Here is a 142173-nt window from a genome sequence, read left to right as displayed (position 1 = left end):
TCCGAGTTCTTCAATCTCGCCACGATTTTCCAGCTGCGGGACATTTTGGATTCAACAAGACCTTGGAGCTTATTTCTCGAGATTTTTGGTGGCCCCAAATGTGGAAGGATGTGAAAGATTTTGTCCTCTCCTGCGACATCTGTTCAAGATCCAAGAATCCTCGGCATCGCCTTTATGGACTCCTACAGCCATTGCTGATTCCACGTCGACCATGGTGTTCAATTTCCATGGACTTCATCACGGACCTGCCATCATCGAACTCATTTGACAGCATCTTTGTCGTGGTAGATCGGCTTACAAAAATGCCACACTTTGTCTCTTGCAAGAAGACATCATCTAGTGAAGTTACAACAAGGTTCTTTCTCGATAATGTGTATCGATATCATGGACTACCAGATGATATCATATCAGATCGAGGAACCCAGTTCGTATCAAAGTTTTGGAGATCTCTCTTTGAGATACTGAAGGTGGATATCAAGCTTTCTTCGACTTTTCATCCTCAAACTGACGGTCAAACAGAACGAGTGAAGCAAGTCTTGGAACAATACTTACGATGCAGCATCAACTATCACCAAGACGATTGGACCACATATTTGTCGCTAGCCAAGTTTGCATATAACAACACCATCCATGCGTCGACTCAATACACACCATTCTTTTCCAACTATGGGTATCATCCAAAGCTTGATTTATTGAGTCCATCAACAAATAATAATCCAGCAGCTGAAGGATTTGCGAAACAACTATCAGAGCTTCAAAATACGTTGAAGCTTCAATTACAATCCGCTCAAGAATCCTATAAGGCGTCTGCAGATAGATTTCGGAATCAAGCACCTACTTTCAAAATTGGAGATAAAGCATGGCTTCTTCGACGAAATATCAAGACCAAGCGACCATGTGATAAGTTGGACTATCGAAGATTGGGACCATTTATCATCCAAAAGCAAATCAATCCAGTGGCGTACCGTCTAGAATTACCAGTTTCTTTGAAGGTACATCCAGTCTTTCATGTTTCTTTGTTGGAGCCTTATCGAGAGTCATCTTTTCCTGGAAGAGTGCAATGTCCGTCACCTAGTATTGAGATCGAGAACCACGAGGAATACGAGGTTGAAAAGGTGCTGAATTTTCGGCGAAGGTGGAGCAAGTTGGAGTATCTTGTTCATTGGTGCGGCTACGACATTAATGAGCGAACGTGGGAGCCAGTTGAAAATCTCACCAATGCGCCGCAAAAGGTACAGGAGTTTCATCAACAACATCCTCATAAACCTAAGCCGGTTCGACAATAGCTTCTTTCTGAAGCTTGCTCATCTGAGAATATAAGAAAGAGGGAGAGCACCACCAAAATTCGTAGTTGATGTAGTTATTTTCTCGAAGATAAAATAGAATTTTTTCAGTAGCCATAGTTTGGTCTTCCGATATGGATAGCCAAGAGATAAATACTATGCCAGTCAGATTATCTCAACCAACTAGTTCACGAAGGCGACCTCGAGATGAAGAACCACCTGCACCACGACGACGACGGAGGATACCAAGTAACCGATCACTGGTGATTGTATTTGAGTCCGAGCCTCCTTACGATGGTCAACCAGAAGGCATATTTGCAGGATAATTTCACAATGAAGACACGGAAGTTCATGCTTGGTCAGAAGTTGAAGGAGTGGGCCACTACCGTTGGCTTCAAGGGCCGATGAACCACTTACCTCGTGAACAACAGTTGGAGTTCATAGCAGACGTTATGCGACAAATCTTCATTTTCTTGCGTTGGTACTGATTGACAACAACATTGCTTCTTAGAGACCTCGAAGCTAAAGGAGGGGGTGATGTTAGGGACATAGTCCTTAGAACCTTCTAGAGACAAGTTTCTAAAACCTTCTATAGACAAGCTTCTAGAACCTTCTAGAAGCAAGTCTCTGGAACCTTCTAGAAGCTTCTTAGTTGGTAGAAGATGTTAGGGACATAGTCCTTAGAACCTTCTAGAGATAAGTTTTTAGAACCTTCTAGAAGCAAGTCTCTGGAACCTTCTAGAAGCTTCCTAGTTGGTGGAAGTTGCTTGAGAAGCTTCCTAAATAGGAGTATATATTGAAATCGAGGCTGAAGAGTTCTTCAGTCTCGACAACACATCTCTTGGAGCTCTAGCTCACCTCTCTGGTGTTGTTCTTGTATTCATCTGATTAATCTAGTTCTTGCCAATTCTTCTTGAACTTCTTGGTAGATATCAAGTCTGTATTCTGTGTCCGTGACAGTGACTTAATACTCTTGTCAAATCAAGTCTTGTAAGTTATTTTGAAAGAAAGAAAAAAAAAAAAAAAAAAAAAAAAAAAAAAAAACTTGTGTTTTAAGGGTTTGCTTGGCTATAGTAATTTAGCCATTTAATAAAGCTTTAGGATTTTTTCTATTCACACTTTCACTCTTAGATTCCTTCTTTGTGGTGTGAGAAGTGGCTTGACTTAGTGTTGTGTAGATTCATCATCTTTCTTTGTATTATAATTTTAGACCTTTTAAAATAAAATACAGACATTCTTTAAAAAAAAATGATAAGGTATTTTGATTAATTTGAATGAACTAGAAGTGTAGAAAAAATCATAAATACCATATAATATAATATAACATAATATCAATATTATATAATATAAAATTTTGTAAACTTCTACTCATCTTGTTAATCCTTGTTGAAGTGAGTTATCTATTTTAATACTTTAAATAGATAATCAAGGATCAACCTCCAAATTGAACATAAGAAAAAAGTTAAAATTAAAAATCTTTCTACTCAAATTAGTTGTTTAGACATGTCAAAAAATATTCACTATTTTTGCACAAGCTTGGAGCTCAAGGATAATAGGAGTAGACTGAAGCTAAGGAAAGATAGCCTATAGATGAGATTAGTCCAAGAGTTTTTTTTTTAATCTCAAATCAATATTAATGGATCTAATAAACTAATACATGATAAAATCTAAATCCATTGTCATTTCTAAGATTTCTTTTTTGGACCTTAATTATAATGAACTTCTTATATCATATTAATAAGCCTTAAGAACTTGTTCAATCTTTGAAATGAATATCTATTTATTTATAAGAAAGATTTTTTTAGCATTCATCTCTTCTATATAACAAACTACTAGTAAGTCTTTATTTGGAGGTTGATTTTAGATGTGGTTTTGTAAAACTCTTTTCAATGACTTTTTCTGCTTATTTTGCCAACTTATACCACAAAATCAAATAAATTAAACTAAACTATTTTATAAAATTATCTAACATACTTTTCACTAATTTCTCTATAATCTCCAATATATCTCAATATTATATAAGAGATGTATTGAACTATGATAAATTTATTATTTTAAAAATAATAAAATTTAAACAAAATAATTTGATATTGATATATATTTTTTAGACATTTATATATATGTATATATTCAAATAGATATGTTGTCAAATTTACATTATAACTTTTTACTAAATAATTATATTGAAGTCATTTTGTCTTATCATATTTTATAAACTCTAAAAATCCAATGTTTTTATCTAATATTAAAAACAAAAAGAAAGAAAACAAATCGGTGATTTTATCGTATATGTATGTATATACATATGTAAGATATTAAGCTTTAAGAGTCATTGTCAGACTCATGTGATCGAAATTTTCATCGGCAGTCTCCACCCAATCTACTTTTATTTTTTCTCTCCACCTACTTTATTTTGCAATTACTTCTCGTCCTCACAACTGTACCACCCATCCAATCTTTTGTTCTATTCAAATGTCATTGTAAAATCAAAGTTTAAAAAACTCTCACTCTCTTAATTGTTTCTTCAATGAATTTACAATTTTCTTTGTTTCTGAATATGTAACATTATTCTTGCGTCACGAAAACGGCTCTTGATACTTTAGGTTGTAAACTCTTAATACTCATCTCGACATTTGAACTCGATAACCTTGTGCAGACAATTCGTCATTGAAGCCTTAGATGAAGCTGTTAGGCTTCAAAAAGACAATTTCACAAGCAACAGAAAACGCGTATCCAGAGGATAGTTCAGATAGCTGCTTGTCACCTTTCTCTACTTCTCTTGTACTAATCAAAAACGACTCAAGTTTTAAATGGCTTACTTCATAATCGAACAATATAAATTGGAAGCTGGCCGTTAGAAAAGTAGAAAAATATTTGAGTCAAATTCAAGTAAAAAGCGTCGCATTAACGATAGTCGGCTTCATAAGGTGCTAAAATTTGGCCACCTTAGAGCTATTTTCCAGTGATCATTATCCAGGCAAAATAAGACAACCACATGGCACATCGACTTAAGGAATTTGATCACATAATATCAAGCAAAAGTTCAGTACTCCGCAACTATTTACCAAAATAAGTCCCACAATGCCCGTTGCAACTCAGCCAGCGTTGTTCAACCGACAGGACTGGAAGCTCACAATACAAAATAAACTGGAGAAAGTCGACTCGAAGTTGAAAGCTGCAAGGTCAACTACATTCATTAAAGAAAATGGAACAAGTATGAACATCTGAAAAACATTAAAAAAGCCCTGAAATCGGATACGCCGTTGCAGATCACCCAGCTAAGCATGTCTCGTCCGTTCACTGTTGAGCAGGCAGGTTTGGACATTTCTCCAACATTTCGTAGTGCAGTACAAAGTTTTCCTGATGACAAATCCCAAAATAATTATTAATTACACATCACCAGCCTGTCTACTGTGACTTTGATCCCTTACACATCCTCCCATTCAGCACCTATACCGTAAGTCGTCAGTGTCAACACAACATAATTTTTTATTGCCTTGCAACCGAACTAAGAAGTGGAGCTAATCAAATCGTTTAAAAACCAAGTGTTGAAAATTTTATTACATTTACAAGCTCTATGAGTCAGGGTCCAAAACTAACAATGCGACAAATTTCCGAGTTTAAAACTAATTCCATTTGATTCCTCATTATTGTGATTAAATTCTATATAATTCACAATTGTGCTTTCCACCTATCCCAAAAAAATATACAATACGTTGAGTTTTTAAAACCGATATGTAAATTTTACTTGCATATTAAGCCTAAGAAACTCTATTGATTATGTTTCATACGAAATAGATCCAAAGACTTTAGAGATGACGGAAGAACCTTAAACAAAGAGTGGGCATCGATAAAGAGTGATAACAGAACCATAATTCGTACCTTGCATCCCATCTCCAAAGTGGCGGGATCCAAAAAGTAAAACGTGCCACGCTCGTATGTCAGAGTTTTGACCATTGGCTCACTATTCGGAGCACGCTTCAACCATCTCTTGAGTTCCTTATGGAAGACCCACCCCCTATTTAACCTGGTATGAACACGGACACAATGAATAGTAAATCTCAAGCGAAACAGTTTTACCAAGACATCATAGAAGATTTGTTCAAATGATTCTTTAGAATTTCCTCTGATTTTAAAAATGATCAGTGCGACAATACTACGCGTATAAGGACCATTCTCACTTCTCGACTTTAAGACAATAACTAGGTTTTCAAGGTGCAGTAAGCGACTTACAACTCATTGGCCGCACACAATTGTGCCTCGTCTCTTGGCATGCTGCACATAGAAATTGAAGGCACCTGATGACTTAGAGCTCGATGGAACAAAGAGCAATAATATTCATGCAATAGGAATGATTTTGAAGCATCATGTGCAATCAAGAGTCTACAAGCGCTTACCTGTAAAAGATATAAAACAAAGTATTATCTTGGAACTTGGTAAAGTGATTCGGCTGCAAGATGAAAATAAACTAAGTTTAAGTGACGAGTAGTACAAAGTGCCACAAAAATTGCTACCAAATACTCGGTTACTTCCTTAGAAGCACTGTTAGAATCAATCGAACCCTTGAAGATCATCAGACTTTCATACGAAAAGCAGAAAATCGACACAGACCTAGACGTATTTAACTTTAAAACATGACTACTTTACTAGCGATAAAGAAGTATACCTGCAGTTGTGGAGCTTTCTGGTCATAGCATGGAGGAACCACAAAATCGGGTTCGCCTCTAATGGGTTCGTCAGCCCACGGAGAAGCAAATGTTTTGTACAAGTTCTCCCTCGAGTTAAGATTCAGTCCCAGGGTCGTAAGATCCGTACCCAAAGCTAACGCTGTCAAGTCTGGATCACTCATCCTTATTACACTCAATAAACCTAGTAAACCAAAACGGTCAGGCTGGTGAGCTGAGCCCCCTTGCTTCAAAGAGTCACGAAGTGTTCCCGTCATCCCTGCTTGATGCTGTTGTTGAGTAAACGTCCCTCCAGTTCTCGAAGGAGACTGGTGTTGATAGTTCAAGTTCTGATCATATTGACCTAATGCTCCACCAACCCCAGACCGATGCACTTGCGTTGCACTGGACCCTGGAGTACCTGTCTGCAAACCCCACGTGGAAAGTACAGTTTTAGGGACAGATAAATTCCAACAAAAATATCCCAGCTGCAGTTCAAATTTTCGATTCTACTCATAAATGGCCATCGAGTACGTGTTAAAATAGTTTAAAAACTAAGAGGCGATTCATCTTAGGTCACTGTGAAATAGAAACAACGCCAGTCATGGCAGTACGTCAATCAACGTTACCGAACAGAACTGAAGTTCACACATTGTCAGCACAGCAGCCTGACCATCCTAACGAAATGTCAAATAATCTCACCTGAGAGTGATAAGAAGCAGAGAGACCACGAGTTGAAGAGAATGAATCCGCAACACCAGCATGTAGATGTTGTAGATCAGAGACGTTTCCAGCTGGCTGCTGCTGCAACAAATGTCGGTTCGTTGCATAGATACCTCCCTGCGAAAATCCAGTAGACCTCCCCATCTGCACTGAAACCATGTGACTAACTAAACTTAACTAAACCAACTCAAAAGTGTCACTTTCACTTCCTGAGGGCACCACAATCCATTCACAAAAACAAACTGCTATCCGATCATGAAATGAAACGGGAAGTACATAACAAAGTACTAGGCAAATCCTCCATAACCAGCAACATCAATAAGTACACCTTTAGATTTTTCCGATCCAATCTTTATGTTTCCTAGAGTGAAAAATCGTCAAAAATATCATCTTCTTAATCACTTATTTACCAAGAAGTGTTGCGCTTGCATAGATAAATCGTGCTGCTGATCCTTTTGATGTTGATGCAGTTCAGATGATAGTTCATGGCTCCCACCTACATGTAGAAAATACCCTCGATAAGTTGAGAGCAGCATGATTCATATGCTAATCTCACAAACTTCAAGTTTTTGAACTCCTCAACAGATTATTCACCACCCTCAATTGAAGTTCTCTGAACAAATAGATACATGTACACTGTCTGCGGTATCGTTAAGACTACTCCACTGATGCTCAGACTACAGCGACACTCAACAAACCTTAGCAAATAGAACAAGTCATACGGACGACCACCTTTAAATCCAGGCAAGGCGGGAAAATCCTCATTCTGAATACTGAATTCCTGGTTTTGTTGAACTATGGCGTTGATTCCTTGCTTTCTCAAGCCACCTGCCAGGACAACACACAATGCTGAGTCAACCAAAAGTCAACCCAAACGCCACCAAAACCGCCGACAGCATTGAGAAGAATAGCAACATTGAAACAGGGAGAAAATCGTTGCATCTCATTCAGTGTTTACACGCAAAGACACGAAAAAAACAATTAGTTCAAGTCATACACCTCACACGATACCCTAAGGAACGTTCTAAAACCTCTGTAAATCTTTGTTCTACTAATTGATCGGCAAGAACCAGAAACAGATCAAATAAATATTCTGGCTCTATGTCTCGCTATCCCTCTCTCAGAAACAAACACACAAGACTAACCTACAGATCCCTGCATACTTCCAGATGGTGATTGCCGAGTTGTTAATTGAGGAAAGTCATTAATATCGAAAGCCACGCCATCATTCCCGTTCCCAACACTGCTAGGACTCATGCCTCCAATATGGCCATTTGCAGAGTGAAATTGCCCTTGCATGCCTGAGCTTGGAGACGTAGAAAAATTGTTCCCCAACATGGAGGAGACACCTTGAGGTGATGCTGCCAAAACAAAGAGGGGGAGGGTGGTTGAATTCCTCAGTTTATGCTAATGTTTATCAATCCACACTTACAACAAAATCCATGGACTACCCGCTGCTGAAGAGGCGCGGGGGCAAAAAGAAATAAAGAAAGAGAATGGGAGGGGAGGACCAAAAAACAAAGAAAACAAACATAGTAGGAAAAAAAAATCAAAGAAGAAATAAGAGAAACAAACAAACAGAAAATAACTAACAACCAAACAAGAAGCGAATCTCCAGAACAAACCGTACTTATGTTCGCGAAGAGTTAGATGGCGCATTAAGGAGCACATCAACAAATAGATCAAAACAATTGAGGAAACGAAGGATACGCTAAGTAATAAACAACAAGCACGGGTTGAAGAACAAGAAACCTTAATACCTCGACTAAGCATGGCCAGGAGATCCCCTGAAGGATTGTAAGAGGATGAAGACATGTTTACACCTTGTTGCAGTAGAGAATTGGCAGGCCGCCCTGGGCCTTGCACACCAATCCCACTGCTAGAGCTAAATTGTCCCATATTCACACGTGAATTATTCAAATTTTGCATATTCACACTACCCCCTGCATTCAACGCTCTTGTAAGTCCACCCCCTCCAGCGAGACTCGCTCCCCCGACAGAGCTTGTTAAACGGGGTCCAACACTTCCCATCAGCGACGGTGATCCTCCCATACCTGACAACGAGCCACGATTTGAAATGGAGCTAGACCCAGGAGACCCTACACCAGATCCCCCGACTCCGTTCACGTTGTTGCTGAAGGAATGATTTCCCACTACACTAGATCCTGTGCGATTCGTCATTGACGACTGTCCTTGAAGCCCTCCCTGCGACAACTGTTGGCAAGCCCAAAACGGAAGTAAAAGGTGTGATCAATTCACTCATTTCGTCACCGAAGGTCTCTATCAGATAGATGGGTGAACTGAACAAAAATCACTAGGGAGGCCAACTAGAATCATTTGTAAACCGAATATTTTCAAAACAGTACTGCGACAAATAAATATCCTAAAAAATGTTGCATGGAGATGAAGAAGTACACGAGATGGCTAATAATGATTTCGAGGATGATATATTAAAACCCATAGATGTTGATTTCAGACACCTCCCTGACCTTGACAGTCGATTCGAGGGGAAAAGGGCAACATGATAGCTGTGGCACTTGCAAATCGCTTTTAAAAAAAAGAAAAAATAATTTTTCACGCATGTTAATGTCAGAGTTAGACGCGGACACAACTCAGATCATCAGAAAACTATGAGAAAAAATTACCTGAGAGAGACCAACGCCAAGATTGTTGATTGAGAACCGACCAGAAGACACGCCACCACCAGATTGATGAGCGGCGCTAGAAGGCCCTCCATACCCTGCGTTTCTAGAGGACAATGTATTTGGCATAGTCTGCATATTGTAGTTGCCCTGATTATGCAATCCTTGAAGGTTACCTGCAAATAAATGATACCTGTGAGTAAGGCATCAACAGTTTTCAGGCTCACAAAATCGAGGAAATCCAAGGGATAACAGACTACCTGCGTGGTGAAAACCGGGTGTTGTCCCTGATTGTGGCGTGAAAGAATAAGATCCGAAGGGTCTAGCAGTGCTTGCGGAGCCATCAAGTAGTGATGTAGCCGAGCTGTTTAGCATAGACTGCAGACAGTAACAGCTCACAATTTTATTCTTAAATAAACAGATAAACAAAGAAATACAATCGTAATGAGCAGCTGCTTGAGAGAAATAAAATCGAGCAGAAATGACACAACAAACTGACGGGATGCTAAGCTCTGCATTTGAACAGTGACTCAGTATTGTACAGCAATCGCAAGAGATCAGTGATGCAAAATGTATACCTCTTTGTTGGCATTAGACTCATGGCGAAGAGGATAGTACATGATGGACGAGCCGTAATCAAGCATCTAGTTTGCATTTCGATAATGTAACGAATTCTCTCGGTACCATTGCTATCACTGGATCATATCTGTCTCCAGCATTACAATTTCAGTAGATGTTTAAATGTAAAGATCAATGTAAGAGGAGGCGAACAACTTCAATTATTTCAATCGAGGAAAACAATCGCTGACCACAGCATTACATGTTTTCTCTGTCATTTCATGAAAATTAAACACAAATAGAAAGTGGAAAAGGTAACTTACTACCCTAACCTAATAATGACCAACTCAAACTTAAACAATCACCTTAAGCAAGCGAAACTAATAGGATAAATAACCAAGGCGTCGAAATAAAAACATAAACTACACGAGGCTAGCACCATTAGCGGTGCTACTTCAGAAACACAATGTACAATCCAGAAACAAACAATTTGCTCATAAATCTTTCCAGCGAGATGTAATCAGCAGCCGTAGTAGGGTAGCAGTGAAACAAAACTATGCAAGACGGTGAGCCTAACAGCGCTGGCTAGAATAAAAAATAAAAAAAAAAATAAAAAAAAAAACGCAGTCGTCCAAAGCTCACAGGGAACAAACACCACAATAGAAACTCCACACACAATCCCTAGGTCTACAATTCAATATGAGCTAAAAACAAGGACATAAACCCTAGCATTAACACTCCCTCATAAAACCTCCTCTAACACCGACTCTCCTCCACAAAAAACAACTGCACTACCATTTCCAGACTCCCGCCAACTCCCCGGAACTACAAGAACAATCCATCCCTCTCCTTCCGCTTCCCTTCGCAACAGTCTCCCACAACACTTTCCACCCTACACAACCATCCCTTCCTCAACAAAAACCTCCACCAGACTCCCTTAGCCAAACACACCCTTGCCTCGCAACTTAAACGAGGCTAACCCTGCTTCCGCGACACACCGCAACAATCTTTACAAAACTACGCGACGCTCTCTGCTGCGCCGGCAAAGAATATTTAAACAGTGAGCGAGGGGAGGAGGGGGTGAGGCTAAAGTAATAAAAAAATACAAAAAAGTGCGAGGAAAAGGAAGAGCAGAGATTAGGGAAGAGGAGGGGGGAGCGCGAGAATCTTACGAAGGAGGAGGCGAGCAGGAGAAATAGCGCGGACACGGATGGAGTGGAGTGAGTGAGTGAGTGAGCTGCGTTGCGGACGCATCCGAGACAGAGGACTCCAAAGGGAAGCGGGGGGGGGGGGGAGAAACAGCATGAGCTAAGGGAAGGGAGGGAAAAGTCTTGCTGCTGCTGCTGCTGCGATGAGGATGCATACCCTTCTTCTTCGTCCCCTCGGCCGGGCAGCCAGCACTTTTGACTCTTTCCGTTGCGTGGGTGCCCACCTGCCCGTCTGAGCACCTGGCAGCGTAACCCTCTCTCTCGGTTCTCAAGATGTTCTCCACTGTATGGAACAGGTTCCCATCCTCCGTTCCCCTTGATCGTTCCCTCGTAATCGTGTCTCAGTGTGCCCGCAAACCTTGTTCTGGATCAAAGACTTTGGGAGGAAAACAGGGGAACTTTAGAGTGATGGTTGTTGAGACTTGTGTTTTCATTTATCGAAAACTTGCTGTTGTATTGCTTTGAATTGTAATTTTGTTCAGAAATTTGTTAAAGTGAGATCGTATTATATCAATTAGAAAAATAGGGAATTATTCTGTAAGGAACAATTAATGATAAAAAAATTTACAGAAATTTTTATTTTAAAAATTAAATAAAATAAGAAAATCGAAGTTTTTACATCCATATATTTCTTTCAATGAAGGAGGTTTTCAGGTTTTAAAAATTACATTGGATTTAATAAAATTAGTGTATAAGATAATAAAAGTGACAGACATTAAGAAATAAGAAAAAATGAATGATATTTGAATATTTCAACATTTAAAAATGCATTTAAGAAAATTTTAACATTGTAACATCATACTATCCTATTAAACTTTTAAAGAAATGTTTTTAGAATAATTTAGGATAAAATCAAGAACAGTTACTTAGATAAATTTTGTAAAGAATTCTCATATTATTTCATTTAAGTTTAAAACCTCTAAATATCAAGATAATAAATATAAAAATAAAGAATGAAACATGTTTTATTCATCAACCATGGATGTTGTTGACTTTTCATGTAAATATATATTTAGTGATGAACAAAAATCATTTAAAAGAAGGTTCGATTGATAAATATCTATTCATTTAATTATTTTTCATGTTTATATATATATATATATATATAATGTTTTATATACATATTATTTTAAAACCTTTGGATTGGACATCTTAATCATTTAATAATATTTAAGTACTTGTATCATTGTAACATAATGTTTCATAGAAATACACTAAATTTTTTAATGTATATTTAATAGAGATTTTATGTATTATAGTATAGCCCATATACAACAATGCAATTCTATATCTTTCAGTCATTTTAATAAAAATTCTAGAACACTTGGTATCAACGTCCCTTTGCTGTAGCAATGTTTATCCTCAATTACAATTTTTTTTCTTCTTCTTTTTTTTCTTTTTTTTACTTTCATATATGTATATATGTATTTACTAAACTTCACTCTCCACACAACCTACAAATTTATGTGCAAAAAAAACAAAAGGTACGTTTGAATGAATTGAAGACAAAACTGTTAATGGCCAATGGTACATGATAACATGATAGAATTCTTAAAGCTGTGCATACTCAACTGGCTTATGTTTCTAAACTGTTGTAAGAGTAAACAAGGATTGTTGGAAAACTTTGCAAATGATATTATATACACCACCTAGAACAGGTGAGAAAGAAGACTCATGGAATGTTCCAACACAACCGGAGTAAATCTGGAAGCAACCCAATGAGGGTTATGATTAACGATCATTAGGTTTATGCAAGTGTACTGCGAAATACTATTCTAACAACCTGATCTCTAAACTTAGGCTCTGCGTTAAAATTGCAGACTATCTGATGATACATCCCCACACCCTGTGACAATGTTAAATAGACTAATACAGGATTCCAGTTTTCAAATTGGAAGTGAACTCACTGGCCTTGGGTGCGTATCAAGGCTCGTTGATTGTCCCCAGGGCCTCAATCAACATATCACTGGTAAGACGAATTTGAAATTGGAACACACAAATCTCTTCAGCACTTGCAATCAATAATTAAGCCAATCTGTCCTAATCAAAATTTGAATATTGACTTGACTATAAATACCTGATCTATCAAGCTCAATTAAGCTTAATTTATAATGGAACGTTGTTTTGCAGTATAGCATTCTCCTTGTCGCTTATCAAAACAACCGACTATGGGCTGGCGAGAAATCTGAAGTAGTAATACGAGAATACTAGAAGGTTGCTGCGAGATGGGAACCACCTGTAGAATGATCCATTACTCGAATGAAACAACACAGTTATGGGCTCTCAATCTGCAAATCATGAAGCGGAATCTTCTTCTGGCGGGGACTTGCATTGCACACGTTCGTCCAGCCATGAGCTAATATCATTGAGGATAATTGCAACGTTTTCGTCAGGTTCTCCTTGAATGAGAGAATGCAGCATACCCTCGTAGATTCGTAACGTCTTATCCTCGGATTTTGCAGTCTCATACAAGAAAGTGCTCACGGCAGGCTCTGTTACAACATCTGCATTACCATGTAGAACAATAAAGGGAAGGCTGACGTCCTTGAGTTTCTCCTCTAAGCTCGCTGTAACTCTCAACAACTCAATCACTGTTCCAAGTCTTGGCTTTCCTGCATACCTGTAAACCGAGACCAAACGTCAACAAACAGAATTTCCCAGATGTATAACAGACAGATAACTAGGTTTGTACTAGTATTAAATGAGAAAATAAAACAGCTGCTATAACATGAAGAAACATCTTAAGACAGAAACATCCACACAAAAAAACGCACAACGTTTAATGCGAGAAAAGAAGGGCAAAATTTCCACTCGATACCATTCTGCTCGTCAGGTTTGACAAGCAACAACCTCCACCGGAACCCACGACTATGCTAAACTAAATCATCCCAACACCAGCAGATAGAACACGAGTGGAACAATTCTTTTCGGCACTGCCAAGGAAGAGAATCTACCTGTGAGGATTGTTCTTGGCGAGGATTCTCTTGGCTGGGTCTTTGACGGACTTATCCACAAGATCTGTAGTGGGCACAACGGGCAGCGTGGGAGCCCACCTTGCAATGAATCTCAACGCGTACTCGACAGGCCATGGCGGTACCATCTTTTCAGAAATTTTACACATAGGTGCCATGAGAATTGCGCCATCATATCCTGTCGGATTCTCAAAATGAAGCAGCAAACATAAGGCGCCCCCAAGAGATTCTCCATACAAAAAGCGAGGGAGATTCTGGTACGCAGCCCTGTTCTTCACGCTATTGAAGTAAAACGCACAGTCTTCGACCAAATTGTCCACGCCTGGGATGTATCCCAGAAGACCCTCGGAGCGCCCATGTCCATACAAGTCCAGCGCAAATGCAGCGTAACCCATTTCAGTGAACAAGATTGCAGTGTTTTGGAATACCCAGCTAGAGTCGTTGCCATAGCCATGCACCATGAGGATGAGTGCCTTCGGCGGCCGATTTGAAGGCACCCATGATTGAGTGAAGAGCGAAACTCCGCGAGGAAACTTGGTAAATTCAGATTGATGTGTGATATTTTTCGAGGCATAATACTCTTCCTCCGGAGTGTGGCCCCATGGAAACGGGGGCGTCTCCGTTGCACTCCCACTCAGCGTGCCCACAACCGAACTCATCACTGCAAGCTCCTGCTCATATCACAACCCGTCAAATTTATGTTCATTACATATCCCTCTCTGCGTTAAGCTACTCTGTTCCCTCCATCCTCCAAGATCACCAGACTAATTTGAAATAATCCAGAAAAAGCAGGATATCTTTAAAAAAAGGCAAGCAAGGTCGAAATTCACGAGCCGGTATGGATGGTTTGAACCACTCGATACTCTCCCAAGCGCGTATGGACCGAATCTTCGACGAAAATGCCCAAGTGTTACCTCAAATCAATTCTACTTCAACACCAACCCACGTCACCTCAAGAAGAAGGCCTCAAAGCAAAACCGCGACCAAGAAACGACCGACTGTGAAAATGGGTACTGGCGCAGCAAGACGCATGAATACACCCACCTCCAATACGAGGCACGATAGGAAAGAGGATGCCGCGACAAATGGAGGGCGATCCTGCGATCTCCAAGGCTCAAAGCAGGGCAGCTAATGACCACATCAAGCGTCTCGTAAACTAGTTCTGACTTGCTACGAACGTGAACATCCCATCACAAAGAGGCTGCAAACCGTACATGATCATCGGGTAGTGCGGAGTCTCTTTGGGATATTGTGGAGAGTAGAAACAAATTGTCAGTATGCGGAGTTTTATTTCTACTCTCCACTTCGCTACTCTAATCAAACACGACTCGACACAGTGAAAACAAACCTTAAAATAAAAATACAAACTGTAAACGAATATATAAAAACAGCTCCAATCACTCTAAGATGTGTTTCTCGATACAAAATGCTCCGAATATTACGATCACAGCAATTTCGGTTGAAGTTTTGTAAGTTAGGGTATGATAGGGCGCCGAACCATTGCTGAGGTCCAACTGATTTACACCAAGTATTCGACTACCCCATACGACGGAGTGGCTGTAGATTTCAGCAGTAGGGGGAATAGAAACAGGTGGTCTTTCCAAACCTATCTTCCGCTTTCTCAGGTTGAGCATTTACTTGGGTCCTTTTTTTCTATTCCGAATAAGCGAAGTCTGGAAGCAGATTCAGCGATGCAACCATAACCTTACGCAACACAAAATCATGGTGCGAGTTCCATGCCACGAGAGACAGACTTCACAACAATGGCTGAATTCTCATGCTTTGCTATGCTTTGCTTTGCTTGCTCATCACCGCAACATCCATGGCCCGTGGCACCCAATTAAAAAGAACTATTTTATTTTATTTTTTAAATGTGGTATTTTCTTCTCAGATCACGGATCCAGGGCTTGAATCCGCCTCCACACAATGCTTCAAAAACCAACAGTGCGCTCATATATATATATATATATATATAAATCGGATCAGTCTCGGTGTTCCTCATCGCGTCTACGGCATTGAGCTCCCTCGATCTAGTTTGGGCACCGATCTCCGCTTGTCGGTAATATCTCCGATGATGTGCTTCCTTTGAATACCACTTTGTCAACTCGTTTTGAATGTGTATTGGGATTGCGTTTCTTCATTGAATTTCAGTTTGGCTCAAGTGCCAATGTTTTCATTATTCATTTATGTGACCAAGCACTATTTAGAATCTATAATTTTACGTTTTTATTTTAAAAAACTAGTATATATATATATATATATATATATATATATTTTACTCATTGAATTTATGTTGAAGATATGTATAAACTAAGTAGGAAGTGCAATGTAAAGAGCTTTGGATGAAGGATTGGTTTTTACAAAATATATATGGATAAATTTCATGATGCTAAAATATTAATAGTATGATTTTTTATGAGGAATAATTTGGATATTCCAACTAAAAAATTAATTTCTGTATTTTTGTATTTTTTATTTCTTATTTTTTTTGTATATGAAATAAATAGATAGCAATGATTTATGTGTGTGTGTGTTAAAGGTTTGTATTAGTACAGTTATTTGTGACTAAGTTATAAATTCATCGCAATAACTACTAGATATAAAAGTAATTAGAAATCTGTTTATTAAAGATGTTTGTGATAAAGTTAAAGAATCAACAAAATGATAATTATGTGTTACAAGAAAATGGAGGGAGGAGAGGGGACAGAGCAAATAAGAAAATATATTTATAATAAAGCTATAAAAAATATTGAAATTAAAAATGTACATGATGCAGATATGCTTTTAAAAGACACAACTTGGAATATTTTGTATGCAAAGAAAAAAGGTGTTTAATATTTCTTATTGTACTTTAAAAACATTTAAGAGAATATTAGGTTATAATATAACATTAGAGAATATATGAAGTAGTCATAAGATTTTTTTATTTTTATATATACTATTTAGTCTAAATGAAAAATTTAACATTTTATATATATATGTGTGTGTATATATATAAAAAAATTATAATATTATTATATATATAATATGTATAATATCATTTATATAAATATTTATATTTTTATATTATAAATAATATATAATTATATAATTATATGTATTATAATATTATTTAATACCATGATTGATTAACTTTAAATATTTTATTTTTAATAAATTAAAGATAGAGAAGAAATATGAAATTTTTTAATTTAGAAAATATTAATATAAAAAATAATGCTTTGATGATTTAAATATTAATTAATATTAACTTTTATAGTGACAAACATATTATGCCTAAGTAAAAATAAAATAGATAAATTATAATTCAAAAGAATCTTTGTTTATTAATAAATTAATTCAATTTTAAACTAATTAAAGAAATAAAAGTGATTCCATGTGATTAATTTATACTAAATAATTTTATTACTGTAGATAAAAAAATATTTTAATAATAAATTTACTTCAATTTAAATTACTTGCAAATAGCTAATAAAATTAATCAATCATATATATATATATATATATATATATATATAAATACAGAGTCAATTTAAAAAAATAGAAATAAAGCAAAAGATATTAAACATAACTATATAGAAAGTAAAACTAAAGAAAATAAACTTTAAAAATAAAGAGTAAGATTTTAAAATAAAGGTATTCAGAAAAAAAAGTTAGAAAACTTCAAATGTCAACTTCAAATGGAAAAGTACAAGAATAAAACTTAAAAAATCTAAAATATAAATTTCTTACCAATTTTAGTTTAAAATTATAATTTTATTATTATTTTAATATCAAGTATTCATTAAGAAAATTAATTTAAACTTTGTATAAAATTGATTTCTAGATTTAAGTTCTAATTTAATGTATTTGTATATATATATATATATATATATATATGTAGAATAAGAATGATTTCATCCATAAAATTACATCTAAAATAAAAATTATTCCATAATAAAGTTATAGTTATAAAAATAATTGGTTGAATATTATAAAATTTTGGTATTTAAATTTTATTTGCCATACAAAAATTATTTAGTTATTAAGTTAGAAAAAATAATTTTTATTATATAAAATCTCAAATATTTTATTTAAAGTTAAATATAGAGATTTTATCAAAAAAAAAACTAGATTGTCTTTTTGTTCATAAATTTTAACTATGTCTTATTTTTAATAAATTATATATAAATCTTAGTAATCCTAAACTTAAATTTATAAATAATTATTTTTGAAATCTTATATTAAATTCCAATCTATTATCTCCTATTTGATATACATCTATTGTAAACAAACTTACGTCTATTATGATCATATCTCCATTTTTATAATTTCAATTGTATCCCATTGTTGCTATATAATTACTAAAACTGTGAAGAAAAAAACAAAGACACTTTTTATCTAATAAGTGGATTGTATATTGTTGTATTTTATTGATACATTGCCAAACATGAGAAATTACAAGCTTGTCCATTCTCAAGGATGCTATGGATTCACCACCAACAAAATAGAAAGGATCTTGTATAAGAAGTGTTGTTTTTGCAGTAAAATCTTTGAACATTTAGACTACCTATTCAAGTAGATTGTAAACTTCTATTGGCATTGAATCTTTTGCATAGAAATTATCATTGTCTTTTTAAATAATCTTTGCAAAATTTCGAGAAGAATAACTCTCATCCATATTGTTTGTAGATTTGTTGTTAATAATGGTGACTTTGCCATCTAGTGTTGTATTAGACATAGCTATTATAGAATAGTGGCTTGTAAGTTTGTTAGAGATAATTCACCTTTGGAGTTTCAAATTAATTTTTGCACCACACTTATTATAAGTCCTTTTGTAAATGCCTCTTATTTCAAGTAATTCAATACCTTTGGCAATATGATGCAATTTTGAATACTTCTTTACTTGTAATCTTAACAATATGTTTATGTAGAAATTTGTTACTAAGCAGTCAAAAATACACAAGCTCGGTAGTTAAAGTGGTTGTAAGTAGCCTTTGCAATGCATTTGGCAGTTTACAAATTCTTAACTATAGTTCAAAACTCATTATCTTTTCATTTTGAGAGTTATGTATTAAATGTGAAGCAGGTGTAATTTGAACAAATCAAAATCCTACTACCAATTTGTGAAATCTTAACTAAAAATGATCCATGATTTAATAAAATAATCATGGTCTTTAAGACCTCTAGATATATCTCAAAGTTTTTGGCAAAATCTTTGCTTTAACCAAGCATTGTGTAGGATTTTAACAATAAGATTTTAAAGCTTGTTTAATAAGCTTATGGAACCTAAATAATCTAAAATAATAAGTTTATATAAGATAAAAAAGATTTTCTATTCATTTGATAAGCTTGTTAAACTTGAACAATAAGATAGATTTAACTCTTTGAAAGAAAAAAGATTTATTATATTTATTTAGTAAGCTTGTCAAATCAATTGAACAACCTAATAAATTAAGATTTTGTAATAAAAAAAGATTTGCCAATTTATTTGATAAGCTTCTTAAGTTTGAAAAACTTAAGTAATTAAATACTTATAAAGAAGAAAGATTTGTTAGTTTATTTGGCAAACTTGTTAAGCTTGAGCATCTTGAAATAACAAGGACTTCTAAAGAAGAAAGAACTTCTATGTCATTTCGTAAACTTGTTAAGCTTATGTAACTTGAAATATCAAAGACTTTTAAAGAAGAAAGAACTACTAAGTTATTTGATAAGCTTATTGAGCTTGAAAAATAAGCCAAAATATTTTTTTTTAAAGAAGAAATGATTGCCAATTCATTTTTAAAACTTATTAAGTTTGAACAACCTAAGAGATTGAGTATCTACAAAGAAGAAGAAATGGACAATTCATTTGGCAAGCTTGTCAATTTTGAACAACTTAAAAGATCAAGTTTTTATAAAGATAATAGATTTGTCAATTTATTTGATAAATTTTTCAAACTTGAGTAATTTAAAAAAAGAAAAAATTGCTAATTCATTTGGTAAGTTTGTCAAGTTTGAACAACCTAAAAAATTAAGCATTTGCATAAAGAATAAATTGATAATTTACTAAGCAAGCTTTTTAAGCTTAAACAATTTAAATATTTAAATATCTATAAAAGAGAAAGATTTGAATAATCCTTTGGTAAGATTTTAATGCTTTAAAAATATAACAAATCAAGTTCTTTTGATAAAAAAGACATGTCAATTCATTTAGTAAGTTTTTCAAGCTTGAACAACTTGACAAATTAAATTTTTGAAAAGAAGAAAGATTTTCCAATTCAAGTGATAAGTTTTCCAAACTTAAATAATAATATGACAAATCAAGTTTTTTTAGAGAATAAAGATTTTCCAGTTTATTTGGTAATTTTTTCAATCTTGAGCAATTTTAAAAATTATATTTTTGAATAAAAAAAGATTTTTTACTTATTTTTATAGGTTTGTAAAGCTTAAATAACTTGATAAATTAAGTTTTATCAAAGAAGAAAAGATTGTTAAGTCATTTGGTAAATTTCTTAAGGTTGAATAATGTAAAAAATTAAAATATTTTATAAAATAAAGATTAGCTAATTTATTTTGTAAGCTTGTTAAACTTGAGAAATTTAAAAAATTAAGTTTCTTTAATAAATAATTTTTTTAAAATTTATTTGATAAGCTTTTTAAATTAAAACAACTTGATAAATTAAGATCTTTTAGAAAAGAAATAATTTCTAATTCATTAGGCAAGCTTTTTAAGCTTCAACAACCTGAAAAATTAAGTATTTTTAAAGAAGAAAGAGTTATTAATTTATTTGATAAGCTTAATAAGCTTGAAAAACTTGAAAAATTAAATTTATTTAAATAAAAAATATTTTAAAAATCATTTGGCAAATTTTTCAAGCTCGAATTATCTAAAAAATTAAATTTGTAAGAAAAAGATGGAATTGATAATTTTTTGAAAGAAGAAAGATTTTTTAATTCAATTGATGAGCTTATTAAACTTGAATAATATAAAAAATCTAATTCTTTTAAAACATTAAGAGTTTCTCATACATTTAATAAGCTTTGGAAACTTAATGTCATGGACATACATTGGAAGATTCTTCGAATATTCTCGAAAGATTCTCTAAAGATTCCTTTAGAAGGTTCTAGAAGATTCTTAGAATATTCTCTAAAGATTCTCTTAGAAGGTTCTAGAATATTCTGATAGATTCTAGGAAGTTGCTCGAGAAGTTTCCTAATTAGTAGAAGTTGTTGGAGAAGCGTCCTAGTTAGCGGAAGTAGCTCGAGAAGCTTCCTATTCAGTAGTATATATAGGAGTCGAGGCTGAAGGGTTCTTCAGTCTCGACAACACATCTCTTGGAGTTCTAGCTCACCTTTCTGGTGTTGTTCTTGTACTCATCTGTTTAATCTAGTTCTGCCACTTCTTCTTGAACTTCTTGTTAGATTTCAAGTCTGTATTTTGTGTCCGTGACAGTTTGTCGAGACTACATTTTCACTGGTATCAGAGCTAGTTCCTTCTTGTTAGAGAGTGGATTACCCCTCTTCTTGAAGGTGTGCTAGTGTTTTAGAGGTTGCGGATTACCCTCCTCTAAACTGATATCTCTTCTTTCTCAATATTGGAGCCTTATTCTTCTTGGAGAGAGTGGATTACCCCTCATCTTGGAGTCTTAAGGCGTTTTAGAGGTTGCGGAGTACTCTCCTCTGAACCAATATTGTCCTCTTGTCAAAACTCTTTTTTCTTCTTTCTGAAGGTTAGCCGAAGGTTAAGACGTTAAAATGGCTGAAAGTTTGGAATCCAAACTAGATGCCATCATAAATGCTCTTGCCTCGTTGTCACATAGGACAACAGAGATCGAAGGAGTCATGGTAGGACTCCATAACAATGGAGCATCTGGGATAGCGCCATCTAAAGCATATCAGCCTCAAACTTCTGCGCCAGAAGAAGCAGTTCTACCTCCATTTCAACAAGATTGAGTAGTCCTACAACGAAAGGAGCCTCGAGTTAGTCTTCCGGATAAGTTTGATGGAACTCGTTCCAAGTTTCGAGGTTTTGTCAACCAAATCAGGTTGATAACAATTTTACAGCCCGAACATTATCCGACGGAGGAAGCGCGTGTTGGGCTTGTTGGAACCTTGCTTACAGCACAAGCTCTGTCTTGGTTTACTCCTTTGTTCGAGAAGCGATCGCCAATCCTGAGCAACTTTGAAACGTTCTTGGAGGCGTTTGCAAAAGCATTTGGCGAGCATGATAAAGTTCGATGGGCTACAACAAAGATCCGATCGCTACGACAAGGAACACGCTCTGCATCAGTCTATGCCTCGGATTTCAGACAATTGGCAAGTGACATTAATTGGGGTGAAGAGGCGTTGGTGAGTCAGTTTTATTGGGGCTTGAAGAATGATGTGAAGGACTTGCTGTTATCTCTTCCTGATCCTCAAACACTCAACGAAGCTATTAGCCAAGCTGTAAAGTGTGACAACCGCCTATTCCAGCGTCGCCAAGACCAACGTCCAAGACACCAAATGACTCGTTACGACGTGACTATGTCTGCAAATAGCTTAAACTCACATTCGGAGGCAACAGACATGCAAATCGACACGGCGCGTGTCCGATCTCTTACTCCAACAGAGAAGAAACGGCGTATGGAGGAAGGGTTATGTTTGTACTGTGGAGAAGAAGGTCACAAGGTTGGAAATTGCCCCAAGAAGCAAAATTGGTACCCTGTCAAGACTAGAAGTGCGATGATTCCGGAAAACGACGACGCCCAGCCACAGTAGGAACCGTGCGGCTGGACAATCTAATATCACGACAACAATCAGGTTCCTCCTTCTCTGTCCAACCTGCCCGTTGTTTTACAATTCTTTTGTTTTTAGGCCCTCAAAAACAAAAAACTTTAGCTTTATTGGATTCGGGGGCATCTACTTGTTTTTTAGATGAAGAGTTTGCTAAACGCCACAAGATCCGTTTAGTACAGAAGTCCAAACCTGTTCACGTAGAGGTGATAGATGGACGACCCTTATTGTCAGGCAACGTTACCCACGAATCAGAACCTATAGAAGTGGTGTTTAAGGACCATAGTAGTCACGTTATTTTTAATATTATTAGAACTCCATCAAGCCCTGTTATCCTTGGTCTTTCTTGGTTAGAAGATCATAATCCGTCCATTGATTGGAGGCTACGAAGGATAACATTTCCTGAAAAAAATAATAATAAACCTGTTGGTAGAACCTACATGAAGAAATCCATGTTTATTGGAGCGAGAGCGTTCCTAAGATCGTCCAAGGAAGGCGCACCATTTGTCATTTATGCAGCTCTAACTAGCGGCGAGAATATCTCAACATCGAATATACCAGAGCAATATAGGGATTTTGAAGACGTGTTTCAGAAGAAGAACGCCGATATACTGCCGGAACATCGACCATATGATTGCGCCATAGACTTAGAGGAAGGAGCGCAACCACCTTTTGGTCCAATATACAACCTATCGCAGACGGAGTTGGCAGAATTGCGGAAGTACATCGATGAGAATCTAGCCAAGAATTTTATTCGACATTCAAAGTCGCCAGCTGGAGCACCAATCCTATTCGTGAAGAAAAAGGATGGCTCACTACGGATGTGCGTGGACTACCGAGGACTCAACAAGGTGACCAAGAAAAATCGCTATCCCTTACCTTTGATCTCCGGCCTCTTAGATCAACTTGGACGTGCAAGGATTTTTACAAAGATTGATTTAAGAGGAGCCTACAACCTTGTGCGAATCAAAGAAGGAGATGAATGGAAGACAGCCTTTCGTACAAGGTATGGCCATTTTGAGTACAATGTCATGCCTTTTGGTCTTACCAATGCTCCAGCGGTCTTTCAGCATATGATGAACGACATCTTTTGGGAGTACCTCGATGACTTTGTTGTCATCTATCTGGATGATATTTTGATATTTTCCAAGAATGAAGAAGAACATGAGAAGCACGTTTGTTTGGTTCTTGAAAAACTACGCGAACGAGGACTCTATGCCAAGTTGGAGAAGTGTCAATTTCACCAGAATGAGATGGAATTTTTGGGCTTCATTGCGACTACAGAGGGCTTGAAGATGGATCCAAAAAAGGTGGAAGCAATTATATCTTGGGAAGTTCCGAAGACGGTTAGAGATGTTCAGTGTTTTCTTGGATTTGCTAACTTCTATCGGATCTTCATCAAGAATTATTCTCAAGTTGCTGCACCACTCACGCGTCTAACAAGCAAAGACAAGCTCGAATGGGGATCACAAGCAGCAAAAACATTTCAAGATCTCAAGACGGCATTCACTACGGCTCCAATCTTGGTACACCGTGACTTTGCAAAGGCTTTCTATTTAGAGACCGATGCTTCAGATTTTGCTTTGGGAGCTGTGCTTTCACAGATGGCATAGACAAGAAGCTTCACCCAGTTGCGTTCTATTCACAGAAGTTCTCTGCTGCTGAGATCAACTACGAGATCCACGACAAAGAGCTGCTTGCTATAGTGGATGCCTTCCAAGAGTGGCGTCACTTCCTCGAAGGAGCTGCACATCCAGTGACTGTTTATACGGACCACAAGAATTTGGAGTACTTCATGACAGCTCGAATTTTGAATGGTCGTCAAGCTCGATGGAATATGTCTCTATCACGATTTGACTTTATTATCACCTACCGCCCTGGAAAACAGCAAGGATTATCTGACGCATTATCGAGGAGATCGTATCTTGTGCCAAAGGCTGGAGAAGCAGCGTTTGATCAACAATGTACAACATTATTGAAACCAGAAAAATTCAGGATTTTTGCTACTGTTGCAACTATCGATGACGGCTTCCTCAGCGAGGTACGTACTGCGACCATTGAGGATTCTATAGCTCTTGACATCAAACAACGTGTCGATAATGACAAGTTTAAGGTGGAGGGAGATCTTCTGTATTTTGAGGAGCGGTTGTATATCCCAAAAGGACCAACTCGACTCCGAGTACTTCAATCTCGCCACGACTTTCCAACTGCGGGACATTTTGGATTCAACAAGACTTTGGAGCTCATTTCACGAGATTTTTGGTGGCCCCAAATGTGGAAGGATGTGAAGGAATTTGTCCTTTCTTGTAATGTTTGTTCAAGATCCAAGATCCCTCGACATCGTCCGTATGGACTTCTCCAGCCATTGCTTATTCCGCACCGACCATGGTCTTCAGTTTCTATGGACTTCATTACGGACCTACCGCCATCGAATTCATTTGACAGCATCTTTGTTGTGGTGGATCGATTTACAAAGATGGCGCATTTCGTGCCTTGCAAGAAAACATCGTCAAGTGAAGACACCGCAAGACTCTTTCTTGATAACATATATCGTTATCATGGCCTACCAGATGATATCGTGTCGGATCGAGGTACTCAGTTTGTATCCAAGTTTTGGAGGTCCCTCTTTGAGATATTGAAGGTGTATATTAAGCTCTCTTCGGCTTTTCATCCTCAAACTGACGGTCAAACGGAGCGGGTGAATCAAGTTTTGGAGCAATATTTACGATGCAGCATCAACTATCAACAAGATGATTGGACTGCATATCTACCGCTTGCTGAGTTTGCATACAACAACACTCTTCATGCGTCAACTCAACAAACACCATTCTTCTCCAACTACGGATACCACCCCAAGCTCGATTTATTGAGTTCTTCAGCAAATAACAACCCAGCAGCTGAAGGATTTGTGAAGCAACTATCGGAGCTTCAAGCGACGTTGAAGCTTCAATTGCAATCTGCCCAAGAGAGTTACAAGGCATCTACAGATAAATATCGAAATGAGGCGCCTACTTTTAAAGTTGGAAGTAAAGTATGGCTTCTTCGACGAAATATCAAGACCAAGCGGCCATGTGACAAATTGGACTATCGAAGATTAGGGCCATTTGTTATCGAGAAGCAGATCAATCCGGTGGCATATCGTCTGGAGTTACCAGCTACTATGAAGGTACATCCAGTCTTTCACGTGTCTTTGTTGGAACCTTATCAAGAGTCAGCTTTTCTCCAAAGAGTACAAAGTCCGCCACCAAGTATCGAAATTGAAAACCATGAGGAATACGAGGTGGAAAAGGTACTAGATTCACGGCGTAATAGGAGAAAATTGGAGTATTTAGTGCATTGGAGTGGATACGACATCAATGAACGAACGTGGGAGCGTGCCGAAAATCTTGCCAATGCACCAAAAAAGGTACAAGAATTTCATCAACGATATCCTCATAAACCTAAGCCGATTCAACGATAGCTTCTTGCTGAAGCTTGCTCATCAAGTAGCATAAAAAGGGGGGAGGGCACCTCCAAAACCCATAGTTCGATAGTGTAGAACTTTATTAGCAACTATAGTTTGCTCTCATCATTTTAGCCTTTGGACATGGATAGTCAAGATACTACACTTGTTATGTCATCTCAAGCGACTAGCTCACGAAGACGACCGCGAGATGAAGAACCGCCTGCACCACGACGACGTCGGAGGATACCGAGCAACAGATCGCTAGTAATTGTATTTGAGGTCGAGCCTGCCTACGACGGTCAGCCAGAAGGTGTGTTTGGAGGACAGTTTCACAATGAAGACACAGAAATCCACGCTTGGTCAGAGGTTGAAGGTGTTGGTCACTACCGTTGGCTCCAAGGGTCGATGAATCATTTGCCTCGCGAACAATAATTGGAATTCATAGCGGATGTGATGCGACAGATTTTTATTTTCTTGCGTTGATATTGACTGATAACAACATTGCTTCTCGGAGACCTCGAAGTTAGAAGAGGAGGTGATGTCATGGACATACATTGGAAGATTCTTCGAATATTCTTCTAGAATATTCTCTAAAGATTCCTTTAGAAGGTTCTAGAAGATTCTTATAATATTCCCTAAAGATTCTCTTAGAAGGTTCTAGAATATTCTGATAGATTCTAGGAAGTTGCTCGAGAAGTTTCCTAATTAGTAGAAGTTGTTGGAGAAGCGTCCTAGTTAGCGGAAGTAGCTCGAGAAGCTTCCTATTCAGTAGTATATATAGGAGTCGAGGCTGAAGGGTTCTTCAGTCTCGACAACACATCTCTTGGAGTTCTAGCTCACCTTTCTGGTGTTGTTCTTGTACTCATCTGTTTAATCTAGTTCTGCCACTTCTTCTTGAACTTCTTGTTAGATTTCAAGTCTGTATTTTGTGTCCGTGACACTTAAACAATCAAATAAATTAAGTTTCTTTAAAGATGAAAGAATTCTCAATTCATTTGGAAAAATCTTCAAGGTTGAATAAGATGATAAACCAAGTTCTTTTAAAGAAGAAATATTTATTAATTTATTTGATAAGTTTTTAAAACTAAAAAAACTTGATAAATTATTTTTTAAAAAAAAAGAGAGATTTGCCAATCCTTATGCAAAACTTTTTAAGTTTTAGCAATGTAATAAATTAAGTTCTTATAAAAAACAAATATTTTTCAATTTATTTGATAAAATTAATAAACTTGAGCAATGCAACAAATTAAGTTCTTTTAAAGAAGAAAATGGTTGCTAATTTATTTTGTAAGCTTTTAAAACTTGAATTATATGATAAATTAAGTTTCTTCAAAGAAGAAAGATTTTCAAATTTATTTGGTAGACTTACTAATCTAGAATGATTTGATAAATTTAGTTCTTCTAATAAAGAGAAAATTTTCAATTTTTTTGGCAAGTTTGTTAGGCTTAAGCAATTTGATAAATTAAATTTTTTTAATAAAGAAATATATTTTAATTTATTTGGAAACCTTATCAAGATTCAGCAACTTGATAAGTTAAGTTCTTCCAAAGAAATAAGAATTACTAACTCATTTGGTAATTTTAGTAAATACGTATAACACTTTAGAATTAATTTTTTTTAAAGAAGTAAGATATTTTATTCTACTAGATGAAATTTCCAAATGCCAAAAAAATTTTAGTCTTAGTTCTAATAATTTAGTAATAATAAATATTTAAACTGACAATATTTTAGTAAGATTAATACCTATTAAGTTTAAAATTGTTAATTCTTCAAATATTATCCAAAAATTTCCATTAAAAATTAAAAGTGGTACTTTTTTAGCTAATAATATATAAAATATTTTATTAGATTTCTTATATAGAAATATTTTAACTTATTAGCATTTTTTAATAATAAAACACATATTTTTAATATTTTGCATATATCTTTACTTCAACTTTCATAAAAATCATATTCGAATATTCAAAGAAAAAAAATTTAAATATTTAGGATATATCTTATTGATTTTATTTTCTATTTGAGTATTATAAATAACTTCTTCAAATTATTCAATAGTACAATACATAAATGATTAGAGATTTAAATCAATAATATTCTTTGAAATCAAAATATAAAAAATCTTAAAATATTTTACATTAAAATATATATATATATATATATATATTTAATTATTAATTTTATATATGCTATTTTTATTAAAGTTAAAAATCTCATCTTTGATATAAATATATGGTATCAAATTCATATTCCAAATTCATGTGCCTTTATGTTCTCCTTCTTCTTTAATAATCCTTCGACCTATATCTTATAGTCGATCATGCACTTTTATAATTCCATTGTTGTCTATTTTTATCATTGATTGATATATTAACATAATTAAAATAATGCTTGTATCTTACTCAATAAAATTATTCTTAGTATGGATCTATATTTGTAATATTTTTTCTTTCATTATACTACCTTGATACTCATTATTGCAAAAAAAAAAAAAAAAAAAAAAAAAAAAATCCAAAATTTTTTTTTTTTCTATAGTTTTTAAAACATCAAAGTTTATCTTTAAAATACCCCAAAGTTTATAATCACTATCTTTTTTTTATTTCCATCTAAATCCCTTCTTCTTTTTAATCTTTGTAAAGCTTGTTCTTTACATCTCAATCTCTTTTGTCATCCTAAAGATGCATCTATAACATTCAAATTCAATGATAGTCTATTGTAAGATTGCATAATTTGTTTGCCAAACTCTACTAGTTCTTTAGGTAATTTATCACCAACTCTAGAAGAATGATTAATAAATAACCTTAAACTTGTATTTCCATTAAGTTCTTTAATATCTATTATATAAAATTTTATTGGACAATTTTTTACAATCTTTGAGTTTTGTGTTGTCACAATTACGATATTTTCTTTTCTAGAATTTATTATATTTATAGGCACAACATTATTAATTTCAATTTTATTCTTTGCATCATTCAATATCAATATATTTTTTTTGTTTATTAATAATATTTTTATCATCTCTTGTCTTTCTTCTAAAGTCTTTGATTTTGTTTGAATATTAAATTGTTTAAATATTTTTTAAATTATTGTATAGCTATTATCTTCATTTTAAATACTTTCAACAAAACATGATACATTATATGTATCATTTATGTTATCAAATATGGCCTTTACCAATGAAGTCTTTCTTATTCCACCTATACCAACAAAACATAATATCTTTATTTCTTTCTTGAATAGTTGTTTAATATCCAATAAACATTGTTTCATACCAAAAACTATTTCTTCATATTTAATTATCTGTGTAAAATATTCAAATTATAAAATTTAAAAATAATTTCTATATATTATATTTAAAAAATAATCAATAAATTAATATTTTTATATTTAAATATTTATATAAATAAATAAATAATACAATTTATAAAATACACATTATATGTCTTAAATTTTTTAAAAATTATTTGACTATATATTTATATTGTTACATAAAACCATTGTCAAAACATGCATAAATAAATAAAATTGTCACAAAATTATTTAAATTAATCTAATATATATGAAATAAATATTTTAATATTAAAAATATCAATAGAATGTTATTATGAATATTCTTTAGTTAATTCTTTTAACAAAATTGTTTCTTAGAAGCTCCAAAAGTAGGTATGTTGATTGCATCAATTTTCACTAAGTATTTTTTTTTCAATACTTTATGTCTTTCAAAAATATTTACAAAATTTTGTCATTGTCAAGGATCCAAATTCCAACATTCTTAAAACAACTTAGAAAGTTTGTCACAATTTGAAGATAACATTGGTCTTTTGCCTTTTTTAATTCTTTATATAATTTTTTTTATATCCCAAATATCATCAAATGGATCTTTTTTTGAAAGAATCTTAGAACATGTCATTACAAAAGAATATACATCTACTTCTAAAGCACATATCTTTATTGATTCTATTCTATTTTTTAATGTCTTTGAAGCTATGTATTATAAAGTTCCATTTATATTCTTATTAGTTTTAAAATTTGGATTTCTTCCTACATTGATTGTAGATGTTCATAAATCAATCAATTCAAAAAAAGCATATATGAAGTTATTGTTGAGTTTTTTATTATCTATAATAATAAGTAAGATATTTTCAAGCTTTAGATCTCAATGTATAATTTGTATGTCATACAAATAGCACATTCCTCTTGCAATTTAATACATAATATCAATAAGAAAGTAATATGGATTTGGTCTTTTTTGCTCTAATATTTTGTGCAAACTAATTTGCATCAATTCCATGACTAAATATACTTCTTTATTTGGATTTTTTATAATTAAGATAATATTATTTTAATTTGATTTTTTTTCTATATAATAATATTTGATATTTAAAAAGTATATTCATGCTAACATCCATTACTTTGATTGCACTTAGAAATCTCAATATTTGGATTCATAAACTTATCCATAAGCTCTTTCATTAATAGGTTTTATAATCTTTAAACTTTTGGTATTGCTTGATACTTCTAAAATATTAATTTTTCTACCTTCTATATATCACAAGTAGTTCAATCTTGCAAATAGATGATTTATTAAATCATAATCTTTAAATTATATATCTTTGCTTGCATAATACAATCTTTGGTGAAGTTGTTCATTATTACATTTAACTTCTTCATTGATTGTAAAATTAAAGCCTACAAATATAACATCTTCCAACACCTTTGAATATTCTTTTAAAAGTAAATCAAATAATGTATCATGACAAAACTTGAAATCTTCTAATAGCTCTTTAAATATTTTTTTAATTTTTAATTTAAAAAATATTTTCTTTACACCATTGTAATTATCTACAATCTTTTATTAATTTTTATATTTTATAACTTATATATTTATCAAGGACATGAATCTTAAAGAAAGAAAATCTTCAATATACTCATTTGTCATTGAAAAAAACTAAAAAGTTACTCAAAAGGTGATGTAATATTAAACTAGAATGGCTATTGTTTCAAGACTAGAAAGTCTTGAAACAAGACTAAGGACTAGAAAGGCATTGACAAGGGTGAAGAAGGCTTCGCTCGTGCCTCCATATATACTCTTAACTAGGAGCTATGTGGCGATTTCCGAAAGAACCTCCAAAACAAGTTAATTTATAAAACATGTATCTAAACTTGTAAGGCAAGTTATTTATATATTCGCCACATAATTAGCTTATTCTATAAGCTACTACATGGAGTATCTTATTCTACAGGCGATCAATACATGGTTAATTTATTGGCCAACTTTCTAATCTACAAACACACATAAAATCAAAACTGTGTCTATAAAGCTTCTAAGAAGCTTTTCTAGAAGACTTTATGAAATTAATCTATATTTACCTATTTCTACCTAATCATATAAATAAATTTTTGAATAATTGTATATATTTGTGATATTACCCCTCCTTTTTTTTAGGGACGAGTTCCACAAAGAGCGATCATCATCTTTTATAATTCTTCATCTTGATTTTGATGGATGTCATCGATAAAAGGCTTCAACTTTCTTTGTTGTATTTATAAAATTCTTTGATGGCTTCCATGTGTGTTCACTAATATCATATCCGTACCAATAAATAAGATATTCCAACCTATTTTGGCATCGCCTTCAGTCTAAGACTTCTTCCACATTAAACTCTTGATTATTATCTACTTCTATAGGAGGAGGTGGCATTTGTCTTCTTCTTAAGATATTCATTGTCTTATACGGCCCAAAAAGGGACATGTGGAATACAGGGTGGATCTTCATAAACTCCAATAGATGTAATCAATAAGCAACATGATTGAATTCTTCACAAATAAGAAAAGATTTCAGCCTATAATAGTTCAACTTATTACAAGGACAAGTAGTCTTGATATTGCAACAAAGTAACTATACCTTATCACTTATATTGAATTGTGATTATTCCTTGCAATAGGCATCTACATTGATCTTTTGTTATTCTTGAGCTTCCTTTAATTGTATCTTCATTGTTGTAAATAGCTCTAATAAATAATTTGCTAAATCTTTCACAGTAGGATTATAAACTTTTAAAAAGTCAAAAGTATCAAGTCATGGATGATAACTATAATTGGCAAAGAAAGGTATTTGTTGAGTAGAAGAATGTACTGAATTATTATACGTAAACTTTGCTAATGATAAAAGAATTGTCCAATCATATCAATGATAATTAATGGTACACCTCAAATACTGCTTTAGAACTTGATTCATCCATTTTGTTTGTCCACCAATTTGAAGATGAAAAGCCAAAGAAAGTTTTATATCCACCTTTAAAATCTTGAATAGGATTCTTTAGAATCTTGATACAAATTAAGTCCTCTTATCTAATATAATATTATTTGGCAATCCATGATAGCAATAAATATTATCAATGAAAAGCTTAACTGTTTCTTCACTTGAAATAGATTTTGTACATTATACAAAATGTGCCATTTTGATGAAGCGATCTACAATTATAAATATAGAGTCATATGAATTTCAGATTGGAAGATCTATGATAAAATCTATAGAAACAAAAGACCTTGGTTGTTTTAGGATTGATAAAATGATTGTTTTAGAATTGGTTTTTCAACCAAGTAACAATTGAAAAAGTCCATAAGATTGATGGCGAGGAGTTTTGAATCTTAAAGAAGTATCGCATGATTATACAAAGTCTTTGATTGCCTTTCACATTTGAAGCCATCAAAAATCTCTTGATATTAGCTCCAAACTCTTGTTGTATCTAAAATAAACTTGAACGACAGGTAATTGTGCCTCACCTTTTGGAACATATAGGCAATCTTTGAAATATAATAAGTTGTTTTTAAAATCAAACTTTGAAGTGACATAGGACTTAGAGGAAGTATTCTTAATATCATAAATAAGAGAATCATAAGACATACTTGATTGAATTTGCATAACAAAGATTGAATCAATAGTCAATGTTGATTTTATTGCTTAAAGATGAAAATGTTTGGGCTTCAAGAAAATCGTTCTTTGTTGATCAAAAGATGCATCTCTTTCTCTTGGTGCAAGATAAGAATATCTATAAAGGGCATCAAATAGATCTTTATCGGATTGATAAGTGATCTTGAAATTGAATCTAGATAAGACATGCTCCAATGGGCTTGATGATGATTCAAAATACATACTGACATGAAGTACTTGAGATTTTTATGATTTGTATATACGATGATTAGATTTGAGGTGCCTTCTGGATAATGATGCCATTCTTGAAATGAATCTACGATTGTAAGGAGTTCTTTGTCATGGATCTCATAATTAATCTTAGCTACTAAAAATTTCATAGAATAAAAAGCTATTGAATAGAATTTATCATCTGTTCCTATTTGTGACAATGCAACACCTATAGCAAAGTTTGACATATTTGGTTCCATAAAAATACCTTGAAAAAATCGACACAATACAAGTTTGGTGCAAAAGTAAACTCCTTCTTTAAAGCATCAAATGATACTTCTGCTTCTTTACTCTACTCGAGTTTGTCTTTACAAGTCAAATATATAAGTGGAGTTCCAACTTGAGAAAAATTCTTGATGAAGATTCGATAGTAATTAGCAAAGCTCAAAAAATATCGCATATTTAGTATTGTTCTTGGAATCTTCTAATCTATGATAGTTTGGACCTTTTTGGGATCCATCATAAGATCTTTGTTGAAAATGATGCATTCTAAAAAGTCAATTTGAGTAGTATGGAATATACACTTTTTTAACTTGACATATAATCCTATATGACTAAGTTTCTGTAACACGTGACAAACATGAAGTTTATGTTTTTCTGTGTTCTTAGAATAAATTAGAATATCATCTAAATAGCAAATGGCAAAATCATCTAAAAACTCAGAAAAAACATCATTCATAAGATGTTGATAAGCACTTGGTGCATTTGTGAGTCTAAAAAGCATGATATTATATTCAAAATGTATATACTTAGTTCAAAAGGTAGTCTTCTATTTGTCTCCTTCTTTGATATGAACTAAGTTGTATATTTTTTGTAGATCTATTTTGATATAGATCTTTGCTTGATTGAGTTGGTCAAGAAGTCCTGAATTCAAAAGCAAAGGATACATATTTTTGATGGTGATCTTATTGAGTCCTTCATAATCCACACATTCATAGAGATCCATCATTTTTCTAAACAAATAAGATAGGAGTTCCGTCCGGAGATTTAGAATGGCATATGAAGTTTTTTGCTAAGTTTGCATCAATGTACTCATTTAATGTAGCCAACTCATTTTGCGATAAGCTATAGATTGGTCCAAATAGTAATTGAGCTCCTTATAGATCAATTGAACAATCATAAGGTCAATGCTTTAGAAGAATATCTACATTTTTTAAAAAAAAAATATCTTGAAATTCTTGATATTGGCTAAGAATATTACTTGACATTTTTCTACCATTAGAAATGGATATAACATGCATGAAAGTTCTCACATCTACTAGTAAAGGTTTGGATGTACTAAACTTATATACTTCTACTTCACTAATCTCATCTTGGATTATACTATAAGAAAAGTTAAGTTTACAAGAAATCCAATCTATTTATAGATTATATTTTTTTAGCTATAATAATTCTAAAATAATTAGATTGAAGGGAGATCTTATTATATTAAATATTATTATGTTGTTATGATCTTTATTTTCTATATTTAAAGAAACAATCTCATGGATAACATTTTCAGAAGACAATAAACAACCATCTATGACTTATATATGTATGGATTTAGTTTTCTTGATTTTTGACAAAATCTTCATATATAAAATTAGCTAAGGCCCCGTAATCTAATAAGACAAAGACTTTGTAATTTTTTTGTCCTAAAGATACATCTACTGTAAAACAAGGTGAGGGATTTGAGGAGAGAATAGGACCTTTACTAGGTGTTACATATGATTTTAGCTGCACGATCTCTATTGTAGTTGAAGAAACTCATTTTTTGGTACATTATCTTTTTTGGTAATTATGCTCTTCATTTTGTAATTCCATTGCTTTTTTAGACAATATTCAGTAGTGTGCTCAGCTTCTATATAATATAAATATAAACTCTCTTAGCGACATGAAGTCTTTTCCTACTTCGTGAGAGATTTAAAATGTATCGTATCAATTTGCATTGGTTCCAGCCTTCATGAATACTTTTTAAAAAACTTGGAAGCTACTACCATTACTTGTCTTCTTCTTGTCCAGTCAAGTCTTTTTACTTGATGCCTTTTAAATAATTGATTGTTGCGTGCAATGGCTTGAGCAACAAATTATTTTAAAGAGTCTACTTATAGCATTGTTAATAACAAATCTTTGATGCTATCCTTCAATTCATATCAAAATTGATTGATAAGTGTTTTATCATTCTAGTCCATATGACAAGCGAGGTTTTAGAATTCAATAGCATATATGGTGGCTGATTGTGATTCTTGTCGTAAAAATAATAGTTTGGTCTCTGCTACTTATTTTTGATCGCTTATTCCAAATGCGGCCATAAATACTTCTAAGAATGAATTTAAATCATAAAAAAGTCGTGAATCATTTTCCATCAAAGATGTAAACCAAAAAAGAGCACTTTCAGATTGAAGTGCAGCTATGAAACAAACTTGAATAAATCCATTTGCATATTGGAAAGGGTGTAACCCTAAGTAGAGCTTAATTTGTTATAATAATCATTGAAATTTTGATCTTTTTCCATCAAACTTCTTGGGCATACTAATTCTTACCTCTCTTGAGCTTGTAGAAGGAAGACCCTTTGAATTTGGTTGTGAGGCTGATCAACTTATTTCCTTCAACTGCACAACTTCTTGACGTAGATTTTGGACTACTTCCATAGGTATAGAAGTATTGCTTCCATGGTTGATGTTGGTGATGCATGAAATTTCAGCCCTAAAAGTGTTGATAAGCTCATGAAGATCCCCAATAGTTGCAAATCTATTCTCACTATTGCTAGGAGTAGAAAACTCAAATAAATCCAAAAAATTAAATTAGAGGAGGGTAATCCACAACATCTAATAAAAATTTCTACAAAAAGGTGTAATCCACTCTTTTAAAAGAAAAGATCAATGTTAAAAAAAAGATTTTTTGTTTAAAGGTGGGTAGTCCATAACCTTTAAAATATAACAATAGAAGTGGAGTAATCCATTTACTTCTAAAACAAGACAAAAATAGTATATTAGTACTCTTGTCAAATTGTCAAGGACATGAATCTCGAAGAAAAAAAATCCTTAATATATTCTTGTATCATTGAAGAGAACTAGAAAGTCACTCAAAAGGTGATGTAATATTAAACTAGAATGGCTATTGCCAAAAACAAGAAGACTAAATAATCTTGAAACAAGACTAAAGACTAAAAATGCATTGACAAGAATGAAGAAGGCTTCATTCATGACTCTATATATACTCTTAACTAGGAGTCACGTGGCAATGTCCAAAAAGACTTCCAAAATATACTGACTTTACAAAACATGTATCTTAACTTGCAAGGCAAGTTATCCATGTATATGCCACATAGTTAGCTTGTTTTACAAGCTACTACATGGAGTTAACTTGTTGGCCAAGTTTCTAACCTATAAATACACCTAAAGTCAAAACCACATCTATAAAGCTTCTACGAAGCTTTTCTAGAAGACTTTATGAAATTAATCTATATTTACCTATTTCTTCCTAATCATATAAGTAACTATTGGGATAAATGTATATATCTATGACAATATCAAAATTCATTAATCAAAAGATTATTCTTAAATATTTTATTATTATAAATCTTTATGCTTTCAAGCACTTTTATTATATTATTAAATAATTTATAAAGATTTACACATTGATTTCTATTTATAAGGATTTTTATCTCCAATAATACCTCAATTTCTTTGTTATAAATTTGGCATTGAAAAAAAAAATTAATATCTTTTTTCCATTTTTTTGATACAAATTCAACACTTTGCATGAATTTAATAATAAATTTGATAATAGCTAGAAATCCCAAAATACAAAAGATCATAATAAATATCCAATTACTTAAAATATATTTTGTGAATAATTCTATAAGATTATCCATCATGAATAATTAGATGATATACATAATCAACCTTCATACACACAATTATACCCTCATTAGAATTTTATTTTTTTACATCCTATAAATTTTAGCTACTAAAAGCTTCTAAATATAATTAAAATATCATTGATATACTTAACTTGAATTAAAAAAAATCTATAATTATGATAGTTCTTTTTCCTGAAATTATTTGATATATGTAATTTACATTAATATGACCAAAACTTACAATTAAAATGTTATTAAATTTACATATCGAATGTCTACTTATTTGGCCCTATACATAAAAAACTAAAAAATATTTTTATAGAAAACTAAAAAAACTATCTAAAAAACCATTTTTAAATTATTTTGGAAATTAAAAATTTTCATTAAACTATGATTTCATAGTAATCAAATTATTAAGACTTTATATTACGATTATCGTATTATTTTATTTTAGTTTTTTTAAAATAAAAAAAATTAAAAATAAAGGCAAGCATCTAGATTGTGTGTGAACAGAGATAATGAATAGTAGCTGAAATATATCTGACATGCAAGTGTGAGCAGGCCCTTAATTAAACCAATTCCAAGAAAACCTATATTAGGAACAGAGCGGCAAAGGGTTTCATGCAACAAGGGAATGTAAGATGCTCGTGCCTAAAACCGCGCTTCGAGGACCACTCTTCATTCCCACAGCCGAACCATTTAGAAATTGGACACCACCTCAATTCTTCGCAACCCAAATAATCGGAAATTGAGAAGCTCTGAAATAGGGTGACAAAACTTGCTTCCCTTCCCCACAGCCTCGATAAATCTCGACAAACCTACTTCAGAGGAACGCTCTCCAAAACTCAAGTCTCGCCGCAAACCCTAGCGGACACAAGCACTGCAGCAGAGCTTCTCTTCATGCGCACCGTCCAGGTAGGGCCTTAACAGTAGAATCCCCCTCACACTAGTATTTACGCTGCAATCCGCTCAACCCACAACAGACTCAGCGCACTATCCCTCTGACCCGAGCTAGTGCATACCACAGGCTCTTGTGATAACCTGTACGCTGGGCGACAGGGCCCCTACCAAAGACTCGCTACGGCATCCCTAGCACAAATCTCAGACACATCCCAGCGCGAAAGCTTGCGTAGAAGCAAGAGAGAGAGCAAACATTCTGGTGGAGTCGCAATGAAAAATAAGCAGTGATGTTGAGCCTCACCAATAATGAATGCCTCGCAGGAATCCTAGGTCGTGGCGAGCCCCCCGTTACGAGATCTGTCGATTTGTACCGACTTTGCAATAATTTGAAGCAAAAAGAATTTAAATTTTATTAACAAAAATAGTATTGATTCTTGTAATAAACATAGGGGAATGTTAAATAGACCCGAGTTTTTTCCTATGTCAACGTATCCATCCAAATCATTGTGAAAATAATAAAAAAAAAATTGACATCTAGATTCATTTTCCCACTCTTGGATCTATAACTAATAAAACCCAACCACATTCATTATAATTACCATATTTTTCATCAAAAGTGGGTCTACTTAACATTCCCCTAAAACCAATCATTTGATAAAAAAAATTATTGACCAAACAAGATTAATATGTTAGTTATAAATATTTTCATGGAAGATTAATCAAGAAGTATAAATGTCCTAAAGAAATCTGACTTTCATGTTAAAAAAATTAAAATCATAGATAAACTTTTAATTTAAATTTAAATTTTTTTGTAATACATAAAAAAGAAGAAGTTATTGGTGTGTATTTTTCAATCCAATAGTAGCTTATTTGTGTTCAAAGAATCAAATTTTTAGATCTATTTAAAGTGAATATTGGACATAAAGAAACTTTATCTTAATAAATTAAGTATATTTCTTCTTTGACCAAATTTTGAACCTCAAACCAAATGAAAAGTTAGAATATATTTTAATCTACATCTGAATGTTGATTAATAAATTCAAAAAGTTAGTCAACATTTTTATTATTTGAATTTATTAATCAACATAAGATCAAGATACATAAAAATTCTAGATAAAATAAGGGGAATGCTAAATAGACCCAAGTTTTTACTAAATCGACTCACTCATCATAACCATCATGAAAAAAAATAATGACATCTAGATCCATTTCTACACTCTTGGATCTACAACCAATAAAAACCAACCACATTCATTATGATTATCATATTCTTCATTGAGGGTGAGTCTATTTATTAAAAGCATGGGTCTATTTACTATTCCCCTGAAAAAGAAAACAGACATAATACATACAAAAGTGAATCAACTGATCAGTGCCATTAGTATCCTAAGCAAATACTAAGAATATTATACACATTGGAGAATGGTTGCAGACAGTAGGTCAGTAGTGGCCTAGATTGGAATTTCTTCTGCGGTTAAGTCTAGCTCTACGAGAGATGTTGACTACAAATAGTAATTGATTTGCACTGGAATGCACAAAGGTAGTCTGGGCATTCTCATATTCCTGTACATTCAATTTTTGATGGACTGGGCTGCAGCAATGAAGCCCACATCAGTAGCACTGACCTCACGTTAACCCCAACTGTACAATACTCCACTTAAAGACAAGATCTGTGTGACATCCTTGGAGATTGGTGTCACTGCGGATGGCGAACACTAACAGAGCATTGCCAACTGGAGACTTTGAATTGGACTTGTGGGTGATAGAGAGTTGACGTTACAATAACACTGTGCTTAATTCTTGTTCTACAGACGATCTGCCAGTTCTGTTTTATTTTCACTCGCTTGGTTTATTATCATTATTGATCTGGTGTGTGCTCAGAGCATCCGTTTGATGCAATTATGGATCAAATAATGCTCAATGAGAGAGCAAGTCTTCTTCATGCTCTTCATGTTGCCGAGCTTTCCAGCGACAGGAGTGGAAGGGATGACCCTGATCTTGGCAACTGCGTGATCACTCCTGACCACAGCCTACATCATGGACTTACCCGAGGTCCAAGCACTTCTAAGGCGCAACTACACTAGCGCATTCACTGTCGTCGGGAAGATGTTCGCCACCCTGAACGTGTTCGTGGGGCTTGATGAGTTGAACAACATGCCATGTGAGTACAATTCGAGTTTTTTGTCTATGGACGGATACGAATACTAGAGACTCCTGCAATTCTAACGACTTTTTTTTGGCAACTGAGGCGACTGAATATCGCTCACGGAAGCCGTGCTGCAATAATCTTCAACTTCGATGTGAACATGAAATTCAAGGATATTTATGAAATCTCGTTCTTGGGGCTAGAGTGTATCTCAGTCAGTGAAGGTTTAGCCGCAGAATTTCTTTTCCTGCATGACTTCCCACGGCTATGGTTCGATGAATAGATAATTGTGCACATCAATTACAGTCATACTTGTTTTAAAAATCCCAGATATGTACACCAAGCTCCAACAGTAAAACAAACATTGAAGCGTTTTAATAAACACCAAGTAAACCGTCAAGAGGTAAAATGCGCTCAGTTGAACAGATCAATGATGGTCAACGTACAAGTTTATGGAACAAGCTAGGAGGCTGAGCGCCACAATCACTGTCCTGTATACCTACTGCCATATCCTAACTAGTTCTTCACACTACATGATATGCATCGTAATTAGCAGTTGTTAGAGGACAACAAGACTAATGCTGTTTGTGCTGTCATCCACAATCCACGAAATACATGTCGGGGCAATGAAGTCTCACTGGTTGCCTACCCATTTTCTGAAACACCAAGAGATCAAAAACTGAACGGGGCGTCAGATTTCATGACCAATACCAAACTCTATTGCAACTGATCTAACTCTTGCTGAGATTTCCAACAGGAAGGGTGAAGTAGGAGTTTTCGTTTGTCAACAGTCCAGCCAGGCCCATATACCACGCAATGAGGCTAGTAATAATGCCGAAGAAGCCACCAGCCTGGAACGGGCACTCATGGTACAGTAGCTGAGTCAGTGAAGGTATTGAAACACCAAGTGATTTGCAAAAAAAAAAAAAAAAAAAAAAAAAAATCTTCCTGAACCGCCACAAAATTTACATGAAGGGGAAGATTTACCCTTTTGAAGCCTTCATGAGAATGCTTGAAGTCGGAGATGGTGAGCAGCGCCAAGGTGAGTGTCAGAAAGGCGAACAAGGCGCTGAGAGCGATATTTGCCCTCAGTGTCCCCAGCCACATCATGAAAGTGTACATGGTCCACGCAAGGAGGTAAATTGCAACGGCAGGCAGAACATCCTCCTCGTAGCCTCCAAGGAAAGCTTCTTTGAATCCGAAGCCAGGGATGAGAATCGCGGCGTAAGAGAGCCAGAAAGCGCTGTAGGATGAAAATGCCGTCGCACCAAAAGTATTGCCGGTCCTGAACTCCCACATGCCTGCGAGAAGCAGCACCAGGCCACCGTAGAAGAAGGCGAGCCCTGTAGCGACGTTGGTGGGCGTTGACGCTGAAACACCGAAGATCGCCGCATGGTGGCATGACAGCACGAAGGTTGTTAGCGCAATTGCGAAAAGACCTAACGGTGCGGGATTGGCAATGAGGACCACATGCAAGGGCGGGGGGATGTGTCTGACATCTAGGTCATAGTGCCCGTTCTCCGCCATAGCTGCAATTCACACACACACACACGAATACCTTATTTACAGCGAAAATCTCTGAAACCAGTCCTGTAATCTTTCATCCTAAGCTCCATCTAGTTTTCGGAATGGAATGGTTTCAAATCCTGTATCATCTTTAAACTACCACAGTGATTGTGCCAGTGCTATCCAACATCTCAGTGTGTGTTTTACCCTTCGTTCACGTTACACTGCAACAAGCTGCGTTGATGAAACTCTAGCAGGTGTTGTCTCGAAGTGTTTACGAACGCGTAATTTTGACTTACTGACCTTGAAAGATTGGGTACTTGGCCTTGAAGTGCAAACTAATGATATTTGTGCAGAAACACACTATCGACAGTGGAAGCTATCAAGTGTCGTGTGTGTAATCCAAGCTCGTTTACATGCTGCAACGTCTTCTCAAAGAAGGTGCCACAGGGTTATTTGGCAACATTCACTAGTTTCGGCAACTCACTGTATGGCAGGATTGTTGCGAAGTCACAGCGGAGTTATAGTAGAATTAGATTCCTAAACCAACCATCTGCAATCTTTGTACATGAATCTCAGACGCATAACGAGAGGTTGTAACCATCGGTCTACCTTCAAATCCCTTAAAAATAGCCATACGCATGAGCATGCCGATACTGTGATGCCATGTAAGCATTGCAATTCTCACAACACAGTCCAGCTGTATCGGTGCAGGTTCTCTGTGAATTTCCCACAGTTAATAGGCAAGAAAAAAACTAGAGTTGTGTGAAGCATGCAAGCGATGAGGATGGTGACGGCACCGCAGCCATTTCATGAAAGGAATGACCCTGCAGATCTTCGCACACGATGGGCACGCGAGAGCATGATCGTGGTACTATTGCAACTAAATTCGAGGTCTAAATCTAAAAAATAATGATTCCAGGATACAATCCTAGTTCCTCTCGTAGAGGTTGAGTGTTTTTTTGGTACAAATCTGATATGTGTGGCGTTGCCGGGAAATTGGAAAGTAAACAAACTGAAGATCTGGATAGATTGCCGGTTATTCCTTGTTTCTCCGAACCGTGCCTCATGTGCGCACAAAGAGATCAGATATATAATGACAACGCTCGCACGAGCTGCGAATTTTTTAAATGCAATCTTACTCGCAGGTTTAGAAACCTGCCCCATGGTTGGAGTGAAAGCAACTTGGTCCAAAACTCCTAGTTTTCTGAGGAAGATTTAACGGAGTTTGTATCGAAAACTTGATCACATTTCTCGTGATTGAAGACTGATGTGGAGAAGCGTGTGATATCCCCAGGACCACACACGAGTCAGTCGAGGTTCAAGTCCATGGGAAGCCAAGAGGAAGTTGCTTGGGTTCCTGCAAACAGCCATCGACGGATGACGTAGGACACCAAACGTCCTGTGCCTCGGCGATTCTTCATCTTGTGACCAACCCAGAACATCTCTCTGTTGAAATCACCACATTCTGGGGAGAAATTTTCCACGACCCAGATCTAGATTGTACTGTTGAAGTTGAGGTGCGATTTTTTTTATGTTCTATTTAATTTTTGGAAGGGAGAGGGAAATTTTTCCTTTGAAGTCTCGTTGTAATGTTTCCGAAAAGAACTTGTTGACGTTTGCAGGAGATTCCTTGCCCAATGATTGAAGAGATTTTTGTGGCAAGAAACATTTATTTTTATTATTATTATTATTATTATTATTTTTGTAAGGACAACTACTCACTTGTAAGAATCATATTAGAATAGAATGTTGATATATATGTTTTGAATATGTCTTAAAAGTCCTAACATTGTTCTTAAATATTAATAAAATATTTAATTTAAAAAATAACAAATGTTGCATGAATGACAAAAAAAATTATATTAATCTATGGATATTTTTACTTAATAAAATAAATGCAGTTCTTGTCAATCTTGTTGCTAATTGGCATGTGTTGGACGTCCATATTCAAGTTCAGGATGCTATCAAAGGGCTAACAGAGGACCAGGAAGTTGATTGACCATTCAGGTAATTTTTTTGATTCCAAAATTTCTTATGCATTGATCACAGAATTGGAGAAGATTGATTGACATTGAGTATGTGTCTGCTACAAATGTGCTAAATTATGTTTTGAATGTTATGACTAGTTTTGATTGTTTTCAATTTAAGGAAAGCAACAAACATTATTTCTTTGCAGTTGATATGCAAATATTGCAATCCTGTCATATTCACCTATACATTATTCTTGATATAATTATGCCTGTAATCCTAGCAGATGGTTAGTTCATTTCAAAATACTTGTGTTATTGGTTTTGTGTACTTGTTTGTGAAGGTCTTTAGGAGACTGTTTGTTCTCTAAGGCTGGCATGTTGCCATGATTTTTGGCTTGAGGCACAGACTGATACAACAACAGCCATGGCCACTATAGAAGAACAGATGCGTAGACATTTCTGATTTAACAATATGCATAGTGAGAATGACAAAGGTGAAGTTGATGGGGTGGACAAAGTTGCTGATGGAAAGATTTTACAAAACTTAGCTCTACACCATCATAACTCCATGATCTATATTCAATTCCAATAAGAAATAGAGAAAGATACTATGTTACAATGCTAAACTTCATAAATTGATTATCCATGTGCATGTGCAGCAAATCAACACTGCACTCCCCAGAGTTGCTGCATTGAGAAGTGAAACACATTTGTCACCACAGACCCATCTCTGGAGGCTGGAGGAGTGGGGATTGAAACACTCCAGCAATGTGTACATTTAAAAACATTGCATAGTTTTAAAAGTTCGGTTTGTTTTGTTTTGTTTAGGTTTATATCAAAAGTTGCATTACCTAATATCTAAAACTGTTCATAAAATAAATAAATTACAAAAAAGGTAAAAATAATATATTATTTTTTTTGAAAACGGTAATTTTTTTAAATATTTAAGTTTTTAAAAAATATATCAGATTTTACTTTATATGAATTTTAATGATATATTGTTACCTATACTGACTAAAGTGAATATAAATTTTCTTCAATTAAAAATAATTATTTAGATTTAAGATTTACTTACTTTAGAATTTTTTGAGGATTTTATTTCATTTTTTATTTATGAAAAAAAATATAAAATTAAAATTGTATTGATATTTTTTCAGAAACTATGTAAATGCATGCATCAATTCAGAAGACCCATTAAATCTTTTACTTCTGGCTCCAAATGAAATTGCTAATCAGAATCTTTAAAATAAGTCTACTTTGCTTATTTACTGGAAATTTCTGTATTATAACTACTTGGTAAAATGATTTTTAATTGTATTAAAAATGACTTTAATTTGTATCAAAGATAAAACTTAATTTATTTGATATCATGTTGGTATATATATATATATATATATAAATGAACATCTACATCATGTATTTTATTAAAAATTAAAAGATAAAATTATAAGATTAAACCTTTGTCGAAATCATGAAGATATCTAAAGCATTTTCAATTGTGTATTTTGTAAAAGCATCATCAAGAAATTTAGAAGAGATTAAGACATTTGTATAACCAAATTCATTTGAAAATTATAACTCCGATTTAATTATTATTATGATTATAAAAATATTTATATGCATATATATATATATATATATATATTAAAAATTAAAACATGATAAAGAATCTAAAAAATAAAAAATAAGAATGTTACTTTTATCAATATATAATTTTTTAAGAAGAACGAATAAAATAAATTTATATTTCTACATAAAATACTTGTCCTTAGATATTTAAGAAGAAAAGGAAAGAAATAGATATTAAACCATGAATTTTAATATTACTAAATAATATTTAAAATAAATATATCTTAAATCAACTCACTTTCTATGACTTATTCAAAAAATAAATAAATTATATACATCTATAATATAATAGAATTTATATCTAAGGTGGCTGCAGTAATACATACTTACATCAAAAATATAAAACACATGCAGACATGGGTTATCTAGATATATGGACATATATATACACTTTGTAATGCAAATTTTTTGTGCTAGGAAATTTTCATGGAAATTTGAAAGGATTGTAAGAATACCTCAAATTGTATCCAAATCAAGTGTTTACTCTATTTGCAAACTGTAGATTGTGGTGTAAAAATATGGTTTTTATAATATCAACATGTTAAAGATGAATGGACATGTTGAAATTTTAACAAAATTCACTCAATTCTTTGATTTGATGGATCAATTTGCCATTGTATATATATTTTAAAGTAAAATTATGCAAATATCTGATTAAAAGTATTAAATATTTTTATAAAAATAAAAATAAACTCTCAAGAAACACTTAAAAATATTTTGCATTAAAACTTATAGAGGTACATTAGAAGCTTCATAAAAAAATAAGTTTTAATTCATAACACTATTTAAATTTAAAAATTATATAACTTCATATATCAAAATAATATGTATGTTTTTTTTAGTATTTATAAAAATTATCAAATTCAAAAACATAGACATTCTTGGATTTAAAAATCTAAGATTATATATAGTTTTAAATCTCTATAAAACAAAATTTAAACCATTAAATTGTAAGCTTGAAATATGATTCTATATAAGAATTTAAAATATTTTAATATTATATATAATACATTATATTATAATACTACAAAATTTTAAGAATTATAATTAAATCTAAAATACAAATAAATAGGTCAAGAAAAAAATAAATTTTAATGATGGTTTATTTTTATTATTTTATATAATAATAATTAAAAATTTTATATCTAATTAATAATTGGAATATAGTAGAGCCACCTTAAAATAAAGATTCTTGTAATCTATTGCAAAACTTTGAAAGTACAAGTATTTCAACTGAAGTTATTAACAATAAATAGGAATGTTGTTCAACTTTGGAAGGTCCTGCCAATTTCTACAATTGGAATCTATAAAAGAAATATCCTTGCTTTTAATCTCAAAATCGTCTTTATTTGTCACAAAAAAAGAAAAAAAAGAAAAACACAAACCAATATAACAAAGTCTTTCAATAGATCAATAATGCCAAAAACTAAAAGATAAAGCATTCTTTGGAAGTTGAAGAAAATATCAATATTAAAAAAAACATGTATATGTTTGTGGATTTAAAAATATTTAAAAATATTTGAAATAAGGTATCAATTAAATATCAATAATACTATATATTTTATGTTAAATTTTAAATAATATTCTATCATCCTAAAAAATAAAATATACATTAAAATCAAGCTCAAATTATGCAATTCAAACTAAAGTTGCACAACTTAAATTATGAAAAATCGATGGTAGAAATTGTCATAGACATACATATTTACCTAGATAAGAAGTGCTAGATAGAAGTTAAATGTAGTTAGATTTGATATTATCTTAAGGCGAGGCTTCTTAAAAGCTTCATACATGTATATTTGATTTTATGTATGTTTATAGTTGATTAATAGGTTAGAAACTTGGCCAACAAGTTAGCCATGTATTACATGTATGGATTGCTTATTTTACAAGCTAAAAATATAGTACACATATAAGAAACTTAACTTGCAAGTTAAGACATATGTCTTGTAAATTTGACACATATTGGAGGTCCTATAGGACATCGCCACATAGCTCCTAGTTCATAGTATATATCAAGGTAAGAGTGAAACCTTCTTTACTCTTGCCAAAACCTTTTTAATCTTTAGTCTTATTTCAAGGCTTTCTTGTTTTCTTGTCTTTTATAATAGCCATTCTAGTTTAATATTAAACCATCTTTGAATTATTTTCTAGTCTTTTTTAGTAAGACAAGAATATATATTAAATTTTTAGTTTTCTAAGATTTATGTCTTCAACAATTTGATAAGAGTCCTAAATTTTGGTCCTTATTTTGTTTTTAAAAGTGAGTAAATTACTCCACTTCTATTCTTGTATTTTGAAGGTTGTAGATTATCCACTTTTAAATTAATATTTATTTTTTTAACACTAATATTTTTTTAAAATAAAAGATTAATTATATTTTTAGAAATTTTTATTTAATATTAAAGGTTGAAGATTATCTTTTTTTAATTTGACTTTTAAATTTATTTGAGTTATCTATAAAAGAAAAAATTATGGATACTACCTTTAAAAAAAAAGAGAATAGATTTGTAACTATTACAAATCTTTATGTACTTATCAATACTTTAAAGATGGAAATTTCATATATCTCCAATCTCAACTATAGAGATAGTATTTTGTTACTTATGGAAGAAATCAACAATAAAATTCAAAGTCTATACTAAGAAGATGTGTAATTTAGAGAAGCAAATAAATCAAGTTCACAATCAAATCTAAGATGTCTTGTTATTTCAAGTATAAAAAAAACAAGGATAAGTATGCCCAAGAAGTTTGATGGAACAAGTTAAAAATTTTGAAGATTTCTACAATAAGTAATGATCTATTTAAAATTATCAATATTTTGATGGATTTATTCAAGTTGGATTCATAGGTTTATTTTTCTCTGGGAGTGCTCTCTCTTAATTTTTACCTTTGATGGAAAAAGCTTCATATCTTTTTTGTAATCAAAATTCATTTTTAAAAGGTTTTATGGTTACTTTTAGAGAAAGTGATCAAAAAAGGATATCATAGACCAAACTTATATTTTTTATGATAAAGATCATATTTAGCTATTATATATGTTATAAAATTCTAAAATATTATTTATGATATAGATTAAAATGAAAAAGTCCTTATCAATCAATTTTGATATGAATAAAAAGATAATATCAAAGATTTATTATTGATGATGCCAAGAACAAGCTTATTAGAAGAATTTATTGCTCAAGCCATTGTATATAATAATTAATTCTTTAAAAGATGCCAAGAACAAAGTTTTGATTGGAGAAGCACAAATCAAGCTATAGAAATAGCCTCTAAGTTTAATAAAGCTTATTCATTAAGACCAAAACCTATTTAAATTAATATGATATGTTTTTATTAAAGTAAGTAAGTAGAAGTAAAAATATTCTATTTTTATTTTCTATTTTTGTTAAAGTAAGTAAGTAGAAGTAAAAATAAGTTATCTTCTAAAAGAGATTATTTGGTAAGTTACTAATGGTCAAAGGATTGACTCTTTATATATAGAGAGGGTATCTTATAGATATAAGATGAAGTCAAGGGCAAAGAATCAAAGTCAAGAAGATAAAATATCAATTAGAGAACATTTGAAGACTATATAAAAATAATTAGTATTTGGTATAAGATACCTTTTTGATTAGTAAGATTCTAAAGGATTTGGACCATAGGGTATCTTATTGGTAAGTTAGATGCAAAAGGATCTTAGGACTATATATGTAAAAATCAAAGAATAGAAGTTAACTTTTAGGATAGCAAATACTACCTATAAATAATAAGTATTGGAAGTAAGAGACATCTTATTCTATATTCTCTTTATATGCAAACTTATTGATGCTATATGTTGTAACTTTAAAGTTTTTTTTTTTTTTTTTTTTTTTTTTTTTTTTTTTTTTTTCTTCAATAGATTATAAGTCTACTCATTTTTAATTATAAATTTTGAAATTCTTTGAAATTTTTTTATTGTGAAGAGTAGATCTTATGATTGGTACTAATGTTAGGATTTGGTATTATCTAACTTCACTTTTACATCTAGTTATTGATATATTTTTACTCTTATTTTTTGTTAAGTACATTCATGGTCTGAGAGATTGTTAAATACTTGAGAATGATATTTTAAAATACTAGTATTATATTTCTTTGCTGACTTACATCATTGGTGAATTAATATTATACTTTCATGTGTTTAAATTCTTAAAAGATCTTTTTATAATAATAAGAGGTATTTTATAAGATTATAAGTGTTATGTAAGATTAGAAATAATTAAAGAATAATAAAATTTATACAATAGATTTAAATAGAGTATAAGATTTGTAAAAAGTTTTATAAGTGAAGTTGAGAGTGATTAAAGAGTGAAATCAATAGTTTACTTGTAAAGAAGGTATTTTGAGTTTCTAAAGTAACAACATTTTCTTGTTGATTTTGAAAGCTTTATCTTTTTTTCTTCTTAATTTTCTTTAATACATCTCTTCTTTAGATATAGCTTCAAGTGAGGGTGAGGACTTGAAAGTGATTGAAAAATTTAGAGGTGACAACTTCTACTATTGAAAGAAAAAAATAGAACTTTTATTAGCTTCATTAGATCTATAGGACATTATTAATGAAAGTAAAGAGCTTCCAAGCAACAATATTGATGTCAAGGTGAAGAAGGAGTAAAAATAATGTGAAAGAAAGGCTTTTAAGTTGATTGCAATAAATCTTGATATTGCCAACTTTTCACATTTATTTACTTGTAATCAACCATTGAAAGCATGGAAGATTCTTTGCAATATGTATCAGAATAGAAATCTTATCAATATTCTATGGATAAAGAGAAATTTTTTAATTGAAAAGATGGAAGAAGGAAATGACCTCATGGTTCATATTAACAAGATAAAAGCACTTACAATCCAACTAATAGTTATTGTCATACTAGTTGATAATAGAGGAATTGTGTTGACATTGTTCATGAGCCTTTTAGAATTCTATAACTACTTCATTGTGGCATTGGAGTCCATCAATATGAAGGAATTTATTATGAATTATACCACGTTAAGATTTGCACATGAAGTGACTATGATAAAAAAAAACTTCAAAATAAATATTTGGTTTTATTTTCAAGACAAGACAAAAGTAATTATTTTTATTAACATAAAAATCTAAAATAAATATGAAAAATTACTATTTTTATAAAAAATATGTTATTTTATAAAAAATTACTACAAGACCAAGAAAAGATATAGTGAGAATGCAAACAATGCTCGTGATAGTTTTGGTGGAGATGATTATACTTTCATGGTAAGTGAAGGAGCCTCCATGGCTATCATGTCTAAGTGGATTATAGATTTGGATGCTACTAAGTATATGACACTATATAAGTATTCATTTGATATTTATAAAGTAATTCTAGCAATAAAAGTTTGGTTGGAAGACAATGGCATGGTATAAGCCATTGAAATTGGCTCTATTGTGATAAACATTGTTATAAAGGACCAAATCAAGATGATCAGATTGAGAGAAATCTTCTATATATTAAAAATGAAGAAAAACTTTTTTTTGATAAACAAACTTATGTCACATAGTTATAAGATTCAATTTGATATGAATAGATGTTTCATAAAGATATTGTGTAGGAAAGATATTGCCAAATGCTTTAGAGATGGAAACTTCTAATTCATCAATTATGAAAATGTGAATGGAATTGAAGTGATAGAATTTATTGAATTTCCATAAGATCAAAAAAAGTTTAAAATTTGGCATCAATAACTTAATCATTTATATGCCAAAAGTATGAGAGACCTCCAATCCATAGTAAGTGGTTTGAATCTTCGTAAATTTAGTAACAATACCATACCACTTGCTTGTAAAGATTGTATACATGGTAAATAATAAAAGACTTTATTTCCAAGTGGAGTTGCAATACGTGCTAGCAAATTTTTGGAGATTGTGTATTCTAATATTTATAGATCAATGAAGATGCTTTCAATTGGAGGAGCAAGATACTTTATCATATTTATTGATGATTTTTCAAGAAATATGAGGATTTACATATTTAAAATTAAGAGTGAGTATTTTTCAAAGTTTAAAGAATTTAAAGTACTTATGGAGAAGTAATGCAAGTGCAAGTTCAAATTATTGTGCACAAATAATGGAAGTGAATATATATTAAAGTATTTTGATGAGTTTTTGAAGATTTAAGATATTGCAAGATAAACTTCTAATCTTTATATTCTACAATAAAATAGAGTTGCTGAAAGAGTAAATTGCACTATCGCGGAGATGACAAGGAGTATGCTTCGTGCACAAAACTTTGGACATGAGTATTGGATAGAAGCCATTGTAAATTTGATGTATACAACAAATAGATGCTCTACAAATGCATTTATATCAATGACTCTACAATAAGCTTGAAATGGCATGAAATCTTGTGCTTTACACATGAAGAGTTTTAGATACATTGCTTATGCAAAGATATTCAATTATATAACATCCAAACTTCATGCAAAAGGTACTAAATGTGTGTTTTTTGGATATCATAAAGATACCAATGCATATAGACTAATGTATGTAGAAACCAAGAAAATCATCAAGAATTGTAATGTAGAATTTTTAGAACATAAGAATTCTTATGAATATTTAGAGATAAGTCCATGTAGAAGGAAATATATATTTTTGAACATATCTTCAATTTCAACAAAGAAAGAAAAAGAAGTTAATAACAATGAAGATAATAGAAATACAAATTAAGATGAAGAGGTAAAGAAGGTACATCAAAGTATATCTACAATTGATACAATCAACAATAAAGACAATCAAGATGTTGAAGATGATAATAATGATGAGGAGTACCAGCCTTTGAATGAAAAGAGACAAGTTTCAAGAGAAAAAAGCTTGCAAGAAATCTTCAAGTGCATAAAGGTAAATCATCATCAAGTAAAAGGAGATATATTATGAGAAATAGAAAAAAACTTGGTGAATGATAGAAAAACCACATCTTTTTTCACGTAAGTGAAGAACATGCCAATATTATATTCTTTGTTGATCCATTGAATTTGTATGATGCAATAAAGTCCACAGATGCTATAAAATAGGAAAATACTATGAAAAAAAATAAAAGTCACTTATCGACAATGTAATATGGAAATTATCTCAACTTCTATTAAATCAATCTTTAATTAGATATAAGTAGGCGTTTAAAACCAAAAGAGATGCAATGAGTAATGTTATGAGATACAAGGCTAAATTGATTGCCAATAACTACTCATAAATTACTGGTATTGAATTCAATGAGATATTTATTCTTGTGGCTAAATTCATTACTATTAGAACCATTGTGGTAGTCAAGGTACAATGGACTTGTTTCAATTTTGACTTAAACATGCATTAAATGAATGTAAAGACGGATTTTTTCAATAGAAATTTAAAAGAAAACATCTAAATGGATCAACTTCAAGGATTTGTTGAAGAAGACAAAGAATATTTTGTTTGTAAGTTGAAAAAATCCTTATATGGGCTCAAGCAATCACCAAGGGCATGGTACCAATGTATTGATATATTCTTTGTGAATGAAGGATTTGTAAAGAGTGAAGCTGATTATTCCATATATGTGATATAATTAAATAAATTTATATTAATTATCATCTTTTATGTTGATTATTTAATCATCTTAATTAATACCTTGAAGATAATGGATTGATTGAAGACAAAGTTTAAAAAAGAATATGAGATGAGTGATTTAGAAGAGCCTCACTATTATTTAAGAATGGAATTTTTCAAAGATTGTACTAAAAAGACTATTATAATAAGCCAAAGTAAGTACATTGAAGGTGCATTGAAATAATTTAGCATAGCAGAGTATAAGTCTATTGGAACATTTATAGAGGCTAATTTGAAGTTGAAGAAATTTACAAATAAAGAGTTTGTAGAAATTAAAGATAAAATACAAAGTGTTCTATATAAGACAACAATAGGCTTACTTATATATGTAATGGTTGATATAAAGATGGATCTTACATATGGGGTGAGTATTGTGAGTTAATACATGTCAAAGATTAGATCAATTCATTAGATAACTATAAAAAAGAATATGAGATACTTAAAAGATACTTAGATTTAAAATTATGCTTTAGAGATGATAAATTATTTTACATAGTTATTGTCATGCAAATTAATTTAGAGATACAAATGATAGAAGTTTAATAATAAAGTATGTATTTTTTTGTTGAAATGGGAGCTGTTTTATAGAATTGCAAGAAATAATCAATAATTATAAGATCAATAATATAGATGGAATACATGACAACAAGTCATAATACAATAGAGGCAATATAGCTAAGATAACTTATGGAGGATATTAGAGTAGTGCAAATGGAAGCAACTCTAATAGAGTGTGACAATCAAGGATGTCTTATATTTACAAAAAATTCAAAGGATCATTTATGGACCAAAATCATTGACATTCAACATCACTTTATAAGAAAAAAGATTGAAATAGGAGTGATTGATATGAAATATTATGCAACAAAAGGTATGCTTGTTGATTTATTAATAAAGCTATTAGTGAAGGATAGACATCACATGTTAATAAAGACATTAAAATTAAAAGCCTTTGATTAATAGCTAAGTAAGAGTATTAAAATAAATAAATAAAAATAAAAGTAGAATAAGTTATCATATAGAGCATATTAACTTAGATAAGTTACTAATGATCAAAGTATTAACTCTTGGTATATGAAATGACATCCTAAAAATATAGAATGAGATTAAGGGCCAAGAATCAAAGTTAAGAGGATAACATATCAACTAAAAAAATATTTGGAGATTAAATAAAAATAATTTATATTTGACATATGATACCTTCTTGATTAGTGAAATGCTAAAGGATCCAAGGACCATAGCATATTCTTGTAGTAAATTAAATGCCAAAGGATCCTAAGACCATGTGTGTAGAAATCAAAGAGTAGAAATTATCTTTTAGGGCAACAATCACTCTTTATAAGTAATAGATTTTGGAAGTGAAAGACATCTTACTCTATACTTTTTTTGTATGCAACCTTGTTGATGATATGTGTTGTGACTTCAAAGTTTTTTTTCTTCAATAGTTTCAAGCCTATGATTGAGCAAGAAAAACTTGACTTTGTTAAGAAAGTTTATATTTATATTATAGAGAACCTAAGTACACTACTCAATATTATCCAAAGAAGAAATGTAACCACAAAATGAGAAGTATAATTTCTAAAGAGTACAATATGTCAGAAAATAAATTTCTTCAGCTATTATAGGGACCTTATAGTTGGAATCTTATACAACATCCAATAAAGTTTTTATTTTTTTCCGAAATTCTTCATCTTATTTTATAATAGAAGTTTATTTAAGAACAAAAAATCACAAAGTCTTTGCCTTGCTAGATTTAGTAGCTTCACCTTGTTTTGTAGATAAAGCCTTTATTAAAAAACAAGAAATATCTTTAGTCAAGAAAAATAAATTTGTGCATGTAGAAATCATAGAATTTTCAAAGCATCCTTTATAGAAATAGATGCATCAAACTTTATCTTGAGTATTGTGTTATTACAAATAGGAGAAAATAATTAGCTCTATCTAATAGATTTTCATTCCAAGAATTTTTTTGTAATTAAGATTAATTATAAAATCTACAACAAAGAACTATTTGTAATTATAGATTTATTTTAAGAAATAACATCATTATCTAGAATATACTTTTAGTCCAATCACTATCTATATGGATCACAAGAACCTTAAGTATTTCATATTGGCACATGTTTTGAATTATTGCCAAGCACATTGGAGCATATCTTTATCAAGATTTGATTTTTAGATCATTCATCAATTCAAAAAAATAAGAAGATTTATTAGATGTATTTTTTAACCATTCTTATCCTTCATTCAAAGAAAGAGATGTAATTTTTAATCAACAAAGAAAAATTCTCTTGAAGTTGAAGCATTTTTTTCTTTGAGCAATGACATCAACATTGATTATTGATTTAATTTTTTTTTAAGCAAGTTAAATTAAATACGTTCTCTGACCACTTTGTTCATAATATTAAGAATAATTCTTCTAAGTCTTATGACACTTCTAGGTTTGAGTTCAAGAATAATCTACTTTATTTTGAGAGAAAATTATATATTCTAAAAGGCAAAGTTCTTCTAGCTTGTTACAATTTTTTAGTAGTTTGATATTTTAAATAAAACAAGGTGTTGAAGCTAATATTGAGAGATTTTTTGTAGCCTCAAATATAAAAGATAGTCAAAGATTTTATACAATTATATGATATTTGTTCAAGATCAAAAATTCCTCGTCATTAAGTTTATGGACTTTTTCAACCATTATCTATATTAAAACAACCATGGTCTTTTGTTTTTGTAGATTTTATTATAGATCTTTAAGTCTTAGGTTTGTTTGATTCTATATTTGTGATAATAGATTATTTTACCAATATGCAAATTTTTTATCATGTACAAAATCTATTAGTAGTGAAGAAACAACTAAATTTTTTCTTGACAACATCTATTGTTATCATAGATTATCCAAAAATATTATATTAGATAAGGAAATTCAATTTGTATCAAGATTTAAAAAAATCCTTTTAAATATTCTAAAGATAGATATAAAGCTATATTTAGCTTTTTATCTTCAAACTCATGGATAAATGAAATATATAAAGTTAATTTTGAAGTAATATTTGAGATATACCATCAATTATCAATAATATAATTAGAATTTTTTACTATTAATAAAATTTACTATTAATAATATAATATATTTTTTATATAAAAAATATATTTTTTTACTAATTATGGTTATTATCTAAGACTTAATATTTTTGACTTTTTAAAAATTGATAATCCTATAGCAAAAGTTTTAGTAAATCATTTATTTGAGCTAAATACAAAAATAAAAGCACAACTAAAAGAAGCTCAAAAATGACAAAAGATAAATGTGAATGCCTATTATAAAGAACAACTTCAATTCCACATTAGCAAAAATGTATGATTATTTTGTCACAATATCAAAACTAGCCACGTTTATAACAAATTAGACTACCATAAGCCTAAATCATTTCCTATTTATAAATAAATCAATCTAATCGCTTATTGATTATATCTATCAAAGTCTTTAAAGATCCATATCATATTCTACATATATCTTTTTGAACCAAATAAAATAATAATTATCTCGAAAAAAAGACAAATGCCACTTCTTCTTGTAAAAGTAGATAACAATCAAGAGTTTGAAGTAGAAGGAGTCTTAGACTCAAGGTGGTATCAAAATAAGCTTGAATGTCTTATTTATTAGCACAGATATGATATTATTGAATGCTCATAGAAGCCAACTAAGAATCTTACAAATACAATAAAGAAGATTGATATTTTTTATTGATAACATCCATCAAAATCAAAAAGAATAATAACAAATCTTTGTTATAAAAGAAATGTAATTTAAAAAAAGCTATATTTTATCTTTTATATTTGTTTATAGTTTATGTATATTTGTAGTAGTAGAATGATAGAGAACTAAGAGCTAATAGATTTAACTCAAGACCTATCATTTATTGACTTATTATATGAGACATTATAATTATTATAGCCTTTAAGATAACATAATCAAGATGAAAATTCTCAAAAACAACAAATTCTTCCTTGAATAGATGATAAGATATAAATCATTTGGTATTACAACTTTGAAAGAGATTCTCAATATTTGGTGATTTTATTAGAAGTAAAAATAATTTTTGATAATCTTATAAATATTTTATTTGAAAAAATTTATAAAGGCCTCAAAAATGATTAAATAATAAGATTTTCTTTTCATCCCAGAATGGAACATTATTAATCGCTAAGAAGACCTATCTTTAAATTTATTCTTACTTCTATATATACTATCTACTTAAAAGCTATATGGCAATATTTTATAGGACCTCCAATACATGTTGATTATATATAATACATATGTTAACTTGTAAGGCAAGTTTTCTATATGAATGCTATATAGTTAACTTATTCCACAAGCTATCAACATGTGTATTATATGGTTAACTTGTTGATCAAGTTTCTAACCTACCAATCAACTAAAAACTCATAAAATCAAAGTAGCATCTATGAAGCTTCTAAAAAGCTAGTTTAGAAGATATTATGAAGTTAATCTATTTTTATTTATTTCTATCTATTCATATTATTTAAATAATAATTACAGTAAATATATGTCTATGATATTACTTCTCCTTTTAAGAACAAGTTTCACAAGGAGTAGTAATCACATGTTGAAGAAGTCTAAGATGTAACAAATTATATTTGATACTTTGATTTTTATTCCTTTCAAAGGTAGTTGATAGGTTTTCTCAACCATGAGTAATGTTCCATTTTAGGGCAAAAAAAACCACTTTGTTATTTTATTTTTATTAAGACCTTTGTAACTTCTTTCAAACAAAATATTTATAACACTATTAGGAGTTGTTTTTACCTCTAATAAAATCATCAAATATCAAGACTCTTTTTTTAAGTTATGATATCAAATATGTTGTATCTTGCTATCTATTCAAGAAACAATATGTCACTCTTGAAGGTCTTCATTTCTATTACATTGTCTTAAAAGCTATAATAATTATAATATATCATCAAGTAAGTCAACAAATGATGGCTCTTAAGTTGAATCTGCTAGCTTTTGGTTTTTTATCTCTTCAACAAAATAATTATATAGAAATTATAAATAAAAATAATAGATAAAATATAATCTTTCTTAAATTATATTTATTTTATAGCAAAGGTTTACTATCTTTCATCTTGATTTTGATGGATGTTATTGATGTAAAGCTTTGACCTTGTGTACTACATTTGTAAGATTTTTTTCTAGCTCTCATGTCTATTTGCTAATATTGTATCTCCACTAATGAATAAGATATTCCAACTTAAGTTGACACTGCCTTGAATCTAAGACTTCTTGCATTTTAAATTCTTAATTATTATTCTTTTTTATAAGAAGCGATAGTATTTATCTTCTTTCTAGAATATTCATTGTCTTATATAGCTTCAAAAGAGACACATGAAATGTGAGATGGATTTTTAGACTTTGGTAGATGTAATTAATAAGCAACTAAAGTCATAATCTTTATTGTAGATCTCATATTTGATCTTGGTTGTTGAAAAGTTTTTGGAATGAAAAGCTATTAGGTGAGGTTTATTATTTCTTTCCATTTAAGACAATACGACATTCAAAGCAAAGTTTCATGCATCAATTTTCATAAAAAATATCTTAAAAAAATTGACGTAATATAAGATTGATGTAGAAATAAAGGCTATCTTTAAAGCTTCAAATACTACTTCTGCTTCTTGATTTCATTAAAGTTTATTTTTACAAGTCAAATATATAAGTGAAGCTGCAACTTGAAAAAAATCTTTGATAAAGATTAGATAGTAGTTGACAAATTTCAAAAAATATTAGAAAGTTCTTATAATTTTAAGAATCTTCTAACCTATAATGATTTGAACTTTCTTAGGATCCATCATAATTCCATCATTTGAAATGATATATTCCAAAAATTTTACTTGAGTTATAAAAAAAATACACACTTTTTTAACTTGGCATAGAATCTCCTATCTTTTAGTTTTTGTAATATACGATAAATATGAAATTCATATTTTTTTGTATTCTTAGAATAGATTAAGATATTTTTTAGATAATAAGCAATAAAAATCATCTAAAAACTCTTGAAAGATACCAATTATTAAATACTAAAAAGCTATCGGTGTATTTGTATGTCCAAAAGCCATGACATTATATTCAAAATATTTGTATCTGGTTTAAAATACAGTCTTCTATTCATCTTTTTTTTTTATGCATACAAGATTATATATTCTTTGTAGATTTATTTTTGTATAGATCTTAGCTTCATTCAACTGATCAAAAAGTCTAAATATAAAAAATAAAAAGTACTTATTTTTAATGGTGATCTTATTGAATCTTCAATAATTCACATATATCCAAAATGATCTATTTTTTTTCTTCAAAAATAAAATTGGAGCTCCTATTAGAGATTTAGAATGGTGTATGAAGTTTTTAGCAAGATTTTTTTCAATATACTCTTTGAGCTCAGCCAACTTATACTATGATAAATTATAAATTGGTCAAAATGGCAATTGAGCTTCTTCTTGAAGATCAATTGAGTAGTCATAAGGACAATGCTTTAAAAAAGTATCAACATTCTTCTTCTCAAATATATCTTAAAAATCTTAATATTGGCTAAAAATTCTATTTGAAGTCTTTCCAAAATTAAAAATAAGTGTGGCATAAATGATACAAGATGATCTTTCTTTTGCAACATGTAAGAAAGCTCTTACACTTACAAATACATGTTTGATTTTACTAGACTTATGTCTTTTTACTTGATTAAGTATAATCTTAATTATGCTTTTAGAAAAATTAAGATTATAAGTGAAATATGACCAATCTATTTTGAGAATCTAAGACTTTTATAATCCACAACTATAAAATAAAGCAAAATAGATCAAAACAAAACTAAATAGAACTAAATAGAATAGGACACAAAAGACAAAATTGAGTAAATAAAAATAGAAAAAAATATAACTGAACAAAAAGTTCTAAAACCAAATTTTATTAAGAAAAAAAGTCCAAACCCATACCTAACCAAGTGCCTAGAAAGCCCTGACAGAGTAATTGTACTCTACCATTTTGAGCTTGTGCAATTTATATGCTACATGTTGAAGGCCTTTACTAAAGTCTTGTTGAAGGACTACTCCAATAGCAAAGTCAGAAGCATCAATGTCAAGTATACAAGGAAGATTGGAATCATATGATTGCAATATTTGAACAATATTGAATGCTTCTTTTAACTTATTAGAGGTACTTTACTGCTCTAGTTTCTATTCAAATGCGGCACCTTTTTCCAATAGGTTTGCTAATAAGGCAGCAATGTGTGCAAATCACAAAACTAAATAGCAATAATATCCAACAAGGCCTTAAAAAGAATAAACTTTAAAAGCATTCTCGAGGATTGGCCAATCTTCTACTACTTTCACCTTCTTCTGTTCTATATGCATATATTTAGAGGACACCACATGCTCCAAAAAGGTGACTTTTGACTTTCAAAGTTCATATTTTGATTGCTTGCAATAGAAACCACTATCTTGTAATTGGCATAGCACTTCTCATAGCTATTGCTTATGCTCCTTAGAAATTTTAGTATATACAAGAATATCATCAATGAAAACAACTACATACTTATCCAAAAGGTTCCAAAATAATCTATTCATATGACCTATGAAAGAGGCTAGAGCATTGGTGAGACTGAAAGATAAAACAAATCATTCAAAATATCCATAGTACATAAAAAATGATGTCTTTTTAATATCCTCTCTTGCAATAGGTATCTACCAATATCCACTCCAAAGATCTAATTTGCTAAAGATAATAGCACCTCAAAATTGATCAAGAAGATCATCCACAAGTAGAAGTCGAAATGCATTTTTAATAGTTTGTTTATTGATGCCTCGTTGGTCAATGCAAAGCTGAAGACTACCATCTTTCTTCGGTACAAAGACTACAAGTGTTCTCTATAATGATGTGTATTCTTGAATGAGGCCTTTTTCCAAGAATTCATCCAACATTTTTTTGCATCTCTTTAAGTTTATTTAATACTAGACAATAAATTGACCAACTTGTTGGTTTGGCTCCAAGCAATAATACTATTTGAAAGGGGGCACATCAATCAAGAAGCATGCCACTAGGTAGGTTGGTTGGGAAGACATCTCAATATTTTTATATAAACTTCTTTGCCCGTTCTATTCTTTCGACTGTCTTTCCAACCATTGATACAAGATTTGGAACCATCATATACACCGATTGCTTATGCTATATATATATATATATATATATATTTAAAGGACATTCCTACAGATGAGTCTTTAGTTGTAGATTATTTTCCCTCTTCACCTGATGTAAAGGTACAAAGAGCCACCTTATATCCACCATCTTTGAAAGAGATTGTCGTTGCTATTCAATCAATTTGCTAATTTTTTACCTTCAACAATGGCATATCAAGGATAATATCATATCTTAGCTTTTTTATCTTAAACTTTTTTCTTAGGACGTATGTGTCAATCAACCTCAAGGTTTTTTCTTTACATATCTCACTTAATATGTTCTCTCAATCATTTGTAAGATATATACTCTCTCCCTTGATTACATTAATTTTAATCCCAAGTCCATCGACAATTTCAATTAAGATGCAATTTTTCATAGAGCCATAATCTACAAGCACTCTACATGGCTATCCTCTTATTAGTCCCATTAGATGCACCAGTTAACTTTTTTTATAGTTGCTTGAGGCCATGCCATTTGTCTCTAAGAGACAATAGTTATGCCCAATATTAGTCTTTGGTGCCTTTACTAGGGAGCTTCATTTTTCTACTCTATTTCATTATTCACTTAGTGAGTTTTGATACTATAATGTGCCTTGTTTTGTTAGTAATTGAATTTTGAAGTTTTAGACAATCTCCAATTACATGGCCTGACTCCTGACAATAGGAACATAATCTCTTTTGTACCAATATTTGTTGTCTTTGTTGTATCAATGATCCTTGTAGGGTATTAATCTCCATTGGCATTGGTTTTTGTGCCATAGTATTAAATAGTAGTATAGAACTTCATACTATAGGTCGTGCTTTACAATTTCTAAAATCTATAGCATCGACCTTCCCTGCAATCCTAATTGACTCTTCAAATATTTATGGATCTCTTAATTCCACTTCTTGTTCGATCTCAGGTTTCAAATCTCTTAAAAATGGATCTATTATCTTTACCTCAAAAACATGGCCAATTTAAAGATATAGGGACTTGAATCAAAAAATATAATCTTGTATTAATCTAAATTGTATAAGATTTACTAATTAATTGTGTACTATCTTCTTTGTATTGATGGACCAAAATTGATTCCTAAACTCGATCTCAAACTCCTCTCAATCACAAAATCCACCATGAACTCCATAGCTTTGAACTTGATGTCGCCACCAAATGGCTATCGTATCTTTCAAATAGTTTGCTTCATACGTAATTCCTTCACTGATATTTGCCTTGGATAGTTGGATGTATTATTGCATGTTAAAGAAATATTAACATATATCTTCTTGTCTTGAAGTCCTATAGTATGTACTAGGCTTACTCAATTTTAGTCTAGTACATGATGACTCCTTTGTCATAGAAGCTTCTATTTGCCCTTGTAAAGTAGCCATTAGGCCTAAAAGATGTTATATATGAACCTCCATTTGGAATTGCTTTGCCATATCTCCTATGTTGTATTTTCCTTACTGGACTTCACTATTATAATGCCTTCTCACTTTCTAATTGACTTTTTAGAAATAAGTCGTGATAGCCTTAACATAGTATCTAGTGTGACCACAACAATTGACCACAAACTAGATGATGGCTATCTATATACTACCAAAGAATAGTCTAATACTTACTCTCATACCAATGAAATAGGACCAGTCTATTTTGAGAGTCTAAGACTCTTCTAATCCAGAGCCGCATAAAACCTCATCACAAAGTAGGAAAAAATAGACCAAAATAAAACTAAACAAAGTTTAAAAAAATAGGATACAAAAGATAAAACTATGTAAATGGAAATAGAACAAAACATAATTAAATAGGATGATGCAAAACCAAACTTTATTAAGAGAGAAGGTTCAAAGCTATACCTAACTAGGTACCTAGAAGGCCCTCGTTATTCCTATTTATATTTTATTCTACCACCTTGGACTTTCTAAAATATTTCTAGATGATAGGTCTTTTTTAAATAATCATTTTAAATTCCTTTTAGAAGATTCTATCATAGGCCCTATCTAGATAACAACCCTAAGCTCTTTCTAGAATGTTCTACAATGGATCTTACATGGTCCACTAATCTAGTGCCAATTCTAAAAACTTCCATAACTTTTCAAGCATGGTTCCAACTATCTATTTCTACATGTCATTAATACAAATATCTTATCTATATCTTATTACAATAAGAAATCCAATCTATTTAGGAATTATGATTTTTTAACTATGATAAACCTAAAATAATTGGATTGAAAAGAAATCCAATCATATTAAATATTACATTACTACTATGACCATTAGTTACTTCTTTCAGAAGAAATGTTTCATGAATAATATCTTCAAATGACAACAAATAACTACCTATGATTATTACATGAACAAATTTAATTTTCTTTATTAATAAATTTTTCATCTAAAAAATAAGTTGAGGCTCTTGAATCTAGCAAAGCAAAGACTTTGCGATGTTTAGGTCCTAAATTAATATCTATTGTAAAACAAAGAGAGGGGTTTTGAGGAAAAAATTGAACCTTCATTAGGTATTATACAAGGTTTTGGGTGCATGATTCCTATTGTAGTTGGACAAACTCATTTTTTGATATATTGTCTTCTTTAATAATTATATTTTTTATTTTATGATTGTATTGTTTCTTTGAATAATATTGAGTAGTTTACTTTGATTCTCCATAATATAAACACAATCCTTCTTGATGACAAGGAGTCTTTTCTTGCTTAGCAAGAGGTTTAAAATGTACCACATCAATTTGCATATCTTCTACTTTTGAAGGTATGTGTTTAGAAGACGTTGGTATCACTATTGAATTATAATAATGCTAAGGCCTACTTATATAATTCTTAAATCAAAATTCAAAAAATCAATTGTCACATTTTACAACAAAATTAATTACTTAATTCAATGTTTGAAGATCAGTTAAATTGAGCAATAATTTCTTTATTTCATATTGTAATCTATAAAAAAATTAGCTAACAAGTGCAACATCATCTCAGTTAATATCAATCACAAGTTATCAAAATTATGAAACATACAATGTTACAAATTGATTTTTTTGTTACAAAATATAGATCTTGTTTGTTGCAACATAAATTACATTATATTTTTCATAGGTAGATCAAAACTTTATTTAAAAAAAATTCAAATTATCTAATATTGGATCATGTTGTTTAAAAAAAGATGAAAACTAAAATAATATAGAATCAAAAAATAGTATTTCAATAAACTTGACTTTTGATCTTCGAATTGGATAGCTTTAGAATTGAAGTTCAATTGCCAATTGTACTTAATTAATAAATCACTGAAATTTTGATTTTGTACCATCAAACTTCTTAACTAAGGCAATTTTTGGTTTTCTAGTGCTTGAATGATGTTCTACTATAGGAGAAGAAATATGATTTGGTGTAGATGTTGAAGCAACTCTAATCATCTCTATATCTCTATTTTTTGTCATTCTTATTCTTTCTTGTAGTGGTAAATTGAGTTGATGCATCATAAGCATTAATTTTCTCAATTTTTCTTACATTTATGCCATTGCACTCTTTATTTTAATAAACTCTACTATAATAAAACTTAAAAGAAAAGAAATGTCTAATATCAATTAAAATAAGTAAAAAAAAGAAATTAAGAATAAAAAAAATACTCAAAATAATATTAGTTTAGAACTTCTAATATGCTTATGTCTTATTAAGAAAAAGAAATAATCTATTCTTAATCAAGAAAAGATAAAGCTCTAATATTCTAAGTATACTATTGTCAATCTGTCAAGAACAAGAACTTAATGAAATCAAATAAACAAGTAAAACTTTTTCAAAGAAATATGGAAAAATAGAAATAAGAAAGTATGTATATTAAAAGGAAACTAGAATGGCTATTGCTAAAAGACAAGAAAACTATAGACTTCAGAAATTAAACTAGAAGCAAGAAAAGAATTAAAAAAGTGTGAAGAAGGCTTTATTCTTGTCCCTACATATACTATCTATTTAGGAGCTATGTGGCAATATTCAATAGAATCTCCAAAACATGTTGACTTTGCACAATACATAGCTTAAATTGGAAGACAAGTTTTTTATATGGATGCCATATAGTTAATTAGTTTCATAAGCTACTTACATATATGGCACGTGGTTAATTTGTTAACTAAATTTCTAACCTATTAATCAACTACAAATACATGTAAAGTCAAAGCACCATCTATAAAGCTTCTAAGAAGGTAGTTTAGAAGATATTATGAACTTAATCTATCTTTACCTACTTCTACCTATTCATATTACCTAAATAATAATTACAATAAATATATATCCATGACAATAAGAGTGAAGCCTTCTTCACTCTTGTCAATGCCTTTCTAATCCTTAATCTTGTTTCAAGACTTTCTAGTCTTCTTATCTTTACTAACAACCATTCTCATTTAATATTAAACCATCTTTGAGTGATTCTTTAGTCTTTTTGAGTGACACAAGAGTGTATTGATCTTTTAGTTTTCTAAGATTTATATCTTTAATGGAAATAAATCAAACTTAATAATAATATTTTAATTATTAAAAATACTATCTTAAACTTTACATGCTCAAATTAAATAAAATTTTAAAAAAGATATATAAGAAATTATATAAATCTAAATTTTGTAATAAAAATTAATTTTATATTCATTCAAAAGACTAAATGTCAACCACATTCTATGCATCTTAATGTTTATTTGAGATGTAATTTTTTTTATTTAAAAAAAATCATCATTAAATAGTGATTTTAAATAGGCAAACATTCTTTCTAATGTTATCAACAATATACATCATTTAAAAAATATTTTTTATTTTTTTTCTTGCCTATTTTTTAACATTATGACATCTATACAATAAGGAGTTTCAAACATGACCTTTTTGGATGATATTTCACCTATGATGCAAATCCAAAGTATTTTGTGATATTTTGGAATATCACTTGATACTTCACCAAATCACCCACCTTGTGAGGTCGATGATTTTGAAATCAAAATATCAAAAGAAGAACAAGTCAAATATCAAAAATCATGTTGCTTGCCTCAGCTCTCTCCCCTTTTTGACTCCATACTAAGGGGTAATAAAGTTTGAATTATGAAATAATATTAAGAAGTAATAAAATATAAATGGTGATGTTTTAGATTTGACATTCTAGAAATATCAAGTGCTAAATCCAAGTTATTTGATTTTGCAATAGTGCCATGTTTGAAACCCTCTAATACAACTATAAATAACTATCAAAAGCATTCCTTCCTTCTTTCTTGTTTTTCTTAGTAATGCAAAACATCTGCAACACCAAAGCACCCAGTCGGTACAACAAGGCACCAAGTGGCAGACGCACAACAGACGCGCCAGCAAGTTGCAAAGGGGGTATCAATCCAATGTGTCAGCAACGACGTAGCCAAGTGGCAGTAATAGTGATAGTGGAAGGCAAACATAAATGAAACAAATAAAAATAATTAAATCAGCAAACGTGAGGGCGGAGAAAGTGAACAACTGCGTCAGGAAGAGGAAAACAAAGAGAGGGGGACGAGCAGATCAAATTCCTGGAGCTGCAATTTTCAATCAATTCGCAGCTCCGCAACGTCAACGACTGCACTGAATCACATCGCAGCCCACCTCGTGCTTATGGTCGTGCACGCATCCACGCAGTCCGGTGAACAACACCCACACAGCAAAAAACGAACGTGAGGATTCAGAGCTGGATGCTGGACTCGAAGGGTCAGATTGTAGATCTTAACGAGCAGCTGACGTCGCGGCGTTGCATGCATGATTCAGCGCATCCGTCGGCGAGTCCGTGGTATAAATCCCATGCCGGGTCCCGTCATTTCTCATCCCATCTATGCCTCTTCAGCAGCTGGTTCTAGCATCGTGCTTCTGTTTATATAGAGTGTTCTGTTCCAACTTTTAGCCGGCACCATGAAGCTCCGCATCGTCGCTGCGATGTGTTTAGTTCTTATCGTGGCGTCCGCGATGGTCGTCACCACTGCTGCAGCTGGCTGCGACATCGACCTCCTCTTGCCCTGCTTGAATGCTAGCAGGGACCCCCGCGTCAAGCCCGACAAGCGTTGTTGCGATGCCATCCGTCAATTTCTTCCGCCCAGAAAGCAGAAGAGCGCAATCGACTGCTTGTGTAGACTGGCCACAAGCAAGGAGGCTGTCGCACTTAAAATCAACCTGAGTGCCGCTATTGCTATTCCCCAGAAGTGCGGCATCAAATTCGAACAGAGATTTTACTGCCAGGGTACAGGAATCTCTCCCCTTCTTCGCATTTCCTCCGAGACTCTTCCAATCATGTAGTATGCGTTTCCTTCCCAAGTTGTTCGTATCCTAGTGCTGATTTTGTATTTGATCGGTTACTGTTCAGGGAGGTTGGTGCCTGGAAGCTAAGTGGATTCGTTCACAATGGTCAGCAAGCCAAGACTCTCCGATACTCGATCAAATATCTTATGGCTTAGGTTGAGCAGTTCCGTAGCTGCATGTTTGTGTCGGAGTCTAGGGAGTTGGCCGACTGCAGGAGCTGCAGCTGCTGGAGTGAAAAAATCGTAGAGCACTGATGTCTATGCAATGTAGCTCGTAGTCGGACCACTGAGGTTTGCGGTGTGTTCATGTCGACGTTTTATGAAATACCAAGATACCATTTGCAGATTGAATTGCGTTGTCGACTTGTTGACGGGTCCTGATCTTCGCGACTACCTTGAATTGTTGCCTCTTGCCTCGTTTAATCCGGATATCCCACCTACCTGCGACTCTAATCCCATTTGCCACCTGTTGTGGTGGTGGTGCTTACCTCTGCGATTGAGGTCCACGGTGCATGCTAAATCTTATGCATATAATATAAGTTTCTGTCGCTGTTTTCAGCTGTCGAAGTTCAAGCAATTCCAATTTCGGCAACATCAAGCGTGATTTATCACTATTTCGCAAGCATTGCAGTGTTGTTTCTTTCTTTCATTCTTTCAATTACATCGTAAGATACTATCAAAGTAGATGAAATGGATGTTTCTTAGGTTGTTCAGAAACCATGTCTTGCTTGGAAAGCATTGTGTTGTTTGTTAATGATCACCGTTTCAATGCAAATGTTTGACTTTTATACAAAAAACAAATTACGATAGAATAGTTAAGTTTGTTTCATGCTCATGTGATGATTTTGTAAAATTTGTGCTGACAAGTTTGCTAGATGATGGTTTTAGAGATTTAGTGTTGTTATCAATCCGGCTTTTGTCAGGATGGCCAACATGATTATAATATGGTGTCATGATGAGCATTATAGTGTTAAATTTAATAGTTATCAAGATAAACTATTTTGCTCAAAATGTTCATTGGCTAAATTCAAGGTACGAGTGGTTTATCATGGACTGTTCAAAGGGATGAAATATGGGTACTATACGTAATTATGTGCATCAAAGTAAGTATATATCTACTTATAAATTTAACTGCACATGGAACATTGATGTATAATTATTTTAGAAAACAACATGATCCCATTTGTTAAAAGACACTAATAAAATAACATAATATATATATATATACTTCTGTTAAAACCTTGAAATTTAAACATGATACCTTCAACAAATTTAAAAACCAGGTTATTATCTTTTAACAATCGTAATAACACAGAGATTCCTAATATTTGAAATCTTTTATAATGAAATTTTTATTAATAATTTATCAATCATTTTGTATGTTTTCATCATTGAACAACCATGATATAAATTACAAGTAAAGATATGAAAAAAGCTTGTATTTTAAAAATGATCTTATTTTTTACTGAAATTTTTGCTGTTACGTATGTAATTTCTATCATGTTTCTAACTGGCTTTTTACTTATATATATATATATATAGAGAGAGAGAGAGAGCCTTTTTATCATAAAATTTCCCATAAGGAATATATATCCTGGGAGCTTGCTCAATCAATCAAGATCAAATCTGCAGCAACCCATCCTTGGAAACATACACACAGCATGCAGACACTGCACCATTCTTCAGTGAACCCAGATCTCCATCAACAACAGTAAACAAAGAATACAACCAAAAACAATGATGCGCGTATCAATATATGGATAAATAAAATGGATGAATGAAATTTCTGCATGATTCGGATGATAATCATACTCTGTTTTGGTATTGGTTAATTTAAAACTAGTTTGAATGAATGATACGTGCCGTAGAGATTTCATCTGACATGTAGGATTTAGTTCTTGTCAAGACGTTGATGAATGCTTATTATTTTCTTTTGTTAGGTGATATTTTGACATTAACTTTGGGCATTAATGACGTCTATTTTTTTAACAAATCTTTAAATTCAACTAAATATTTACTAAATTTACCCACCCATCCTAACCATCATCAAAAAATTTAATAGCAAAATTAATTACCCATACATAAATTCTTAAGCAATATGCTCTACATAGTATCAAATGTATAGAAATATATATATATATATATATATAGATGTGTACTATAGAATACATAGTATAGAACCATAAAGAGCTTGATTTTCATTAATTTAATATTCTTTTGAGGATTTTTTATAACATATATGAATTTATCAAAGAATTATATAGAAAACACACTCTTACATACAAAAAATTCAAGGAATAACTAAATATTTTGTAGTCATTTTACTTAAGATAGAAACTTCTATAAAAATGATAAGATATTTGAAAATATATCTTTATTGATAAAATAAAATGTAATAGATTTTAATATTATATTAAATTATAATTTTAATTTTATATTATCTTATAGATGTCTACATCTTATAGTTGGGTTTTTTAACATCTTCAAATATCTTATAAATATAATATATTAAAGAAAATAATTAAATACAGAAATATATATAATTAAAAATAGATAAATCAATTATTCTTATTTTATTATATTAATTAATATTAAATATTAATTAATTCTGGACTCTTTTTATTTCTTTTTTAAATATATATTTTTGAATATTTTTTTAATAAAATGAACAAAAGATAAATATTTTTTTTACTATATCAATGTCAAATAAATGCAGAAGAAAGAAAGTAATTTATTATACCAATTTTTATTCTATTTCCTTGAAACAATGACAAAACAACAAAATCTTTTATTCCTAGCAATAAATATAACTAACTTTATAACTAACTTTATAGCCTATAATTTTTGTACACATTCAAGGTGACAACTCTTTTATCAATACTAAATGACTAAGTCTAATTTTAATTACATCCATACATGGATTTGTAAGTAAATAGAAAGACAAAGAGAATATTATGCATTTATTGGATGTTTTCTTTGATTGCAAGAGAAAACTTGAGACTAGATTCCTATCTAAAGAATTTTTAAGTGAAATGGTTGTAATAAAACAATAAAAACATCAATGTTTAGAATTAGATTTACCTCTTGCAATTAGAGACTAGTGAAGAGTATTAATGTATCATATAAATCTAAAGTTCAATCCATTTGTTTGGTGTTAAATATCTAATATTTTGAACCAATTTAGAAGAAAGAATCTTTTGAAATGGTTTAAAAATTATTATTAGACTTTTCTATAATTGTCTCTAATTTGACTTTTTTAAAAATTCTGATTATTTTTTCTTCTAGATTTTAAAATTTATGTATATATTGCATAAATTTGTTTATATTTAATACAACTTCTATAGAATTGATAGAATTAATAATATCTCTTAGAAACAAATAGTGTGAGTTTCACTAAAATAATATTTTTCATATTGTACCAAAGGTCTATAGAAAATATATATAAATAGAGTTGTTGAATCATAGATTGCCATATTTTACCAATTGTAATCCAAATTTTAGAATTAGATCTATTTATTTTATTAAAAAATTAAAAAATTAATATTATTTTTAAAAATAAAAGATCTTAGAACAATCTGGCTAAATTTTTCTTGATTTATGTATAGATATCTTCAACATCTATTTTTTTTTAAATCTAATTTAAGCTTCTTGTAGTTGAAACTTAATAATAATCTATTTAGCAAGAGGAGTTGGTAAATTAAAAAGATAGAGAACCAATAAACATTCTTGACTTCTATTTTTTTGTAAAAATAATTCTTTGCCTTATTTTTATTACATAAGATTGTGACATCCATGTTGCTTAATAATAATCTCATTATAGAAATAAAAGTAAAGAAAAAAAGTAAAAGAAGAAGGAAAAAAAAAAAAAAAAAAAAAAAAAAAAAAACTAGTTTTTATAATACCTCAAATAGAAATTTCTATAAAACTTTATTAAGAATTATTGAGAAGTCTAATTTTAATATAAGTAATTAGGTAAATTTTTATGAATAGTTTTAAAAGACATTTTTCTAATAGATAGTTTCTTGGATAACCAAAATATTATCTAAAATAAAACAAATAGATAATATATATATATATATATATATATATATATATATATAATTCTATATAATTAAATTATTTTTTAAAAAATAGAAAATTATATATTTATTTTAAGAAAAGTTTAGTGGTATGAAAAGCCTTTATTTATATAAGATATTCCATTCCTTATTTTTTGTAATTAGATAATATTTCTACAAATAATATTTTGAGAAAATATATTTATTTTTAGATCAAATTTTATAACATTGAGATTGTATTAATATAATATACTCCAAAAATACTTGAAATGTTTTATTATCATTCCATCTATGCCATTTGGTTTTTTTCCTATATCCCTTTCAAAATAACATCTTCTAACTTTTCTGAGATTAATAATCTAACAAGCCACTATTTAATTAATTTGGCATTTTTTTCTTAAGAATTTTAGACATAAACTTTGTTATTGTTTTAATTTTTGGCTTGTCAAGTATCCCATTATAAAAATTGAAATAATAATTAAGACACTTTTACTTAATTTTGTAATAATTGTAGAATTTTTACCTTTAAATGTTGTTTAATTTAATTACTTTGGTCTAAAGTTGTTTGTCCCTAACTAATTGGAATAACTACTACAAATCTTTTTTGATATAAACATAACCAAGGATTTTCATGGAGTAGAGTTTGGCCCTTTACTAATTGTTCCTTACATTCCAACTTATTTTATATCCTTCGAGAAACTTTGTCTGTACAAAAGCTCCTCTAAAATCTGATAAAATGTTTGTCTTCATTGAAATTTTCTTCTTCGTCTTTATTTATCCAGATATTCTAGACTTCTACTCAAACAATATTATTCTTAAAAATGTTTTACACATTAAGTATTTTAAAGACCAAGGTGGTTGTAGGGAAAGAAATACACTTAGTTTGTTTGAAAGGTGATCAAATGATGCTGTATTTCCTTTTACTATGTGTGCTCCTATCTTTTCTCTTGCTATGTGATGTATACTAGTATAAAAAAATCTTTTATATACTTCTCTAAACTTGTTCCATTGATATCAAAATCCACCTCTAATATTATGAAGAATGTTTTTCAAAAATGTTTAAACTTCAATGTTTTCCCCTCCCTCATTCAAACCGAATTAACTATGTATAATATGCAACAAATTAATATTCAAGCTCCTGAGATAGTTTGTGTAATCTTTTGTCTATACTCCACCCAGAGTCTGAAGACCCCTGCGATGGAGCTCGATCAATTTATGGCTAGAACGTACACCGTCTCTTCAGTATACGTGGAGAATTCACAATACATACACAATACAGACACAGTGCACACAATCCATACACGATACAGACACTGGATCTCTGGGAGAGAGGAACATGGATTGGACGCTGATCAGGTGTGACGGTGCCGGCGTATGACGAAGACAGATTGAAGGCTGAAACGCTAGCAGATGTGATTGTAGATTGCGGTGATTGTAGACCACAGGGGAAGTTTATTACGGTTGAGTGATTTTGGCGATCACCAGTCACAGCCTTTTTTCTTTTATATCTTTTTGTGATGTACACAACTAAGTCTATCTAACAAGCTCATCGACGAACACATCGATACCAAAACACATGCATTGCCTCTTCCCAGCTCACACCGCGTCGATCAGGCCACTGGGGTCGCTATCTCCTCAGCATCTGAATAGGGCGCATCATGTCGTTATCCTCGTGGTCCAGGATGTGGCAATGCCAGAGGTACCCAGGCTTTGCAGTCGCGTCGAACGGGAACTCGCCGCCGTATTCCGGGCTCCAGTGCAACACCAGCCTGGTTATGTAACCAGGAAGTGCAATCACGGTATCTTTCCATCCTGCGTGGTACGCCTTGGGCTCCACAGGGTCCTCCGTGATGCAGCTCCCCGGGCCGCGGTAGGAGTGCTCGAAGCGATGGCAGCCCTTCTCCTCGTAGAGTGTGAGGTTGAAGGGTTGGATGTTGAGCACCTTGAATTTAATCAGGTGGATGTGCATGGGGTGCGCGTCTGGGGTAAGATTGATGAACTCCCAGATCTCGGTGGAGCCGAGGTAAGGGATATCGGTCACTGGGTCCATCCAGGTGAGGTTGGAAAGGAGGGAACCAGTGGGAAAATCGTCCTCGTCGGCGATTTCGATCATCGTGTTTGTTCTCCATGTGGCATTTTCTAAGCTGATCACGGGGTCTGGCTTCCGGAGCATTGCAGGGATGGCTGGAGAGTTCGGCGCATCGTCTTTGTCAAACTTCTTTACCTTGAACTTCATGATGCTTTGAGTGCTGGGAGGGGTGAACGCTGGATCCCCGTCGGGATAGGGCACAAGTGCTGAGTTTTTGAGAATAATGTCTTCCCCGGCGACAAGGGAGAAATCGATGATGAAGTCCAGCCTCTCCGCTGGAGCAGCGATTAAGCTGCTCACATACATCGGCTTTTCGAGGAGTCCTCCGTCGGTACCAATTTGAATGAAGCCGGTTTTGTGGGTGCTCAGAGAAAGCTCGAAAACTCTCGCATTGCCACCATTCACGAGACGGAAGCGGTACTTGCGAGGCTTGACGACGAGGTAAGGCCATGCTTTGCCGTTCACGAGGATCACGTCGCCGAAATACTCCGGGCACCAGTGAGGGTGATTTCTCAGGGACAGTCCCACGGTGGGGAAGTTGATTCTGCCGTCATTGTACAAGGCCTTGTCCTGCAGAAAGAGCGTCACCTCGTAGTTCTTGTGAGGTATCCATGCCGGCAGCTTCTCCTTCGGCCGGATGATGTAGAGCCCAGCCATTCCAGACAAGATGTTCAGCCTCGTGATGCCGAACGTGTGGTCATGATACCAGAGCATGGTGGGTGACTGCTGGTTGGGATATTGGTAATCCTTGGTGGTGTAAGCGTGTCCCGTATCTCCGAAGGCAGTGTACCATGCGTCAGGGTAACCATCAGATACAGCCGCAGTCTCGGCACCGTGAAGGTGGACGACCATTGGAACTCCCCCTTTCTTAGGATTGGCCCACATTACAGTGGGATCAACAGTGAACATGTGCTCCTTATCATGAATGTGATTCTCCCAGCGAATATGGGATGTCACATTCTGGATTGCCTCCAGGGTTGGCCCCGGGTAGGAGGCTGTCCGTGCCGTTGTGCCGTATGCATACAGCGTTGTCGGTGGCAGGTCTCTGTGCAATTTCTGTGGATTGAACAATAGATTTGGAATTGTCAGAATCGATCATTGGAAGTTCGAGGGCACGCTGAAGGTCTACATGTGAGCGTGAATTGAAAGTGCGAGTGAAATTCACTAATTTTGTGTCTTACCTGCTTGATTTTGTAGACTCCGATGGTCAACTTCTTGCCATTTGCAAAAGAAATTTTCCTGAGTTTCGGCAACTTATCAACAAACATTTCAAGCTTCGGGGAGGGCACCATAGCCTGGCAGATTGAGTTAGTACTATTGGAATCGTCTGCATCGGCGAGGACCAATCGCGGGTGAAAAAGGCAACAGGTCCATGCTAGAACCAAGACGCAAACCCGGAAAAAATCCATCGTTGCACCTACAGCTGCTCAATTTCAGATTCAGATGTCATCAGGGCATTGGCAACATGTTAAATCTACAATCACGATGCAAAACAATTCCAGCAAAGAAATGTTTTTGACGTAGAATATGTAAATTGCAAGAGGACAGTTCTCATTGGACGCATATTAAAATTAAAATCATTGAAATCAGATTGTTTTAAAACAATTCATGAGCCAATTCTCGAACGGGCTGTTTCCGAAACTTTAAGACACGCTACGACCAATTGCATCAAATCGAGACTTAGTCCACAAAGATAACCAACAGCGAGCAAAAGGTAGACAATGTACCTCACGTTTACGCTGCTCGGTAAAGCTGGATTATCTACAAGCTACCTACTTTCAGTGTACTTGCATATTACATCAAAATTAAGACCATAAAAATCAGATTATTGCAAAACGTAGTATGAGACGTTTCCAGAATGCCCAACTGTATGTGATAGACAGTCGTGGGTATACATGTTAGGGTTTAACCACGACGCGGTAGCACTGTCTCTGGTACAACCGACCAGCCGCAGCTGCGAGTATCTCTCGTCGTAATGACCGTATTAATTTCGATGGATTTAAATAGCTACTAAGGAATTGCGTGATGAAATGTTTGACACATTTCGAACAGTTCCAGCAAATCAAGACTTAAATTACGAAGAAAACCGGCAGTGGGCAAAACGACAGACAATGTGTCTCGCTTCTTTGCTGCTCGGGAAAGCTAGCTTCTGCGAGATACCAGTTTTTCACTGCATCTAAAACAAGACCACACGCACAAGTTTTTTAAGCCAACATCCAACCCATGAGCACCTTTTTTAAAAAATTAAAGGTCACCCTCTACAAACTCTTACCCAGTAAAGATCTCCACTATGCTACTGGAATCATGATGGTCTCTCAAAGGACCGAAAAGTTTAAAAGCTAAAGTTCTCGATTCAACCCCTGGTGTTCAACACTTAACGTACTGTTGACCTTACAAGTTCAATTAGAGAAGAGTTCGCAGCAAAACGAGCACCCTGACTGCTGAACCAAAACAGGTCACTGGCATTACACGCCTGGTTCAAGACCAGTGAGCTCATGTCCTCAATAATGAACGCAACAGCATCTCATGTACAACATTAATGATGTGGACGACTGGATATACTTCTGCGACACCGTCAGAAAGCTCTTTGCACGTAGAGCTGGGATCCATCAACGGTACCTGCAAGTGACGTCCCTCCTGTTCCCGGTGCTGACAAACCACAACTGCCGCGGCCGAAATCAGTCCAGCTTTCAGAGTACCTTCACTTGTACAATCTCCATACGGATTGGCACCAGGCCAGTGGAATTTCCATCTCACGAAGCGCATTTTATAGGATCTCATATTAGAACAGGCCAGGAGAGGTACCAGCAGCGGTTGCCAAGGCCGTGCAGCCAATATACACGCTCCAGTGGGGCCAGCACGTGCTGGCCGCTCCCCGGCACGCAGATAGTCCATGGTGCAACTAAGCTACCCAGCTCGGCTGTGCCACTGCGCGTGCCCACGCGTGACAATCCAGCGCGCCACAACTCTTCCATCCGCCAACGCCAAAGCCAACGCTGGGTGAGGCTCATGGGCACTGATTATAGCATCATTCCGCTTTGTCTCCGCTCTTCACTGCCGTCTTTATTCATTTTCTATATATACATGTTATTATTAATATACATATTTCTTCTCTATCTTTATCTTCGATCTCTTTCACTGCTGCCGCTGCTGGTGGTTTTGTTACTTTAGTGCCTTTATCTTTCTTGTATGGAGTGAACTGCACATAGTGGTTGAATTATCATTCTCTGCTTCTGTGAGATATGTTTTGCAAAGTAGTGGAGTGAATGCACTGACTACGTCTTGCTGGAAATGCACTTTCTAAACCTATGTTCATTTACGACCTCGGAAGGTCTCGAGTTTTTCTATTTTTCTCATCAAAATCGTCCGATGTATTAGCGACGGAAATTACACATCATGTATGTATGTGACTGCAATATATACAGATTTCCATGTAAGTATTTTCAACTTTTCAAATCTCCGCACGATACGCTTGTACACAGTATCTACATGCTTTTGAAAGCAACAACCAAATTTACTGTTCAAAGTGACGGATATTGGTGCCCTTATCCTCGCTCTCCAGGCATTTGTCGCAGCAACCCTGAGGCAGATGGAGCTAGATTCCTCAACTCATGTCAATGACCCCTGGCCATGAAATCCATCAAACCTTGAAGTTGATCAGCCAAAATGGACACAGCTTAGCTCTAGTAGTGAAGAAGAACAATCTCGGCAAATTTTTGCCCAATTTCGAAGTGGAAAGGCTTTTCTGTACCGCGATTGCAGACACTGAGGGTCCCGATTGTCCGCGTGCGGCGACTTCTCACGCTTGCACAAGCAAAAGCCTAGACTGGGGGCTTCAACTTCCTCCGTGGGTCAAGGTCAACGACCATACAATCCAGAACCTCAGATCCTTCTCAGAAGCAGAACTGTTCGAGGTCAACGAGGAAATTTCCTAGCGGTGTACAGATTCGTCTTTCCAGCTAGCCAAAATCGAGTAATTTCACTCAAATAGACCAAAAATCGGCAACACGTTAAATCAGTGAAAAGTTCGCTCCACTGCTGCCATCCACTTCCCTGACAACATCCGATTGCTATCAAATTTCAATTAAACACTGGTCCGGGATTCGTATAAAAAGGAACAAACGGTAGTAGTACCTAAGAGGACGAAACAGCTTTCTTTCAAACAACAAAGAAAAGAATGAAAGTGGTGCACAGTGACTATAGCATGGAATCACGGGTTCCATTGCAACCCATAGTAATTTAAGGTTTCACAGACTTCAGGCCAGGTTGAGATCAAGGCACCGAGGACCCACCTCGAAGAAGAATCCATGAACACGAATATTCGCGATCGAGGGCTCTAGCTTGGAGAATGGACCAGTTGTCTGCGGAGCTAGGCGGAGGAAACAGCCCACGCCAGCTGCGTCGCGGAATGAGAAGCTTATCGAGAGGTGCTTCTGTTTCGTATTGTATTGTTTTCTAGGCAGGGGAGGATAATCAATCCGAAAGGAAACGCAGCTCAAGAGGGGCTTGCTTGCTTGATTTTAGGGTCCTATTTGGAGGGGATGGAGCAAAGTGTGCGGGGCCAAGTGAAGCCTCGGCGTCGTCTCGCCATCCATCCATCCCATGAATGACGGCGAGTGGAATCGCGGTGGGCTCATTCACTCCCTCGCGACTTGTCCAACCCCCCCCCCCGTTTCATTGAATAATACGGGGTTTGGATCACAACGCAATCTCATTTGTATTATATTTGTATGTGTGTATAGATATATATTAGGTGTTTATCACAGGGTGTTGTTAATGTTTCTACAATTATTACAATTGTCAACACGACTTATTTTTATTAAAGTTTTAATTATTTTTCACATAATTTTAAAATAAGATAATTTATTGAAAACGTTGATAGTTTTTTTATAGAATATAAAAACAAATAGAAAATAATAACCAAAAAAATATGTCAAGTGGGTGATCGGTTGTAGTAGCAAAAATTATGGTGGTAGTAGTAATACCTTTATTTTATTATATAAGTAATATCATATATGAAGTCTTAACCAAGTTTGACCACCTCAAATATACTACTTATACATAGATATATGTATGTTTATATATATATAGATATATAGTAGACATTTATTTGTAGAGAATGATAATGCAATCCAAATTTTTACTAAAGCAATCCATTCCATCTTAACCATCATTGCATCCTTACAGCTTCCATCTTTGTTCCTAGCTTTTCTCCATTCCCAACCATTGCTAAGGACAGAGAGGGGGATTGAAAATGTTGAGAATAGGAACAATGGTTGAGAACATGGGAATGGCTAGGAATAGAGGCGACAATTGGGAACAAAAGAACAATTGGAAATAGAGATGGGGTTGAAAAGGATACAATGATGGTTTAAACATGTGGGTCAATTTAGTAAAAATTTAGGTCACTCTATCATTTTCCTTATTTTATTATATAAATGATAGTATATTAGAAATCTTAAATCAAGTTGACAATATATTTTTTTAATAATAAAAAAATATTTAAGATGGAATAACTTGACTATCTATCTGATTTGATTTTAATTTTTTAATATATTAGATAACTATTATTATAACAATAAATTCAAAAATAGTCTCTTAATTTATTGATGATTTTTCTATTTATTACAAAATTGTAAGATGCCATTATTAATTTGATATTATTATAATATTTATCCATGATTTTTCACATCTTTTAGTTCCATACAATATTTAGCTTGATGCACCAACACTGCATTGTGCATCAGAAGCAAACTATATGATATTTTCCTCTGTAAGTACTAACCAGAGTATGTGAAATCACAATTGTGACAAATATTTGATGAGCTTGTTCACTTACCACCAATAACCATGACTTCAACCTTAACACTGTAGCAAAACTTGCAATGTGAACCATATCTGCTGTGCAAGGAATGGCAAAGCCATGCTGGAGGGATGAACATGGCACAACTTCTTGTAAGACTAGATGGACCAAAAGTCCTATTGAAGAAGCAGTGTTTGTTGAACTGTACACACTACCAACAATTAGTGGCTTTGAAGTTCACATAATCCATGGAATATCTATCAGGAAAAAAATATCAATTACCCAACAACGTGTAGGTCAAATATGATGAAAAGAATTAATTGACATAACGTTGCAAACTTGTACAATAGACATTGATGACTTCAGCATAGATGTCAACAAATTCAAAGCACTTCTCTAACATGAGTGTAAACTACGATTCTGCTCAACGATCTTTTACAGCACCCTGTCTTACATATTACGTTGATGATCGGTGACCCGGAGTTAGAACGAAATTATCAAGAAGTTGAATCCTAACACCCTGATTTTCTGCAGTGCTGAAACCCTAATCCTCTGATTTATCCATACAACTTTGCGCCGAAGCTCCAAAGCATTTCTCAGTTAGAGGATACTTACGCTGAAAGAGCCAACAATTGATATTCTTTTATTCTACTAATGTTGTCATGTCTAAATCTTCCGCTATAAACAATGCTCTAACGAGTCAACTAATCCAACCTTTTCCACTTACAATCCAAATCTTGAGAGGATTTTGAACCAAACACTCATAAGAATCACTACTTCACACATCTCCAATTTTACACTTCCTTCAAAATCTCCTTCCACTTTCATCACATCGCTATGTCCAGCTCTCTGTGAACTCTCTCAGCTTAAAAAACAACAATAGCCCACAACAATCCACAACAGTCTCCTGTTGCAACCAAAAACCCTATTCAACAATCTCCATATCGAAGCAAATACAATTCAAGGGCGTATTCAAAGCACGCAAGAACCCATGAGCAGATTAGTACAGAAAGCTTTACAAAGTGTCAAGACCATGCCTTGCCGACATTGGGATTTGAACCCACAGCATCGAAGATAATGGTTTTTGCATAAGAAAATTCACTCAAAAATACTTCCTGATGCTTAAATGCAGCAGATGATCACGCACAAACGCGGTAAACGTGACAATTTGGAGACAAGAACAGGTCGTGGATTAAATAACATGACCTATTACTATTTTAAAACAATCTATTAGAAGTTGTAAACTTTGATATATATATTAAGATAAAAGAAAGAAAAAATTCAGATATATATTTTTGGTTTAGGATCTTTTTAAAACAAAAGCTTTGGTAGACACAATATATTTTATTTAGCTTAATATACATTTATTAACACTTTAAGGATGTTAATTTGAGTAAAATTTACGTATTTATTCTGTATATTTATTTATGTTAATATGTATGTATATATATATATATATATATATATATTCTCAATAAAATATTTAATCAAAGTTATTTAATTGAAGTTATTAGCCAAAGTTATTTTGAAATTGGCATTATACATATCAACCTCTTGAAATATTAACCATCACTAATATCAATTTTTATCATTAAATTTTTTAAAAGTTACATAATAAGTTTCTAAAGATATTATGTCATGGTTTAAAGCCACCAACAAAAATTATAACAAGTCAAGTCAAAACTAATTAAAAAAATAAATTAAAATAAAATATGTAATAAAATTTGATAAAATTTTGTATCTTCAACCTCATAATAAAACAATGTTACTTCTTTGTACTAAGAACATAGATTTACACAAGCTTATATGTATGTAAAAGTAGCGTCATTTATTTTTATGTTTAAATAAGTTAATTCTTTTTTTTGCTTTTATGTACAATTAACTTTCTATCTTCTATAAAAACTTTTCTTCTAGGATAACGACCTAAGTTTTGTATAACAAACTTTAAGGGTCTTTTGAAACTTAGAAAAAAACTAATTCTGAAAATTATAATAAATTATGTTATAAAACTAAAATAATTTCTAAAAAGAATTTTTTATACACTTGTATATCATTATTTTTTAAAATCAAATTTAAGATAATTTGACAGTTGTATCCCTCATGCTAAAATGATAGAATTGTACATAGTACAAGAAAAAAGTTGACTTTCTCTTAATTAATCTGTTTTACATCAAGTAACTGGAACAAGACCATGCTGTTATCAGACAGTTGAGAATCTGGTTTCTTAGTTCTAAGATAAACACACAATACATCGTAAAATGTCATTGTGGGTGAAGCACCAGCAAGTGGACCAAAATAGATAAAGACATCGATACCACCCAATATCGAAGCATCTCGTTTATGAACATGAGAACCAGTCAGAACCAGAGCTACCGCATACAGCTCCACAGTCACACTTTAATTTTATCCTCTTCTGTATTGTGGTTTCATTCCTTCTAAGACAGCTCTCCTCCTACAGAAGGTTTTAGGGTTTAGGATCCACCTGGCCCTTTGGATCAACATTGCCGTACTTATTAGGTTATACTAATCTGTTATTTGGAACGTAGAGCACTGTTGACTCTGTATGAATCCTTTGCTGTTGAATCATCTTAACCGTCCAGAGTTAAGTCTAAAAATTTCTATACGAATGTATTGAAGCTGATCACCAATGAAATTGTCCTAGCCCCTTGCACAAGGCCATTTGTTCAAAAGCAGACCATATCCCTTCTCAGTGCTCACTAACCTCCGCTGCCTACATTGACTTGCACAAACCCCGCCGTATCATAATAATCATTTAGTCTCAGAAAAATAGTTAGAGTTTGCTGTTTGGTAACTGGGTTTTACTCCTTGACCTTTGTTCAACTGCACGACCGAACTGGCGCAGTTGCTCCTTCGAAATGTAACGCGGTTTCGCTAACCATGAGCCACCGTCTACAGGAAGGACCGCACCATTGATGTACTTACCTGCGAGACCACAAAAAAAATCATTTAAATCACTGCTGAAGTACAGTATCTTTGACTGTTGATATGTTTCCCTACGACTCTCTAGTATTCAGCTTCAACATGAACATACACTTGGGACTTCCCCAGCACATGCCGCACAGTGAAAGCCATCACAAAACCTAACAGTTAGCGAAATAAGGGTGACCTGATTCAGAAGCAAGAAAAATGGCAGCCATAGCTATATCCCACTTCTCCCCCATCTTTCCAAGAGGGACTGCATCTCCTGAGGAAATTCCAGCTTCCTCCGGATTTAATTTCTCCATGCCTGGCGTGCCAGATATGGGACCTGGAGCGATACCATTGCATCGAATCTTGTAGTCTGTACCCCACTCCAAAGCTAAACTTCTAGTAAGGCTGTCAACTGCAGCCTGCATCACAAAACAAAAAAATCATTTTTAATTTTTAACTTAAAATTTTATTAAATAAAAAATGCTTCACAACAACCCCGCAAGTGCCGAGCAATATGATCCTGTAATTTGTAAGGTGCAATCCAACGAAGAAGCTGTATGCAGCGTGCATAATTGGAGGTGGAAGAAAACTAAGGTGCTACGTCAAACATCAATAATTTCATGCTTATAGGGCACAAAAATAATAAAATAAATCCTCCTCCATCACTGGAGACAGCGAAGTTGAATAAAGAAACAAGAGTTATACCTTCGCAGCGGAAACATGAATTTGATACCAATTTGCACTGTAATGCAATGTAGCACTAATGCTGATAATGACCCCACCTTCGTTTGGACCCTTCCCTTTGCCTCCCTGCTTTAGATAGTTCACGGCTGCATGGCTCATCGTAAATGTTCCAACGGTGTCTATGTCCATAACTGCACCATTTTCAACAGTTCAAGAGTCGGTGAGGACACTCTTCAAAAGAAATTGCACAAGATCCATTCCATACCCACGTATTAAGATTTCACTAAAATAACGATCATACACGGCAAATCGCATCGAAGGACAAAATATACCAACTTTACTCATTACACTCCAAAGTTCAATTTCCAAATCAAAGAAACAAGCAAGTAAAAAACCTCACCAGTTTTGAAGCCATTGGGAGAGAGGTCCTCGGCTGCAGAGAGGAAGTTCCCAGCAGCCCCATTTATAAGGATATCAAGTCTACCCAGCTCTTCGACTACCGTCTCAACAACACGGCTGGCATCCTCCTTCTTGCGCACATCACCCTGCACGCCTACAGCCTTCTCGACAAAACGTCAAGTCAGTGGAAAGTCAGTGGCAGTAGTTAAGTCTAAATTCTGACCACACCTTGTACAACATTCCCATCTCAAAACGTACAAGAGCAGCTACAGAATAATTCTAGAAAAACAAAATATTGGTAAGGACACAAGGCATACATAATTTGATTGTAAGCTACAAGGGCTAGCTAATTTCACAGTATCACCATCTAACCTAACGAAAAAGAACTTACGATTATTAAGCGGCACCTCGGGGTCAGCGCTAAACAGAGGAGGGCATACTTTTACCGACGTTTCTGAGCTTGTAAATCAATCCTAACCCAGAAATCTTACCATTAAGACCCCCAAAATCCACCCGTCATTCTCTTCACACACAAACATAACACCATTTACAAAATGTCCAATCCTCAGGGAGGAGGTAATACACATAGTTGTACGATAAATTCTACATCTGTGCAAATTGGTAGGACCCAACTAGCAATTGCACTCGACGCAGACATCCACACAATCGGCCCCACAAAAACACTACCAAAACCTTAGAACAGAAGAAAAGTTACCCTGATGCCGAGGCTCTCTAACGACGCCACCGCCGCGTCAAGGACGTGCTTCCGGCGGCCCATAATGGCCACCATTGCGCCATGGAGGCCAAACTGGGTGGCAATTTCAAAGCATATCCCTGAGCCCCCTCCTGTGATCAGAGCAACCTTGCCCTTCAGCACCGTATTCCTGAACGGCGACTCGTCGGCCATCGCCAGGGCTTCAAATTCAAATGGCAACGCCAACTAAACTCTCACTATTCTCAACGATTTTCACTAGTCAGGAAACACAAAACTCAAAGTGTCGTCCTCAGCGATTGTACAAATATGCAATGTAAGCTCCCAACTCACAAAATTGGCACGACAATGTTGATGGAAGGGGAAGGTGGGCCACGGAAGAATTGGATTCACGGCGATGACGATGGAGCTGCCTCGCATGCGGACGAAAACTCGTGTTCGTTCATCGGATTTTTCCTTTCTCGTAGCGCTTCCGTTCAACTTGGCTTGGCTCAAAGCTTTTACAAAGTGCAACAACGAATCTGGAAGATTCTATTTTGAAGCTGAGGAGAATTGATTTCAAAATAGTAATTGGTTTATAATTGGTTTAGTAGTGTAGCATCGTTCTAACGACCTCTTAAGATTTGATACATACTTTTTTTCAAGATATTGATTTTAAGATTTAACTAAATGGCAACAAAATTCACTAAATAATAATAATGAAAATGTTTATAATTAATGGTACGATTTTATTTTGATACCTTAATCATAATAAGAACACAAGAATTCTATTGCACAATCTTAGGTAAAAAAAAATAAAACTTTTCAAATGTTTGTTAAATAATCAAACTCATACTTATTATTAAAAAATACTAAGTAATTTTAACTATATGTGAGTCTTGTTGTTACAATGCTTCAAAGAGACAAACAACACTACTTCTCACTCCTGAATTTTGTGGTTTTTTCATCCATAGAATGTATGATGATTTTTAGGTGACATTCTCAAGATGATATCACAATAGCTATTAACAAGGTATTTTGAGGCATTTATTTCAACACTTTGTGTTGTACCAAAACTCTCTTGCTTTGTTTTTGGATGTTTGATAGAAATGGATCGATTGTAGTTGGAGCTTGATGAAATGTATATTGTAAGAAACTACTTGATACCTCTTTTTAAAATGATTTGAATTTTTTTGGTAATATTGTGTTAATATTATTGTAATTGGAAGTAGTTTCATTAAGATTGTAGTTGATTGTAGTAGCATTTCACAAAGTTTGTTCAAGTTTCTTTTCTTTGGTTGTGGATTTAATAAAGCATTTGCTCCAATCTATAGCAAGAAGTAGAAATGTATGAGAAACTTGCTTTGAATTGGTATTACATCAATTAGATTTTAAAGCAAAGGAATTTATTTCTTCTTGTTAAGGACAAGAACTCAATAAAAGTAAATACACAAGTGAAACTCTCTCAAAAAAATATGAAAAAATAGAAATACAGAAGTATGTATACTAAAAAGAAACTAGAATGGCTATTGCTAAAAGACAAGGAAATTAAAGACTCTTGAAACTAGACTAGAAGTAAGAAAGGTGTTGATAAGAGTGAAGAAGGCTTCACTCTTGCCTCCATATATACTATCCACCTAGAATCTTTGTGGCGACATTCTATAAGACCTCTAAAAACATGTTGACTTTGCATGATACATATCTTAATTTACAAGGCAAATTTTCTATATAGGCGCCACATAGTTAGCTTGATTTATAAGCTACCAATACATATGGCATGTGGTTGACTTATTGACCAAGTTTTTAACCTATTAATCATCTAAAAATACATTTAAAGTTAAAATAGCATCTAAAAAGCTTTTAGAAAGCTTTTTTAGAAGGTATTATGAAATTAATCTACTTTTATCTACTTCTACCTATTCATATTAACTAGGTAATAATTACAATAAATATTATTCGTGACACTGCTAGAAATAGATTTGATAAGTTTTTTGTGGTTTAAGGTGGAGTTTGGCTTGGAATTTATAGATCCTAGAGCAAATGCTCTATATAGATAGATGGAGTCAAGGGAGCTAGGTTTAAGTCCTTCAAAAATCTTGAATCAATTGATAGTTATTGAAAGAATGAATGTAGATTGTGTAATTTGTACGGAGTTGGTAGGATGCCTATTGCTTTATATAGATAACTGTATGTAAATGTTTCTAAAGAATTAGTCAAAATATTGGCTTTTTACTTAGATGTAGGCATATAGTTGACGAATATGTCCTCAATCATGTATACATTTTTTAATAAAATAAAACTAGATTTCTATATATTGTATTTGAGAATATAATATTAAATTATCTATAAGTTTGATATAACTTTGATTGTTGTTAAGAACTAGGAATGAGTTGGTACTACAAATTTGCAATTCTTGTAACATCTATTATAAATATATGGCATCTTTTGTGGCTTATAAAAATACTTTATAATTGGCATCAATAGTGCTTTGGCTATTATTGCTTGTCTCTTGCTGGACCATTTAATTGGTGCCTCATTAATCTTATATATTATCCTAGAAATGGATCATCTAGTATCTAGATCTCTACTATATTTGACATCTATAAAGCTTCCTAGTATAATTTTTTCATTTGTGGAAAGAAAATTCCAACATTATCAACTCTTTTGAAGTATCTCAATACTTGTTTTATAACGGTTATATATTTTTCTTATTGGTGTTGAATATATTTTATTAGAATACTAATAGAAAATCTAATATTAGACCTAAAAATCACAATGATATATAATAATCCTCCTATCAACGATTGGTAAATAAATTTGTCAACAATTTTTTTTTCATATTGGCTTAAAGGTAAGTATTGGAGCAAATAGGAGTTTAGATTGGATTACAATTTTTTATATCAAATTTATGTAATAATTTGTTGATATAATTTTCTTCATGTATCTATTTAAGAAATGAATCCCATTAATTTTTTTCTCAAAGATAAGTAATGGCTTTTATCAATTCAATTATCTCAAAGATTTTTAGCAATAGTGATAATAAATTCTAAAATATTTTTGAATTTTTCCTTATAACAATAAGATCATCCATGAATAATAGTATGATTGTATATTAAGTATTATTAACTGAGTAATACATGTTGTATTCCGCTAAATTCTTAATAAGTATTTTGTTTATAAAATATGCATCTATTTGTGAATACCATGCTAATGGTAATTATTTAAGTTCATATAAGGCTTGAATCAATTTCCACACTTTCTTTTCTTATATCAAGGTTTGAAACCTAAAGGTTTATGCAAATAGATCTCTTCATCTAAAATACCATTTAAGTAGGAAATTTTTATATCTAGTTATTGTAAATTATAATTCTTTTAAGCTACAAATATCAATAAGGATTTGATGGTGCTCCATTGAATAACTAAAGTGTATGTATTGAAGTAGTTAGCTCTTTGTATTTGTTCAAACCTTCTAGTGACTAATCTTGTCTTTAATCTATTTGATTTGTCATTGTTTCTATCTTTTATCTTGAAAATCCACTTTAATGTGATTGCAAGTTTTTCTTCTAATAAACCTATGATTTTTTAAGTGTTGTTTTTAGTAATTAAATTAATTTCCACCTATATAGCTTTCTTCCATCTCTTATATCCAATAGCTTATTTTTAACTATGTAATTTTCTACAAAGTTATTTTAGTTGTATTTTCTACAAAAAAATATAAAGTAGTCTTTGAACCTAATACTTAGCCTTCTACTCCAAAAAAATTATCTTTGGTATGTCTTATTACCTATTGTTTCCATTTTATTGTCAGTTTCAATTTCAATGTTGGATTCAATTAGAGTATTTACTTCTTTGTTGTACTCATATGTTGGTGTATTTATCTGTATGAACTATAGATGGTCTAAGTCAATTACATTGGATTCATTGTTTTTTGAATTTTAAAAGACTATATTATCTTTGCATGCATCCATTGGAATTGTAAGATACTAAAGGCCAAATTTAATTTTATTGCATATAACATCTCTAGAAATTAATATTTTTTCAGGTAAGTGGATCTAACAACTTGTATGCTTTGGTTTGTTTGTCAAAGCCTACAAGTATGCACTTCTTGATTTTTTATTCTAGTTTTTTTTGTTGTATTTTTTATATATGAATAAAAGCTATATGTCCAAATATTTTTATAGTTCAAGTAATATATTTCTTTAGAAACCACTCACAATATTATTTTCTAACCATACATTGTTCACATAGAGTTTTTATTAAATTAAGTAGTGGTATATCTAATACTTTATTATGTCATGAGAGATAGTTGAAGTTGTTGTAATTTAGGTGTCTAATTTTAATGCCACAACTCAATATATTTCATATTCCTACTTAATCTTGTGGTTCTTCGTAAACTGTCGATTGTCTGGTTAGCTTGTATAAAGAGAATATTATTCATCATATATAGACTATTTTTTTGATCATAATGACCTATCATAGTTAGCTTATTGTTTTGATTTATGATCCAACATTGGTTGTTAGAAAATACTACTATCTCTTCAATTTCAACTAAACATCCTATTGAAATTAAGTTTTTTTAGATTAAACATGTAGAAAATCTTATTGAATTTTATTTCACCATTAGTAGTATAAAGTATGACATTGCTAATTTTTACTATTGGATGTTTTTTTCTCTTACTATTAATATTTTTCTATGATATTTTGGTGCATATAATTCTAAGTAGTTCTTATTTTCTCTGATATAGCAAGTTGCTCCAAAGTCAAGATACCAAGATTGTTTTTTTTTTCTAGCTCTTGTGTTATTTCAATAAGTATAATGTTTATATCTTTGACAATTGTAGAATAGGTAAATAAATTTTATAATAAGTTACTGGTTGATTATTGACAACCTTGAGAATTAGACTTATGGTTAGGGAGTTTAGTTGATAACAGTAGGATGTTAGTAGAACAAATGGTTAAGAATTCAAAAGATCATAATCTTTGGAATCTGCTGACCAATGGTCCATCTTTTAGTAGGATAAAGAAGTTGAGAAGTGGAACATCGGGACCAGACTGTGAGAGTCATAAGCCGGGGGGGGACAAACTGTGAGAGTCGTAAGTCGGGGAGCCAAACTGTGAGAGTCATAAGCCGGAGAGCCAGATTGTGAGAGTCATAAGCTAGGGAGCCAGACTGTGAGAGTCGTAAACCGGGGTAAGCTTGGTGCTACCTCTTTATTTTCTTTGCTTTTATTATTTGCTTATGAAGAATTGTGATTGAGAGAAGTATTCTTGAAACTGTGATTAGAATATTGTCGAACATGACTTTGGACTGACCATTTGGGAAAAAATCTATGACCTTGAGAATTGAGATTATCAAATTGTGTTGTGTTAAGTGAAGATATTGAATTCTGTGTGATGAATTGAGAAACTGAATATAATAAGTAAGCTGGAGATCAGTAATTGAATATATATAAACCGCAAAGAGAGTAACTGGGAGATGAACAGATAAAAATACGGAAGTATTATTGAATTGATAGTCGTAGAATGGATTATGTGTTGAATTAAGACGGAAGTAGTAAGCCTTGGTGTTTTGTAGTTTGATAATTGATTTCAGATAGCCAGAGTACAATCAATTGTGATACTAACGGATCCAATTCCTATAACCAGTCTTTCTCCGTCTTCGAATCCACCTCTATTAGTTCAATTGCTTTGGTATATTGAAGCTTGAACACAATGAGAATAACAACAACATTCAAAACATTGTGATGCTTATTGATTACTATATTGATATTGGTATTTTCTTTTTATATAGAATATTTGATGTAGCAGAGAAAAGCAAGGTGATTAAATGATCCACATACAAAGTATCTGAATTCCACACATTGTCATACTATAAATGCTTATAGTATGTAAAATATAGTTAAAACATATTATATGTTGACAAATCTAGATGTGTGTTAGAGTGGTTAATAGATTGAATTAAAAGGAGTTGGTATAAAAAACCTTACTTTGTTTTTTTTACTTTTTTTGATTTTGGCATTATATATATATATATATATATATATATATATATATATAGGACCTAAATATTTAATATGAAGCCTTGAAAGAAGGTGGAAGCCTAAGAAAGAAAATCCAAAATAGTGGGAGGCTAATTGGGAGGAATGAAAGTAAGGCATGGTCAGATAAAGGCAAGGAATGGGGAACTTCATCCCTGTTGGTCGAATACTATGCCCAATGGACTTTGAGAAGGCTGTCCATGACCTTAATAAAGATTTGAGTGACTTCAAAGAAGGCATTCGGAAATTAGAAGCTAGTGTTATAATATTTAGGATTTGGACTACAATTTGTGTGCAAAAATTAGAGGATTTGAAGTTAGGATGAAGAAGTTATAGACGTTTGAAGTTAAGGTGTCAATTTAAGACATATTGTTACTCTTTTGTGAATATGAGGAATTGTACGATAGTTTTTGAAGATCAAAAGATGCGGCTAGACTGATGATTTTAAGGCCTATATCTTTTATAAAAGAATTTTTACTTTTGGAATTCATATAAAGGAGATATAAGGAGTTGAAGGCAATGCTTTGAAATCAAAGGCAATAAGTGAGCAATTTTGTTTATAGTAATAGTTGGAGCCATAACTTGAGTTTTCACATGAATTTTTGGCTCAAACTTTCGGAGTATGAAAAATTTTGTATTATAAAGCTATACATACAAATATGGTGGTACTTGAGCTTTTATTTTGTGAGATATAAAAAAAATTGTATGCGGTGTCGTGTTGTAACACGAGTATACCGTGAAAATATAAAGAAAGGAGACTTTTATTAATGTTCAGTTACCTCGAATATTGGGAGCAACGACCAATTCCAATGCAAATACTGGGAGGCCAGGTTCGGTCATCCCGTTACAGTCAGTCGGGGCATACTGAAATGCTCCGTTCGATTCCAATAACGAGAGTCAGCAGAAAGGGAAAGGACCAATTCAACGACGGGTGAGCCTGGTTCGAAGAGCCAATTGGATCCAATTTCAAGACATCCAATCCAGATCTTACTACGTGTCTCTTAGCCAATATGAGACCTAAATTGGTCGGGCAACCCAATGCGGTCCAACTACGGGAACATCCAGGTCTTGCTACGGGCCTCTTAGCCAATATGAGACCTGAATTGGTCGGGCGACTCAATGTGGTCCCGATTACGGGGGTTCCGATTCCGTTTCAGGCTGTTTTGTTCTTTGTGCCGTTCCAATAACGTCCTTTCGATAAAAGGATCTCTTAAATGTAAAAACGGAGGAGAAAGCTCTGACGACGGAGCCAATTCTGGATCCAAGACGGAAGGAGCCAATTCTGGATCCAGGACAGAAGGAGCCAATTCCGGATCCACGATGGAAGATTGAAGAAATTCAGAGGCTAGGATTTGAAAGAGGAGAGAATTAGGGTTAAAGTAGAGGATAGGTTAAGAGAATTGGGGAAGTTTTGAAAAGGATCAGAGAGGGAGCTTCATGCTTCAGGAAGGAGAAAAAAGACAAAGAATTGGGTTTTTTTTCATAGGGTTTTGGGAAGACTGAGGCAATCATTGCTGAAGTCAGTGCTGTACTAGTGAATCATGGTTTTAATGAAGCGGGTGTGATTACTCTTCACTATTTTGTGAAATCGAGGTTACGTCTGTGATTGAAGGATTAAAAGGGTGTCTATATGATTGAGTATGTGGAGTGAATGAAATTTATTGGGTTACTCTAATGAGATAGTTAGTGGATACAAGATCGTGAGTATAAAGCGGCATCGAAGATTAGCAGTTTGGGTTGTTCGGGGTTCTCTGTAACGTCTAGAGACCTACCGGCTGGGGCAAAAAAGGACTTCGGCGAGCAGTCGAAGGGTATCCGTATAGATTTACGGTGTATTCTTGTAATCGTTTATATTCCAATAGTCAAAAACTGATAGACTGCTTGAATATTGGCGAATCTCTATACTACCTTCTACAGCCAGACGCCCGACGCGTTCTCGAGCAGGAAAGCACGTAATACGACAGCGGGTGTATAAAAATAAGGGTTTGAAGTGATTGTTAGGATTTTCAAGATATCTCAAGATCTTCAATAAATTTGTAATTGAAATTTGTTGTAGAAGTTGATAAGAATACATCAATATTTCATATAAAATTTGAGTAAGTTTGGATAGTCGAATCAGGAGTTATGAGGTATTGAAGTTTGGAAATTTTTTTACAAAAGGATATACAAGGAAGTAGAAATTTTATCATATTTTGGGTGTTGTTGGTTACTTGAGGCTTGTATATTTGGTGTAATTTCTCGAAAAGAAAAATTTTATATATTAACTTAGAGCTTCTTTTTTTTGAAGCTTGATTGAGCAATTAGTGACATCAAGGAGCCTAGTGCTTTCTTGAGGCAAACTCTCTCTACTCTGACAACATAGATTGATTTGAAACAATCATTAATATACACTTTGCCAATGGTGTGGTTTTGTCTTTTTTCCAATTAATTACTTAGTTCATATAAGTTATTTACTCTATACTAATTTTGTGATCTTCTACGCTTTTAATTACAAAGAAAAGAGTAACTTTGTGAGAATTACATAGCTAATACTTCTTCTACTTTCAACATGTTCTTGTGTACTTCAAGGCAATGTAATTTATTTAATAATTTCAAATTAATAGACACAAAACTTGGTAGTTTATCTAAAAGAATCATATTTTCTATTATCTTTTTGGAACTCAAAAGAAGCCATTCAATGTGAGTTGAATAAAGGTTTTGTCTACTACTTTGTATCTTAGTGTAAACAAGATGCTCCTTAGATCTTAAGTAGTTTGTAGATATTCCTCAATTGAACTTCCTTTCTACTATTCTCATATTATGCAGTCTTAAGGATAATAAAAGAATTTGTGATAAAACTTTTGTTTCAAAGATGTTTTTTAATACTTCCTAAATATAAATAAGATCATTATTTTTAAAAGTTCTTTCTATAAATTCATCTTTTATTGCCATTATAATTAATGGGCCTTGACTTTATGGATCTTGAATTGCTTAGCCATAAATATTGATGCTCTAATAATGATGAGAAATGATGATAGTACCATCTTCTTCTCTACTAAATCTCACAAGTTTTTTTCTTCAATATTGCTTTCATTTTTATTTCCACATATTGTAGTTTTTGACATCTTCTAGTTTGTTATCCACTTCAATCATAATCATAGATGACTATTGCTTAATATCATTGACTATGTAATATAAGAAGAAAGAACTACAAGCCTTGAAAGTAGTGCTATACTAATGGAGCTCACTACTATGAACTTGTTCTAATGAGTGCAATAAAGCTAATTTAGGAGCAACCTTCAGTAGTAATTATCATGATTCTAATGCTACCCTAATGAGTTTGAATAATCAAACTCATACCTTTTATTGAGAAATACTAAGTAACTTTAAGTATATGTGAGTCTTGTTGTTACAAGGCTTTGGAGTCGAATGGCACTACCTATTACTTCCAAATTTTGTGATCTGTTCATCCACAAAATGTATGATGATCTTTTAGTGACATTCTCAAGATGATATTACAAACAACTATTAACAAGGTGTTTCAAGACGTTTACTTCAACAATGTTTGTATACAAACATGTAAATTTGTTTTTTTTGAAATATAAATCTTCAATTTCAATGTTTGATCTCTTTTATTTTTTCAATTCAGACAAAAAATAGTATTTCACAACACTTCAGTTTATTTGCACCATAAAAATCACCAAGCATTTGAGTTCACACCAACAAATATGCATCAAAGCGTAACTTGTATCATGTGACAGGTCCTGTTCCCACAGTGCTCAAGGAAGTCACACCCCCGCGGATTCCTCTCCAGAATGGTCGCCCTCCGCAAGCTCAATCTATCGTAGATAATCCTCCCCCGCACGCACATTCCATAGCAGAATGGTCGCCGTGCGCAGGCCCATTCCGACGATGGAATCCTCCAGGGGACAACCCGCTGCCCTCGCAACCACACACTTCCGCTTCTTCGTCCACCACGAGCGCCTTTTGCTGTGCATCCCACTTTTGCAATGCCGCTCTTCGTGATTTCTTCACCACCTCCCGTACAAGGGGATCACCACCTCCGCCTGCATTGTGCTCGTGTCGCGCTGGCGCCCAACTTCGTCACCTGGGTTACTGTGACGCAGAAGATCCGAGGGGTTTAGCAGGTGGTTTCCATGCATGCTTGTAATTGGTTGATGACAGAATTTTTGCGGAGCATTGTGTTGAATGATCGAGGTTGAGAGTAGAACAATTGGGGGCGAGATCATGAGTGGCGTGATAGCGGTGGAATTTCTCACGACTTCTTTTAGTGTATCCCTCTTTTCGGATTGGTGATTTTGGGTATTTGGGTGCGGTGTCCTGATACACTGGAAGAATGAGTCGTTGCTGAGAGGTTTCATGCATGGTTTCAGGAGAATTCCCAAGTGGGAACTCTCTGTGGTGGGAATTCGCAAGTTGGATTGTGAATGTTGAACACATTCTTAGCGTGTCGGAAATGTTTTACAGAGGAACAAGTCGGTTTGAGGCGGCGACCTACCTGTAATTGAGGCTATGTTGTCGTAGCTGTCTCTAATTCGAAGTTCGAGGGCTTATGCTGCTTGGTGCTTTGGAAAAGACATTGAGGTTTGTCCATCTCTTGTCCCGTGAAGAACCTCCCTTGTGTTGAATTTGATTGGATTACTAGTTGTTGAGGTATCTGGTAGGGATTCATTGTCAAGGACCTCGGTTCTCCTTTAACCGCCGTTTCTCGTGGCTTTTTCTCTTCAATGTATTATTTCTCGAATTGCTCAATATAGTGGTCAGAGTGATACATTTTTGTCGCGAAATTGCAACCTTAGCTTCTGTCGCCTTCTCTCTTGGTAAAATTTCCAACGTTTTCCAGTTTCTAAAGAGGCATGATGCTTCCTATCTCTTTTTTTTTTCTCTCTGCTTCTACAGCCTACCCGCAGGGATGGCGGCGAGCCTTCGCCTGTTTATCACTGTTCCTCCTGTAACAAGCCACACTGGAATTAAAGGTATGACATTTTTCGACACGGGAATTGATAATGGAATATCATAAATTGCCAATTGAGCTCTTCTTTGGCATGACGTGCTTATGGGTGAAGCCTCATGATGATCTTTTTATATGCCACCGTCACAATACAGGAAGAGAACTGGAGCACGGTTTGAAGAATTTTCGATGTGGGTCACAAAGAGTTGTCGTTTGTGCAGTTGTGGAGAAGGTGCAAAGAGTCTGTGATAAAGTAAATGGAAGATACGCAATTCGTGATGCTGCAGCTCCTGGCCAAGGAGGGGGTGTAATGGACAGACCAACCATTGATAAGCCCACTCCAGGTCGTGAGAGCGAGTTTGATCTAAAGTGGGTCCTTCACTGCTCTTCCTATGTCTTGGTTCAATCAAGTCTTACATGTGAAGAGCGTCTATTCATGCCTCTTATCAACATGTTTCAGCATTTACATTTGCAGTTTCAATTTTCAGGTGGCATTTTCTGAATTTTTCTGGCTGTCTTCGTGTACCATAGGAAGAAGAAGAAAATGTCACCTCCATATCGTGTCATGCTCCACAACGACAACTTCAATAAGCGTGAATATGTTGTCCAAGTTCTGCTGAAGGCTATCCCCGGAATGACCGTTGACATTGCTGTGAATGTCATGAATGAGGCTCACATCAACGGTATTGCAGTTGTTATAGTGTGCCCTCAAGAAGATGCCGAGGACTATTGTATGCAGCTGAGGACGAACGGCCTCCTAAGTTCTATTGAACCCGATACTTGTTAATCACTTGTTAGGGTAGACCTTTGAGTGTAAAGTATATAGACGTAATCTGTTTGGTAGAAAAAATGAAAGAGAGGACGAAAGGCCCTGCTTACAGAAATGCTGGGCTCATGCTATATGGGTTTGTCGCTGTGCACTGATACCTTCACTGTCATGAATGCAAATTCTTTACGAGCTTTTTTTTATTTTATTTTTATTTTTAAATTTAATAGATACGTAGGTTTTGGCAACAGTTATATTTGTCATCACTGCGTGTGATTTTATAGGTCGATTGATTCTTTTGAGAATCAGTGCTCGCGATTTCCTTCAGAACATCTGCTGTTTGATGGAAGGATAGGTCCGTTAAATAGTCATGAGCAACTACTTTATTTTGGAGCAATTTGAATTATTTTAAGAACTTTCTGGAGTGATGTGAAGGCTTTTCTTCATATAAATACTTGATTTAACTTCTGCCACGAATATTTACACTTCCTGGAGACCATATTAGAGTTGAAAGCAAATTAATAGAACATACCCAAACCACATAAGCCGCAAGCAAAAGAAAAATGTAATCTGAGATGAGTGAGAAACTGTCTTCAAGTGGATAAAATACATAGATGAGGATGTAGATGGAATATCCCAACTTGTATATCACCGACCGCGAGCAGCAGTCGTAAAATATCTACCTTTTTCTAAGTCGTAAATGGTTTTGTGCTGAGGCCTTCGCAACCTTGTCACAAACCAAAATATCAAGGACCCTGTAGCTAAAAGGCCCAGAAATAAGAGAACGATGCCGAAAAACCCTTCAAACAAGATCAATGGAGAGTACGCAGCCTTGTCCTCTGAAAGGCGTGATATAAAGAATCCAAGAGTCCACTCCACTGGCACGCTGTTCACTGAATCAGTGAACAAGACTCTGCCGCAGATAATCTCATTAGAAGTGTCCAGATCGTAGAACTTAGACAAATACAGAGGTAATTGCAGTTGATCAATTCCACGCAAACAAAAACATGATTAAAATGGATGAGAGATCTTACTTATTGCCGTGGTCTGGAAGACCTAAACTGTCATGTAGGAATGCCACGATGTATGCAGCTGAGAAGCAGATATTTCGCTTGCTATTCTGACCTGCTGAACAGTATCTCTCTCCGGCAACTACAAGTTCAGCTAATGATCCCGTAGCTTCCAACAGCTGTTCCAATGAAACGCAAGTGTAACCGAACATCCTGATGAGTTTATAAAACTGAGAGAATTGATCGTAGCTTTTCTAAGCACACGAGGGTTAAGATTAACCATTTCTAATGATTGACAGAGCAAGAAGTGAGGCAAACTGAGTATTAGTAACTTGGCCTCTATTCCAAACATCTAGGCTTGAAGACGTCACAAAGGAAGCAAGAGGATAACACGTAAGCTAATGCAAGCGAATCTCTGAAACCTATGGAAAGCAAAAAATAGCTCATGAAACTACACCTTTGATGTTTGATAAAAGTATCCAGTCGCTATGAAGTTTCCACGAAGGTCGGGAACAAAAGTGGTTTCAATGGGACAGTTACTGTCCAGACAAGCATCTACAAGAACCAAAGAGAGGCATAGCACCAAGCTATGAGCATTCATTCTTAACGTTAGGACTGGAAAAATTGTAAGCTACAAATGGATAGAACAGCGTGACAGTCCAGAAAACCTCTCGTAAAGGAGCTAAACAAATGGAATCAACACCTCCAAACTTGAAAAGTTGCCATAGCAACTGATTTGAGTCTATGGCTTCATCATGCACCAATATACCTCGACCCTGATGAAGCAGCGCATGAGATTCTGCTCGGCAAGCAGTGAAATTGCCTGTGGGCATTATAAGAAAATCTCTGGCTGGCGTTTTCAAGTAGTTGGCATCGGCTTCGAACCCTGTTGGTTGGCAAGGATCTACCACGACTATGTTATCTGTAGGGCCTACCGCTGCAAAATGAAATCAAAATTGCGAGGTCAGCGTTGTTATTTAAATTAAGTACAAACTGCTGAAGTACTAGCTGCGAATTACAAACACATTTTCGGTCAATGACGCACATGATGCAACTTCTTTTGCGTGCAATAACTTCAGTAAGCCGTCTGATGCTGATTCCTGCACATAAAAATCCAAGGAAAGTGGTTTAAATAACATCTTTCTATGATCACACTGGCGGTTCCAGTAGAATGGTGTAACTACTTAATGCGATGACTTAAATGTGACTCATTGTATCCTTCAACAATCCTGCCTTCAGCAAATCCACGAGGTACTGTACATATACTTTATTGTCAGATATAAACAGCTGCACTAGGATATCTCAACAAGAAGGGTCCTTACCAGACCAAGTTTCTCAAAGTTGTAGGAATACAGTTCGTGAGTTGTTCCCCATAGCTCAATTTTGTAAAGATATGCAGGAGGAGGTGTTACTTCTGCAATGAAAGTGACCTGCAAACAATGTGCAAACACTGCAAACTCTATTTACTTTCCGTCTCTTCACAAGGAACCTCAGAGTTCAAATTGTTGTTAAGCCTCTCACCAACAATTTGAAACATGCACTCAATTTGTTCAACACCAGCATTAGGACCAATTCATGCAGATATACAAACTGTTCTAGTGATACGAGATTGGGTTGAGGTGCAGAGTGTGGGACCTGTGCTGATTCACTGCCCAAGGAGAGGACCCCAATTGTGTCTGCGGAATCACTTTTTAGCGTATCGTGAGCGTAATTAGCTGCCACCCATTCATAGACACCTTGGTCCCTGCCTGTCACAGAAAATCCTCAATTAAACCCTGCTGATAGTCAAATAAGAACGCATGGTTTTTCACCAAAACCTATCATCATAAGCCTTGAAACACACCGTTCACAACCAAAGCCCAATCATCGTGAAACTGGAATCCTGATTCACGAAAAACGTTTCGACACTGTTGAAGTAGCTCAAACCACTTAGCAATAGGCGCCCATTGTAAACCTCCAGTTCCAAGAACATAAAGCCTGGTTTGGAGCCTTTCGAGCTCAGGTACGAGCTCCTTGGCAAACACGAGAAGTTCACCGAAAGAAGTAGATGCATCATATTCACCGCTAGATTCATCAAAAAGAACACGGCTTGGCTTTTCACCTAAAACCTTTACTGTCAGTGCATTGGTATCCTCAAATGTAAATATGTGGACCCTTGCCTCAATGTTTGAACTGTATTGAGATTGTTGTCGCTGGCCGATGTCTATGATCACCCCATAACCCTTACTTTGACGGTGTGATACATATTGGCTCCTTCTCAGCAAGAGAAAGTAGAGGAGGAGGAGGGAGCTCAGACAGAGACCAAGGGACATCCAGGCCGTTTTCTGGCAGGTAGATCGGACATTTTGCGCATTTGAGTACTGTTGATATCTGGCTGGAGAAAGGACCTTGAGAGATGCTCCCCTCTGCAGGAGCTTCGGAAACTCCATAAAAGAGTCGAAGTCACGAGAGGCGTCTAGAGTGCGAGACAGTCTCCGAGGACTGTTCACCCCACTCTGCCTACGAGAAGAATGAGGCCCAATCTCCCATCCATCTCCTATCATTCTTTAACATCCCAACTTCGCTACACCAAGGAATCTCGGCGCCAACTTGAACATGAAAGTCACTGCTCTGCAACTCTTCCCCCCTTTTCCGTGGCTACCTCCACACCATGTGTATGAACACTGTTATCGCTGTTGACGGATGATCAAGTTAGTGTTAAACCCTAAACTCGGTGATTCGATTCAGCTGGAGCTGGAACCTGGGATACTAAACAGAGAGACCCAGTTCAGAAAGTTCCATAAACTCGCTCCATATGTCTTCGCATTGATTTAGCAGTGCACGGTTCAAGTACACAAACGGATGTTTCATTCACCAAACAACAATTCAGAACACCTTCAACACAAAGGCTCCCACTGAGAGCAAACATTCCAAATCCTTCGCACAATCTCACTAGCTCTTAGCCACAAAAATCCCCCCCTCCAGCTGAGTGCAAGAGATAGAACATACGATTCGATGGTCATTCTCACGCATCAAACCTACACAAAGAAGATGACAACTGATCTCTACACCCCCTGCTCAAGTTATTTCCCACTCTCACATAAAAGAGAGATCTGCCTTGAAAAAGAAAATCACTCGCCGGTTCTGCTGCCATGGCAACAACCTCGGCACTTGGATTCATTCACCAACCAACGACCCTGACCTAACAGAAACCATAACCACATCAGAAAGCCACCTATGCAGTCCATCTGCACAGCAACAATGAATTACATTCCATGACTCCAGCTTCTAACAAATCAACAGGAGATTGAGCGAGAGCATCTGAAAGGAAAGTGGTTTCAGAGTGAGACCCACCTGCTCAGAAGCATTCCATGGCGAGTGGGGTGTATGTGTGCCAGCAAATCAGACGCCACATTGTGCGATGGAGAAGATTAGCGAGGGGGACCAGTTTAGCCGAGCACCTAAATATGGCCCAGATTTTGGAGGCTCTCACCCACCGCCAACATTCTCGCTGCCGCCCCCATCGGAAGGCACCCCTGGCCCTGCATCGAATGCCATGTCGCTCATCCCCCCCCCCCCTCCCATCAAGCCCAGCTCCATCTTGTTTGTCTCAACACATGCTCTGTTCCAATTGTTGTAGCGCGTGAGGGGGATCCATAAGTCAAGGTTAGGATTCCACACAATAGGGATTTCAATCTAGTAATAGACATTTAGTTTTTAGTGCAGTGTGCTATTCTATTCTTTGTGTAGTTTAAAGTCCTTTTGAAATGTTTTCTATTATTCAATGAAGTGGTCTTTTATTCAATGAACTTATCTTTGAGTAGTTTCTCTGATTTGTAGGAGTTCATATGGCATGGATAAATGGGAAATGTAGCAAAGTATACATGTATCCACCCTTCCCTATATATCCACGTGAGCCCCATACATCATAATTCTTGGGATAGCTAAAGATGGTCAAGCCTGTCGTGATTTCAACAAATGGAATAAATAAATGAAGAAATTAATGAATTTGCACTTGGAAATTTAACATTGGTTCAAAGGAATCTTGTTGGAAAGAAGAGACAGGTGGTTCCTCAAAAGCATCTACCGATCCTTTTGAGAATCAGGTAGATCCGCCCGGTCTCCAAACTTGCAACTTGAGACTGGAAAGCATTTGGTTTCATAGCTGCCCACGGGTTAAATTCAGCGACGTTGATTTAGACCATTACATGATTTCGATTCAGTGACCTCAATCACCGGCTGACTCTCACGAATTGCAGATCAGAATTGCAACCAATCACTGGATGATTGGTTTCCACAGCCTCAAACAGTGCTGAAGACAGCAATGTTCGACATGCTCTTGTGATCAGGTACAAGGCTTGTGTCACGAACGTGCTGGTCGTTCGGCACATTCATCTTTGCTGATGACTGGGTGCTAGTTTGAATCCTTCCGAAACTTGATGCAGGTAATGCATGCTTGGTGACCGAGCTCAGCTGTGTTCTGCCAAACTGGTGGGTTCTCAAGGTGGTGTTCGTCTCTAGGTTTCACAGTCTACGTTGTCATGGGTATGACGTCTTGTTTGTTTTGCGGTTGCACTTTTTTGTCATTGCAGGTGGTGATGTTCGCGCTATTCTTGCTACCGGTTTGCTGAAGATGCTGAACGAACTCCTTGGCGTTTCATGTGATCTTTTAAGTGATTTTAATTGGGTGGGGAGCCGTTCAGGTACGGGGGTGGCGTTTCCGACTCATCGAGTAACACAAGTAGGAGAAGGGAGTGAAACCGAATCATCAGACTCTTATATCCAGGGAAGACTATATCAGAAGTCTCAACGTCGAAAGAAGAATTATTAAGACTGAAAGAGATGGCTTCCAGCACCTTGATACAGAATCACTCTTCTGGCGGTACGTCAAGCCTGTCTTCCTTTCAGAATTTTCGAGGGCAATCTCTACGTTTTCCAGGCGCTAGTATTCATGCTGCAGTTCAATGCCTGAAGAAACGTCTATATTTGCGAGCTACTGAATCTGTCCTCCAGCGCTCTCCTGGTAATCTTTAAAACCATAAGAACAAGCTGAACTGAGTGAGGGGTACATGAATGAGTCATTGTTACTGTGTAATTCACCTACACTTGGACCAGAATAGTTTGCTAGGTTTGCTTCAAAAATGTAATTTTCACACTCGTTAGACACAATGAAACACGTTTGGGTACTACTTCAATCACGTTTAATTGTTTCACAAAGTCTTCTGACATTTCATACCCTTTTGATTCGAACACAATACAGGCGAAAAAACGGAATAAATGAATCTAAACTACTTGCGTAGCATCTCTGAGTCTAATAATTCCGTCTTTTGGGTTCATCTTTTGCGCGCGTTTACCCAACTCTCACCAACTAAACAGTTTTGGCTTTCTTCACCAGGTAGCGGATCTTACAGTATTGTAACTGAACCCTCGGGCATCAATCCTCCTTCAAACGATCACTTGCAGGAGGGGTCCCTTACTCACAAGCTTCCGAGTGAGAAGCAAGCAGTCTTACAGCAGTGCGTCATTGATTCAGGTATACAATTTCATTTCACTTTAATATGTCGTAGATGTCTGAACAAAGACGGGAAAATGAAGATGTCGTGTGTCTCCATATTGGCTGTCATTTTTTCTTCCTACCGACTCGGCAAAAATTAAAAATTAAAAGACAAGGGTAAGAAAGAGCCGCAAGTAGTGAACAATTTGATATGTGATCGCATGAATGTTACAGTTAGCAGTCTTGAAGAAAAACACATTTTGCACTTCATCAGTGCTTCTAATCATGTTCGTTGGCTAATGATGCAGTATCTATGGAAACTTAACATCCAGTCCACTTTTTACGCACCAGATATATGGTCAGAAACCTTACAAATAACGGAATGGCTGTTACAGGTACCAGACGCGATAATTTGCAAGTCTCTTATTGAACTTTGTTTTGGTTTGTTTTGTTTTGTTTTGTTTTGTTTTTTTTTTTTTTTCACCAAGGATGTGCAATGCTTTATAAAACCATGTCACCTCATGAAATGGTGTTTTATGTGAAGACATAATCCCAAACGTTTAGTGACTCATTGCAGAATTTGATAACCAAGATGATTATAATCACAACCTTATTTTACTCGCGTTCTTCATCCTAAGGGTTTAGAGATTGACGTGTTGTGCATGGCGTGTGATCCACGCCACGAAAGGCGACTGAGAAGGCACAGATGAACGAATGGATCGAGGAAATCAGCAATTACTTCCGAAATATGACATTGGGGGAAATATCCATGTCTCCATGCGACACAGCTTGGGTGGCGCGAGTGCCAGCGCTGGATGGCTCCCACAGCCCTCAGTTCCCTCTCTCTTTGCAGTGGATTATGGATAACCAGCTCTCGGACGGCGATTGGGGTGAACCGTCTCTATTCCTTGGACACGATCGCGTTTGCAACACTCTCGCCTGCGTAGTTGCCCTGAAAACTTGGGAAGTTGGGGCTCAGAACATGGAGCGTGGTAAGAATACAAACTTGAGTTCTCTGTCTCTCTCACAATCCTCCAACATACTTGCTCTTTCGTCCACACATTAAGACACTGTTTTCGCACCTCTGAACTATAGTGGGTTTGGACTCTATCCAGGAGTCCAGTTTCTGCAATCCAACATCTAGAAACTGGAGGAAGATGACGACAATCACATGCCCATTGGATTCGAGATAGTCTTCCCAGCGATGATGGAAGATGCCAAGGCACTGGAACTGGATTTACCATACGATGCCACTATCTTGCAACAGATCGCGGCTGAAAGAGAGAAGTTGAAAGAGTGAGCAGTCTTGCTTCACCAACTCCTCACTTTCGAAATGTCATCACAGAACTACAGTGAATGTCCAGGTAACTCTAGAAGTACTGCTGAATGAGCAAATCTGCTACGACTGCAAAACGTGTTCTCATTTGCATTCAATGAATTGGGGGCATTGATAATTTTTTGTGATTAATTTGAGCAGGATTCCAATGGCGATGGTGCATAAGTACCCCACCACTTTGCTGCATTCTCTGGAAAGCCTGCACCAGGAAGTGGACTGGAACTAGCTCCTCCAGCTACAGTCCGAGAATGGCTCCTTCCTGTATTCACCAGCATCCACTGCATGCGCCCTCATGTACACAAAAGATGCCAAGTGCTTCGACTACTTGAACCAGCTCCTCATCAAGTTTGACCACGCTTGTCCGAACGTGTACCCCGTTGAACTCTTCGAGCGACTGTGGATAGTAGACTGCCAACAAAGGCTGCGAATATCCCGCTACTTTGAGCGAGAAGTCAGACAGTGCCTACAGTATGTAATCCAGTATGCCTTGTATCCATGAGAGACTTGAATTGGAGTGTGCCACTCGACGCCTTCATCTTGTGATGTTCGGACTCAACGATTGAAAATTTGTCTTGAACTTATTCTTTTCCACGACTCTTTCTGCGTGCAGATACTGGAAGGATTGTGGTATTGGCAGGGCCAGCAATTCGACTGTGCAGGATGTGGATGACACGGCGATGGCCTTCCGCCTTCTCCGCACACACGGATTCGACGTCAAGGAAGACTGCTTAAGACAGTTTTTCAAAGATGGTGAGTTCTTTTGCTTCGCCGGCTAGTCCAGCTAAGCCGTCACGGGGATGTTCAACCTAAGCCGAGCATAGCAAACGCTCTACCCAGGGGAAACACTCCTTCAATAGGCCAGAAGCTTTTCCAGAAGCTTTTTGAAAACTAAGCATGAAAACAATGAATGCTTCGATAAGTAGATACTCACAAAGGATCTAGCGGACGAGGTGGAGTACAATCTCACATTCCCCTGGTACGCCAGCCTTCCTCGTCTTGAGCATCGCACCTACTTGGACCAAAAGGATCCTGTGATATCTGGATCGACAAGTCGCTCTATAGAATGCCGGCCGTCACCAACAAAGTGTTTCTCAAATTGGCCAAAGCCGACTTCAACATGTGCCAAGCTCTTCAAAAGAAGGAGCTCGAGCGTGTCATCAAATGGAATGCTAGCTGCCATTTCAAAGACCTCGACTTTGCTAGACAGAAATCCGTGGAGTGCTACTTCGCAGGCCCTGCAACAATGTTTTAGCCCGAAATGGTGCAGGCGAGGCGCGTTTGGGCGCCCTGTTGCGTGCTCACCACCGTTCTAGACGACTACTTCGATGTCGGTACACCTGTGGAAGAGCTTCGGGTTTTTGTGTAGGCCGTGAGGACGTGGAATCCCAAGCTCATCAACGGACTACCTGACCAAGCCAAGATTCTCTTCATGGGACTGTACAAGACTGTGAACACCATCGCCGAGGAGGCATTCGTGGCACAGAAACGAGACGTACATCATCATTTCAAGCATTACGTGAGTCTTTCTGCCTACACATCTCTTCAGTACAAACGTGTTTGTTTTGTGCCTCTATCGATTGAACAAGGTTGGGATAGACTTCTCTAACGTGATTTTCCTGTGATATGACTTGTTTTCTGTAGTGGAACAGATGGCTCACCTCCTGTTTGAAAGAGGCCGAATGAGCAGCGTCCGGCTACGTTCCCACCTTCGACGAGTATATGGAAGTCGCCGAAATCTTCATCGCAGTAGAGCCCATTGTACGTAGCACTCTTCTTCGTCGGCCAGAGGCTCGATGAGGATGTGCTGGACAGTTATGACTACCATAACGTCATGCATCTCGTCAACCGCATAGGTCGAATCCTCAACGACATCCAAGGGAGGAAGGTAATCGTCTCTCTCTCCACAACTCCAATAACCTGAAATCCTATCTTCGAAACCTTTAAACCCTCGAAAGAGTCACATTGCTAAGTTTCCATCATGAACTGACAAGGAAACATCAATGCCAATGTCTCTTTCCAGAGAGAAGCTAACCAAGGGAAGAAATTATGCGTGCAGATGTACATGGAGGAGCACCCATGTGTGCCTTCAGAGGCCATGGCCATCGCTCACCTGCAGGAATTGGTGGATAATTCCATGCAACAACTGACTTACGAAGTGCTACGCTTCATCGCAGTCCCGAAGTCCTGTAAGAGAATCCACTTAAACATGGCGAAGATCATGCACGCGTTCTACAAGGACACTGACAGGTTTTCGTCACTGACAGCCATGGCGGGGTTTGTGAAGAAGGTGCTCTTCGAGCCAGTACCAGAATAGAGTTCTACCGCATAATCCACTTGCTCGACATGCTTAGATTTGATGCTTTTGCATATAAAGAGGAAACATTTGCCAACTGCAGCTAGTAAGCATCATGTAACGTAGCCAATTAGTCTAGAAATGTAAATGTCATGATTTAAGTAAGAAAATAGCTCTTGTTACCTTCCACTCTCAGATCTGATAGAATTGATGCTGCTCAGACTGTAGCACGGTAGCAATCTAAGTTGTCATGAAAGTCCATCTCATCTGATCTATTCCAATTATAAAGCTTTCTACATTTTGCATCTACATTCTTGCAGTTACTGATAGTTGTTAAAAAAAAACAAACAAACAAACAAATAGTGAGGCCAGCATATACATGAATGAGTATGCATCATTGCAACAAAAAGAAAAGCACTTCCACAGAAGATCTTCTTTTTATATTTTACATTTCTCTTCATTGCTTCTGTAAGCAAGAGTTTCGCGCTTCCATTTCAGCAAATATTTCCCACTCTTCCCTGATACGGATTTCATAATTTTTGTAAATCTCTCGTTAAGAAACATGAATGTACAAGTTTAACTTAACTTTTCAGACAAACTCAGACTTCGGACAGTGTCCAAAACTGAGTAGGAAGTGATGTTTTCTCATGTGATCCTCATGTGCAGTACCGAATCATGCGTCTTCTTTCCACCCAGAAGTGCCGAATACTCATCGAGTTGAACCCATCTTCACTGCGATCTGACTAGATAGGAATATGCTTAAGTTACAACTGGTGATGTTCTGAGATTGATAGCTCAATGAACACGCCTCAAACACGGAGTTCACAGCAACAAGGTGGTCGTCGCTCCGGAGATGAGAGGTGCAAACGCACAAATTCCTGTGAAAATGACCAAAGCTTCAATTCATTTGAGGATACTAAATTGAACTGGAATAAATCTAGATTCTGTTTATGAACTAAAGGACGTGCGATCGATCATGACTGCGCTCATTCTCTACGAGAATCTTTTTGCAACTGTGTAATTTTGCCCATTGACATCACTTCTCCACAAAACTTGCTATCAAATGTGTGTTGAGTGCACGCACACAAAACTTCTATTAAATTTCAACTCTCAATGAAAATTTACCATTGACTTGAAACCAAGCTATGAGTTGGCCACAACATGGTCTTTTATGGATCTTTTTGTGTTAAGCATAGTTCTCAGACAATCTGTCCTTTGCTTTTGACACTTTTTCATTCATCCCTTCTTGTGTATTTTGGTTTTCTTTTCTTTTAGTTGTTCATCATTTGAAAATTTGGACAAAGTGAGAGAGATAAGCATGAAAATTATATAACAAGTATCTTAGTCATAAAACAAGCATTTTGTTTTTAAGCATATAGTATTTGTATTATTTTTGTGTGTGTGTATATATATGCTAGCAGAAAACCCGTGTTGTTAGACACTATGATCTCTGGCACATTCATCCATTCTTTAATTTATCTATGCTCCATTGTTCCCTAGTTTATGGATTTCCTCATTCCTATGTTCTCTAGTTCCTATGTTTTCACATTCCTATGTTCCCTCATTTTCGTCTTCTCCACATTCCCCATGTTTTCCAAGTTCTCTTCTTCACAACTAATCAAAAGACTTCTTTGTTTCTTTGTGTTATATCCAAGTTATCTTAGATATATATAATATATATGTGATATAAAATAAGATAAATTTAATATATATATTAAGAATTACATAATGTTTCAGGTCCTATCACCATAGGTATAAGTTAGACCTACACATTTAAGATCTATTACAAAAAAAACATTCAAAAATCTGATTTTACTTACTGTAACTATTTTTTTATCATAAATTACTTGGCTATTTTGTAAAACTCATGAGTTTTATTAAATTTTCTATACTTGTTTTAACATTTAATGTTTTTGGTTATCTATGATATGTTCAATCGTCCAAGAAATGTGTCACAGCTATTTTATTATTTTTCCATTTTATAACATGTAACCTTCTACAATACTTGATCATATTCTAATATATATGAGCAAATCAATTTTTTGTGTATGTATAAGCCATTATATTTTCTTTTTCTTAAATAAAAAAAAACTTATATCTATAAATTAAATAAAAAAAAAGTCTTCTAATTATATATCATATTGTACAAAAACTTTTAAATCTTAGAAAAATAACTTATTGTTATAAAAAAAATCTTTTAAAACTTTCATTGTTTTGAAATAGATAAAAATTTAATTTGACTCAATATTAAATATGATATGCATATTTCATGTCACTTACAAGATATGTATAAAATCATTTATTTTTTCTAGGCCATGTATGATATGAAACAAATTAATAATTTGACTTGAATTTTTTTTTAATTAGAAATTAATCAATATTTTTAGTTAAGAAAGCTTTTTATTAATTATTTTTAAAATGATATTTTATTATTAAGTTTTGTCTTTGCCTATCTAAATCTAATTGTGCTTTGTAACTTCTAGATGTTTTATTCTTGTTCAAATATATTATTAACTTATATTGAATAATTTATAATTTTAATAATTATTTTCAAAAAATATATATATATATATATATATATATATATTATATTTGTTGTATTTTTTTCTTTATATTATCCAATAACAAAAGTAGAGTATTTTTTATATTGATTCTATATTTGTCATAAGATTCTTCTTAGAATCTTAATTGCATAAGTATTTTGATTTACTATAGTTTTTTTAGATAGTTTTGTTTATTTTTTAGAAAAACTAAGAATAAATAGTGGGCCGAGAGGCAACCTTGTCATACTCTTTGGCATACAATAAATAATCTAGTAGAAGATTCATTAATTTTATTGTTACTGCTATTCTATCAATTAATTATTTAATTAAATTTTATTATATATTTTTAAAAAAGTCAAATTTTCAATAGCTACAAAATATGTTTTTTATAAAACCTTGTCATAGGCATTAAATGAATCTATTTAAAATAATTATTGAGATTATTTTGAATATTTTAGTCTATACAATGATTTTGTGGATTACATATTTATCATCTAAGATGAACATTAGAAGTAAAAATGCTACTTTATTTGAATGTACTACATCAATTTTTAATATAAAATTTATTTTTAAAATATAATTATATATTAAATATAATTTATTAATAAAAAATGGGTCTGTACCAGATCTATTCCTTATTTCAGATCAGAAGTACTAAAACTTTTCTTATTATATTTTGCAAAAAATCTACTTTGGCTATTATCTGGTTTGCTGCATTTAGTTAATATTTTCTATAAAAAAGAAAAAATTAATACTTTCAATAATTGTACACTCATTTTATTTAGATCCAAAGTCTTCTTATTTGCTGTATTTCAAACTAAAAGCTTGAGTTTATGGAGTGCTAATGGTTCAGTTAGAAACAAAACTATTTGATTTGTGACCTTATGCTAGACTATTTTTATATAAGATTTCAGGGCTTTAGTTGCTTAAAATAACTATAATTATTTTTATAATATTATTAATAGAAGTTATAACATATTATTTTAAAATATATATAATCTCATTTATGATTCTTCTAATAACTATAGAAATTTAAAATATACAATTTTAGTTATCTTTTTGCTATTACTACAAAAGAAAACTCTTTAGAACACCTATTGCCATATGTCATGTATCTATTTCTTAAATACAATTTTTGACCTTATGTCTATGTATCAAGTTTTATAATTTTGAATTTCAGAGAATTTTGAATTTTTTCTATTTGTAGATTTGACTACAAATTTTTGTGTAATTTTTCAAATTTTCAATTATTTTTATTTCATTTCTAGGTCTTTAAGTAGATTATCTTTTACAAAATAATTAGTAGAATTTTATGACTTGATTTGAAATAGATCCTTGAATCTTTTAAATAAATAATTTTTATTTTTATGCATAAATTTAGTTCTTTAGCTCTACTTTTATGTACCTTATGTTTTTATAGAAAAAAATTATTGCATACAGATATTATATCATATAAAAATTATTTTAAGCCTAAGTGTATAATGATAATTATTACAAAGATTAAATCTATTTAAAATGCTTAAGAAACATAAAGAACCAACAACAAGTAAATTTATTTTAAAATTTGTCATTTGCAAAATTGCCAAATGAAACACTTAGGTTGTCTTAACATATCCAATATCAAAATTGCAATAAAGATCCTCATGAGACATGTCATTCTCCAAATAGATGGTAAAATACAACTTGTTTGGTATCATAATTTTAGAAGTGACTCTTGATGCTTAGTAAAACTAATAGAGGTTGATATTACACCTAATGGAATGCAAAATGTGTTATTTGAAGGTAGTTATAAGGACCCCAAGAATGATCAAATAATTAGATGATCTTCTTACTTTGGTACAAAATATAAACAATGGTTTAAGGAATCTATCAACCATATTTGTGTAGAACATTGATTAGAGTTTGTTACTAATACAATCAGATGGATCTTAGACTTTGAAGAAGTTTTTCAAATACAAATTAGATATTTAGACTTTAATATATATGTCAAATTTCTATTAAAATTTTATTCATAATTTTTTTACTTTTAAAAAGCTGTGTTGGAAGCAACATACAATTAGACACTTGAGCCTTAAGTCTTTCAATCCTTAGGCAACTTCTACAAGACCTTCTTTACAACTAATATATATAGAGACAAGATCAATATCATCTTCAAACTTGTCAACATCTTTTTATATTCTAATCTTGATTCAAGATTCTCTAGTTTCTTTATATTTAGAAATAGCTATTCTAATGATTTTATATCTTTTAACTTTCTCTTTTTTTTATCTTCTTGAATAATACATGAATGCATCATCTTTTAGATTTATGTTAACAATTTAATTACAATCTTTTAAGTTAGCTATTTGTCAATTTAACTTCAATTAGCTTGTTGATTTGATTACAAAAATCTTTTTAAGATTGCTAACTTTTATTTATATCTTTAGCATACAAACCACTACCAGTCCACAAACAAATAAACAAACAAACACAGTCATAAAAAATATAATACTCTATCCATTGTTTTAAAAAAATATATTTAAATTAATATCAATGAAATAAATGATAAATTCAAATTAATTGATCAATTACATATGCATACAAAGCAACCATTGCTTCAACAAGCCTACTATCATGGTTAGCTATTCTTGCCACTTCAAGAAATTTTACATATTTGCACGTAATGAATGCACAAAAGAGAAATTGAAGTCGACGATCAGAAAAAATAGTTATTTCATTTGTCCATAAAATTAACATTTCATCATTCAGGTGAACTGATGTTGGTTATAGAGGGTGAGCAAGGGAAAGCAAATTTTCAGGTCCGTGATAGTTATATCATCTCTATTGCCACAACAATCTTTACTGCCACAATAAAGGGAGTAGAATTTAGCCCACATCTCAATGATCATATCCATGTTGATACATCTGCTACACGAATAACAGGTGCACAGACGAGACACGCATTGTCGGAGGCCTATCTTTACATTCATAATATTACAATAAACAACATCATTCCAATAAACAGTGATGAATTGCTAATGACATCCTGAGTGCGCATGACTATACATGGTTCTTCTTCCTGGGCCCTAAACATGACAAGAATATATGCACTAATTCACAGTTTTTACTAGCGTTGAAATGAGAAGATAATGCTTCACCAGTTGCTTTTTGAACGGCATTAACAATTTGACGCGCCCATCAGCAGCTTCGACAGAAACCAAGTTAGTTAGATACCATGGTTTCGGTCTCTTTCACGAAGCCCTCTCCAGTCCAGTCCTTATCTGAGGCCAAACCTTTGCGCTCCTTCTTTTTGTGCTGGATGGCCTCATTTTGTCGTCGTACCAAATCTGCATGCGTCGTGAAGTACCCCAGAGACGCTCTATGGCCATGACAATCGACATATTAGACAAATGAACATGAAAGGCAACAAAATGGCTACGTCACTTCATCTATTAATCACGATCCCCCACCTCCCACCACAAGACCAAAGATATTCTGCACCTATACTCTTCTGAACAGTTCTTTAAAGAGATCGTTAATTATCATACCCCCGAAAATCTTCAATTGAAGTGAATCCATGTTTGTCCATAAAAGCTTGTAAATCCGTACACAAGTGCTTGACGTGGCCATAACCGTGCAGCATCACACCAGTACATACCTGCCCACGTGAAGTACAGATCGTTAAGTATAAGCAATTCATTGATGGTCATCATATAGATATGAGTTAGTGCACTATGTTCTGGAAAGCCAGGAGATAATCACACACATTCTACATTCGACATTACTATTAGTACACTAATAATGTGTACAGTTATGGAAGAATGTCGTTCAAAACTAACTTGCACTGTATCGGCTCCAAGCAGTATAAACTCAGCGGCATGATCGCCAGTCTCAATTCCTCCAATGCCGGACAGAGATTTATTTTGGCCAGGAAACTCAGCCTTCATCATTTGGGCAATTGACATAACCTTCGCCAACGCAATTGGCCGTACGGCTTTGGACGAATAACCTCCAGGTGTTGAGTACCTGGCAATACAAATTTATTGATCATGCCAGTTTCTAAGACCTCTTTACATTTTGCTTGAAGTTAGAAAAAATATAGCAAGCTCGCTAATATAGCTTTGCGTAAAATATTGATGCATGAAAGTACTCTACTTCCCAGAGGCATGCATGGTAAACAAAAACAAGGGAGACAGGGTAATGAGGAAGTGATTCAAACAGAACAATACTCACCCTTCAACACAAGGCTCAGGTCGCAAGGTGTCAAGGTTGATTCCCATGACACTCGTGATTGTATTTATGGCAGCTACTCCTTCGCAACCTGCATTCAAGGCCACACGTGCCGGCTGTCCAAGCCATATAGCCATGCGATCATTTAACTCCAAAAAGTATATTAAGCTTAGACAGATGCCCCAACCCTGCTGCGCTAGACGTGAATTGAATGCTCAGAAATGGGACGAGGTATGGGCAACAAACCTGGGTGATGTCTGTGATGTTAGGCGTCATCTTAGCCCAAACAGGTATAGTAGCCTTGGCGTTGATCCAGCCGCAAACTTCATCCAGCACTGAGCAATCTTGTCCCATGGCCATACCCATCTTTCTCTCCGGCATCCCATGTGGACATGAAAAATTTACCTCAAAAGCGTCCTGTTATATACTCGTTCACAGAAATGCTTTTTTTAGTGTCACGTCATATTGAGCATGCTTGCCACTCTAAATATTAGATTGCTAGACCAGGAAATGACCCTGAAAAACTTGCAAAGCAGCATTTAATAGGAGATTCAAGCCTCAACCGTTTGAAGTTTAATAGACTTCAATCCTACTCCAAATCCTTCCGGGTGTTTCCCCTCATTCACTGTGCTAAGACCGGAATTTAGGTGCGAGATGAACGATATTGTAATAAGTACTTCAAAAAAAGAACACTGTAATGTTTCCGACTTACCACACCCGTTTCTTCAACTCGCTCAATGATCTCCTCCCAAGCATCACGATTATATTCCTCCATAATGGATGCGATAAGGATACGATCAGGGTACTCCTCCTTCAACTGTTTCATCTCTGCGAGCATGGTCTCAAATGGGCGATCACTGATCAGCTCAATGTTTTCCCACCCAATAACCTCGGGCTTTTTCCCAGAAAGTGCGGATGCCTTTAATCTTGCGTAGCGAGGGGTGACATTCACCACCTTCGACGAATCCAATGACACCTGAGGTCACGAGCTCCATTAGGAAAACAAGTCACGAAATCACCGCACCTAGGTTCAACTCTACGCAATCCCCACGTTTCACAAATCTTATTCGCCAGAAGGGCGCTGGAGTAATAGCGTAGTTCTTAAGTATAAAGTACATACATTGAGAAGTAAGCTACAAAGATCGTTAAAAGCACTGTGTACATTTTATTGGACTTCCAAATAACAAGCAAGCGAGACGTAATAATTACTGAACATACAATACCATCATCGTAAGCTCTTGCAGATATGAAGTTCCATGTATCAGTGAAGAAGGCATACTGTTTTAGCAATAACACCACCCCATCCTTCGTCGAAGGCACGCTTCATGACAGTATAATTGGTGCCCGGGGGCCCTGATCCAATAACAAACGGGTTTGGTAATTTCAGACCATTTACGGTGACACTCAAATCTGGACCCTCGGCTGCAGCTCGCACCATTACCCGCTGACTGCGCGGCAGCCTGCACAAGAGACCAGCAGAAACCACGTATATAATCTTCACCATCATGATGTATTCACTGATGCAAATAAGCGAGTCTCTTTGTTGTCCTACTTGTGAAGTAACCGATCTGGATAGCTAATAGGGAAAATGCTGGACTGCAGCACGGATAGATCTCGTGAATACCATCAATAGAGAATACAAGGCCAAACATACAATGTCGTTACCTGAGCTCAAAGAGATGAGGCATAAGTGATGTATCCTTCTATTAGTTTAGACCTTAAGAATGTTAGATTATGATACTCGGAAACTGACCAACTCGTTCAGTCTGAGGCCTATTGCTGAAAAATCTAAACACAAACATCCCAATTACTAACAATTCTAATGCTGGCGAGTAGTGCAAAGTTTCAAAGTCACAAGTTCTTTGTAACCATACTGTGGAATTACCTAAAGCATCTGGACTCCAATTATGCGCGGACAAGAAAAACGAAGGCAGAGAAGAGGACGAGGATGTACCTGTGGTCACGTCGCGGGGCATGATTGCGAAGCTCCGAGGAAGCTGATAATGCCTGATCCAGAGCACCTAGACGCAAGGTGTTGGTAAGGCCCGCCATCAATACTCCCACCAGACTCCCAGGGTACACGGAACGTATAACTTGGAATTCCTCAATTTAGCAAGACCCGGATCGATCTAAAGCAATGCTGAACATAACCTAAAATTTCAAACCTGCGTAAGGATCACATGTAAGCCCTCTGGAAGCGAAGAACTTCCGGTCAGCTCATAAGGCAAACTCATACGGTAACCCGAATAACTACATCACAAAACCATCACCAAACCACAAAGTCTCAATCACGTCGCAGCTTAACGATCCGACGTAAAACAACACGGCAGGCGCCACCCACAACTGGAACAGCCCAAATTTCGCCAAAACAATTCCACCTCAACACACAGCCTTACCTCTTCCCGACAAGCATGACCCAAAAAAAACCTCAGAGCTACCAGATCATGCGGACGCACACAAACGCAACCCACCACTGAATTACCCAAAAATTCACGGTAGCGCACGCACCTATCATACAGCAAAGTGCAAGCTCCTCAAGGATGAGACACTCCTCTGCGCACGACCTCGAACAAAAGTAAGTCTACACGCTTTAAGTTCTCATCACCCAGTCTCGAAATCATGCACAGAAGCGGAGCAAAAAGGTCTAACGAGAGAGGTGGACGGGGGAACGTGACGGGTCCCGCGCGTTGCACATGTGGAGATGATTCGAACGAGCTCCTGAAAACGGTGTGGCCAAGTCGATAGCAAGGCAGGATGAGTCAGACGGGATTGGCATCCACCCCTCCCCTGCAGCGAGGCATTGGCAACCGCCCCGTCCCTGACCCAATTCCTTACATTCGCAAGCCTCGCCGCCTCCCTCGACCCCCAGTGGGATGAACGCGCGCGATCATCATCGATGAATGAACTCGTGCGTCTGTCATGTTGTGGATGAATGAATTCTCGTTCAAGACTGCGCGGGAGAAGCTCGCGAGCGGAACCAGGTTTTCTGAGCGCGGTTATCCATCCATCCATCCATCCCTTGAAGTGTGTACTTTTTGGTCCGATCCCTAGTGTGTAGTTATTTCGGGCAGGAGGAAAAAAAGTCAAATCTTTTTTCGAACTACCTTTTTGGCTTTTTCGCTGTTGCTTGTCAGTGTGGCTTTCTAAATATAGTTTTGTAAACATGCAAAGCCACACTTTCTAAAGCCACAAAACTGATACACAGTTTTGTCAGTGTGGCTTTCCATGTTTACAAAACTGTGTGGTCCAATTATGTTTGAGCTTTCTTAATCCATTTTTTCATTAGTGACAATATTTTATTATTCGTATTCAAATTTTAATGCATTTAGGGGCTGATAATTTTATATTTGTATTAATTTATTACATCATTTCAGTATCAAATATATATTTATATGTGATTTCCTTCATTTTTGCATTACCGTGATATTAACAAAAATAAAGTTTTCACCCTTTGACCACTTTGATTCGTCTCCTCGAACTTCAACAATTGATGTCACCATATTATTCCACAACCTCTATGCAAATTAATAATTCCTAGGAAAAATGCTTATTTTACATTTTAGCTCTTTACATTGTTTCCAATCCTTGCACTCATGCTTATTTGTTAATTTTACCAGGATTTAATACATTTTACACACTCTCTCTCTAGTAATATGTAGGTTGCTATGTTTTCAAGGCATCAGTGAACATATTATGAGGAATTGTTGTCAGCATGAACCATACTGTCATCACAATCTAAGAATAGATTGATACAGATTGGAACTCAACAATGCAAATAAAATAATATGGTTATTATTAGTATCAAAAGTTTGATTTTTTGTTTAGTAATTTTTTTTTTTTTTTTTTGGAAGAAGAAAAAGTGAAAAAAGGAAAAAGAATTAAAGAATTAAAAAAAAGTTGTATTGAGAGCAATAACCAAATTGCTAATATATACTATCATAAAAAATGTCATTTTTTTTACCTATTTCTTTATATGGTTGTTTATCAATCATTATATATGATTGATATTTGTTTATATATGTGCATAATTTATTGTGAATATGGGATGATGACATGTTTTATTTTATGTTTTGTAATTAAAAAACAGAAGAGATCTACGATTATTTGATAAAAAAAAGAGAATGTAACAAATGTATTGTGCATGTACTATTATTATCATTATTGTTTTTCTTTTATTTGTATTAAATTCCAGTTTTTTTCATGCTTTTATGTACTTGCACGTCATCTTATGCATGTATTGTCATCATTGATTTATTAAAATACAAAAGCTTGACTCTAAAAGAATTTATTTATTTATTTTACAAAGTGGTAATTTTTTTTTGTTGCCAATTCGATTCTCACAAAACTATCATGGCTGATTTGAATGGAATGAAACTTTTAAGTACACCAATTGGATTTTCAAAAGGACTTGAATTTTGTACTACACATTGCAAAAGAGACGTATGCATAATAAGGAGAACTAAGAAGCAGGGTGGTGCAAATACCCACGATCACAGGTGTGAAACAAGGTTCTCTGTGACCGTGTTTTGTATTAATTTATTAACTTATTTCAAAGATTTTTTTCAAATGAAAACTGGGGAGAACCCATCACATAGACTAGGATAAAAAAAATGAAAATAAAATACAAATAAAGCGTCCAAAGAATGAAGACCCCCCGACCATGGTAGACAAGTGGTAGTTCAACAAAGTAAACAAGGGTTTCTGTGTTTTAGGGCTACTCAGGACGAAGAAGCAATTTCACAGGACCTCTACTGGCTTCGCGGTCATCCTCGAAGCGCGTCCCCTCTACGTACCCGCCCCGGTCTCCGCCCCTCGAACCAGACCCATGCCCGTGTCTCGCGCGCCACGGTCACAATCCACGGTCTTACGCCAGAGAGACACGGTCACCGATAGCCACGAAGAGGGGCTGTGGTTAGCGGCGAGAAACGCTCTCCCGGTGGAGTGCAGCCACGAGCCCGCGCGCGACGCAAAGAAAGAAGCGAGAGAGCGAGGGAGAGACGCGAGGACGGTGTTGGGCTGGGCTGGGCTGGGCTGGGCTGAAATTATCTATCTGTCTATCGGGGCCCTTCGTTGGGAGTGAGTGAGTGAGGGAGATGAGCAAGTGAGCTTGGCACCTCGGCAGGCAGGGCACAGCGATGGACTGATTCATCGGCCTCATCATTGATTGAATGCTACTGCTCATCGATCCCCCCCTCTCCCCACCAGCACCAGCACCTCCGCCCTTTCCCTTTGGGCGCACCGTCGCCACGAGTTGGAAGGAAGTTTTTGTTTTTTTATTTTTTATTTTTTTTATAATTTATTTCGCGTGGGGTTTGAGGGAGCTTTGAAATCGGAAGAATTTGGAGGTTGGGTTGATCAGGCAGTAGTAGTAGTAGTGGTAGTAGTACCGGAGTGGAGAGGGTTTGCGACGCGGAGCGCCATAGCCGAGCTCGGCTGAGCAGCTATGGATCTGAAGAAGGTGTTCGATCAGACTGTCCGCGAGCTGTAAGTTTGAGCTTGAGTTCTCGCGCGCTAGCTTTTGGGACTTTGGTCATAGTGGCCTGTGCATCTGATATGAGAGCGCATTGTGGGGACCCCTGTGCTCAGCGGTGGCGATCTGTGTTTTTGTTAGTTTCTCTTCGAGGGATTAGTTCTTCGCGGGGATGTTAGCTTTTTTCTTCGTTTTTCGTGGGTGACGAGATTGGGAAGGCTAGCTGGGGTATGTGGTGCAGGATGAGGCTCATTGGGTATGGTTATGTCTAGTGGTGGGTTTCTCATATGGAGTAGTGCATTAGGAGGTCTGATCTCATGTGGAGCACTGTGAGTGATCAAGAGCGAAGGTTTTGAGAATGGGGTGTTCTACGTGTGCAGGAAGCGGGAGGTCAACAAGAAGGTGCTTAAGGTTCCCGAGATTGAAGTGAAGGTAAGGATTCATATCTAGAATTGGATGTCTGTGTTGTGTGAGAGGAGAGGGTATTTCTTTTCTGAAGATCCCACGGCAGGGCGCTTGGTTGGTTGAGTAAAAGTTTTCGGCTTCAGTACTCATGGGATCCGAGGTTGATCGCTGCATCCGAAGGGCGTGGCATCTTAGTGAAACTGCCGGCCCACTCTAAAATAAATGCATGCTCTACTTACGGATCTGAAGAAACCTCTGAAGATGGGTTGGTAAAAGTAGCCAACAATTTTCTGCTCATTGGGTGGTCACTTAGAGTTTAATACTACGATTATGTGTTCTAGGATTTTCTGAGGTAGATGGAAAAATAGGCATGCACAGCTAACCTTGATTTAGGTTTTTCTGTATAGAATTCTTGCAGTGGAACATGCGCAATCGAAGCGGGATGAGACAGAGGATTTAAGCAATAAGCTAATTATTTATTTGTTTTCTTTGTTTTATTATTTTTATCTTAGATACTGGAGGCGACCAGTAACGAGCCATGGGGTCCGCACGGAACGATAATGGGTGACATTGCACAGGCTACTCGGAACCAGTACGCTCTTACTCTAATCTTGTACATTCCGTTATCTTGTTCGATTGGTTTAGACGAATGTCACTCCTTTTGTATGAGACTTTGGATTCATAGAAATTTTGATCTTTTGTTCTGGTCTGCATTGTGCAGCAACGACTACCAAATGATAATGACCGTCCTTTACAAACGCTTGAATGACACTGGGAGGAATTGGCGCCATGTCTACAAGGTAAATTTGAAATTGTACCAACCTGAGTAGTGTCGTGTTACGACTTGCATCTAGTCATTTTGTACCTAGCGATAAGTGAATAATTGTATGCTTCACAATATTTTTTCATTACAGGCGGCGTAGAGTTGTGGCTTGCATTGTCAGGCAACGTTTAAAAAATAAGATCAGTACTCGAGTTGAATAGATTTTAGCCATGGGCATGATTTTCCTCCTTTCCGTGAAGGAATTGATCGAACTACACTTCATAATGTAACTGTGTTGAGACCTTGCGTGTGGCAGGCTTTGACGGTTTTGGAGTATTTGGTTGCAAACGGCTCTGAGAGGGTCATTGATGAACTTCAAGAGCATACTTATCAGATTCAGGTAAATATCCGCCGCAATTTGCAACCCTGTGTCTCTTCTGTTCACTTCATAATGAACGTATTCTGTCCAAAATTTTCACTCGTCGCAGTTTTGTATGTTGGATCTTCTCTAACAATCTCGTTTTTGTGGTTTCAGACGTTGTGTGAATTTCAGTACTTAGAGCAAAGTGGCAAGGATCAGGGAATCAATGTACGGAAGAAGGCACAAACTTTGGTTGCCTTAATCAAGGATAAAGATAAGATTCGTGAAGTGAGAAGCAAGGCAGCAGCCAACCGAGACAAGTATAGACTCGAACGCCTTTTTAATTTGAGAGTTTTAAACTCGATTCAGTTTCTGGATGGCGAAGCATTTATTTGTTTTTATGAACTCTACTCAGAGGCAACAGCGGACAATCTGTAGCAAAAGTGGTTACGGATGCCGTTATGCAATAACTTCATTTCAAGTCATTCTTTCAAGGAGTAGAATTGCACAAGTCTCAAGTGTCAAGGATTTAACGTGCCGTTTTATCGATGTGGCCCATCAATTCAGATATCGTGGCGTCTCCAGCACTGGAATGACACATCGTTCTAGTTCCTATTCAAGCACCGGAGGAGGTTATGGTGATAGGGACGATGACCGGTATGGAGGAAGCCGTGGAGGAAGAGATGAATATGATTACAGTGGGAGAGGCGGCGGCCGAGATGCTGATCGGTACAGGGATGATGATCCTTACGGAGGAGGTAGAGAGCGAAGCAGGAATAGTAGTTACGATGGTCGTGATGCATCTAAGGAACGTGATGCTTATGGATCGAAGGGAAATGACAGTTATCCGTCAAAAGGAGGTGATCGAGATGGTTATGCCTCAAAGGGAGGTGATCGTTATGAGAAGTACGAGAGTGGATCTGTAAGTGACCGCGACCGTGATAGAGGGTACGATGACGACGACAGTTATTCTTCCAGGTGAGAGACAGGGCGAGCTGGTTATGTGATATTCTGTGCAACCAGGCTACTTTTAACACCCAATATCACGATATTATTCCAATGGTTTTTGATGTTTCAGGGAGGTAGCCGTTGATGTAATGTTCTCCACAAATGCCTTTTCCCTGCATTGTTTCAGCTTTTGGGCGATGAAGTTGCTCGACCGGAGGCTTGTGATTAAGTTGGTTTTTATTAATGGATCTTGTAAATGATCCAAGTTGTGGATATTTTCCAGAAGTATTCATATCATCTCATAACTCATCTTTGCTGTTTTGACAGCAGGAATGGCAAGTCCAAAGGTGGATCCACGCCACCTCCTGCCTACGAAGAAGCGGTTCAGAGGCCTGCTGCCGATGAAGATAGGTGGGTCCAATTTCAGAAGCAACATCCCGTTCTGGAATGGTTTTACTGCCTGCTTTGTTTCTCTATTTTTGACTTCAAACATCCCCTTTCTTCCCAAATCTCCTACACCTGCTGAACCTCGTCTGTAGTTAATTCGTTATTCGAATTAATCGAAAGCGGTTTCATGTGCAGCAATGATAGTCGACGTGTAGCCGCACCTGTGGCCAAAACTCAAACCAGCAAGGTAGAGGCTCCTGTCAGTGCAGCACCAGAGACTGTATCTCAACCTAGTGCAGGTGGCTCATATGTTGCTAGTCAAACCGCAGACGACGGTTTTGATGATTTTGATCCTCGCGGATCGGGCTTCTCAGCTTCTGGTGAGTTTCTGATTGTTTATTATGATGTACACATGTTCCCTATCTGGATGGGAAGGGGTAGAAAGCAAAAGTAACTCATGTTAACTGTAATGCATTTGGATACTTGTTCAATATGTGTGTGAAACTTTTTCTGTCTCTTGATTTGTTTCGCTGATAGAATACTTTGAAAATAATGTCAAATCATCGGTTCTTCTCTCTCTGCTTAGAAATGTGTTCTGAGAGGGCATCAAGTTTTTACTCTGTAATTTGGGATTGTGGGTATTGCAGTCGAGGTTTTTGCTTGGATTATTCTTAGACTTAAAAATGCGGTTTTAATTTTGACACCTCTGCGTTTGCGTTTGTAGCCTCTGCACCAAGTCAGCCAACTGAGAATTTCTTCCCGGAATCAACAACTAATTTATTTCCAGAACCAGCTCCTGCTCCCATTGCACAGGCTCCACCGCCTCCACCGCCTCCAGCGGTGCAGAAAAGCTTAGGTGGACTTGAGGATCTCTTTGGTGATAGTTTTATTCCAGCTCCAGCTCCTGTTTCAGCTCCTGCTCCTGCTCCTGCATTTGCCCCCGCTGCTGCTTCCACTCCTGCCAATAACCTCTCGAATCATCAGGTAGCTAGAATTATGTACTTTTATTTAATTCCTTGTACGCATCCCGTCCTACACTTCTACCTCTTAGAGGGGTGTACGTATTGTCTCACATGGTACGTCATGTGGCAAAGACGTCGAATGTGTGTAGCATTTTAGTTTGTGATGTTTTACATTTGATTATTAGAAACGTAGATTTGGTTTGCATTCAATTGGACGGTTATGTGGTGATGCAGGTGCAAACGAATGATTTATTTGGAGATTCATTTTCAGCAACTCCGTCTACTGCATCTGATGGGTTTGAGGTTTCAGCTTTCCAAGCCACTCCCGGTCCTTCACCTTTTCAAACGGCTTCTTCTACTGCCCCTGCAGCGTCAGACCCCTTTGGCAGCTCGTCCTTCCATTTGGCTCCTCCACCTCCACCACCTGTCGCTTATCAGCCCCCAACTGCTCCTCCAAGCAACTTTGGTGGTAACTCCATGCATGGTTTTGGTGCACCAGGAGTGTCCAATGGCACTGGTACGAATGGAACTACCTTCGGGCAGTCACCAACTCCATTTGATACAGCTGCTCACAACACTGGATTCTCCCAGGCATCTGGGCTAGGATATGGAAACAATCAGGGTTTTCCTCGTCAGCAGTCTTTCAGCGGCATGCCTCAAGCGTCCAGCGCAAATCAATCCCCTTACGGAGTACAGCAGAACATGGGCGGCTTGCATAGATCCGCTTCAGCGCCACACGAATTGCATCAACCACAACCACAACCACCAAGACCACAGCAACCAGCGAGGAAAGAGTTCGGACCAGTGAAGTCCGCCATTTGGGGAGACACGCTCAGCATGGGACTTGTTGATCTTAACATTGCTGGACGTAAGCTTTTTCACTTCGTTCACATTATTTTTTTTGTCTGGCTCGCTCACTTCTATCCGGCCGGGAGATTCCTTTTCTTTATTCTCGTATCCCTTGCTACCATGTGGAGGTCCTCTCTGTTCTCGCTTCACTGAGCTTCTATTGACTTGAATAGACATTAGTTTTCCTTCACAGTCCACATTCTTGAGTTTCACTGGGGTTACTTTTGGTTGTGCAGCTAAAGTGAATCCTCTCAACGACCTTGGGATCCAGTTGACGGACCCTACGCTAAAGAACGAGCTATGGGGTGCTGACAATCCGAAACAGGCTCAGAAGAAGCCCACTTCATCCTCAGGAATGGGTCAGCCTATGGGTGCGGCAATGGGCAAGGCAATGGGATCCGGTTCTGGCCTTGGCAGAGCAGGTGCCAGTGGACTCCCTCCTCCCATGCCGGCACCCTCGACGATGGGGCCGGGCATGGGTGTGGGCATGCGTCCTCAGATGGTTGGCGGCATGAACTTCAACATGGGTATGGGTTTGAACCCAAATATGGGAATTTCTCCTGGAATGGGCATGGGCATGGGTGTAGGCATGGGTCCTCAGATGGGAATAGGTATGAACCAGATGGGGCAGAACTTTCAAATGGGTATGGGAGGCTACCCCAACCAGCAACAACAGTTCGGCTACAGATAGATAGAGAGAGGATTTGTAAATCATTAAGGATTCTTTTTTTCTAGTCTTATGTTGTATCTCAGGCAGTAGCTTCAATGGTGTGAGTGAGAGAGTGATTACCACAGCTGGTTAGCGGGCTGATGGTTAGTGTAGCTAGATTAAACCGCCTGACAGGGGCCATTCTTCATTGCAAGGTGTCTTCAGAGCAACACTCGTCTTCTGTTGTCAAAATAAGTTGTTCCGGTAAGGCCAACTTCCGATTCCATAAGCCATTGCGATGGAGATGTTCTGTTTTTTTGTGTCTAGAAAGCCACAGACCCATACAGTGGCCTTTCTACATCTTTCCCTTAAGATTGTTTTTATATATATCAATAAACTTTCTGTACCTTGTACATTGTGTTGTACTTGACCTTTATTTCTCACATTTTTTTTTCCTTTAATATATTGCTGTTTCTGTGGTTTATTTTCATTCGCCTCCTTTCTCAGTGAATACTGCTTTGAGTTTTCTGTAACTTCTTTCATCAATTCATTCATTAATCTATTCAGCTCCTGTGATTGAAATCGCCCACTCAGCAAGATCCTGATGCGAACAAACGTCATACACTTCATCTATTCAGAGCCCCCAGCACCAAAAGGGCATTCATCCGAAAGCCATCTTATACAGACAAACATACATACATACACAAGTTCCCTAGTTTTTATTCAAAAAATTTATATTAAATTATATGATGAGGTTTTAATCTGCTCAAAAAGCACATATATCAATATGTTCCACCTCATTTTTCAAAACTTATGAACCAGTCAACTTGTGCAGGTTTCTGTCAATACAGTTAACTTCAATTATATATACTTGTTTTTCTTGGTGACAAAACGTGAGTCTGAATAGAACTATTTTATACATTAAATTGAATTATGTCAATTACAAGTAATAGCCACTGAAACATGTTGTATGTGGTTAAAAATCCAAATTAGTATTATTGTGAAAGAAAATAGAAGTGTGCATGTTGACACTACTGGATATTTTTTATTGATTTAAAGAAATCAATGTGCACTGTAACTTAAAAGGATTGTAATATTATTGGACTGTGAGTTCTTTCAATTTTATAATCACTTGAATTGACAATACATAAGTGTTATTTTATTTGAATATTTTCATCTTATATTTTTTACATCCTTTAATAAATTATTATACTTTTGTAATTATTAAGCTATGCAAGTGGAACTTTAAATCAGTGTTCATCACTTGTTGAATTTTAACAGAAATTACAATTAAAAAAATAAAATATTTGATTTGATTACAAGTGTATTGTAAAAAACAATGTAACACCTTACTGGAAGTGCTGATTACAAAGTATGGTAGTATTATACATACATACATACATACATACATACATACATACTAACTAAGTTCAACAACAATTTTATAACTGTCTATTAAAACGATGCTGATTAATGTTTTAAATTTATAGTAATATAGAATGTTAGTATATATATATATATATATATATATATATATTTTCGACAGCACATATATGATAGTATACGGTATTGTTTTGTTTTGTTTTGTTTTGTTTTTTTTTTTTTTTTTGATTTGTCACTGAATAATATCCGAATGACAAAAAATAAAAATAAATTGGTATCTTAGGTAAGAAATATGATGATGACATTTAAAAATTAAAATTGGTAGAGTAGTCTACTTGTTTTTCTTCTATAAGACTTTAAAAACAGACGTAAATTGTTGGTTGGATGCTAATTTCACATGTGCAAAAAAAATCACTCAAGATTAAAGTTAAATAACTGATACAACTAAGGTGCTACTATGAACAAAACTAACAATAGAATTAGTTATTTAACAATGCAGTATATGAGAGATTTGTTTAAAAATTGGATTCTTGAGTTTAATAACTTATAAAATTGAAAAAAATAAAAATTACTGATTCTACCAAATTAGTAAATTAAAAGTCTAAATTTAAATTTTGTTACATATGAAATTTTATGAATTTTTTAAACTGATATTTTTTTTCTTAAAGTAAACTCTAAAACTTAATATTGCATATTATATGACATGTAGAAATTTCATTAATTGTTATTACGAGGCTTTATCAGTAGTCATACGTTAACAATTGTGCACATGCTTCAAATAAAATTCAACTATTATTTGAATTTTGCAGATATTTATAAAACACACCACAACATTATAATTTTCCAATTTGTATAGGTGTTATTTATTTATGGATTTATGTAGATTCAAATAAAATGCTTCAGCATAAAATAAATAAATTCAGAAACCATTATAAAAATAAAAATATTAATAATTTCTATTCATGATCAATTAAAAAACAAAGGTGGTAAAAACAAAATCAGAAGCTGAACCTGATATAAAGTAATTACATTACTATTAAAGATAATCATCAGTTTATTTTTTCATGTACTTATTTTTATACATTCCTATAAATAAATACGTAATATAACTATTTTTTTCTATTTTTTTCCCAGAAATCTTCAATAATACCTCTTTCACATAAACCTTATTTATTTATTCATTCATTTTTCTTTCTCTGTATGACTCCGCATGATTCACCATTATTGATTCTTTTGCATGTAAATGATTGGCACTTTTTCAAACAAAAAATTAATTCCACTTTGTTCCACCTGTTTTCCATCCTTCAATATATATATATATATATATATATATATAATAATAAAAAAGCAACTTTGGTGAATAGTGGTGAATGCTTTTCAATGCACCAAGTCACTCTTCAGTTGTTTCAGGGAGGAGATTCCACATCGTTTTTGTATCAGAAACTCAGATGGGCTTCTAATTTCCAAACCAACATAAACACACTTCAAGTTTTGGATATTTCTAACAAGACCCAAATTGTAAAATAATAAATAATAAATTGTAAACTTGAAATTTTTTCCAAGTCTATGTGGAGGTAATTTGAATGCTATTGTGTAAACAAAGATTGTTACACACAACACATTGAGTGCTAGAAACCAATCACAAAGTATGTAATCTAAACCAAATACAAACGCACAACCTACACACTCTTGATGTATTCAAACCCTAGTTGATGTTAACAAAGCCAACTAATGGAAAAAGCCAAATAAATGGAAAGCCCACTGAATCAAATTAAACCACATACATCCAACAAGATTTGAAACCCAATGCCACATCACATAACAAGGATGTTAACTTCAACTGATGTGGCATCTGACGTGTATCAAGCATTGTGGTGATTTATTTTATTTTATTTTTTCCAAGCAGGCAAGTTGATGGGATAAGATTATAATGGACTAGTTTATAATAATCATCTATATACCATCCAAGTACAAGAAATTTGTCCTTCACGTTAGAAGATTTTTTTAGTTGATATTTTTCTTTCTCAAGATTTTATTTTGTCTTTTACAGTTTTTAATCTTTAGTATGAATAATAAAAGGGAAAGAAATACTAAACTTAGAAAAGTATCTATGTTTAAGGTGGATAAAAACTTCAAGGAAGAATAAATAAATCGTGGAATATTATTATTGATTTATGGTACCAATAGCTTTTCATTAGACAATTTGCAACTAGAATGTCTAAACATGAACTATTACTTTTTTCTTGGCGCATATTTTTTGACTAAACCAAATGTATCACTTCTATATAATTTGTGGAAAAATCTTAAATCAAAGCTCATATCAATGAATACTGCTATATTAATTTAAACCACAATTGTTTTTACATTACAACCTCTCAATTTAAAATACACTAAAAAATCTCATATTAAAATCAATTGCAAACTTATATCTGAATATAATCCATTACTTGGATTGGTGGATTGATAATAAAATATTGGTAGATTGAATAATGACAACTTAGACTGTAGTATTAGTAGTATTCACACATGAATTTAATATCAATGCTTTACATTGACAAAAAACAGATTGATTTAGCACCAACTATTTTAATTTTAAATTCAAGTCAATTTTTTTATACAACCTCATAATTTTAAAATTAATAAAATTATGTTTCTATATATATATATATATATATATATATATTTTCCGAAATGGTAATTTTGTCTTATTTTTCAATTCAAAAGTTCCAGTTTATTTCATATAAAGAATGTAATTTTTTATAATATATCTTATGGATATTTATTTTTAAATTATTAATTATTTTTTTATCATATTTTGAGGTGGTACAATAAAATATTGTCTCTAAGAATGTGATACTAATTTCTTACAATTTTGACACCTAAATTATAGAATGACTAAATTTAAGGTTAAGCATTCTAGAATATAATACTTTATTATTATTATTATTATTATTATTTTTAGTTTATTATATTTTTCTACAAATTTACTAGAACTCACAAACAAAACATGTTTTTGACATGTAGAGTGGTAGTTAAGATTGAAAATACTCTCTTATTTTTTGAACAAGTTCTTGAATATGTAAATTTGATTTTTTTTTTTTTTTTTTTTTTTTTTTTTTTTTTTTTTTTTACTTGTGCTCCATAAAACTTTATTCTTCAAAAAAGATTGACTTAAAAAATTTAATTTTTTTTAAAAATAATTTTTTCCAAAAAATGCATCAATCTGTTTTCCAATGCATATATATATAAAAGAAATATATATATATATATATATATATATATATATTTTTTGATTTTAAAATCTTATCACAAGGTAAAATATAAAATATAAAATATTTGGTGTGGCATTCTAAATTTATTCTTTGTTGTTGATAAGATGGATATTATTCAATAAGGTGTAAAGACATATGTCTCATCCTTTGGTAATTTGTTATGTGTTGTATGTTAGTAAAATTTATACTTCCAAGAAATATTTTTCATTTCTATTGAAAACTTAATCTTTTAATTTTTTTTCTTTATAAGTAATATTTTTGAAAATAATAAATTTCTAATTTTATAGTATTAATTTTTATTTATTTTACATTACTACTATATATATTATAGCACTAAATAATTGTGTGTTTTATAAAATTCTTGTGGGTTTATGACAGTTAGAGAGTGGTATATAATTGTGATTTCTGATTTATATTGTCTTTAGTGGTGACTTCTATTTTTTGTTTGTTCTTTTACATTGCACAATTTTTCAAAGTTTAAATTGTTATTGCAATTAGCTATTTATGCAATAAATGAAGATAAAATTTGCCACAACAAATCTAAATAAGCTATATACTTAGAAACCATTTGTTTGTAGTGCCTTTCTAACTTACAAGGATATGATTTTATTTTGCATAGTGGCTTATGCATAAAATCTTCTAAATATTTTATGTCTTTATCTACATAATTTTTATTTAAAACATGAATTTATGGTATTACTTAACATGACATTGTTCATCTATTACTAAATTGTTAATTTTAATCCTAGTTTTATTTATATTTATTTTATTTTAAAAATATAACTGTGCATTAATTTCTATCATTTTTACATTTATGCAGAGATATTTGAAAACATGGAGGATTTGCATGAAAAGTAGTTATCTCTTATGAAAAACAAAGCAAAATTCCATTAGTTAAATTTTGAATGTACACATGCATGCACTCTTAGAAGAAGAGTCTTTGTATGTGGCTAATTTACCGCCAGAAAAAGCGAGCGTAAGAACTGCGGAAAATCCTCCGTGGAGAAGCCCATTCGATCGTAGCGGGAACGTGATGTTGAAAGCATCCGACGGCTCAGGACATGGGGTTCCCGACCTTCGCTCCTTTGGGAACATCCCCATGGGAACATGTTCCCTCGCGGCGAGTGAGTACCGACGCGACTGCGAAACCGCTTCCTTCCCCAACCTCGACGATTCCAGCGACACTCAGAGCAGCCCAGGCTTGAATCTTACCCACTCGCTGCACCACTTTTTGAGCATTTTGAGGATTTGAAGAACGTATTTCATCACTATGAAATTCTGTAGAGATGCCTATTTGTGACAGGATTGGGATACTTTTCTAGTTCACAGTGGAGATTGCATTGATGGGGGGGGGGGATTTGGTGTGAGATGGAGAGAGGTGCGTGCGACGTTGGACACGAAGATCTCGCGCATCAGTGAGAAATGGGTGGGATTCGTGACAGCTATATGGGTGCAATTTGTAGCAGGGAAAATCTACACATTCTCGAATTGCTCTCCTGCCCTGAAACCTGTGATGCACTACAACCAGCTGCAGCTTAATAATCTTGGGGTGGCAAAAGATGTGGGTAAGCCGTTCGGATTGGTGGTCGGCCCTGCTGGCGGATCGTCTGCCCACTTGGTTCATCCTGTTGATCGGCGCTGTGGAGGATGCCGTCGGTTACGGCACGCAGAATCTCGTCGTTAGCCAGAAAATCAGCCCTCCGTCCTGCTGGCAGGTAATTCAACCCTCCCACTTTCGGTACAGATTGTCCTTGCTGAAGATATGAGTGAGTGGATGGTTTTATAATCATAGGGTTTTGTTCTTCGAACGAATGTGCGACGCGAGGTCGAATTACGCTGTTTGTCAGGAATGTGCATCAGTCTTCCATGGTTGCGGGAGGATGCGTCAATGTAGAGCGTATATTGCGTAACGAAGGATTTTATTGGCGGCGGTTCTTGGACTTGAGTGCGGTTCTTTTTGTACGATGGTGAAAAACAATTACCGCCATGTGGTGAAGTCATAGATCCTTGATGGGTTTTGAACTCTTTGGGCGACGGCTGTGAGGTTTAGAGACTGATCGGCGGGCTTTTGAGTGGAATTTCAATTGTAGAGCTGCGTGGTTCGGTGCACCGGAGGCAACAGCACCACTTGGCTGAACACCGCCGTATTCATGACTTGCATGCGCAATTTTCTCAGGAGTCGAGAGACAGTCACTGACACTTTGAAGGGATACATCGGTCTGTGCACCGCCATCTTCACGCCACTCTGCACTGCGCATTTCACGATCGAGGCAACGGCGTTTTTGCTCCTCCTCACCTTTCTGCCTGGGATAGTGTAATTTTCGAGCTGTGATGTGTAATTTTTTTTGTATCGAGGAGCCAAGCTATTTTCATTGTTGTTCTTGAATATGTTTGAATTTGAATTTCTGATGATCTTTCAGAAAGGCGGCCATTCCTCGCCCCATCTGTATGGCAATCTCCCAGATCTTTCTCTTCAACGGCTACATTTTATTCGCTACCGCAGCACCTGGCTCTCGGTACCAGGGCTCCATTATTGTGGGAGTCTGCTACGGCTTGCACATCTTCCTGTCGGTGTTCATCGTCATGGCTGGTATGTGCGCTTTGGGCACCCTGCTCAACGTGGTGTTGATTCTTCGTGTTCGGCCCTTGTACCGGGATTTTTATGGGCCAAATTGCTCAAAAGAGAGGAAGAATAGGGCACAGCCTACGTAAAGTTAATCGGGTAACGTGTAATTATTTACAATTTGTTCGTTTTTTTCATGGTGGAAAATATGTACAAGTGAGTCGAGGTTTCACATGACAATGTTTACGATCAGTTGGAATGTCTAGTTTTAGCAGATGGAGCTCTGATTTTGCAGAAATCCAAAGGTTTGTAGAATCACAAGATCATGAATGTCTTAGAATACATTTATCTTTTCCTTTCAATTTATTCGACTGTTGATATTTAGTAATAAAGTTTATTAAAAAAAATAAATGCTATTCTCGTTATTTTCTTGTTCACAGTGGACGTCGATAAACATTTCATTAACTCCATTCCAATATATTTACTGAAAATGATATTATTTTTCAAAAGATTTTAAATCGTAGACTGCTAGTTTCTAAAATGATCCAAATCAACGCTATTGTTGTCAGCACATGGACTCTTTCTCCAAAAGCGCCATTTCAATGTGCTGTGAAAGTGAGAAGCAAGGATATTAGTTGATAAAGATTGTATTCATGCTTAGACATCACGCAATGGTGTTTCCACATCAAAACTATATAGTTTCATCTGTGACAACTGCCAATCAGAAGCAGGTCTGAGACATAGCAATTTCTTTGTCGTCCAGTAAGCAACCTTCTGTTCAAACTTGAACTTTGTTCTACTTTCCCAATACCAGCACCGTGATGTTCAATCGCCGTTGAAGTGGCAATCCGTTGGTGAAAACCCATCTCACCGCTGCATCCCAGCATCGTATAAACAAACCATGACTTACTCCGAGAATGCTTCGAATGCCTCGAGTGCTGCTCATGCAACAGTGGGGATGCTGAGATCCACTGTTTGATCATCGTTCAAGTCCGATTGGGATCCTGTTATATGCGACAGTCCGCGTCGCTAGTTTTTCGCTCTCTAATTAAAAACACGATCAATCTAGACAGTTGATCTTTTACTGATCACATTCAATCATGATCTAGCTTTCGAAGCCGCTCCAACTTTTGCCCGCTTGGTCATGTTGCTAGTCATCGACTTCTTCGATGGACCCTGCCGCTGATATTTCCTAAGCTTCTTTGATCCCGCACTGGCACCAGTTCAGAGTTTCAGGTCATGAGGAAACAAGCTCAAACTCATTGTTCCATCAGCAAAAGTCGACACTATCACAAAAAAAACCATAATGCTACATAAAATGGTCTTCACTTTAACAAACAGATTACAGAGATTAGCAACCTTGATTAGTCTTTCGTGGAAACACAACAAAACAGTTTCCTGCTTTGGATTTTCTACTGTCTAATGGATAAAGTTTATCAACTGGGTCCTTATGATATACCAGTAATTGAGAGACTGCTGTCATCATTTGTCACGAACTAAATTTAGATTTTTTAGCTTTGCAGGAAGGTGTTGGTGGATTCTCGTTGGCATCCAAAACTGGCTTCCCCTGGATGTAGAGGCATCTGATTTGCATGCCGTTGCTAGGTTTATACCTAGTGCTATCAATGTCATCCTTTGTTTGGATGAACTGAAATACTTCGACACTTTGTTAGCCGTGCTAGTTCATCACCTATTATCAACTGGATTGCCTACTTAACTCTATATTTATACATGTGTATTGTGTATAAATAAGAAAAAAGTAGGGGGAAACTGTAGATTCCAAGTATGATTTTCTAGACTTAAAATTAGAGTGGAAGGATGTTTCCAAAGGGATGTTTCCAAAAGCACGAGATTTTGGGAACCACCTAAATTCACATCTACCTTTTAGTTTAGGTAAAGTTTGATCACCAGAGTGTTTTATTCTTTATTCTTTTTTCTTGTTGACACAGCCCGGGTGAGCCCGAGAGTGTTGATGTGCAGAATTCGGCTCTGGAGACAACCGGAGTTGATGTTGAACTTGTTCATCCAGACTTTTTAGGGTTAAATCCAAGTAATTCATTGCTAGTTTTGAATTATCTCCATGACATGGAATGTCAACCATGTATAGTGAGGTTGTACGGATAAGCTAAATTAAGGGGATTCCAAATAAAGAAAAAAAGAGATGAAAGAGTAGAGAAGAGGGCAAGCAAGCAAGCAAAAAGACAGGCAGGCAGGGCTGTGGCGAAGCTGAAGCCTCATCTTGGAAAACTCCCTTTCGACCTTCTCTCCGCTCCATGCGTGTGTACACCGCGAGTGTGCCGGAGCAACTGGTTGACCTCAAATGCTAGAGGTCGTTGGATTCGAGCTCGCTGGATTAATCGATGGCTTCAACGCTGGAGGATTCCCTCTCTCCCTGACAGTAAAACCAGAATCTTGGTAGGGTGCCATGGAAAATAAAGTGAACCATTCCTTGTGTTCCGCAGCAACTGTGTGTTTTTTTAGACCCATTCTTGACGGTTGCCGAGGTCGTCGCATGCTACAGACAAAGCACCTGTTAATTAGACAAGTTGCTGCAAGTGGCGGAGGGAGACCCGGTTCCCTGTCGAAGATAAGTGAAGTTTCCGCACCGTTTCTTCAGGGTTGAAGGGGAGCTTCGTCGTTAGCTACAAGTTGTCTGGCGGGTAGTTGGAATGGATCACACGTCATGGGTTGTTAGGGGCTGCAACCTGTGGCGTCAGCTGGATGAGGTCAGACTTCCAAGGCGGCGAACCTTAAGGGCGGCTTCTAATGGCTTGAGGAAGGACAATGTCTGGAATCTCCGGAGCATCAAGCGGTAGATACTGAAGTTGGGAACCTTCAGGCTGGCGGAATCGGGACTGTGACGATAGTGGTAGGTGGGAGTGTGGGAGTTGTGCACCCCTCTTGACATGATTCTCTCGGTTCGGCGACCCGGGGTCGGGAGTTGAATTGATCTAGAAACTTCGGTAGCGGGCAGTTCAGGCCTAGTTCGACGTGGCGACGTGTACGTGTGCATCTTCTTGAGAACGAACCGGTTCCAGCGTTGTATTGAGGTGGTTGAGAATTGGTGTGAACACATAGCGGAAATCTGTTGCGAAGAGTGGTTTTTGTTACTTCCAGGTTTGGACACGATCGAAAGCAGGTTTTGTCTTCCGTCGCAAGGCGTCGACGACAATGGCTCCAAGTGCCGGATTTACAGCTAGTGAGGTTTCCCCCGAACCGGCACCAGATAGCAAAGCGCTTCTGGAGATGGTGCAACTGCTTGTTACGAAGGGGATCACAGAGATACCACAAAAATTCATACAACCGGAGCGCAGTCGAGCCACCGTTCTTCATCCTCCGGTCGAAACCTGTGATCTTGCGCAGCTTCATATTCCAGTCATCGACATGACAGGTCTAGACGGCGAGAACAAGGACCAGGTCATTGCAGACATCGCCAAAGCTTGTGAAGAGTGGGGCTTCTTTCAGGTTCATCATCAATGCAACCGTTAAACATGGAATAATCACCAAGTTTTATTCTTCTCGAGATAACGTTGGACATAGAAATTATAGGAGGGGAAAAGAAAAACTTCTGGATAGCTTCAGTGAATATTTACAATTTTCTGTTATTCTGTTCAGGCCTCAGACGACCTTCATAGATTTTGTTTATTTATTTTTCGATTATTTTGATTTTTTAAAACAATTTTAGCGGTACACGGTTCTCTCAAACCTTGTTCATATGAGCCTCACACCTAGACTTTTCGGTGTGATTCATGACTGATTTCGAAAATATTCAAGGTATTTGATGGACTGCAGACTGGCCGAGTGTGAGGGATTGAAGTTCATGTTGTATCTGTCAGGTGCTCAACCACGGCGTGCCACCGTCTTTGATGCGAGATATGAGACAACTGTCTGAAGAGTTTTTCGCGTTGAGTCCGGAGGAGAAGGAAGTGAACAAGATAAAGCCTGGGACAAGCGTAGGCTACGGTCGTCTGTTCGAAACCAGCACGACGGTTGCCAACTGGGTGGACCGCATCACCATTTGGAGCTATGGTGAGCAGAAACGAACCGAGCCTTGCATGCCACCCAAGCCTGAGCGCTTCAGGTATATATACGAGTGCTCTTACTGTTCTTGATGCATGATGGTGTCTTTATCAACCCCCTAGCTAATCTCACAAACCTGATCAGCACTCTCTTGACCATTCATCAGTCGTTACATTTTGTGTCTATGTTGTGTTCTGTGTTTACAGCCTGGTGGTGGCCGAATATTCCCATGCCGTGGTGAAACTCTGCATCAGGCTCATGGAGATTCTGTCTATGACACTGGGGCTTGAGCCTTACACGCTGGGGGAACACATCAACTCGAAAACCGTCGGCCTCCGAACTTCCTTCAACTACTACCCGCCGTGTCCACAGCCTGAGCTTGTGCTTGGAATCATGCCCCACGCTGACACCAGCTTCATCACAGTGCTGCAGCAGGATAAAACCCCCGGTCTGGAAATCGAGGAAGACGGTCAATGGATTCTCGTTCCCCCAATACCGGATGCGTTCGTTGTCAACATCGGCGATTTACTCCAGGTTCGTCAGAATCTAAACAAACTCCTTCATGAATGCGATGACATAACTCAGGTCAGATTGGACACCACTAGTTACTGGGTTCTAGTGCGTGCAGTCTGCCCCGTTAGGGTATTAATTTGAAAGACGTTGAGATCACCTGTTCAGAAATGATCTGTAAGAGCCATATTTTAGTGGAGGTGATGTGACTCATTTTCATGCCAGCCTATCTCTCACACATACCAAGCGGTGGAACCCCTCATTAATTTTTTTTCTTAATCCTTCATCTGGTTTCGCGCAGATAGTGAGCAATGGCAGATATAAGAGCGTGATGCATCGAGTACTGGTGAACAACACGGTGGGCCGCTTCAGTATCCCAAATTTTTTCATGCCATCGAAGGAGACCATTATCCAACCCTTGAAGGAGCTTCTCTCGGAGAGCAATCCTCCGCTATACAGGTCCTTCAAGTTTGCCGAATACATCGCCGGGTTCTATATCAAGCCACTAACGGGAAGGCGCCTCATTGATTCATTTCTGCTGGACCCCAGATGACAACATCCGAGTGCTAGCGCGTCTGTGTAAATTGTCTACCACCTCTTCGAGTTCCAATGAATTTGCAGAAATAGTTGATGAAGTTTTTGTACAATGGTTAGTGTGCCAAAGGGTGCTTCAGCACTAGAAAACTTTTTTTTTGCGTCCGTCTCAATTGATTGATCTAGACAGATGGTCTCCAGTTTGCAGCAGCCACACTGATAGAAACTCATGCTCTTAAAACAAATCAGGTGACCTGTTTCTGAACGATGTAAATACACTCCAGAGTGTTTTGGCAGTTTGTGCCAAACAGTTGCATGTTGCTGGTGGCTAATCGGCCCACTGAGATGTATTCCTACAGCAACAATCAAGCTTGTGAATGCGGTTTATATGCTTTCTTCATTCAATTTTCTCTTGATTTATCTAGAAACCACTCTTCTTGCAATGGATCACGTGATTCAATTGGCCCAGTTACGGACACCACAGACAGCGGTGTTCATTAGAAGATGGACTATGTCAACAGGCAAAGAGCAAAAGAAGGAGGCCAAAATTTGAACCAAGACTGAAAGTGGTGTTAAAACAATTCGTGTAACTTTTCATCTAATTGAAATGTTAAAGCTTAATCTTCATAAATTTTGATTCTAATTTAGACTGTTGGTCATTAAGTGAACTTTCAAAAGCTCATTTATGTTTTGAAGTTAAAAGATGAAATCCAATATTCTTGAAGTAAATGAGTTTGACTTCAAATATATATATATATATATATATATATATATACGTTTTTAATTTAGGGTAGATATAGTACGTTGCTTGTAAATACTAATTTCTTATTAAATAAACTAATTATAAGAAATCAAAAACCTAATTTAAATATGAGTTACTCAATATAAGAAAACTAGAGTTTTAAAGCAACTATAGGTTGAGGATTCACATAAAATAAATGGGGAGGATTTAATAAAAAAGAATTGTAAAAAAAATGAATGAAGGAAAAACAAATAAAAAAATAAAGAAAGAAAATTAAATTGATATTATATGCACATATATTATTTAGCTTTGAAAGAATAAAATTTAAAAAGAAGATATTAAGTTTTTTTTCATGAACATCCAAATTTACTGTTATATTTATTTGGATAAGTAAGAAAAAATAGAATTAGATAGAAATAAGTAAAAAATAGATTAAATAGATTATATCTAGTTGAAAGGTTTTTAGGAGCTTTGTAAACATGAATTTGATTTTAGAAGTATTTGTACGTAATTAATATGTTAGAAACTTAGCTAGGCTTTCAAACTACCAATTATGTGGAGAAAATTGTAAAATTAATATACATCTTTGAATCTTCTAAGATGATTATCAACAAAATATTATCAATTGAATATACTTTTACTTACTTCCACCCAAATTTATTTAAATCTACTTATTTAAGTAACTATAATAGTAAATATGGATGTTTGTAACATTATCAAAATATGTATAAAAAAGAAATGACAATAGAAAATCAAAATAATATGTATATTTAAGAAAAAAATAAAATATCTATTGCGAGAAAACAAAAGAATAAAGACTCTTGAAACTAGAAACAAGAAAAACATTCACAAAAGTGAAGAGGACTTTACTCTTACATGTATATATACTATCTAACTAAGAATTTAAGTGACAATATTCTATAGTCCACATAACATATGTCCAATTTGGAAAACACATGTCTAACTTGTATGACATGTTTTCAATATGTGTGCCATATAGCAAACTTGTAATACAAGTGGCTAACATGTAGAACATGTAGTCAATTTGTTAGCCAAGTTTTCAATCTATTAATCACTTACATAAAAAATCAAATCTACATTTTCAAAGCTAAAAGAAGCGTATCAATAAGATATTATTTATTTACTTTACTTTACTTTACTTTATACTTACTTCTATTTAATTCTATTTATTTCTATATAATTAAGTAAATATAAATGTGTGTGACAATCTTAAAGAATGTAACAAGATAATAAATATAATTGATAATTATTAATATAAATTAATATTTTAGAAAAAAATTATAATTTTTATAATTTTTAAAAATCTAAGTGGAATACTATAAAACATTGCATAAGTAAATTTATTTAAAATTATATATAGGAAATATAAATTTAATTATTGCATTAATCTTAATATAATGGGTACTTTTTAAGAACCATTACATTCTAAAAACTAAAAGTAAATAGACAATATAAACCTTGATTTTGTATATTGTTGTATTTAATAGTATGTTGATGCTTATATAAATACAAATATATATAGTTATAAAAGAAATTTTAAATTATTTTTATAAAATATATAAAAAATATAATTAAAAAATAATATTATTCTTAAAATATATTTTCAAAAACTTAGAGCATTTATAAAAATGCATGTAATTTATTGGTTTTTACATTGTTGGTCATGTCAAAATGATTAAACTTATTTTAGTTGAATAAAAGTTATAAAACAAAGTATCTATCTATCTATCTATCTATATATATATATATATATATATATATTTTAGTTGTTGGATTTGGATTATTATTATAAATTTTATTTGTAAACAAATATTTTTGTTTGTATGTAAAAAAGAGATGATGTTATAGCTAAATATAATTAATCTATAGTAAGATCAATAGGTCTATTTTATTTTTTGATATAACTCTTTTTAGTTATTTGAATTTTTATTAGTTAAATAAATTTACATATTTTTGATAGTACATTATTTAAGAATTTGACCAAGTATGTTAAAATTACACATAAGAACATATACATAATTATGTGTGATAAATCTATAAATATGCATTTTTTTTATAAATAATTAATAAATAATTTAAATCTAATTATATTTAAAAAAATTGATAGTAAAAAAACTCAATTCATTTAGTGAGAAGAAATTAATAATATATATATATATATATATATATATATATAAAAGAGAAAGAATAAATAAATAAATACACTAGTTTACCTTATATAATGATGTATTAGCATAATATATGAATAAGAACAAAAACATAACAAATCTATCAAAATGCATGACAATTAGTAACTACTTAACATCAAAAAAATCAATTTCTATAACTCTATACTTCTCTTGAGTAATGTCCAAATCAGAATTTGTAGAAAATACTGACAAATGTGTGATTAATTACTTGCCTCTGGTAATGGATAAAATTCCTATTTATAATACATTATTTACAATATAAACATAATAGTTTTAAAATGCTTTGACAAAGCTCCTTGTTTGCCACCCACAATCATTTTGAACCTTTAAAAAACACTCATTCAACACACTACAAAAACCCAAAAAGATAAAAGAGGAAAGTAAAAAAAAAAAAAAAAAAAGTTGGCGAAGCAGAAAAAAGCAAAAGGCATGAGAGGAAGGGAGGGAGGGTCCCAAAGCGGTGGCAGTTATGGAATCGGACATCCACCGACACTGCGTCGGTATCCCCACTTCTTGTCTTGTCTTCTTCGAATAGCACCACCGATCACCTCCGAAGTCTTCGAGAATCTTAATGCCTCGCCGACACTTAATCGCCCAAACCCATTGCAGTTAAATTTCATTGTGGGGGATCCAACACCCACACTCACATTTTGTGGAAAATGTGTTTGGCTGGGAGCAAAATTGGATGAAGAGGAAGTTGCAGCGGAGAGCATCGTGAGCAGAGCTTGCTTTGGTTGTTGTTGTTTCAAGCTTTGAATGACTTTAGGGTTTCTGGTTGAATTTGACACTGGAGGTGGATCTGTGCCGAGGAGCACGAGGTGGTGTGTCGTGGTGATGGAATGTGAGGGACGAGAGTGTGAATTTCAGGGCTTTCGTTTGATGTGGAGCGATCGGTGGTTGTTTGTGGCGGTGTTTCAGTTGTATCGGTAATCCTTCCTACACGAGCCCCCGCGCTTTGTTTCTTTTTGAAACGTTGAAGTTGTTGATTTCTCCCATTGGTTGCGGAGCGAGGGGATTTGCACCTGATTGGAGATAATTGTATTCTTTGAATTGTGATTGTATGTAATAGCTTGATGTGTGGTGAGTTGTTTTAATTGCATTGCGTTTTGAGATGACGTGATAGAGTTGGGTTTCGATTTCCTGTTGGAAGTAAGACGGTTTGAAAAGCAAGACGGTTTTTCTTTTTTTTTTTTTTTTTTTTTTTTTAGATCCATTCACATGACTATTCATTAGATGTCGAACAGGGTCGTTGAAACACAGATAACAACACGAGAGTTTAGCAAGATGGGTTTGCCGATACAGACGTCACTGTTTTGTGTTGCATATCTCAGGTACACTCAGAGGGCATTCTCTTGGACCGTGGGATTATGTACCGATATTATTTCTGGGCAAGATTAATTTGGTCTCTGCGTGAAGTCAGCCAATGTGTCATCTGGAATGGATGCTTAGTCCTCTGGGCTCACATGCACAGTGGTTCGTGATGCGAGGCCATGAGTATGGTGCAAGTATTTCACTTGTCTCCGGATGTTCTGTAACTATATTAGGCCATTGATACTGTTTGAATAAGCACATTTTTACTTGAAGGCTCTGTTCGGGGAGTGTGGCTTTCCTCATAAGCCTTCGAGGATGTTTAGATGCTCAGCAAGGGACTCGGGAGGCGAGTAGATAGTGAAGGGTAGATCTGCATCAATTTCTGCGACATAATCCAGCGTTGTGTTAATGTTCATCTACTCACAGGATTGTGAAGGCAGCAAGCAATACTTGAGAATAGGATCAATTAAAGGAAGGGGAGTTGCTGATACACCGAAGCCTCTGGTTCCATGCGAAGAGAAGGGCAGCGCAATGGACGGCGTACGGTTTGGGCTGCAACAAGCAAGCTGGGAAAACAGCAGCGTACGCATTGCATTAAATTATTACCACCAAACGAACACGGTTGATGTGGTTTCTTCCTCTAGATCTTCACATGGTGGTGGTAATAGTGGGGCGGAATGCACCCCACACCCATGGCATGGTTCCTGACAAGCTGTAATGACTTCTCTTGTCCCACAATACCCACTTGAACCGCATATCAAGCACGGTCGCGCAAAACCTCGTAGATATGGAAATGCTCATGGCTATGGCTTTCGCAGAAACAAAAAGCAGTGGCGGTTGGTCTCTCTCGTATTTCTGTGTTGGCTGCTGACTCTCCCTTATTCTTTGGATGCACAGGCATTGGAGAGCTTTGATCCATATCTCGGTCCTAATCTCAGGTCTTTCATTTTCTGCTATTACCTATCTCAAACCATCATGTTCAATTTTGTTTGGTTTTGTTGTATGCAAAACACTGGCCTCGTGAATATATGGGAACTAGTTTTATTTTTTGTTTCTTAAACACATACGTCGTTTTATAACCATTATCGGTTTCTGTGCATCCTAGGTTTCTGAACAATTGTAATCTGTTTAAGAACGTGCTGATATGTGTGGGCGTTCACGGGTCAGTTTCTCCTCACAATTTTTTTACTTGATAAGATCAGCTCCTCAAGTCGTTTGTTTTTCACAACTGGTCTCCGTTGCTGATTCATTATGTGCCCTTCAGAAATTTGCAGACTTAAAGAAGAAAGAATGGAACGAAAGAATATCTCCAAGAACGGACATGTTATTCTTTATTGAATCTTGTTCATCATTGATGCTAGAGTCGTTTATGAAGTTTGTTTGTCGTCACTTGTGAATCCTTCCATTTGTTATCCTCGCAATCGTTGAAAACCTGTAGTCGGGGTTTTCTTTACGGAGATGCTGGACTCCTTGGTCCTTGCAACGGTTTCCTGAACAAGTTGTTGCTAACAGGGGCGGAGGAGCTTACAGAGAAAGAGGGTATATTGAGGATTCCTTTCCACCTAGACAAGCAGGCTCTCCCTATTCGCGATGTGCTTATCCAGGAGAGGCTGGAATTGATGCGGATAGCTACCTTCGAAATCATTGGGTACCGAGCAGACGGCTGCCTCTTGAGGAAGAAATAGCTCTACATCGCGGTGCACTTAGACTTGAGAAATATAATCAGGGGAGAGATACTTATCAAAGATCGAGGCGGGGTTCCTCATTGGAGCGGAATGACCGGGATGGATCCTTGGAAAGGAAGGTTCCTCGGGACGTCATATTAGAAAGAATCTCTTCTAGCACTGAAACCCGGGATCTTGATAATGAGGAAAGCGTACTCAGTTGGGAGTACAGTCGCGATCGATCCTCACATGAGGATGGCAGAGTAGACAATCGAGATGTGGGTATGGCTGATATACCCAGACCTCGGAGCGGCATTCCTAGGCCTAGGAGAGATGAAGCACCGGGCTTCA

General features: G+C 34.8%; 13 protein-coding genes and 1 pseudogene across 41 annotated transcripts in view; 7 read left to right on the top strand and 7 right to left on the bottom strand.

Moving 5' to 3' along the window:
• Positions 1-4291: 4291 nt before the first annotated feature.
• On the bottom strand, positions 4292-11202 carry LOC112273440 (putative NOT transcription complex subunit VIP2). 3 transcript variants are annotated; one of them, XM_024502232.3, is made up of 14 exons: positions 11043-11202; positions 9891-10018; positions 9573-9690; positions 9316-9488; positions 8431-8884; positions 7816-8031; positions 7403-7498; positions 7081-7166; positions 6650-6814; positions 5950-6372; positions 5681-5733; positions 5517-5558; positions 5166-5310; positions 4292-4643 (listed from the first exon to the last, which is right to left on the bottom strand). In XM_024502232.3, exons 2-14 carry the CDS (start codon positions 9954-9956, stop codon positions 4581-4583), a joined length of 2100 nt encoding a protein of 699 aa, XP_024358000.1. In that variant the 5' UTR covers positions 9957-10018; positions 11043-11202; the 3' UTR covers positions 4292-4580. The 3 variants fall into 3 exon arrangements, with proteins under 3 accessions (XP_024358000.1, XP_090101138.1, XP_090101139.1); XM_090245012.1 differs by having other exon boundaries at positions 10666-11145; XM_090245013.1 differs by lacking the exons at positions 4292-4643; positions 5166-5310 and having other exon boundaries at positions 5513-5558; positions 11043-11198.
• A 1487-nt stretch (positions 11203-12689) lies between these two features.
• LOC112273548 (caffeoylshikimate esterase) lies at positions 12690-15812 on the bottom strand. 5 transcript variants are annotated; one of them, XM_073529566.2, is made up of 3 exons: positions 15689-15812; positions 14033-14721; positions 12690-13698 (listed from the first exon to the last, which is right to left on the bottom strand). In XM_073529566.2, exons 2-3 carry the CDS (start codon positions 14707-14709, stop codon positions 13374-13376), a joined length of 1002 nt encoding a protein of 333 aa, XP_073385667.1. In that variant the 5' UTR covers positions 14710-14721; positions 15689-15812; the 3' UTR covers positions 12690-13373. The 5 variants fall into 5 exon arrangements, with proteins under 5 accessions (XP_073385667.1, XP_073385666.1, XP_024358231.1 ...); XM_073529565.2 differs by having other exon boundaries at positions 15657-15800; XM_024502463.3 differs by having other exon boundaries at positions 15549-15797.
• A 24899-nt stretch (positions 15813-40711) lies between these two features.
• Positions 40712-42617, bottom strand: LOC112273124 (accumulation of dyads protein 2). Of its 4 annotated transcripts, none has more exons than XM_024501543.3 (3): positions 42439-42617; positions 41308-41849; positions 40712-41171 (listed from the first exon to the last, which is right to left on the bottom strand). In XM_024501543.3, exons 1-3 carry the CDS (start codon positions 42500-42502, stop codon positions 41052-41054), a joined length of 726 nt encoding a protein of 241 aa, XP_024357311.1. In that variant the 5' UTR covers positions 42503-42617; the 3' UTR covers positions 40712-41051. The 4 variants fall into 4 exon arrangements, with proteins under 4 accessions (XP_024357311.1, XP_024357315.1, XP_024357314.1 ...); XM_024501547.3 differs by having other exon boundaries at positions 42314-42439; XM_024501546.3 differs by lacking the exon at positions 42439-42617 and adding an exon at positions 42034-42427.
• Positions 42618-67087: 24470 nt separating this feature from the next.
• On the top strand, positions 67088-67896 carry LOC112273142 (uncharacterized). The gene is made up of 2 exons (XM_024501605.3): positions 67088-67487; positions 67611-67896. Exons 1-2 carry the CDS (start codon positions 67163-67165, stop codon positions 67631-67633), a joined length of 348 nt encoding a protein of 115 aa, XP_024357373.1. The 5' UTR covers positions 67088-67162; the 3' UTR covers positions 67634-67896.
• A 5120-nt stretch (positions 67897-73016) lies between these two features.
• Positions 73017-76422, bottom strand: LOC112273318 (multicopper oxidase LPR1 homolog 1). Of its 2 annotated transcripts, none has more exons than XM_024501956.3 (3): positions 76312-76422; positions 74874-75115; positions 73017-74748 (listed from the first exon to the last, which is right to left on the bottom strand). In XM_024501956.3, exons 2-3 carry the CDS (start codon positions 75099-75101, stop codon positions 73231-73233), a joined length of 1746 nt encoding a protein of 581 aa, XP_024357724.1. In that variant the 5' UTR covers positions 75102-75115; positions 76312-76422; the 3' UTR covers positions 73017-73230. The 2 variants fall into 2 exon arrangements, with proteins under 2 accessions (XP_024357724.1, XP_073385613.1); XM_073529512.2 differs by lacking the exon at positions 76312-76422 and adding an exon at positions 75420-75868.
• A 5369-nt stretch (positions 76423-81791) lies between these two features.
• LOC112272949 (peroxisomal 2,4-dienoyl-CoA reductase [(3E)-enoyl-CoA-producing]) lies at positions 81792-84569 on the bottom strand. Its single transcript, XM_024501157.3, has 5 exons — positions 84225-84569; positions 83511-83670; positions 83132-83301; positions 82623-82845; positions 81792-82438 (listed from the first exon to the last, which is right to left on the bottom strand). The coding sequence occupies exons 1-5, from the start codon at positions 84414-84416 to the stop codon at positions 82287-82289; spliced, it is 897 nt and encodes a 298-aa protein (XP_024356925.1). The 5' UTR covers positions 84417-84569; the 3' UTR covers positions 81792-82286.
• A 9652-nt stretch (positions 84570-94221) lies between these two features.
• LOC112273449 (ATP-dependent Clp protease adapter protein CLPS1, chloroplastic) lies at positions 94222-96163 on the top strand. 2 transcript variants are annotated; one of them, XM_024502261.3, is made up of 5 exons: positions 94222-94365; positions 94706-94822; positions 95138-95214; positions 95411-95558; positions 95721-96163. In XM_024502261.3, exons 2-5 carry the CDS (start codon positions 94791-94793, stop codon positions 95974-95976), a joined length of 513 nt encoding a protein of 170 aa, XP_024358029.1. In that variant the 5' UTR covers positions 94222-94365; positions 94706-94790; the 3' UTR covers positions 95977-96163. The 2 variants fall into 2 exon arrangements, with proteins under 2 accessions (XP_024358029.1, XP_024358028.1); XM_024502260.3 differs by having other exon boundaries at positions 95345-95558.
• Positions 96164-96521: 358 nt separating this feature from the next.
• Positions 96522-99713, bottom strand: LOC112273447 (putative apyrase 3). 4 transcript variants are annotated; one of them, XM_024502259.3, is made up of 8 exons: positions 99067-99713; positions 98601-98713; positions 98288-98395; positions 98011-98065; positions 97669-97902; positions 97423-97520; positions 96990-97144; positions 96522-96868 (listed from the first exon to the last, which is right to left on the bottom strand). In XM_024502259.3, exons 1-8 carry the CDS (start codon positions 99506-99508, stop codon positions 96604-96606), a joined length of 1470 nt encoding a protein of 489 aa, XP_024358027.1. In that variant the 5' UTR covers positions 99509-99713; the 3' UTR covers positions 96522-96603. The 4 variants fall into 4 exon arrangements, with proteins under 4 accessions (XP_024358027.1, XP_090101109.1, XP_024358023.1 ...); XM_090244983.1 differs by having other exon boundaries at positions 97735-97902; XM_024502255.3 differs by having other exon boundaries at positions 98809-99655.
• A 3261-nt stretch (positions 99714-102974) lies between these two features.
• Positions 102975-106088, top strand: LOC112273571 (ent-kaurene synthase CPS/KS, chloroplastic-like; annotated as a pseudogene).
• Positions 106089-111552: 5464 nt separating this feature from the next.
• On the bottom strand, positions 111553-115374 carry LOC112272917 (dihydropyrimidine dehydrogenase (NADP(+)), chloroplastic). Of its 2 annotated transcripts, none has more exons than XM_024501089.3 (9): positions 115216-115374; positions 114774-114984; positions 114099-114279; positions 113532-113795; positions 113066-113236; positions 112823-112935; positions 112429-112615; positions 112138-112247; positions 111553-111968 (listed from the first exon to the last, which is right to left on the bottom strand). In XM_024501089.3, exons 2-9 carry the CDS (start codon positions 114869-114871, stop codon positions 111812-111814), a joined length of 1281 nt encoding a protein of 426 aa, XP_024356857.1. In that variant the 5' UTR covers positions 114872-114984; positions 115216-115374; the 3' UTR covers positions 111553-111811. The 2 variants fall into 2 exon arrangements, with proteins under 2 accessions (XP_024356857.1, XP_024356859.1); XM_024501091.3 differs by having other exon boundaries at positions 115328-115374.
• Positions 115375-117796: 2422 nt separating this feature from the next.
• Positions 117797-124026, top strand: LOC112273365 (uncharacterized). Of its 2 annotated transcripts, none has more exons than XM_024502041.3 (12): positions 117797-118303; positions 118670-118721; positions 119207-119286; positions 119416-119494; positions 119774-119857; positions 119993-120138; positions 120386-120796; positions 121097-121177; positions 121349-121533; positions 121878-122137; positions 122350-122983; positions 123201-124026. In XM_024502041.3, exons 1-12 carry the CDS (start codon positions 118263-118265, stop codon positions 123653-123655), a joined length of 2508 nt encoding a protein of 835 aa, XP_024357809.1. In that variant the 5' UTR covers positions 117797-118262; the 3' UTR covers positions 123656-124026. The 2 variants fall into 2 exon arrangements, with proteins under 2 accessions (XP_024357809.1, XP_024357808.1); XM_024502040.3 differs by having other exon boundaries at positions 117902-118303; positions 121094-121177.
• Positions 124027-129463: 5437 nt separating this feature from the next.
• LOC112273097 (protein NUCLEAR FUSION DEFECTIVE 4) lies at positions 129464-131242 on the top strand. 2 transcript variants are annotated; one of them, XM_073529208.2, is made up of 3 exons: positions 129464-129983; positions 130359-130538; positions 130689-131242. In XM_073529208.2, exons 1-3 carry the CDS (start codon positions 129828-129830, stop codon positions 130962-130964), a joined length of 612 nt encoding a protein of 203 aa, XP_073385309.1. In that variant the 5' UTR covers positions 129464-129827; the 3' UTR covers positions 130965-131242. The 2 variants fall into 2 exon arrangements, with proteins under 2 accessions (XP_073385309.1, XP_024357261.1); XM_024501493.3 differs by having other exon boundaries at positions 129485-129983; positions 130359-130582.
• Positions 131243-133824: 2582 nt separating this feature from the next.
• Positions 133825-136323, top strand: LOC112273106 (protein LATERAL BRANCHING OXIDOREDUCTASE 1). Its single transcript, XM_024501503.3, has 4 exons — positions 133825-134296; positions 134668-134912; positions 135058-135385; positions 135663-136323. The coding sequence occupies exons 1-4, from the start codon at positions 134003-134005 to the stop codon at positions 135912-135914; spliced, it is 1119 nt and encodes a 372-aa protein (XP_024357271.1). The 5' UTR covers positions 133825-134002; the 3' UTR covers positions 135915-136323.
• Positions 136324-139391: 3068 nt separating this feature from the next.
• The window catches only part of LOC112273223 (SUPPRESSOR OF ABI3-5), an 8486-nt gene continuing 5704 nt past the window's right edge, over positions 139392-142173 (top strand). For 4 of the 12 annotated variants that reach the window (XM_024501709.3, XM_024501705.3, XM_024501706.3 and 1 more), the window contains exons 1-3: positions 140727-141096; positions 141264-141320; positions 141671-142173. The exon at positions 141671-142173 is cut by the window's right edge and continues 362 nt beyond it. In XM_024501709.3, coding sequence (XP_024357477.1) covers positions 140876-141096; positions 141264-141320; positions 141671-142173 — 781 coding nt within the window. In that variant the 5' untranslated portion in view covers positions 140727-140875. Of the gene's footprint in view, positions 139774-140178; positions 140353-140442; positions 141097-141263; positions 141321-141422; positions 141482-141670 lie in introns of those variants that run through there. The other 8 variants (XM_090245410.1, XM_024501708.3, XM_073529354.2 and 5 more) reach the window with 8 other exon arrangements.

Source organism: Physcomitrium patens, chromosome 20, assembly GCF_059467195.1.
Source record: "Physcomitrium patens ecotype Gransden chromosome 20, ASM5946719v1, whole genome shotgun sequence".
In the NCBI taxonomy this organism is placed as follows: domain Eukaryota; kingdom Viridiplantae; phylum Streptophyta; class Bryopsida; order Funariales; family Funariaceae; genus Physcomitrium; species Physcomitrium patens.
The sequence above is the reverse complement of the archived record's forward strand: the minus strand, read 5'-3'. Positions and strand labels throughout refer to the sequence as shown.

What these genes read in the sequence shown, in the direction of transcription:
- LOC112273447 (XM_024502255.3), bottom strand. Translation starts at nt 99,508, where the DNA reads ATGATAGGAGATGGATGGGAGATTGGGCCTCATTCTTCTCGTAGGCAG. An exon ending in TTGGGCTTTGGTTGTGAACG is followed by an intron (nt 98,714 to 98,808) that starts GTGTGTTTCAAG and finishes TTTCTGTGACAG; the next exon opens with GCAGGGACCAAGGTGTCTAT. An exon ending in CTTCCAGACCACGGCAATAA is followed by an intron (nt 96,869 to 96,989) that starts GTAAGATCTCTC and finishes TATCTGCGGCAG; the next exon opens with AGTCTTGTTCACTGATTCAG.
- LOC112273097 (XM_024501493.3), top strand. Translation starts at nt 129,828, where the DNA reads ATGTGGGTAAGCCGTTCGGATTGGTGGTCGGCCCTGCTGGCGGATCGT. An exon ending in GCCCTCCGTCCTGCTGGCAG is followed by an intron (nt 129,984 to 130,358) that starts GTAATTCAACCC and finishes TTTCAATTGTAG; the next exon opens with AGCTGCGTGGTTCGGTGCAC. An exon ending in ACCTTTCTGCCTGGGATAGT is followed by an intron (nt 130,583 to 130,688) that starts GTAATTTTCGAG and finishes ATGATCTTTCAG; the next exon opens with AAAGGCGGCCATTCCTCGCC.
- LOC112273365 (XM_024502040.3), top strand. Translation starts at nt 118,263, where the DNA reads ATGGATCTGAAGAAGGTGTTCGATCAGACTGTCCGCGAGCT. An exon ending in GACGACAGTTATTCTTCCAG is followed by an intron (nt 120,797 to 121,093) that starts GTGAGAGACAGG and finishes CTGTTTTGACAG; the next exon opens with CAGGAATGGCAAGTCCAAAG. An exon ending in ATAACCTCTCGAATCATCAG is followed by an intron (nt 122,138 to 122,349) that starts GTAGCTAGAATT and finishes GTGGTGATGCAG; the next exon opens with GTGCAAACGAATGATTTATT.
- LOC112272949 (XM_024501157.3), bottom strand. Translation starts at nt 84,416, where the DNA reads ATGGCCGACGAGTCGCCGTTCAGGAATACGGTGCTGAAGGGCAAGGTT. An exon ending in TAGAGAGCCTCGGCATCAGG is followed by an intron (nt 83,671 to 84,224) that starts GTAACTTTTCTT and finishes TTTGTCGAGAAG; the next exon opens with GCTGTAGGCGTGCAGGGTGA. An exon ending in TCCCAATGGCTTCAAAACTG is followed by an intron (nt 83,302 to 83,510) that starts GTGAGGTTTTTT and finishes AAAATGGTGCAG; the next exon opens with TTATGGACATAGACACCGTT.
- LOC112273142 (XM_024501605.3), top strand. Translation starts at nt 67,163, where the DNA reads ATGAAGCTCCGCATCGTCGCTGCGATGTGTTTAGTTCTTATCGTGGCG. An exon ending in ACAGAGATTTTACTGCCAGG is followed by an intron (nt 67,488 to 67,610) that starts GTACAGGAATCT and finishes GTTACTGTTCAG; the next exon opens with GGAGGTTGGTGCCTGGAAGC.
- LOC112273106 (XM_024501503.3), top strand. Translation starts at nt 134,003, where the DNA reads ATGGCTCCAAGTGCCGGATTTACAGCTAGTGAGGTTTCCCCCGAACCG. An exon ending in AAGAGTGGGGCTTCTTTCAG is followed by an intron (nt 134,297 to 134,667) that starts GTTCATCATCAA and finishes TGTATCTGTCAG; the next exon opens with GTGCTCAACCACGGCGTGCC. An exon ending in ACATCGGCGATTTACTCCAG is followed by an intron (nt 135,386 to 135,662) that starts GTTCGTCAGAAT and finishes GGTTTCGCGCAG; the next exon opens with ATAGTGAGCAATGGCAGATA.
- LOC112273318 (XM_024501956.3), bottom strand. Translation starts at nt 75,101, where the DNA reads ATGGATTTTTTCCGGGTTTGCGTCTTGGTTCTAGCATGGACCTGTTGC. An exon ending in GAGTCTACAAAATCAAGCAG is followed by an intron (nt 74,749 to 74,873) that starts GTAAGACACAAA and finishes TTCAATCCACAG; the next exon opens with AAATTGCACAGAGACCTGCC.
- LOC112273124 (XM_024501543.3), bottom strand. Translation starts at nt 42,502, where the DNA reads ATGCTTACATGGCATCACAGTATCGGCATGCTCATGCGTATGGCTATT. An exon ending in TATTTTTAAGGGATTTGAAG is followed by an intron (nt 41,850 to 42,438) that starts GTAGACCGATGG and finishes TGTGAATTGCAG; the next exon opens with CTATGGCGGAGAACGGGCAC. An exon ending in CTCATGAAGGCTTCAAAAGG is followed by an intron (nt 41,172 to 41,307) that starts GTAAATCTTCCC and finishes TGCCCGTTCCAG; the next exon opens with GCTGGTGGCTTCTTCGGCAT.
- LOC112273449 (XM_024502260.3), top strand. Translation starts at nt 94,791, where the DNA reads ATGCTGCTTGGTGCTTTGGAAAAGACATTGAG. An exon ending in AAGCCACACTGGAATTAAAG is followed by an intron (nt 95,215 to 95,344) that starts GTATGACATTTT and finishes GTCACAATACAG; the next exon opens with GAAGAGAACTGGAGCACGGT. An exon ending in GAGAGCGAGTTTGATCTAAA is followed by an intron (nt 95,559 to 95,720) that starts GTGGGTCCTTCA and finishes CGTGTACCATAG; the next exon opens with GAAGAAGAAGAAAATGTCAC.
- LOC112273440 (XM_024502232.3), bottom strand. Translation starts at nt 9,956, where the DNA reads ATGCTTGATTACGGCTCGTCCATCATGTACTATCCTCTTCGCCATGAG. An exon ending in TTGGCGTTGGTCTCTCTCAG is followed by an intron (nt 8,885 to 9,315) that starts GTAATTTTTTCT and finishes GCTTGCCAACAG; the next exon opens with TTGTCGCAGGGAGGGCTTCA. An exon ending in AGAAAGCTCCACAACTGCAG is followed by an intron (nt 5,734 to 5,949) that starts GTATACTTCTTT and finishes TTCATCTTGCAG; the next exon opens with CCGAATCACTTTACCAAGTT.
- LOC112273548 (XM_024502463.3), bottom strand. An exon ending in GCCAAGAACAATCCTCACAG is followed by an intron (nt 13,699 to 14,032) that starts GTAGATTCTCTT and finishes CTCGGTTTACAG; the next exon opens with GTATGCAGGAAAGCCAAGAC.
- LOC112272917 (XM_024501089.3), bottom strand. Translation starts at nt 114,871, where the DNA reads ATGGCGGGCCTTACCAACACCTTGCGTCTAGGTGCTCTGGATCAGGCA. An exon ending in GAGTTGAAGAAACGGGTGTG is followed by an intron (nt 113,237 to 113,531) that starts GTAAGTCGGAAA and finishes AGTATATAACAG; the next exon opens with GACGCTTTTGAGGTAAATTT. An exon ending in ACATCACAGACATCACCCAG is followed by an intron (nt 112,936 to 113,065) that starts GTTTGTTGCCCA and finishes TGGCTTGGACAG; the next exon opens with CCGGCACGTGTGGCCTTGAA.